This window comes from Homo sapiens, chromosome 1 (assembly GCF_000001405.40).
Source record: "Homo sapiens chromosome 1, GRCh38.p14 Primary Assembly".
Taxonomy (NCBI): domain Eukaryota; kingdom Metazoa; phylum Chordata; class Mammalia; order Primates; family Hominidae; genus Homo; species Homo sapiens.
In genome coordinates, this window is record NC_000001.11 from 198426380 (window position 1) to 198570558 (window position 144179).

A 144179-nucleotide genomic window follows, 5' to 3' on the forward strand; every position below is an offset into this window, starting at 1 on the left:
CTTTCAAAGGTTTTATAGGCTTCTCAGCTATTTGATTCTGCACAGCTCCATGTACCAATTCCATGCCCACAAGTTTTCTCAATGTTTAATTCCTAGAATATTTGCTCTCATGCTCTCTCTTCCTCTCTTTTTGTGTTTGCAGTTGCTTGTCCAGTAAATCTATTGAAGTTCAGTGTCAGAGTCATACACCTAGTCTCTTTTCCTTAACTATTTTTGTCCAGTTGAAAGGCTGGATGGGGCCTCTACTTTAAATTATATCTTTATTCTGAGACATGTTAATCCATTCCCAAGTTTTAACTTGGTGTGGTACCAATACCCTTGGTTAGATCCTTGCCTTGAGGCTTAGACTTCTTCTTTTTGTTTCGCAAAAGTCATTCTCAGTTTTATCGTTTGTTCTTTTGTAGCTGAGTTTTTTCTTTTTCTAATCCCACTAGTCCTCAAATTTTTGTACACCTCTACTTCTTTTTATTCCTGATGGCAAACTCATCTATTATTTTCTGAGACTGTCTCTTTTTCTATTTTATTATACCTTGCCAATTGCAGACAACATCAATGCCCAGACACTCTGATTTTGTTTTTTAGTTTTTCTCTTAGTGCAATAGTTTATTTTGCATAAGATCTGTCTTATAAATTTTCATAGGTAATAATATTACCAAATGCTTTGCCATTGCATATGACTAATTGCCACTTTATAGCCTCCACGGGGGGTGGCCATTCACAATCCCCATGCCCTATAGGGTCAACCGCTAAGTGTATGCCACATGTTTTAGAGATTTTTTTTTTTTTCATAGCAGCATCCAATCCTAGCATAAATAACTGTTTTAGTCAGCATGGATTAGGTTAGGCTGTAAAAGCCAAGAACTCATATTTCAATAGCTTATCGTATGAAGATTTCTGTTTCATACAAAGTCTACTATGAGCCTCGAGAACTCTCCAGGCAGCTGAGCTGTCTTCTATGTGATGGCTCAGTATTGTCCTTCCTTAGCGATGCAATTTTCCAATACTCATGGCAGAGAAAAAGTGGGGTACAGAGTTAAGTGCCAACAATTGAAATTTTTTTCCTGGGAGTGATACCTATCAGTTTTGCCATGCTTAACTTCCAGGAGGAAGGGATGTATATTCTTCTTATTTGTCCAGAAGGAAAGGAGACTTGGTTATCAGTGAACAGAGCTCACATCTACCAAATATCCTGACTGTGACCTATTGAATGGGAACATCAATTTAGGTAATAGTTCCCGAGCCCTACTACTGTAAACACTTTACTTCTATTTTAAAAAATCACCATTACAATTCTAACTGGCAAACTTTGAATACCTGCTAACTTTTGAAAGTATTTAAAAGGTTTTAGTATAACACATATGGATGGTTTATATCTTCTACTTATTCAGATTCCAACTGACTTTCAAAATTGGAGCTATAAAATGTTACTTATCTAACATTTTCCAACTATAGATGTCAGGTGTTATGTAGGGACACTACACTTTCTGTCTTGATTTGGTATATTTTAGGAAAGAGCATCTATAGTGGGTTAATAGTGGTGTCCCCAAAAGATAAGTCTGTGTCCTGGAAACTGAATGCGACTTTATTTGGAAAAGGGGTCTTTGCAGATATAATTACATTAAGGATCTGGAGATGAGGATATCATCCTGGATTAGGGTAGATCCTAAATCCAATGACGTGTCCTTGTAAGAAAAGAGAAAGGGATATGACACACAGAAAGGAAGGCCATGTGAAGTAGGGAGTAGATTGGAGTATGCAGACACAAAGATGAAGTCAGCCACCAGAAGCTGAAATAAGCAAAGAAGGATTTTCCCCTAGAGCCTTCACAGGGAGCATGGCCTACTGACACCTTGATTTCGAACTTCTGGCATCCAGAACGGTGAAAGAATACGTTTATGTGATTTTAAGTCACCAGGTTTGTGGTAATTTGTTACTGCAGACCCAGGAAAGTAATATAGTATTCATCTGAGCTTTAGGTTTTTTTTAAGAATAAAAGATACAATGAATACATACTAGTATTTAATATCATATTTACTGAATTAAAAAAACAGTGAAGACTTAGACATTATCATGAGAAAGTCTTATGATTTTATATAGAGTCCCAGGTTTGAAATCAGATGATCTGAGTTCCAGTTTTAACTTTTTGAAATGGGTAAATGTTTTAACCATTAAAAAGTCAGTTTTCTCATCTATAAAAGGGAAATTATACCAAATCCATGCCAAACTGGGACATTGCTTTATGAATCAAATGAGATTATTGATATAGAGTGCCTTGAGATCAGTAACTCATCAGATTAAGGAAATTTTAGTTATAGCAAAGGTAGATATCACCATAAATAAAAATTAACCCTAGACCATACATTATAATATTAAAACATTTTCATTTAAAATGGACCTCATTTAGTGGGCTTCTTAGATTTGCAGCAAAAGGACAAAACAGCCTAAGCACTGGGAAGACAAAAATCTTGCCTTCTTTTGAGAAAAGCCTACTGACTTCAAACCTTTCATTTCTGTTATTATTTTTTATTATATCTGAAGAGTGTAAAATAACTAGTAACAAAAGAAACTCCTCAGTTTTTTGGTCAGGTACTCAAGAAAAATGCAGTGCAGTGAGATTAAAAAAAGCTCTAAAAGTTGGTTAAAATTTTCCAAAGTTTCATATCATACAAATCCTGTCTAGAAGATTTATTATAACAAAATAATTATATTTCAAGAATAATACTACCTTATTCGTCCTAAGGCCTCCCTTCCGTAACTAATTTCAAATATGCTAAAGAAAATTAACCCCTACGATTTTATTTTACATCACAGATGTTGTTTTCATTTTACAGATGAACCAGGGAGGACACCACAAATCATGGACCCAACTGAGAATAAAACTTTGTCACTCAGCTTTGAGGTAACAGAGTAACAGTGGTAAGTGTGCGCATGTGGAGGGTGGGAGCTGTGAGATCTGAGTCGATTTATTTTTTTAAATTTACTTTGGGTTCAGACTACTGTCTAAAATCCCCACTTGTCCTCCTTCCTCCCCAAACCCTCTGGAACTCTAACCCCTTGGTTGGTAACCCCCTTCTAAACCATCAGTCTCTTCTCTGAATAGTCCCTTCACTAAATTACTGTAAAATTTGGCAGTGTCCCCCCATCATCCTTTTCCCTGGAAAATCTGTTAAAGAGAGACTACATTTCCTTTCATATCTCATTATTTCAAGGTCAGGAGATGGGATAAATATGGACTTTCATTTCCAACTGCTGTTGCATGACTATCTTTTCTTACTTTTCCAAACCCTAGCTTTTTCATAGCTGATGGTATTCTTCTTTACCATTTATTATTACGGCTTTCATCTACAAACAATCATGAAGACTTTGTTTCTCATTCAATATCTTATTTTTTAGTTCTGCTGCTTGCATTTTCAGGAATTTCAACCTCTACATAAGTGATCAAGTTAACTGATTCTTCTATTCTTTTACATCACCTTCAAAATTCTTTTTCTCACTCTCACTTTGGTTTCTAGCTTCCATGACCAAACTATGGGCCTTGTCATTAGTAGTCACTGCTCCCCCTCCAAAACTTTTGATTTCAAGCATCACATTGTTTTTTTTTTTAATTTAATTTTTTTTATTTCAATAGTTTTGGGGAAAAAGTTGTTTTTGGTTACATAGATAAATTCTTCAGTGGTAATTTCTAAGATTTTGGCACCCTCATCACCCGAGCAGAGTACACTGTGTCCAATATGTAGATTTTTATCTGTCACCCCCTCCCACTCTTCCCCTCCGAAGCCCCAGAGTCCTTTGTATCATTCTTATGCTTTTGCTTCCTCATAGCTTAGCTTCTCCTTATAGGTGAGAACATACGATATTTGGTTTTCCATTCCTGACTTACTTCACTTAGAATAATGGTCTCCAACTCCATCCAAGTTGCTGTGAAAGCCATTATTTTGTTCATCTTTATGGCTCAGTAGTATTCCTGGTGTATATATACCACATTTTCTTTCTTTCTTTTTCTTTTTCTTTTTTTTTTTCCGGACAGAGTCTTGCTCTGTCGCCCAGGATGGAGTGCAGTGGCGCAATCTCAGCTCACTGCAAGCTCCGCCTCCCGGGTTCACGCTATTCTTCTGCCTCAGCCTCCCGAGTAGCTGGGGCTACAGGCGCCCACCACCACGCCCAGCTAATTTTTTGTATTTTTTTAGTAGAGACGGGGTTTCACTGTGTTAGCCAGGATGGTCTCGATCTCCTGACCTCGTGATCCACCTGGCCTCACAAGGTGCTGGGATTACAGGTGTGAGCCACCGTGCCCGGCCATATACCACATTTTCTTTATCCACTCATGGTTGATGGGCATTTAGGCAGGCTTCATATTTTTGCAATTGAGAATTGTGCTGCTGAAAACATGCACGTGCAAGTGTTTTTTTTCTCACATAATGACTTCTTTTACTCTGGGTATATACCCAATGGTGGGATTGTTAGATCAAATGGTAGTTCTACTTTGAGTCCTTTAACGAATCTCCATACTATTTTCCATAGTGGTTGTATGAGTTTACATCCCCACCAGCAGTTTTGTAAAATGATTCCTTTTTCACCACATCCAAGCCAACATCTATAATTTTTTGATTTTTAAATTATGACTATTCTTGCAGGAGTAAGGTGGTATTTCATTGTGGTATTTGATTTGCATTTCCCTGATTATTAGTGATGTTGAGTTTTTTTCATGTTTGTTGGCCATTTGTATATCTTCTTTTCAGACTTGTCTATTTATCTCCTTAGTCCACTTTTGATTCCATTATTTGTTTTGTTCTTGCTGACTTTTTTGAGTTCCTTGTGAATTCCGGGTATTAGTTCTTTGTCAAATGCACATCTCATGAATATTTTCTCCCATTCTTTGGGTTTTCTGTTTACTCTGCTGATAATTTCTTTCGTTTTGCAGAAGCTTTTTAATTTAATTAGATCTCCTTTATTTATTTATTTATTTTTGTTGTTGTTACATTTACTTTTGGGTTCTTGGTCATGAACTCTTTGCCTAAGCCAATGTCTAGAAGGATTTTTCCAATATTATCTTCTAGAATTTTTAGGCTTTCCAGTGTTAGATTTAAGTCTTTGGTCCATCTTGAGTTAATTTTTATATGTGCTGAGAGATGAGGATCCAGCTTTATTCTTCCACATGTGGCTTGCCAATTATCTGAGTACCATTTGTTGACTGGGGTGTCCTTTCACCACTTTATGTTTTCATTTGCTTTGTCTAAGATCAGTTGACTGTAAGTATTTGGTTTTATTTCTGGGTTCTCTATTCTGTTCCATTGGTCTACATGCCTCTTTTTACACCATTACCATGCTGTTTTGATAACTATAGCCTTGTAGTATAGTTCGAAGTTGGGTAACGTGATGCCTTCAAATTTGTTCTTCTTGCTTAGTCTTACTTTGGCTATGTGGGCTCTTTTTTGGTTCCATATGAATTTTAGAATGATTTTTGCTAGTTCTGTGAAAAATGATGATGCTACTTTGATGGGAATTGCATTGAATTTGTAGATTGCTTTTGGCAGTATGGCCATTTTTACAATATTGATTCCACCCATAGATGAACATGAGATGTGTTTCCATTTGTTTGTGTCATTGATAATTTGTTTTAGCAATGTTTTGTAGTTTTCCTTGTAGAGATCTTTCACCTCCTTGGTTAGGTATATTCCTTAGTATTTTTTTTTTTTTTTTTTTTTTTTTTTGCAGCTATTGTAAAAGGGACTGAGTTCTGGATTTGTTTCCCTGTTTGGTCATTGTTGGTGTATAGCAGTGTTACTGATTTGTGTACATTGATTCTGTATCCTGAAACTTTACTGAATTCATTTATCAGATCTAGGAGCTTTTTGGATGAGTCTTTAGGATTTTCTAGGTATATGGTCATACCATCAGCAAACAGCAACAATTTAACTTCCTGTTTACCGATTTGCATGCCCTTTATTCTTTCTGTTGTCTGATTTTTCTGGCTGGGATTTCCAGTACAATGTTGAATAGAAGTGGTGAAAGTGGGCATTCTTTTATGTCTTTTTCAGTTCTCAAGGGGAATGCTTTCAACTTTTCCTTGTTCAGTACAATGTTGGCTGTGGGTTTGTCATAGATGTCTTTTATTACCTTGAGGTATGTCCCTTCTATGCCAATTTTGCCGAGAGTTTTAATGATAAAGGAATGCTGGATTTTGTTAAAGCACATTCTGTATCTACTGAGATAATCATATGATTTTTGTTTTTAATTCTGTTTATGTGATCTATCACATTTAACGACTTGTGTATGTTAAACCATTCCCACATCCCTGGTATAAAACCCATTTGATCATGGTCGATTTTCTTTTTGATATGCTGTTGGATTTGGTTAGCTAGTATTTTGCTGAGGATTTTTGCATTGGGTCATCAGGGATATTGGTCTATAGTTTTATTGTTATATCCTTTCCTGGTTTTGGTATTAGGGTGATACTGATTTCATAGGATGATTTAGGGAGGACTTGCTCTTTTTCTTTTGAAATAGTTTCAGTAAGATTGGTAACTACTCTTCTTTGAATATCTGATGGAATTCAGCCTGGTCCTGGTCCTGGGTTGTTTTTTTTTTTATTACTGTTTCGATCTTGCTACTTGTTATTAGTATGTTCAGGGTTTATATTTCTTCCTGATTTAATCTATGAAGGTTGTATATTTCCAGGAATTTATCCATCTTCTCTAAATTCTAGTTTCTGCACATAAAGGAATAGTCTTTTGTATTTCTGTGGTATCAGGTGTAATATTTCCCATTTTATTTCTAATTGAGCTTATTTAGATCTTCTGTCTTCTTGGTTAATCTCACTAATGGTCTATCAATTTTATTTATCTTTTCAAAGAACCTACTTTGTTTCATTTATCTTGAATTTGTTTGTTTGTTTCAATTTCATTAGGTTATACTCTGATCTTTGTTATTTCTTTTCTTCTGCTGGGTTTGGGTTTGGTTTGTTCTTTCTCTACTTCCCTGAGGTGTGACTTTAGATTTTTCTTTTTGCACTCTTTCAGATTTTTTGATGTAGGCATTTAATGCAATTAACTTTCCTCTTAGCACTGCTTTTACTATATCCCAGAGGTTTTGGTAAGTTGTGTTACTCTTATTGTTCAGCTCAAAGAATTTTTAAATTTCCTTCTTGATTTCATTGTTGACCCAAAGATCATTCAAGAGCAGATCGTCAAACTTCCATGTATTTGTATACTTTTGAGCATTCCTTTTGTAGTTAATTTCCAGTTTTATTCTACTGTGGTCTAAGAAGATACTTGATATAATTTCATTTTTCTTAAATGTATTGAGACTTGCTTTGTGACTTATCGTATGGTCTGTCTTGGAGAATGTTCCATGTGCTGATGAAAAGAATGTATATTCTGGCCAGGAAGAGTGACTCACACCCATAATCCCAGCACTTTGGGAGGCCAAGGGGGGAGGATAACTTGAGCTCAGGAGTTCGAGACCAGCCTGGCTAACATGATGAAACCCTGTTTCTACTAAATACAAAAAAGAATTAGCAGAGCATGGTGGCGCACACTTGTAATCCTAGCTACTAGGGAGGCTGAGGTGGGAGGATCACTTGAACCTGGGAGGCGGAGGTTGCAGTGAGCCGAGATCACAACACTGCATTCCAGCCTGGGTAACAAAAAAAAAAAAAAAAAAAGAAGAATGCATATTCTGCAGTCGTTGGATAGAATGTTCTATAAATATCTATTAAGTCAATTTATTCTAGGGTATAGTTTAAGTCCATTGTTTCTTTGCTGACTTTCTGTCTTGATGACCTGTCTAGTGTTGTCCGTGGAGTATTGAAGTCCCCCACTATCACTGTGTTGCTGTCTATCTCATTTCTTATGTCTAGTAGTAATTGTTTTATAAATTCGGCAGCTCCAGTGTTAGGTGCATATATATTTAGTATAGCAATATTTTTCTATTGCACTAATCCTTTTATCATTATATAATATTCCTCTTTGTCTTTTCAAGCATCCCATTTTTTGACCACCACCTTCAATTTTAGCTGACTCACAAGACACTTTACAAAGGTAGGCAAAATCTATGAGATTTTTTTTTCGGATGATGTCCCTGGATATCAAGCCATGGCCAAACTCAAAAATGCTCTTTTTTTTAAAATGTATTTTTTATTTGTACAAATTTATAGGTACATGAAAACATTTTATTATATGTATTTAATGCATACTGATCAAGTCAGGGTATTTAGGGGGTTCATCACCTGAGTACAATATATTTTTGTTAAGTATAGTCACCCTACTCTGCTATCAAACACTGAATATATACCTTCTGTCTTAGTGTACTTTAACCCACTTGGCTTCATCTCCTTCTTCCCCCCTACTCATCCTTCTCAGTCTCTGTTATCTATCTTTCCACTCTCTACTGCCATGTGATCAAATTTTTTAGCTCCCACATAAGTGAGAACATCCTATATTTGTCTTTTTGTGCCTGGCTTAATTCACTTAAGACAATGACCTCTTGATCAATCCATGTTGCTGAAAATGATAAGATTTCATTCTCTTTAATGTATTCTATTGTGCATATATAATACATTTTCTTCATTAATCTGTTGATGAACACTTAAAATGATTCTATATCTTTGCTATTGTGAATAGTGCTGCAATAGACATGTGAGTGCAGGTATCCCTTTAGTATATTGAAGTTTTTTCCTTTGAGTAGATACACAATAGGGGATTGTTGAATCAAATGGTAATTTTAGCTTCTTTTGAGAATTCTCCATACTGTTTTTCATAGTGGCTGTACTAGTTTACATTTTCATCAACTTTGTATAATAGTTCCCTTTCCTCTGCATCCTTGCCAAAATGTGTGTGTGTATTTTTTGCATCCTTGCCAAAATGTGTGTGTGTATTTTTTGCATCTTTGCCAAAATGTGTGTGTGTGCTTTTTTTTTGTGTGTGTGTGTGTGTGTATGGTTTTTTTGTCTTTTCAATAACAGCTTTCTAACTGGAGTAAGATGATATCTCATTGTGGATTTGATTTGCATTTCTCTAATGATTAGTGGTGTTGAGCATTTTTTCATATACATGTTGGCCATTTGTATGTCTTTTTTTTGAGAAATGTTTACTCATATCTTTTGCCCACTTTTTAATGGGATTTTAAGTATTTTTCCTGTTGAATAGTTTGAATTCCTTGTATATTCTTGATAGTCCCTTGTCAGATGGTTTGCAGACATTTTCTTCTATTCAGTAGATTGACTCCTCACTGTGTTGTTTCCTTTGCCATACAGAGCTTTCTAGTTTAATATAATCTCATTTGTCTATTTTTGTTTTTGTTGCCTGTGCTATTGAGGTCTTAGTAATAAATTCTTTGCCTAGACCATAGTCCTGGAGAGTTTACCTAGCTTTTGTTCTAGCATTTTAATACTTTTGGCTCTTATGTTTAAGTCTTCAATCCATTTTGCGTTGATTTTTGTATATGGTAAGGGATAGGGGACCTGTTTCATTCTTCTGCATATGGCTATCCAATTTTCCTAGAACCATTTATTGAAGATGGGGTTTTTTCCCCAATGAACACTCTTGCTGGCTTTGTTGAAGATCAGTTGGCCTAAATGTATTGGCTTATTTTCTGATTCTCTATTCTGCTTCATGTCTATGTGTCTATTTTTATGATCTTTGATATTTATGTGCACTATTCCTATTTCTCACAGTCTCTCCTGGGGTAAGTCCTTTGCCCAAGTAAATTTGAAATTGACACTTTTTAGGAGAACAAAGTCTCTAATTTATTCTTTTAATTACATTTTTTTTCTTACTTCCAAGATTTCCACATTGGATGGAAGAGTAGCCAAAAATGCCTGAGGAAATGTACAAAAACATTTCTTTATGAGCCCATTCTTATGTTCTGCATATATTTTACTCTTCTCAATTTAAAACCACTGATTGTATAATATAAATATAATTACAATTTTATATATATATATATATATAGCCATAGGTTTTTTTTGTCTGTTGAAAGACTTTCTGTTTAAAAGGAAACTGGTGTCATATAACACCACAGTTTCTTGTTTGAAAATTATATTTCTTAGGCTGAAAACTGCCAAGGAACAAAATAATGTGTAACTAGGGAAATGTCATTGTTTCCATAGTGAAAACAAGCACAGATCTTAAAATGTTAAAATCCCAGCACTTTCACATTAACTTTAAAATCTGCAACAAAAAATTTATGTAAGTACCTGTCAAAGAACAGGATAAAAACATTTAAGATTGTTGGTAGAAGAAAAGTCTGGGAGTGAAAATTGATTCATTGTTATTCTACTTCCATTTGTTAATTTTCCGTTCCTTTTTCCCACCAACCCCTTTTAATTTTACCTTATCTGTGTTACATTTTAATATGCATAGTAGGACATTCAGACAAAGATTAAATTAACATAATGTAAATATAGAGAAAATGCCATAATTTTGTTTCTCACAAACAAAATGTAAATATGACATGCCTTCACCTGGACTGCCAAATAGTTGCATCAATGCTTGTCTGCTTTCCTTTGACTGAGTCTATATTTTTAAGAGCTTTCTAGCTCAAAACTGATATAATTAAATAAATATAAGTGTAGAGAAGTTTTGCACATTTTTAAAGAGAAACCCAAATAATACACAAAAGCTTTATGTGGCTTATACGTTATTACTGATTAATGTTCTCATCAATCTGCCAAATTATCCAAATGGTTAGATCCAGAAGCTATAAGCATCTGCCAGAATAAGTTGATACTGTCCATTGACTTAATTATCAGGATTTTTTTTTCTTCAGTTTCTGTCTGGTACTTGTTTTGAAAGGGCTTATTCAGTTGCAAATAATAGTAAAAACGAATTCAGATACTTGTTAGCAGAAATGGTAATTTATCAACTCCTTCAACTGAAGAATACAAAGATAGATTCAGATATGGCTCAGCCCTGGACCTCAAACTACATAATCAATTATTTTTCTTTCTCCTTCCACCCCCTTTAAGCACTGCCCCTCTCTCTTTTGTATCTTCTCTTTGGCTTCGTTCATGGTTCCCTCTGTATGGTAGTTGCAAGAAGTTTAATAATGCTAGGCTTATACTATCTTAAGGTTGGCAATCTGATTGGAAATTTCCAGTGCTTTTCCAAATAGTTAACAGAATTTTAAGATTATTTCTGACTCATAGGAGTGCAGCCACATGCTTATTCATGAGCCAGCCTCTGTGGCCAGGAGATAAAATGTTCTCATTAACTAGGCCTGGGTTGTGGGTCAATTTCTGGAGCCAGAGGACTGGGTTCAAATCCTCCCTGAATCAAACAGTCCAAGAATGGCAGATAGAAGTTACCTGATTCCAAATCCGGATGCAATTATTTAAAAGGAGAGGTTAGGCAGTGTGCAAGTTGCATATTATGGAACTCATCTGTAGGCAACAATAGAATTGTTAGTTTTATATCTGTGCACTCTTATATATGTCCAAAATGCTTGATTCATTGATCTCACTCTCTAAATAGTTGTGGAAACTTCACAATTGCTTAGCATAAGTGCTCCAACCAAATGCTCATCAATTTTGTTTACAAAAGTTCAATTTCCAATCAAGTAGAAAGATAAGAGAAAAAGAGAGAAAAGACTATTCAAATTGGTTAGAGTTTTTATTGGCTAAGGGAAATAGTGGTGTTGGTTGATTTGGTCAAGGATAAAACAGAATGTTTTCTGAGAAACTTTGAACACCTAATCATAGAGTGTTTTTTCCCCCACTTTCAAATCCTTGAGAATTTTGTGTAGACAGTATTTCTCCACAAACACCTAATAAAAAAGGAAATAGGAAGGAGAGGTAGGGAATTTTAAATAGACTTTTGAGCTGCCACCTGGTTTTTATTAAACTCACACTCTGATATTCGTTAGCCTGCCTTGATGTCTTTTCATTCTCGTGAACATAAGATAGTGCTTATTTTAATGACTACTGAAAATACGCTTGGATTTGAAGTCAGTAATAGTTTTGAATCACTTAACTTGGATCTCATGTCTTCTCTGAAAACAATTAAGATTTGCTCTATTTGGCCCTTTGCCATTTATATGAACCTGTGGATTATGGTCACAAAGAGATGCAGAAATAACAAACTAAGGTAAAAAAAAAAAAAACATTGAAAGTGTCATATTCCTCCCTTCATGCAAAATAACAATTGTAGTTATTCTGCATAAACTGTACTTTTGCAATTTGTAATGACTGCATTCACAGGCTTTATATTGAATAATAATTTATGTGGTAAATATCTTAGGTATAGCTAATATTTTAATGAGATAAGTAATATTTCTTATTTCTTTTCAGGTATGCCTAGATATTTTACAAAGAGGTTCAATCTGCTCTGCTTGCAAAGCATATTATCAAAATTATAGTTTGTATCAAAAAAGTTTTTATCAAAAATTAAATTCTAAAATTTAGGATTTTAAAAAGAATCTCCAATTTAATTGTGGCACTGGATATAATTAAAACATATTTGTTGAGATAATATACTCTTATAAGAGTTTGATTGAGTGTTACAATAGGGTTACATTCAAGGTATGATCAAAATGTAGAATAAGAAAGGGAGAGGATCTAGTCAAGGAGGTGCTTGAAGAATAAATTGGGATAAGCTAGCTGGACAAGAAGGTAGGGAAGAAGGGGAAGGGCAGAGGTGTGCCAGAAAGAAGAAATGCCCAAGATAGAGGAATTGAGCCACTGAATAGCTTGAGATTCCTTAAGAACCCTTAGAATGGAAAGGCTCTAGTGCTGGAGAGTAGAGTAGTCAACACTGGAGGAGCAATTGAAGATAGTGCTGAAGTTAAAATGAGGCAGGCAGGGACAAGACACAGAGAAAGCCTTTGCTAAAGTTTGGATATTTGTTCTCCAAAACTTCATGTTATTAATAAAATTTGATTCCAATGTTGGACGTGGGGCCCAATGGGAAATATTTGGGTCATGGTGGTGGATCTCTCGTGAATAGATTAATATCCTCCCTGAAGGAAATGTGGTGAGTGAGTTTTCACTCTTTGTTCCTGACAGAACTGGTTGTTAAAGGGTCTGTTACTTCCCCTCCCTCTCTCTTGCTTCCTCTCTCACTATGTGATCTGCACACACCAGCTCCTCTTCACCCTCTGCCAAGAGTGACAGCAGCCCGAGGTCCTCACCTGATGTAGATGGTGGGGCCATACTTCTTGAACAACCTGCAGAACTGTGAGACAAATAAACCTCTTCTTTATAAGTAACCCAGCCTCACGTATTCCTTTGTAGCAACACAGACTGGTAGGCCATGTTTTAACCCATTTTATTTTCTTAGAGAGATGAATAAGGAGAGAGAGATGTTGACTATAAATCTCTGAATTATGTGATCATATCCTGTCAGACTTCTTCTAAAGGCATTTAATGGTGCTTTTTTCTTTGGACAAAATAAAGTCTAAACCCTGAGATCAAAGTGAATTCTTTCTGTTCCCCATTATGTTCCCTCAGGGACAGCATGCTCCTCAACTTACTGTTTCTCCAACAATACTGGATTTTTATTTTTCTGTGCCCTCTGCCTAGAATATTTTCCTCCCCATTTCTGCCCATAGGTCCATACCCAGTTCTAAAGACAAATGTCACCTTCTCCATAAAGGTTTTGCTAATTTTGACTACATCTTCATCTTGCCTCACAGGGAAAACATGTTCCCTCTCAGTTGTGCTTCTAAACCACTTTCTTTTTTCTATCTTTCTCACGGCATTTTTCATTTTCTTTCTTGAATTATGAATATGTGCATGTGTGTATATATACATATATATATATATATATATACACACACATGCACATCCATAATACACGATATATGTACATAAACATCCATAATGCATAATATATATTTGTGTGGGCCTGTACATATGTGTGTATATATTTAAATCCCGTTACTAAATTTTCAGATTCTAGACAACAGGGATTGTCCACACATTTTCTTAATTCTTCTTTTAGTAGCATTTAGCACAGTGCTTTGTACTTAGCTGTAGTTGACAGAGGCAGGGGACGCTGTGTCATCATGAGAGAGTATAGACAGATATGCCTTACAAGCAGATTTTTCAGGGAGATCACCAACCTGAAAGAGCCAGTTCAGATTTTTCAGAATGATGTGAAATAGATCAATTAGTAAGGCAATTTTGAAGTTACTTTTGAGCAGTGGCCAGAACAAAACAATGGACCTTTGTAAACCATTTTTTGAATTGCAAACCCTTCAGAGTTTGCTCTAAAGAAAGGTCTCACTTGGGTAAGAATTTATTTGGTCAAATGGGGTGGGAAAAAGTATATGATAGAACTAATGGCTTTCAATAACTGTTACCTCAACTTTGAAAAGCTTGATGAATCCAACATGGTTGTTTCTGAATGAATTAGTAAAATTTGATCAAGCCAAGTGTCTATGCATCTCAAATTTTATTACACATTGCCCACATTTTCTTGGGTTGCTGAAGTTCATAATATATTTTATCTCTTAAGCCATAATATATTTTATCTTTTAAGCCTATAAGGTATATTTCAATTTCTCTGCTGGTGCCAGAAGAAAAAGTGCTTTGGCAGTAACGTTCAATGGAAAATCCATTCTCGGATATGCTAGGACGCAGCAGACACAGGGGGCATGTGTGAGTTTAAAAGAGAGATTTAGTGGGCTGTTCAGCAGCACAGAGATTAATAAGTTGAACTCAGTAGTTTCATAGACGCTGACGTTATTCGACTTCTGGTAAAAAGCATTGCATATGTTAAAAGTCTGGTCTGTTTTTAACCATGTATGGTAATTTAGGCACTTTAATTTTCAACAGTGCTGTATAATCATAACCATATTCTCTGAACAGTTGGAAAAGTTTATCAGAAGATAAACATTCAACCTGATCAGATACTTTCATCCACAAAACAAAACAATTTTATGAATTCCATGGATTAAAATATGAAAGAGAGCAAAGCATTTACTATTACTTTAAAAACTATTTACTTTGATTTTTGAAAATAAATATTTTTGGACAACTGTTGGGGACACATTATCAAAGTTCTATATTATCTTTAAGAAATGTCGCTGGTCCTACTGCCTGATTTGATGTCAGTTGCTATGACAGTTTTCTCAACTGCAACAGCTTCCTCCTTTCCTTGGTCTTCATTCCCTTTCCGCTTTCTAATTTTCTGTCCTTTCCTTATTTTATTCTTCTACTCGTCTGATTTAACTCATTTTCCTCTCCTCCTCTTCCTACTCTGACCTGAGTCAGTAACAGTTAAATACTACTTATATGAGTTCTGTTGGAAATTTTGAAAAGCAAAGGATTTTTTTGACATTTCAATTTTATCCCTCTTCTTCCCTTTCTGTGTTTCCTTCAACTATTCCTTTTTTGTTTCCTCCCTTCTTTCTTTATATTTAAGAAAATCTGATAATATTCTTCATAGATTTAATAATTTAAGTCAGAAGAAACTTCTGACTGAATCCCAATAAAAATTATGGAAACAAAGAATTTGCTTTCAAACATTATTTAAAATATATGTAATCTGAATATTTTAATTTCTTTAGTTTCTTGAGGTTGGAGAGGACATAAAAGATTTCATTCAATGTTTGAATCCTTTGATACAAGATTTGCTTCTTTTCTACCACCAGTTGATAAACCTAATAACTCATTTGTTGGAAATCTACTACCCTCCACAAGAAGGACCTTCCTTTCTTATATTGGGGTACTATGTGTATTTGTCTCCTGTCTATGAATCCTATTTTTCCTGCTTTTCTTCCTGCAGCCATTTAGAAGAGGCATTATTTATTTATTTATTTATTTATTTTTGTGACAGAGTCTTGCTCTGTCACCCAGGCTGGAGTGCAGTGGTGCGATCTTGGCTCACTGCAGGCTCTGCCTCCCGGGTTCACGCCATTCTCCTGCCTCAGCCTCCCGAGTAGCTGGGACTACAGGTGCCCACCACCACGCCCGGCTAATTTTTTTGTCTTTTTTAATAGAGATGGGGTTTCACCATGTTAGCCAGAATGGTCTCGATCTCCTGAACTTGTGATCCACCTACCTCGGCCTCCCAAAATGCTGGGATTACAGGCGTGAGCCACAGCACCCAGCCAGAAGAGGCGTTTTTTAAAAATAAGAAAACACTTCAGATGTTTTTAATATGCCATCATAAAATGTCCTGGAAGGGTGCACTAAAACTGTTTAAAAATGACAACTTTTGTGAAGTGGGACTAGGGGATAAGGGAGATAATTCTAGAAGTTAAGACTCATACTGGATTTAAAATATACTCATTCATGTATTAATTTAATAGCAGTAATAATTATTATTTTAAAATAACATTATGTCCTCTATGAGTCTCCTCTTAAAAATGCAAATGTTTACAGCTAATTTTTTTTCTCAAATAATAATTACTTTTAGGCCTCACTTCTGTCTTTTCATTTTCTCTGCTCATGGCTCTATCCTTTTGAAAGGTATTTGAGTGTGGCAGCCAAATAGAACCAAAATGACGAATTTATTGAATGGTGATTTAGTTGTGTGTATGTGTACAGGTGTCCACATGTATGTTGATATGCACAGATTAGACATTGTTTAGTATACAACCCTTAGTTTAGCATATAGAACTTCATAGATATATAGAGAAAATTATTACAGTCACTAAAAATGGAAGAAAAAAGGATTTTAATAGAAAAAAACATAATATATTATTTTCCACACAGGACAGAAATGACATGATCTTTATTTTTGTGTCGTGGGTTTTCCTACCTGTCTTAACTACAGAAAAATAACCCGGCATATACTCTTCTAATTAACAGGTCAAAAAGCATGCATTGAAGGATATTTATTAGTTTTCAAATACACTATTGTTTTGTACTGTCTTTATAATAAAATTGTGTATTTTTCTTAGGCAACATCTTATTTGTTTAATGTTTTAATTTTACCACTTAAATTTTTCAATTTTTTCTTTAATCATGATATGTCCAAAATTGTAGTATCTTAGGGAGTCAAGAAAGTGCTTTCTTTCCAACCCCCTCCAACCAGAAGACTAATGTTTTATGATAAAATATGGCAAAAGCAGAGTATTTATAAAAGCAATGTGAGAAAAGTAATGTGAGTCACAAAGGTAAAGAACAATGATGCCCTGTCAGCTCAAGTTAGGGAATCGATATCTTCATAAGTTAATGACACTGAAGTAAGCAAGTTCTTGGATCTGGCAAGAGGGTGTTGTATGGCAGGATGTTGCAAGGTATGGCTTTTGTGCTATTGTTGACGCTATGAGTCAATTCTCTGAGTCAACTCATGACAAGTTGATACGGAATCTAGTGAGAGTGCAGAATAGAATGGAATTATCCTTGGAGAAGTTGTTGATGCAGGAACTCTGAATCTTGAGTTTTGGTTCCAGTTCTAGCCCTGAAACTAATTACCTGAGTGTAAGTTAACTTCTCTGTGCCCCAGTTTCTTCACCTATAAAATGTGAATATTAAACTACATCAGTAGGCGGTTTCATGCTTTTGACCTTTTATGGATGTAGGGAATCACTGTGGAAAATCTGAAGGACTACATCCAGGAGGAAAACAAGACAAAATATTCTATGATGGGACAGCAGCTAGCTTTGGGTTATCAACATTTTCTGAAAAAATGTTAGTAACCATTGTTACAAGCATATTTCTTCTGTCTGTCATAGTAGGGAAGAAGCAGTACTTCATGTAAGATGTAAAGTGATTAGCGATCAGCCATGTCAACAGTTCAGAGCACTCAACCATTCCTGTCTCCTTTTTACTAAATAAGTATAATCTATCATAACATGGTTCAACTTGAAAAATTTTTCTTATAGCATCTGCAGAAAAATGTAGACAGAGAGCTAAGAATGATTAGCCTATAAATAATTAGTATTGAAAGTGAATAAAAACAGTTCTAAAGATCCAATAATTCAATTTGCTGTTTTAAAAATAATTGGAAATTGTCAGTTATTTCTAAAACAAAATGGGGCATTGATTCTTAATGGGTTTGTTTTAAATGCATAGCATTTTCCATTCACTTCAGCATTTCCACTAATTTGGTTTCATTATTAGTAATAAAATTGATATACATTATGCATGGAAGTAGTAGCTATCAAAGGAAGTAACATATAGAACCAACAGCTACCTCTCTCTATTATGATTCAAAAATAGTATGCTACAAAATAAAATGCTTCAGAATATAACTTTTTCATATTATTAAACATGAGACATTCTTATTCTTATATCTGAATTCTATTGGCTATGGAAAAAATTTCAGGAAAAAATAAAGTTTTGAGATTCTTGGGATATAATCATCCTTTGTATTTTCAAATTAAAGTGAATAGTAATTAGCAAGTTAAATTTATTGAAGCTAAGTTTATAAACGTTGAGAGGGAAATCTATTTTCTATAAAATTCTTGTAGAAAATTGAAAATTTGAGGAATTATTAAGAAACCAAATTCAAATAAACAGAATTAAACAAATGACTTGATGGACAATGACCCAAATTATGGGGGACAGTCTTTTGGAATTAAAATCTGTTTCTTCATTTAACCTACAGAATAATACAACTGATTTTATCATTTTGTGTTATTAGTGAATTCTTCATAATGGAAATTGTTCTGAACTAACAGTTGAAGAATTTGCTGTGACGTGATTTGCATCCTTTCCCACCCTCATAGTTTAAATAAGGCTGGCAAGCTCATGAGATTAGGCATTCCCATAACACTGTAAGAGCTTCCTGGCTTTATGCCTTCCAGAAGTAACAGCATAGAGTGTTTTTATAATAATCCTACTTTGGGGTAAAAACAGGAAGGGAGAGGCATGTTAAATTACATTTTTTATAAGATGAACAGAACCAAAAGAAAATAGAACAGTATCCTTTTCAGTTTTGGGAAAGTTAAAATGGACTCTGATTATTCAGATTATTTACTTATTTGTTTTTGAATAGAAAAAGTGTCTTGATATGCTGTTAAAATGTTATAAAATTTCTGTCTATTTTTTTCCTGAAACTGAGCTACCAAGCTAAGGTGACAATATTTAATTCACTTGTCTGCCTTACTTAGAAAACACACTTTGTTGGACAGATACATATTGTCTGCTGACATCAGTTCTTAAGATCAGGTTTAATACTGGTGCATTATGGAATTTTTCTAATCTTTCCTAGGATCGAATAGGTTATTAATACTTTTTAATTTTGTTATGATATCTCTTATCATCAGCAATTGACATTTACTGAATGTTTTATTCGGTAATAACTGCATATGCAATTCTAAATTTCTAGTTCTAATACTTTCTAAATGATAGGAAAGAACACAACTATTGTTAATAAATACAATAGTATTTCTCAAATTTTGAAGGGAAGAAAATTATTATCTAAATAAACTCTCAGGAACAGATGATCTTTTGCTATTTTGTGTTTTCCTTTTGGGTATCTGTTATCAGGGATGATGATAAACATATTTCTTGTATCTGACTACCATGATATTTTTCTCTATTCCTTTGGAAATGGCATTAGTTTTCTTCTGACACTATTGTTATTCTTTCCAGCATGGCAACCTTGGGCTAACAGCATACGTTAGTAAATGCTATGCTTTTTCTTTAAGGCTTTTCTAATTTTTAATTAAAAAGAAAAGATAGATTCTTGCTGATCACCTACAGGAGTGTGACTCTCCATGGTTACCTGTCACTCAAAGAACTCCAGCTCTGAGGAATGCTAATTAGCCCTGTTAAAGCACCATAATTGAACTGGAGAGATGACTGCCGAAGGTGCAGGTCTGCCTTCATTCAGAACAGTCCTGCCATCTGAATGGATGGAGCCATCCTGACAATGTGAGGGAATAAAGGAAGACGAGGAGAAAAAAGAAAAACAACATTCCATCTGCCTTTTTTTTGCTCAGTTTTAAAGTGATTATCAAGATGTAACCTGGATACCATGTGGATATTTTAAAAAAATGTTTTCTTTAGCCATAAGAGAATGAGCCATAGCACCTGCTTGACAATGATCTCTATGGTGACTACAGCATTTGAACTGTATAAAAATGAATATTGAAACAAATGGACATATTGGGACATCAGTGCGGATAATCATAATGATGATAATAGATGTATATTTTGGGAAGAGTAGTCAGTCTTTATTTAAATGACGATGGTATTTGGGCACAGACAACTGACCACACAGGAATGTTTCTTGGTTATTTTTTGGTGGGCAAGAGAGAAAGTTCTGGATATTGCAATGCCTCTCAAACATGTACATTGGCATTTAGAAATTTAAAGGAGAATATAACATCTAGTGGAGAAAATCTCAGACCATCACTTATAGTAAAAGAAAGAAAACTAAGATAATTGTGTTCCAAAAAATATTTCATTTTTCAACTTAGTTCTAAATATTAATGTGGGAAATAAATAATTGTAAAATTGTAAAATGATGATATACTTGACATAATAAGACAGTAGGATGTTCCATATAATCATGAAATCATAGTATTCTATAACTATAGGGACCTTAGATGTGTTAAAAGAAATTAGACAAATTTAACAGTTTGTTTGAACAAGAAATGATTTGCTAATTGGGAAGCTCTTAGAGACAGAAGAGTTCAGGGAGCTCTAATTAGCATTGTGGGCAGGCAACGTTTATGGACAGAAAATGAGAGTGAGATACAGAAACAGCTTGATATTTGCCTTGTTTGAATATGGCCTGATCACTTGACAGCCTGTGATTGACTGAAGATTGGCTGATGTGATTGGCTGAGACTCAGTTACTTGTTACAAAAGTATATTCCTATATTAGGCTTTAAGTAAGTTACTTGGTTGTAGTACATTATATTGGGCCTATTAAGTACGGAGGCATCCTCAGGCCAAATATAGTTTAATTTAACAGCAATAACCATGTACAATGCCTTGGAAATTAACATTTAGAGAAGCTGTCACTAGCCCCAAACCACATAATAAATGATAGGTAGAGGTCAGAACAGAATCCAAGACCTCTGACCCCATGTTTACCATGTGGGGTAAAGAGTAGGAGGACGAAATGTGATTTGATTCTAAGGTGACGTGGTGCAAAATCCATAACATCAGAGATTTTTATCTTAGCCTTTGTTATAATATAGTATTCGTAGCACCTCAGAGTGTCTAATGCCTCACATCTCTTTATGAACAGACACATTCTTATATAAGTTGAATTTTAAAAATTACTTTCAGATATTTAAAAGGCTGGACCACCCAATAAGATAATTCTGCACTCCTTGCCTTTGTTCCCTCCCTCCTTCCTACCTTCCTCCCTCCCTCCTTCCTACCTTCCTCCTTCCCTCCCTCCCCCTTTCCTTTCCCTTTCCCTTTCCCTTCCCTTCTTTCCTTTCCTCTCTCTCCTCCCTCCCTCCCTCTCTTCTTTCCTCCCTCTCTCCCTCCCTTCCTTCCTCCCTCCCTCCCTCCCTTTCTCTTCCTTCTCTTCCTCCTTCCCTCCCTCCTTCCTTCCTACCATCCTTCCCTCATTTATTCCTTCTTGTTCATGTTGGTGTGAATCCGTCTAGAAGTTAAATTGAATGTGGTGACTTTGACATGTGTATTACTGGAATAACTGGAAATCACTGTTATCCTAACTTACTTAGATGTGTTGTAGACTACTTACTTCTTCCTTCAGAGAAGTAAATACAGCATACTTAACCAACAGACATTGAAAGCCTAATATGAGAATAAAAGAAACAGATGAAACCAAAAAACCAGTTCCATTAGGTAACTACTGTATTCTAGGCACACATATTATTTTATGTGATTCTTGCAGCAAACCCATACTTTTGATACTATGTATATATTTTATAGATAGGAAACCAAGTTTCAGAACGTGTTAAGTAATTTTCTCAAGGTAATAAAAGTAGTAAATGAAAGAGCTAGGATTTAAACCCAAATAGTTTTTCTCCAAATCCATGCTTTTTCACAATACTGTGCTTTATTATGACTTCAAACTATAATTGCCTAGTCTCTTCAACATGCAGTCCACACAACTGAAAATCAATTTTCTTTACAGTTCTCACAGAGCTATGATAATTGGTATTATATAGTGGGCAGCCTTATCTTTAGAGTGTGATTATTCCAACTCTTGTCCATCCTATTTTGGCTGGGGTGTTCAGAGAAGACTTCTCAGAGATGGTGACCTTAGAGCTGAGACCCAAAGGAGGAAATGAGGCCAGCCAGGTCACCATCTTGAGGGGGAATAAGTCAGGCAGAGGAAATAAAGGTGCAAAGTCCCCATGAAAGAAATAAGCTTTGTCTGAATACTTAGAATAAACTGAATGGGATGAGGGAGGGGTACAAAAGATGAGGTTGGAAAGACAGGGGTCAGTCAGTTTTTGCAGAATCTTGTAAACAAAGTAAAAAAATTAGCATTTTATTCCAATTGTAGCAGGAAAGGACTGCAGGATTTTTAGCACAGATGTGCCATGATACCATTTATGCTTTAGAAAGATTATCAAGAGCATAATAAATTATTGGGAGCAAGAGTGGAAGGGGCCTGCTGGGAAGGCCTAGGAGTTTCAGATAAGAGAGCAGGGTTTCAGCAGTGCAGAGGGTGAGAAATCATCAGCTTTGGGATACATATCAGGGGTTATGCCAGCCTGATTTTTGGATGATGGGAGGTGGATAATGGGAGGTGGATGTGAAGGAAAGAGAGGACTTAAGGTTGTCTGTGGTGCTTTTGTCCTGAGAAGGGTCCAATGAGACAGTGCTATTTACCCAAGGATAACTGAGGAAGGAACAATTTTATGAGGGACATGTTAAGATAGTGCTTTTTGCATAGAAAACTCTTAAAACACAGTTTTATAATGAATGAAGGATAAAGATTTAGACTGTTTTATTTGTGGTTACTCAATAAATACTTCACTGAGACAGTTTAAAAAATGATATAACCTAGCCTAAAGTAAGAATACAATTTTAAACAAAAACAAACAAAGCAGTCATTATAGCTAATGATAAAGTATATCACTGTACCATAGAAGAAGCACCATATATTCAGAGAAAAAAAGCTAAATGGTTGTGAAATTTCCTCTCAAGGTCATTTGGAAAGGCTATAATAAAAAGAAAAGAAAAGCAAGAAATAACAGCATGTCAAGTGGGCTGTTTACCACACCTTTTTCCACCACATAGGTAAGAAGTCACATCTTGTCAAATCTGCATAGTTCATGAGAATGGAATGCTTCAAGGAGACCAACCCTTTTCCACACCCTTAACTCTTTTTCTTTCATCCTAGAGTAAAAATAAAAATGAAACTTGACTTTCAGTAAGAAGAAACTGACCACAGGATTAAAGATATAAAGACAATTATTATAAAGATACTCTGATTTTTGACATCCTGTTTACAATGTGAGTGTGTATCTGTGTGCATAAAAGTTTTCTTGCCTTCTAATAGTGGTTTTTATTATTTTTATTAGACACAGTGGGTAGAAATTTTTAACTGCTTTATTGAACGTGAGCACCAACACATATAATTTTGAATAACAACCAATAATATCAGAATTTTAAGTTTGTCCTAAAATTAGTGAAAGACCTTTTGCTGAGCTTACTTATTAAGAACGTCCTCTTCAGCACTAGAAGTTTTACTCTTGGTGTTTTGCCAGAGAATTGTATAACCATTGCTCACATTCATCTCTCTTATCTAACTGATTGTAATTTCCTTTTTCTCACTTTTAAAACTTTAGTGTTTACTTTCTACTATATTCATTTTTCTTTTTTGATATTTTGTTTGATAAGTATTCTTTATATATATTATTTCTTTAACCTGTTTTCAAGCCTCTTCAAGTATTTTCTAGACATTTATTTGGGGTGAAGCATGGGGATGCAGGAAGAAAGTTAAATAGTAGACAAGTACATGAATAAATATTACATTGGCATGTGTGTTTTCTCTATTTTTATGACTCACATGTTGAGACCCACAGCTAGGTCATATGCATTCATGGAGTTCATGTCATTTCTCCAGGGTTGAGTGTGTACAGAGCACGGGGCTAGGTATGAGCAACAGGTTGTTCTGTATTCAAGATGTATACCCAGTGGATCATTCCATCATTTGTTATTTATTTACATGTTGAATAGTCTATTATCCTTTCATATTGGACTGTTTCTCTGATCTTCACTATTAGAAATTAGGACCCAATAAAGTAAGGGATACTCCTATGAATGGGGGGCTGAGAAGCACAAGTAACACCAAAACATTAGTTCAGTGCCATTGAGAGAAATACAACAACATTTCTGGTTTTTGAAATCAAGAATATTTAGTATAACCACTTATTATCTTCATGTATTCCATTTTCATTATGTTTCACACTAAAAGAAAGTGAATACTTATCGAAATACCTTTAAAATGCATTTATTTTGAGTGACATTTATCTCTTCACATTTAAAATTACAGTCATGCTGAGTAGCAGACACTGTGGTTGTCCCTTGATATCTTCACATTTTTCATTGTAATAGTTAAGATGATGTTTCCAGCCTCCCCTGCGGGCTGAGTGACCATGTAACTAAGTTCTGGTGAGTGAGACGTAAAGAGATATAAAAATGTGTGCAATTTCTAGGTCTAAGGAGATGAGGCATGTTGTCTTCTTCTTCCTTACCCCCTCCCTGTTGGCAGGGATGGGGATCTAGTGGTGAGTCTACTGGACCATTCAAATGAAGTCAACTGCCTAGGACTAGCAAAGCATCATGATAGAAAAGGGTCAGCATTTCTTATGACATTGCAGAATAGAGCCACAAAGTAACTCAGACTCATATATTATATTAGAATATCTCATTGACACATTATATTAGATATTATATTAGAATATCTCATTGACAGTATAATATCTGGACAAATTGATTTTCAAAATTATGTCTAAAAGGTTTTTTTTAAAAAAAACCCTATAACATGTTACATTCAGTCCTACCTATTTGTGTAAGTAGTCCTAGCTTGAGCTATACTGATTTTGTTACATATGAGAGGTGCATTTCTATTGAGATGAGCAAGAAATGTCTCAGCTATACTTATAGGCGAGTATACATTGTATATTACACAATTGTCAGTAAATGGACATCTACATAAAAACAATATATATGCATGAAGATGGAGAGAGAACACTAAAGGATGCTGACATTACTGTGAGGCTCACCTTGCTAGTTAAGCCACTCATTCCTACATATCATACTCAAAGAGTATCAGAGTGAGCAAATCTGTGCTGTAGAAAAATCACAGGTTGCGTCATGTCAAAGATATTAGAAGTTTCTTGAGAGTTAAAGCCTTGAATCTTAGGTTTTTGAAGGCCCAGTGTCTGCTCTATGGCATTTTATAGTTTTGCTATTTGATCATCTGGGGAGCATTTTTATGGCAGATGTTACCTAATGACTCCTTTAGTGATTAATCGAGGCATGCCTAGGAACTACTAAGGGGAAGAAACAGCTTTGTAAATATATGAGACAAATATGATAGGAGCTGGTTACATGCACTGGGATGATCCTATAGCAACTTGTGTGATTTCTTAGTTGGTTGCTCACAGCCTTTACATGCGTTGCTTGCAAAGTATTTAGTGCTAAAGCTGGTAACACAAAACTAAAAGGCTCACTGCAAACATTTTGCTTACGAATAAAACATTTTCAGTAATTCTGGGAACTTACAGGTTCGTTGTAACTGCTAATTGGAATCCTCATATGTTGACCAGAAAATCATAGTGAATAAGAAATGTGGTGATCATTTAACAATAAACTGCAGAAACGTAAGCCGAGCATTGTTATATGTTAATCAAAAGGCTTCAAATGGAATTATTGTGTGAAAGAACTCTTTCAAAAGGGATTGCTATAGGTCTCCGATAGTAGCTATCATTTATGTAGTACTTATCATGGTTCAAATATGTGCTAAGTACTTTCTATAGATTATCTTGTTGAATCTTTAGTGTAACTCTATGAAGTAGTTACTATTATTGATTTGAAAAGGAAACTGAGATTTAGAATGTTTAAGCACATTGTCCCAAATAACAGAATTAATAATTGGTAGTACAAGGATATAAACCCAGGTTTGTCTGACTTCAAAGTTCATTCCCTTAATATGAAGCATGGATCTATTTATTGACAGAAAAAACAACCATATTCCATTTATGATAAGAAGTTGAATCAGTGTAATACATATGTTAAGACAAAGTAAAACAGTATCTAGTATAGTAAAGATCTTCCCAAATAAGCAGTTGAATCTATTTAATATATATTTATCCTCTTTGAATCTCTTCTTCCAAGTCTCTGTTCTTGTTATGGAGGTTTTCAGCAAAATGCACTTGGTCTTCCAACAACACATTGTTGAATATCCTTCCACACACATTGCTTTTCTGTTCCCATGGAGGTATTCAAACACTCTTTATAATGCTCCTTTTAGCAGCAGAGCACCTTCTAGAGCCTCAGACAGCTATGTGATGTCATTGAGTGGCTGCAAGCATCTAAAAGGAAAAAAAATGCAACTGGTTTCATCTTGTCCTCTACTTGGACCAACATATAAATGACCAGGAGTTAAATCCATATTTGGAGCACTTGGAAATGAAATCTTATCTCTGGAAGTTGAAATAATGTAGTTAAGTCAATGTTTAAAATAAAATTTATTTGCAGGATTAAAATGTTTAGAAAAAAAACAGTTGGAGAAAGACAGCAAGAGGAATCTTCACTTTATAGAATGTTTTGGCACTTATAAATTATTCTGAAAAATATTAGATGAAAAAGATTTTTTTGACAATTTGTAGTTGTATGAGGAACGTCCATCAACAACAAATTGTTTAAAATGCAATCAAATGGTATTAATGTATCACATTTTTGCCTCTCTCAAGCATTTCTTACAAATTCACATTTATTTGTGGACTGGATTCTAACACTTTTTCATTTAAAAGTCATTTGAGAAATTTTAGGATCAAGTGCAAAGGAATGTTATGGAGTTGAGATGATAAGTATGACAGTAATTGAGCTTCACCAAAGAAGAATCTTATGAAATTGAAAGCAGAACATATTTAATTATTAAAAATATTTCATTACTTTATAACACTTAGAATGTAAAATATTTAGTCTCTATCCATGACACATTTATTTTAAGATCATGTAGTATTTGACAGTTTCAGAACAATGAATCTGAACGTTCCTTATAGGATTTTGGATCTGCATTTATTCTCATTCTGTTGATGTTCTGGGGAAAATATGTTGTCCTGGTGTATTGAGGTGGATACACTGTTCTACCCCTTCCACATTCTCTCTCTAATGAAGCCAATGGTATACCCTAGATAATAATAGATTTCTTTTAAACTTGTACATGGCCTCTGGTAGATTTTCAAATACAACAAAAACAAAAATAAGACAAAAATAAACCTCAAAAATAGTTTACAAATATCTCTCTAAAGAAAAAAAATCCAAAAAGAAAAAAACTAGAGAGAACTGCCTTAGAAATAAGGTGTATTATCCAAAAGCAATGGCAATAAAAGCCAAAATTGACAAATGGTATCTAATTAAACTGAAGAGCTTCTGCACAGCAAAAGAAACTACCATCAGAGTGAACCGGCAACCTAAAGAATGGGAGAACATTTTTGCAATCTACTCATCTGACAAAGGGCCAATATCCAGAATCTACAATGAACTCAAACAAATTTACAAGAAAAAAACAAACAACCCCATCAAAAAGTGGGCGAAGGATATGAACAGACACTTCTCAAAAGAAGACATTTATGCAGCCAAAAAACACATGAAAAAATGCTCATCATCACTGGCCAACAGAGAAATGCAAATCAAAACCACGATGAAATACCATCTCACACCAGTTAGAATGAACATCATTAAAAAGTCAGGAAACAACAGGTGCTGGAGAGGATGTGGAGAAATAGGAACACTTTTACACTGTTGGTGGGACTGTAAACTAGTTCAACCATTGTGGAAGTCAGTGTGGCGATCCCTCAGGGATCTAGAACTAGACATACCATTTGACCCAGCCATCCCATTACTGGGTATATACCCAAAGGATTATAAATCATGCTGCTATAAAGAAACATGCACACATATGTTTATTGCAGCACTATTCACAATAGGAAAGACTTGGAACCAAGCCATATGTCCAACAATGATAGACTGGATTAAGAAAATGTGGCACATATACACCATGGATTACTATGCAGCCATAAAAAATGATGAGTTCATGTCGTTTGTAGGGACATGGATGAAGTTGAAAACCATCATTCTCAGCAAACTATCGCAGGGACAAAAAACCAAACACCGCATGTTCTCACTCATAGGTGGGAATTGAACAATGAGAACACATGGACACAGGAAGGGGAACCTCACACACCGGGGCCTGTTGTGGGGTGGGGGAGGGGGGAGGGATAGCATTAGGAGATATACCTAATGTTAAATGACAAGATAATGGGTGCAGCACACCAACATGGCACATGTATACAAATGTAACAAACATGCACATTGTGCACATGTACCCTAAAACTTAAAGTATAATAATAAAAAAATAAATAAGGTGTATTATTATCCCATTAGCTGATGACATAGTAAAAATTCAGTGTCATCTGAGATACTGCCATAGGGAACAGCAGAGATTATTTCCATTGAATGTAGATAAACAAATTGATACCCCAAAGTCTGATTTTTTTTCTTATAGTTTCTCATTAGAGTCAATAAAACAAAAACCAAATCACAGTTGTCTTGAACAACCACTAGGAGTTCTATCCTTGTTAGGCTAGGCTGCCTCCATAAAAATGACACTGTTCCATGTGGCAGTCACTCATTTTACAAATCAAGCACTAAGAAGCTGAGGTAGAGCCTATGCTATTCACGTAGAACTGCATTCCAGCTAAAAGCAGGGATAGGAGACAAGTGGTCTGGTGTTTACTTCAGCTTTCCACAGAGCAGTCATTAAATTTATAAATGCACATCCTCAGAATCTTCCATCCTTGTTGATTACTTTTTTAAAAACCTTCCATGTGGGTCTGTAGGAAAATTGTCCATAATTATATTATGTTGCAAACCTGGCCTAGCTGAATGCATTATGTTATATGGTGTGAGAAGGAAAAACCTGCTTAGGTAATAAAATTCTTGCCTATAAGAATTTCTCTGGCATCTTTATCTCATTGAATAATGTCCATTAACTTCTGCTACTTAGAAATTTGAAACAGCTCCCCAATTTCAAAATATTGCCTATGATTTTCATGCCAGCATCCAACACAATATTATTAAGGCTATATTTAATTCTGGATTATGATCATTTTTACTCACCTACATGGGGAAAAATACATACACAGACATATATTCATTTATTCGTAAATAAATATGTACAAATATATGAAAATACATTCCCAAAAGTTAATCATTATATGGCATATAATAAGTAATAATGGTTTTCAAAGGAAAAATAAATTTTATTTCTAGATTGAACGTATGTTATAAAAAATGATAACATTTGAACTTAAAATTCACAATTTTTTAAGATTCTTCATTCTTCAAATTGCCATGTTACTACTATCTTTTCCCTTGTACAGAATTAATCTAGAAGTGGAAATGTTTTGACTGGGTTCACACTGGGAGGGACTGAATTTGGAGGAAACATCCAACACTGGCAGTAGGCAAATTGGAAACCCAGAACTCACTTTAGTCTCCTAACACTCGCAGTATTTGTGTCATGGAGCCAGCTGTTGAGTGTATGCTGGTGTTATGGCCAATAGGTGGGCTTCTCTGGAGAAATTCTGAGAATCTCACCTAGTATAAATCTATGTAGTGACACAAGGAAGTAATTCAGTCATTTAATTGACAGGGAACTGTTAACTCAACCAAAATGGTGGAATCAGTTGTGTGGTCAGGAAAAGTTGAGACACTCGACGGAAATTTATGTTTCAAAGGAAGTTGTGGGCTCCACCATCACTGAAGCTGCCACGTTTTTGCATAGATATGGCAATGGGAAGAAATGGCAGAAAGAAAGTAAATAAATAAAAGATCTTCTGCAAAATAGGAAAAATATTTAATTGATGTTGATAAGTACCATTGGCTTTATTTTCTGAAAATGAAGAAGATGCCTTTCAAAGTCATTGTCGTTCCATTAGGAATTCTTTTTGTCTGAAATGTTATACATCTAGGGTATGCAGCATGCTTGGAAATTAATCATATTTTGCTTTGTGACAACTCTTGAATAATTTTCTTGATTGTTATTTGACTTCTGTGTTTTTATTTAATTTTTCATAATTGGTATTGACTTTGTATTGAAAATTGCTCTAGTTGTTAGACTTTGCCTTAAAATTGTATTTCCTGCAGCACCTTCCAAGAGCCTTCACAGAGTAGGAGTTCAGCTAAGTATTTTATAAATTTATGATTTGATGTATTTCTGTAGGCTTAAGAATTGAAATTAATTAAAATATATTTGTAAAGTTTCAGATATAGTGTGTGGCTAAAACTAGCATGCGGCACACTTGTTCAAAATTAGATAGACAAGGAGCACACACAGGATAAGAAGCCCGAGATATTTATGTACTCGGAAAAGAACTGTGTTTTAAATTAAAACTGAAATTCTATGTAAGTGTATTAATAGATATTTAGGAAACAGGGTAATATAATATGTTTAAAGAATAGAAACATAAGAAAAGGGTTTGGGCCATCAAAATTGAGTGTCATTTACAGCGTTACTTTTGTTTTTATGAGAAACCTTTGGTAGGAAGTGTAAAGACTACTTATTGTTCCATTTGGATAAGTACATCTTCTTATCAATAGAGTTGTGACATATCCATAAGAATCTCACACATTTGTTAAAAGCAATTAATGTAAAGCGAGTCTCTGAATTTTAAAATAGCTTGCTAACACACATTAAGTGTCTTAGTCTGTTTCTATTGCTTAGAATACTTGAAACTGGATAATTTATTTTAAAAAGGAACTTATTTCTTATAGTTATGAGCTATGGAGGCTAGAAGTTCAAGGCTAGGGTGTCACTTCTGGGGAGGGCCTTCTTGCTGGTGGGGATTCTGGAGAGTCCTGAGGTGGCTCAGGGCATCACATGGTGAGCGGGCTGAGTGTGCTAGCTCAGGTCTCTCTTCCTCTTCTTATAAAACCACTAGTCCTACTCCCATAAAAGTTTATTAATTTATTAATCCACAAATGGATTAATTCATTAATAGGAGCAGAGGCTTCATGACCTAGTTATCTCTTGAAGGCACCACCTTTCAATACTGCTACATTGGGGATTAAATTTCAACATGCATTTTGGAGGGGACAGATATTCAATCCATAGTAGTGGGTTCTCTAAAAACACTAAACATAAATGAAGAGATGAATAGATCATTATTAAAAATCATCTTGAATAAAGGATCTCTAATTATAAGGCCTGGGCTGATAAGTTAAAAAGTACAACTCAGTCGAAAGTGTTTTCATCAGTAGCTATTAGAAAAGAGAATATCTCTTCCACATTTATTCTTTTAATACAGTATTTGATAAATGAAATAGGGTGTGAAAGTCTTACATCTCTATATATGGCTAGAAAGGAAAATTTGGGATACATAAAATAGAAAGATAGATGATAGATAGGTAGACAGACAGATAGGTGAGTGTGTGTTTGTGTATGTGTTACACCAGGTGGCTCAAATTCTAGCCATAGCAGAATCTTTGTAATTTTATAAACATGTCATTAACTTCCATAGTTTCAGGTGTCTGATCATGGTTCTCTCTCTGCCCTAGATGTTTTCTTTGCCTGTCTACGTGGAAAGCTCCCATTTCTCCTTAAAGTCCAACTCAAATGTAGTCTCTTTTCTGAAGTCTTTTCTGACCCTCTAGGGAGAATTAGCAACTTCTGTGAGTATATTCCCATACCAAACTTTACAAGCGTTTGATAACATACTCTTCATTTTGTATCATGCTTCTTGTTGCATGTCTGCATCTCCCACTGCACTACAGGCTTCTCAAGGACAGAATGATAATCCCCAGACTATTACTTTGATGTTTTGAAATAGAGAAATACAAGATTTGATTAGGATTAATAGTGAACTCAGAAAAAGGATATAAATGTTCAAGAGACAGCTTTCTAAAGAAAGCTTAGAAAGGTTACAAACAATTCACGAAAAAAATAAAAGCCAATAAACATGTTTAAAATGCTTGATCTCACACAAATCAAAGATTATTGTAACAAGTAAGAACACAAATTGAAAATATTTTTTAAAATTGTAGTAGCCTATACAAAAGAGTTGTGGAGAAAGTGGCTCTACCAAACTCTTTTTGTGGGAGTAAAAATGACTACAATACATCTAGAGAACATGTTGGTGATAAATATTGTGATCTTATAAATGTTTTCTGTTCCAAAAATTCCACATCCTAAGAAATCATCATAAACATACATAAACATGCATTATGTGTATTTACATGCATAAACACACATTATGTATGTTTACATACATAAACATACTTTATGTAAAGTATACATTTCGTGTATGATAGGATAACATTGGCTACATCTTCAATGTCCAAAAATTTCAGATCAGTTAAATAAATTAACATGAAATATAATATGCAGACATTAAAATGATACCAACAAAAGGATGTTTATTGGTATAAAAATTTAGGAAATATTTAGAGAAACTGATTATATTATTTAATAATGCAAGATATGGGCACTATGATCCCATTCATAACATCTTTCTACCCATTAGGAATAACACAGAAAATTATAGGTATTTATCATAACTAAAATGCAACAATTTTGGATGGTACTTTCCATGTATTACAGTCTCTCCAGTATACATTTGTTTTCATCTGTTAGCAGAAACATTTGATGAAACTAAAATTAAAATAAAAATTGCTGAAGTTAATGTAACTTGGGATAGGAGGTAGAGCATCTTTTTCCCTGGAGGAAGCAGTAGGGCTGAGGACCAATGGGACTCTGAAACTGAGAATATAATGGCAGAGCTGGGGCCAATCAAGTGGCCATGATACTTGGGAGATTGGGTATATACAGAGAGATTGAGCGAATAAGTAAATATATTGGGTCTTTCTAATGATTAGATTCAACTTTTGCACCTTTGGCAGAAATGAAACAGAAATGACAGAATTCTTCCCATTGCCTGCTATCAGGGGCTCACAGTATCAACTGGTCTCATTAATGTTAATTTGAATTTCTTTGATTAAAGTGGAACTTTGGGTCTTCTCCACAGGAAAGTTATATTCTCCTCTTTGAAAGATTCATCAGGAACAAGATATTTACAGAGTTTCAAAATATGGCCCCACAAAATATCCTTATTAATCAATTTAATGTAATCAAATTAATTTACTTAATTGATTAATGTCAGTATGGATTCATAAATTCCCATTTTATTCAATGCATTATTATCTACTACTGTCATGTTTTCATATTTATATTATCTTGGATTTTGCCATTGGAAACCCTTTCATGCCGATTTCTGTGTTCTTATGACATGACATGTCATCATCATTCTTTGAGCACTTCCTTACTTTCTGGCAAAACCAAATGTTCTGACTTACCTACTACTTCTGTTGTGCCAAGCCTAGAATCAACCATTCTGCAGGTAACCATGGAGGAACATGGTATTTACTTATTTAATTATTATTATTATTATTTTTTTTTTTTGGAGATGGAGTCTTGCTCTGTTGCCCAGGCTGGACTGTAGTAGCATGATCTTGGCTCACTGCAACCTCCACCTCCTGGGTTCAAGCAATTCTCCTGCGTCAGCCTCCTGAGTAGCTGGATTACAGGTGTCAGCCACCATGCCCAGCAAAATTTTTCTGTATTTTTAGTAGAGACAGGGTTTTACCAGGTTGGCCATGTTCGTCTCAAACTCCTGACCTCATGATCCGCCTGCCTCGGCCTCCCAAAGTGCTGGGATTTCAGGCGTGAGCCACCATGCCCGGCCCAGAACATGGTATTTAGAAACCAGTCTGACTGCTAGATATGTTCTTTGCTACAAGGACACTGTTGTTCGTTTTGCCATCTCAGTTAACAGATCAAGAAAATAGGTGTAGGTGTATACATACATGCATTCATACACATATACACATTTATTTTTTATTTATTTATTTTTTAATTATACTTTAAGTTTTAGGGTACATGTGCACATTGTGCAGGTTAGTTACATATGTTTATATGTGCCATGCTGGTGCGCTGCACCCACTAACTCATCATCTAGCATGAGGTATATCTCCCAATGCTATCCCTCCCCCCTCCCCCCACCCCACCACAGTCCCCAGAGCACATATACACATTTATATCTGTATTTATTTTCTATATCTTGCTACTTACACTAAAAAACTGAATTCACACACCAATATTTTCAATTCCAATTCACTACCAAATTGTCCATTCTATTCTCCCTTTCCTTATTTGTAATTCCTTCTCCAACGTTACCCTCATTATTCCTAATGCATTTTTTCATTTCAAGTTCTTATATATAACCAGACTCTTATTGCTAGCCCTCATCCTTGCACAGATACCTTTCTCATTCCGCTCAGAACTAAAGCATCTTGTTAAAGAGTGCTTCTGTGTACATCATCATCCCCACCTTGAATATGGCTGTTTTCCTCTTCTTACTCCAGCTCCAGTATCTCACCCTGGGCTGCTGTGGCCCCTGCAGACCTATCCCTCACCTCGGGCAGATGCCTACCTTCCTGGGCCCCTTGGCTTTTGAATTAAAATATTTGGGAAGGAAAGGAGGAAGATAGAGAATGGAAGGAATAGTAAAAAGACAGAATAGAAGAGAAGAGAGGTTGAAAGCAGAAAAGGAAGAGAGAAGTTTAGAAATTCTTATCTTGAAACTCTGAAGCATTAGTTTTTGGAATTTTCATCTGAAAGCAAATCAAGACTCAAGTTTGTGTCGAAGACAAGAATCACATAGATTTAATCTATAGTTTGTTGTAACTTACATGTATTTATTAGTATTGATAGTCCTTCCAGTCATTTTACAATATATTTCTGAACAAAGTATATTACACAATTAGGATCCATGTCATTTAGCAATTTTTATAAAATCAAAATGAATTGACATGTATTATATTAACTAATGGTTATTAAATTACATTTTAGAATATTTAGTATACTAGCATTTTGAGGCATTCTGTAAAATACTATTTCCAAAGTTAAGGCAATTGTTTGAAACTTTTTTAGGGCTGGGCGTGGTGGCTCACACCTGTAATCCCAGCACTTTGGGAGGCTGTGGCGGGTGGATTGCCTAAGGTCAGGAGTTTGAGACCAGCCTAGCCAACATGGTGAAACCCCGTGTCTACTAAAAATACAAAAATTAGCCAGGCGTGGTGGTGGGCACCTGTAATCCCAGCTACTTGGGAGGCTGAGGCAGGACAGTTGCTTGAACCTGGGAGGCCTAGGTTATAGTGAGCAGAGATTGTACCACTGTACTCCAGTCTGAGTGACAGAGCAAGACTCCATCTCAAAAAACAAACACACAAACACAAAAAACAAACAAAAAAAAACCTGTTTAGATTTATAAAATTTTGCTAATGACATATTTAGCATCATTTTTAGATAATACAAACTCTGTATCTAAGGCATGTTAAAATTATTTAGTTGGCTATCAAAGTGTTCAATCATTTAACTTAGAAAGTTCATTCATTTATTTTATTCAATAAAATGCTTTACAAACTTAAATATATACCTAGCATTATTTAGTATTGTTAGTATAAAACCTAATATATAAAATATTTTTTTAAAAATATAGCATTTTAGCCTGGTAGTGGCATGGGGGGTATATTTTGTGAATTAATATTCAAGGAGATATTCTTTAAACTAAGTCACGACATGATCATTGTGAGTCTAAGTCAGCACTTAATAATGAATGACAATAGAATCAAAGAGAATATGAGTAATTGCACAAAGGAATCATTTGTATTTACATGTTCTGTGAAATATTTATTTTAGTTAAATGTGTGCTATGCTTCTTTGAATCTATCTACTGGATCACTATGTAAAATATTTCTTAGTGCTCACTGCCAAAATAATTGAAAACTACTGACTCAAAGGCTAATCAAAATTTTCAATATGATATCTAAGATGAAAGAAACTTTCCAACAGATAAAGAAATAAATACCAAGTAGGTAGACAAATTGAATAACATAAATGTACTGAAAGCAATAATAAATAGTAGTTCAACATTTTTCTCAGTATTAAGGAACTGTCACTGAGCATTGCTCAGTAGGTATTGCTAGAAATGAATGCATTTCCCCCCAATTGCTGACTCAGAAATGCATCATGATTTTGCCCTTGGGTGGTGCACTGATGGTATTCTTACTTCCAGTGTAAGTTGCAGAGTGAGCAAAAAAGAATCTAGAAAAAAAATGCTTTTTTGCAATAATAAAATATGTCACTGAATGCATGGGTGTCAGAACACTCCCACATATTTTTAGTTCTTATCCAGTTGTCCCTAATGAGGAACAAGTAAACAGAATTAGAATTCAAAAGATCTGGATTTGGTATGACCTCTGCAATTCTACCAGATGGTACAACTCCAAGGGACACCATTCGCATAGAACACAATGTACAGGGAATACATTTTGCAGTACAGGCCCTGAGGCCACTGTTCCTCTGCCACTGCCACAACTGTGGAAGCAATGGTTCTGAACCTTCATTTCATCATCTGGAAATATGTGAACTGAGTTTGTCTTGTTCATATTCATTAAGTATAATGGGCCATGTTGGCTCATGAAGAAAGAGTAATCACTCTTGGAAGCTTTACAATTCTCCTTTTCATTATGTTTCTTCCCTGTCTCTGGTGCAGTTTTAGGTTCATAGCAAAATTGAGAGAAATGTGCAGAGATTTCCCATGTGCCTGTTACCCACACACAAGCATAGCCTTCAGCATTATCTCCCATCAGAGTGACACATTTGTTATAATTTATGAACTACATTGACACACCTTTATCACGAAAAGTCCATAATATGTGTAAGAGTTTATCTTGGTGTTGACTATTCTATGAGTTTGGACAAATACATAATGACAGGTATCCACCGTTGTAGTATCATACACAATAGTTTCACTGCCCTAAAATCCTCTGTGCTCTGCCTATTCATTCCCTCCCTGCCCCAATCCCTGACAACTACTGATCTTTTTGTCGTCCATAGTTTGCTTTTTCTACAGAATGTCATATAGTAGGAATCATACATAGCCTTTTCAGATAGGCTCCTATCACTTAGTAATGTATTTCAGTTTCTTCTATGTCTTTTTATGGCTTGATAGCTCACTTCTTTTTAGTGCAGAGTAATATTCCATTGTCTGGATGTATTTTTTGAAAAATAGTATGTTAATTTTATTCAAAATGACAATTTTTGACTCAGATTTTTTTAGAACAGCTTTATATTTGCAGAAAAAATGTAAAGATAGTACAGGAAGGTCTCATATATCTCATACTCTGTGTCTCCTATTATCAACATCATATATTGGTATGGTACATTTGTCACAATTAATGAATGAATATTGCTACATTATTAAGTAAAGTCCTTGTTTTATTCAGATTTCCTTGGTTTTTAACTTACTGCTTTTTTTCTTTTCTGGGATCCTATCCAGATTGTCATATATAGGTTAACTGTCATGTTTTCTTAGGTTCCACTTGACTGTGACAATTTTTGATGACTATGAAAATTTTGAGATGTAGTTGCATTTAAAAAAATAAGTATATTTAAATCTGTTTTTTTTTTTTACATAGTAATGGGGTCTTGATGTACTGCCTTAGACTGGCCTCAAACTCCTGAGCTTAAGCAATCCTCCTGCCTCACCCTTCTGAGTAGCTAGGACCAAAGGCATGTGCCATCATGCCTAGCTAAGGAGTACTGGTATCTTGTCCAATGTACCTCAGTTGGGATTTGCCTGATATCATGGTTAGGTTGGGTTTATGAGTTTTGGGGAGGAAGACCATAGCCATAAAGTACAATCAAAATGACTTATCACTATTAATGTTAACCTTGATCACCTGGCTGAGGTGTGTTTGTCAAGTTTGTCTATGGTAAAGTTATTCCTCCCCACTTTTTCTGAATTGTGCCGTTTAGAAGGAAGTCACCGTATGACTTACATGGAGTGAGGAGTTATGCTCCACCTTCTTGGGTGGGGTGACTTTTCTGCATAATTTGGGATTCTTTGGACAAAAGATGTGTCTAATCTCCCCCCATTTTCTTATTTAATCAATTGTTTTTATTAGCAGGAACTCCTGAATATTTATTTTAGACTTTGGATTTCATAAAGTTTTTAGGTTATGGAAAACTCCCTTGATTTTATTTAGATCTCTTATCTTACCAGCTCAGCTCTTGCCACTTCTTACCACATACTCAAAATTCTAGGCACAGGAAACACTTCTCTGTTTGCAGACATGCCACTCAGACATCTCTCTGTCTTCACACACTATTTCTTCACCTGGAATTCCCTTTTCCATATACTGTAGTTGAATTCATGTCAGTTCTTTGAGATCTAGCTCATATAACTGCCTGGAAATTAGACTTTATTTTCCCTTCCTTGGAAGTTTATGTATATACCTTTATAGTAGTATTTATCACATTATCTAATATTTGTTTGCTTGTTTATCTTCCTCACTATATTGTGAAGTCATTGTGATACAGGCTATTCCTTACTCTATTCTCCAGTAGCTAGCTCTCTGCCTAAGCAAGTTCTTGACAATATACAATATTTGAATGGATGGACAAGAAATAGAATTTCGCTAGTTAATGAAGCTGATTTTAGAAGGACTCTCTTGAGTCCTTTCTTTAGAAAAATGACATCGTGGTTCTGCTGTTAATACAATATACAATTTGAGTTGTTTTTATCTTCTTATAATGATGTGTTTATTCTGATCATGTAGACTTCCATATGCAGTAATCTTTTAAGATCAGGCATTTGTGAGATGGCTGTCCAGAGTGAAGAATGCAGTTCCTAGCCAAAGAGCAGCCTTTCCCTCTGTGAGGAGAACATATCCCCCAAGGCAGGAATGGAAACCAGAGTGACCTTGGCCTCATTAGTAGACTGCCTTAACCAGCTGAGCTAACCAGCCAGACTACAAAGATGGCAGGAAAGAAATCTAACAAACATAGACATTCACTTTGTAACATATAAAGTACAGTCTGTATTGACACACACAAACTGGCTTGACTGTTTTGACTGTCAAGTAGTCAAGAAAATATTTAAGTCAGTCAAAAAGCAGTCAAGTTGCCCAACAAGCATGTCTGACTTTCTTTTTTTCTCTGACTAGATTTTGAGTGCTGATTTGACTGGTTTGTGTTTGTAGAAACAGTCACATTTTCCTTGCCAAAAGAGAATGCTTTTTTTCACTGAGACTTAATGAAATAACTGTTACATCATATAAATTCATTTCCTTAAGCATATGTGTCAGACTATCAAATCAGTTAAGGAAAAGTCTCATCTTTTTTTCTCTTTGAAATTATGGATGGGCTAGTTTGGTTCCAAATTAAGTGAATTCATAGTGCCATCTAGTGCTTCAAAACAGAATTATCGGAGCAACTGTGGAGATACCTTAAATCAGGCATTGGCTTTAACACATTATCTTCAATTCTATGTTTAAAAGAGTCACCTAGCTGATCCAGGCTAGCATTTTCTTTTTTGGATTATTACAAGTTGATTGGGTATTGAAGTTTTATCACATTTACTGATGTGAGAAGTCATTGATTAAAGTATAGCTTGAAAAGAACCCCCAAAACATAACCAAAAACATATATCCCTTTTATTTTTAAGAGTATTAAGGATGAAACTAACCCACAAATAAAACCAAACGGTGCTTCATAAGATAGATGATGAAAATCACAACCATATATAAATTAAATCTCCTCCCACCCAAACAAGATGAAGTAAAACAGAGGATCGATGTGATTTTATTTCATGTGCTTTTGAAATATACGTTCTCAGAGAGGCTTTAGAACCGAGATACAAAGAGGAAAATGTTCACTGAAGAGAATAAACAACACATAGATGAGAGAATTGTTTCCACCTCAAGTAAACAAACAAACCTCTATTTTCCAAACAGTTTCTGCCTTGATTGCCGTCCATTCCTTTATAAAATGGTGGCAATATTTTCAGAACTTTATGTAAAATTTATGAGGGAAACAGGCATAGTTAAGACACTCTTGATTTGGAACCATTGCTGATCAAGGGACAAAATGTGACATATTTACATATTTTTCTTCAGAATTGAAATAGAATAATGTTTTCTATTTCTCTGCACATTAAAATTTTAAAAGCCCTTGCATGTGTTATTTCATCTCCCAACCACACTGTGCAGTATCATTAGCCTCATTTTAGAGTGGGTAGCCGAATTAGCATTCAAACCCTGTCTCATACCCTCCAATGCACTGACAAAGCTACATGTGCCTTTGCCTTTTTTTTTCCTTAGGGGTTTTTGAGAGCTTAGATCTGAAACAGTAAGAAGAGGAGTAGGGTTAGGAAGTGAGTGTAAGGGGAGGAAGAATTAAATGCATACATAGGGAGAGAGGGTCACTCACACTGCCTGCAAGAGAGGCAAGCAGGGAAAGCCTTATGCAAAGTTTCATACAGAGCGTCATCACCCATGGTGTCAGAGTTATCTAGAGAATGGGACAATAATTACGACTGTTGTAAACAATCCAGCCTTAATGAAATATCCTTAAATACAATATTCAGAAGTATCAAACACTAAATGAGAATTCCTAAAGAGTGGATGAAAATTCAGTACAGAGATCCATTAACGTATTGAGTAGCTTTATATCAATTGCTGCTAGTCATATGTAATCAATTTCTTTTTCCTACCCATTCTTGTTCATTTCAGATAATTCACTTTGGTTTTGATGTTACTAGAGATGCAAAGTTGTATTTTATAAATATTTTTCAGTTAAAAATTGTTTCATAGTATAGGTTTTAAAATGTGATAATAAAGCTTCATTTTGAATAGAGTTTTGCTTTAATCATTGTAGATCAGCCTTAATGTACTCAATTAAAAGTAGTTTTCTCATTATCATAAATGTTCTAATATGCATTTCCACCTATCCCTAATTGCCTATCCTAGGGGAAAGTCCTTTGCCATTGCAGCACTAAGTCACCGTAAATGAAAAAGCATGCTTAAATACTAAAATATTTATGATCTAGTCTACTTGCATTATCAACTCATCACAACTTATTGGTAAGCAATTGCAGTGCCTCTTGGCTAAAAAAGCAATGCCAGAAGTGGTAAGGCTCATGCTGACAGCTGTGTCTGGGCTGTTGCTAGCTACTTCAGTACTCTTTGCCCTTGGCAAAGAACTTAGCGAGAGAACAATAAAACATATTGTTGTAAAACAGTAAAAGGTACCCAGTTTGCCAGTTTGCATATTTCTCTGCAGCTACCCATGATACAGGTAGCTATGGGCAGAGCTTGCAGCTTTGCCAGACTTGCTGGCTTTGAACAAAAGTATTTTGTTTCAGGCCATTCTATTGGGTGGGTTCCTGTGGGTATTTTGAGGAAGACTAGGGAAAGAGGTGTTTGTGTGTTTGTGTGTGTGTGTGTGTGTTTTACTTTGTTTTTACTGTTTTTTAACAACAAATCATGAATTAATTTACCCCATACGAAACCTAAACAAAGGAAAAAAGCCTTTGGGAATCATCTTTGAAAAGAGCTGGCAGCCAGGAGAAAGAAAGAAGTTTGCTACAGCAGTTAGGAGAACATATTTGTTTGACTGAATTTATTTTTTATCATCCACTGTAAGCTTTCATTTGACTTAGCTGTTGTGCTTTGTGCCACAAAGCTAGGTCTGTCCATGTCATGGAGGCCCTCCTTCCTGGAATCTCAGTCCACCAGCACAGTATAAACTTCCATTTACAGTGAACGCGTGGAATACCTTGGCTGTGCTGGCAGAAAAAGGGAGCTGATGCCAAGTGAGCTGCAACCACAAAAAAATCATCCAGAAAAAATTTGCAACTCAGAATGAGCTAATAAAGAAATCTGTTTTTTGATGTTTCTGGAACAAAAGCATGAATTATTTTAAATTTTATTTTATTTTATTTATTTATTTATTTTTTGCTTTCCTGAAAATATCAGCCTTCTGTCTTGTCTAAACTTTTGCAGGGTATTACCAAAAACCATCTTTGGTATTGAACATGTTTAAACTTTATTATCCTCTTGTAAATCTGGCATCTGTGGGTAGATTCCAGAAATCAACCATCTCTGCATCATCTAGAGGACAGCACAGAGCCTTGCATGCAGTATCTGTGGATGGTCATTTGTTGAATGCATGAATTTACAAAACATACTAGCCATTTATAAAAAGATTTTTTGAAATTAAATTAAGGTGAAAACAGTAAAAGATAATGTTATATATTAAACAAGCATCTTCTAGAAGTGGCATAACATAGGTAAATATGTAATTTGTGCAAGTATCAGTGAAAGTACCCAACCAAGTTTCATACCTATGTATCTGTTCTCCCTTAATTATATTTTAGTTTTTCTGTGGGCCATCAAAAACAGCCAACTTTCTCTATTTTTAAAAAATATAATTTTAAAAAATTATTCTCTTTGTTACAAAATGAAAGTCCAATCTAAAAGCAGATAATGACTTTGAAAGGAAATAAAAATTAACATTGGTTTAAGTCTAACTATGTTCAAGGAACTTAATTTTGTGTGTGCTTGTATTGTCTATAAATTGGCATGCAATGATGAAACAGCAAATTCAAATTAATTAGTACATGGACTTCTTTAACTATAGCTGCTGTAAGTGTAGGAAACATTTGATTGTATAAAAAAGTAGATAATTGCAGGCTTGCTTTTTTTTCTTCTTGCCTCCCTCTCTCTTTTTTAAATAGAGATTTAAGAGAACAGAAGTTTTTCTCCTATCAAAATTCATGGCAGCATATAAAATCCTGCTCAAAATAGTCATGTGTGATGAGGTGATTCCCAGTGCATGTTTGGAAGGATGTTCCATCTTCTCAGGTACCATATTTGCACAGATCTATGTTGCTAAAGCTATGGAAATATCATAGTTGAAGAACGTTGATAATTGCAGACTGAAGAATTGACAGCACTCTGTAATTAACACATTCAGTTCAGGTAGGCATAGATACCCAGTTGAGAACAACCACCACAGGACGTTGTCTAGCATAAAATACATAGCAGAACTCATGTATGGATACACGCACATGTGCACACACACAAACAAATAAGCTACAAAAGAGGAGCTAGACAACCAAGACCAAAACATTTTTTTAGATGTATCTGGCTAAGGTTTTCATGTCATTGAGTAAGAACTGACATCTAAGAATAGTACTACAATACAGTTTATACCTAGACAGTTAAAATACAACTATTATTTGGTTGGCATGTGTTATGGACTTAATGTTTGTGTCTCCCCAGAGTTCATATGTTGAAATCCTGTCTACCAATGTGATGGTGTTTGGAGGTGAGGGCTTAGAGTTGGATTAGGCCATGAGGGTGGGACCGTCATGATGAGGTTAATGCTCTCAACGACATTATGCTAAGTGAGATAAGCCAGGCACAAAAAAGACAAATACTGCATGATCTCACTTATACGTGGAATCTAAAAAAATCAGTCTCAGAAACAGAGTAGAAAGTTGGTTGCTAGAGGCTAATTAAGTGGGGAGAGCAGAGAAGAGTGGGATGGGAAAAAAGGACATATTGGTTAAAGACTACAAAGTTTCAGTTCAGTTAGAATGAAGGAATACATTTTTGTGATCTATTGTACTATATAGTGACTATACTTAATAATAAGGTATTGTATATTTTTTAATTGATTATAAATAGATTTTAAACATTCTCACCACAATGTAAGGGATAAACTGGCTTGATTTAATCTTTCTACAATGTATACATGGATCAAAAGATAACATTGTATCCCATATACAATTATCATGTGTCAATTTGAAAATGATAAAAAAATTAGATGAAACAAACAAAAAAAAAAGAGGCATAGATCTCTCTCTCTCTCTCTGCCATGTAAGAATACAACAAGAAGGTGGCCATTTGTGAGCCAGGAAGAGCCCTCACCACACACTTGGTTTGCAGGTACCTTGATCTTGGATTTTCTAGCCTCCAAAACTGTGAGAAATAAATGTTTGCTGTTTAAGCCAACCAGTCTATGATAATTTGTTATAGAAGACCAAACTGACTGCTGCATATGAACCGATAGCATATGAACATATATTTAGGCTTACCGTTAATAAGCATTCTGTTGTGTGAATTAAGTTGCTCTATACAAAACTGCTTTAAAATTTCCAAATTTAGCAAACAACAAAAACTAATGCCCAGGTACACTTTTTAGAAAGTGCCCTGAACTCAATATCAGGATCCAACCGATAATTTCAGTAAAAACTGTTGCACTCCGAGTGGGAAAGCAAGTTAACCAGTGCTTATTGGTTGCTCCGTATGTGGCACTTTTTAACGCAGTTGTCTCTACATTGATCTATGCCATGCACATCTCCTGACTCTTTCTCCTTCTCTCTTCCCTATATTTGCACTGCCTTGCCTCAGGTTCTCTTCATCTTCCATTTGTTACAAAATAATGAAAATTACTATAATTTGGATGATCTCCAGTACTCTTCTGACATCAATTTTATACTTTATTCTCTCACATTCCCTCATAATATCCAGTATTTTTACTTATTGTGGAAACACTTCTTTCCTTCATCATACAAATATCATTCAGAGTCATCTTCTCATTATTTCTTCTACAGATGTTTAGCCTTCCAGTGAAGAGGAATGAATATAAGTTTCAGTGTTAGAAAGACATGAGTTTGAATGATATTTTTTTTTCTTACTGTGAGAACATTCCAGTTTTCTTTTCTGCAGAATGGGAATAATAATATCTACCTGACAGGCTAGTTTCAAAATGAAATTGGAAAGTGCGTTATGTAAAGTTCTTAGACTGGTGACAGGTAGAGAAAAAGTTCCAAGTAAGTGCTAGTTTCTTTTATAAATGTGCCTGATCTTTAAGATATTTTGTTGATGCTCTGTACAAATTAGTTATATAAATCACATTTATTATTTATTACTGAAACTCAATTATTGGTGAGAGAGGAGAAAATAAACAAGAGTATGGTTTGTCAATTATGATGGTGGTCATTCTTTCTTACAAAAACAAAAATAACCTTATGTTGTAGGCCAACTCTCTGATAAGAGAATTTGTGGAATATTCATCCTTGTAAATGAAGAATTTATCATGGGTAAAATAAGAGCTGAAATGTGCTAATTACCTTAATCTGATTATTATACATCATATAGTTCAAAACATCACAAAATATCTTAGGACTATCTACAATTATTACTTGTCAATTAAAAAAATAAAATTCGATTGTTTTTAGCCCACCTGAAAGCAGCTGCAGAAAGAGCCACTGTTTTTAAAACAGCTGAATTAAGTGATATAAACAGGAGGAGGCAGTGCAAGATGGCTGACTAGAAGCCTGCACCAATTGTCTTCCCCACAGGACTACCAAGCTGAACAACTATCCACACAAAAAAGCACCTTCATAAGAACCAAGAATCAACTCAGGTACTAGCTTGGCTACAGTGGGGTAGAGTGCATGGCAGGCTCTTCAGGTCCCTGATTCTAGGCCTTGGCTCTTGGATGGCATTTCTGGACCTGTCCTGGGCCAGAGGAGAACCACTGCTCGGAAAAGTGAGTCCCATGTCTGGCAGCATTCACAACAAGCTGACTGAAGAACCCTTGGACCTTGAATGAACATCGATGGTTTCCAGGCAGTACTCACCATGGGCTTGGGGCAGGGGTGGCCACAGAAAGAGATACCTCTGCTTGTGAAAAGGGAAAAGAAGGTTGCAACCGACTTTTTCCTGTGGCTTCGGTGCCAACTCAGCCTCAGTAGAATAGAGCACCAGGTAGATTTCTAAAGTTTCTGACTCCAGACCCTGGCTGCTGTACAGCATCTATGGACCTGCCTGGAACCAGGAGGAACTTGTCACCCTAAAGGGAAGAACACAAGCCTGGCTGGCTTCACTGCCTGCTGATTGTAGAGCCCTAGGGCTTTAAGCAAATGTGAGCAGTAGCCAGTCAGTAGTTGCTATGGACCTTGGATGAGATCCAGTACTTTGCTGACTTCTGGCCTGCCCAGTGCAGTTTCAGTGGCGATGGCCACAGGGGTGCTTGGTGAGCCATCCCCCAGCTCCAGGCAGCTCAGCACACAGAGGGAACTGATGTTTGGTGGGAGAAAGTAAGGGAAGAGAACAAGAGTCTCTGCCTGGTATTCCAGGTAATTCTCCCAGATCTTAGCCAAGACAACCAAGGCAGTACTTCAACAAGTCTTCAAGAGCCACAGTGTTTCTGGGTTTGGGATGCCCCCTAATGCAGATATGGCTGCAGAGACCAAAAACTTAGATCACAACACTCGAGTCCCTTCTAATACCTAGAAAGTCTTCCCAAAAAAGATGGGTACAAACGAGCCCAGATTGCAAAGACAAAAATAAATACCTAACCCTTCAATGCCCAGACATTGACAAACACCCACAAATATCAAGACTATCCAGGAAAACATGACCTCACCAAATGAACTAAATAAGGCACCATTGACCAATCCTGGAGAGACAAGGATATGTGACCTTTCAGACAGATAATTTAAAATAGTTGTTTTGAGGAAATTCAATGAATCTTAAGATAACAGACAAAGAATTCAGAATCTTACCAGAGAAATTTAACAAAGAAATTGAACTAATTAAAAAGAATCAGGCAGAAATTCTGAAGTTGAAAAATGCAACTGACATACTGAATAACACATCAGAATTGCTTAACAGCAGAATTGGCCAAGAAAAAGAAAGAATTAGTGAGCTTGAAGGTAGGCTATTTGAAAATGCACAGTCAGAAGTGACAAAAAGAAAAAGGAATAAAAAAGAATGAAGGCTGCCTACAAGATGTAGAAAATAGCCTCAAAAGGGCAAATCTAACAGTTATTGGCCATAAAGAGGAAGTGGAGAGATAGATTGGGGTAGAAAGTTTATTCGAAAGGATAATAACAGAGAACTTCCCAAACCTAGAGAAATATATCAATATTCAAATACAAGGTTTATAGAACATCAAACATATTTAACCTAAATAAGACTGTACCTCAAGACATTTAATAATCAAACTCCCAAACGTCAAGGATAAAGAAAGTATCCCAACAGTAGCAATAGAAAAGAAACAAATAACATACAATGGAGTGCCAACAAAATAAAATCAAAAGGAAATAAAGACTTAAATCTAAGACCTTAAACTAAGACCTCAAACTAAGAGTAAATCTAAGACCTCCACAATATTTAAATTTTAGAAAACATTGAGGAATCTCTCCAGGATACTGGTCTGGGCAAAGGTTTCTTGAGTAATACTCCACAAGAATAGGTTATCAAAGCCAGAATTCACAAATGGGATCACATCAAGTTAAAAAGCTTTTGCACTGCGAAGGAAACGATCAACTAAGTGAAGAAACAACCCACAGAATGGGAGAAAATATTTACAGTCTATCCATCTGACAAGGAATTCTTTTACTTACTATTACACTTTAAGTTCTGGGGTACATGTGCAGAATGTGCAGTTTTGTTACATAGGTATACACGTGCCATGGTGGTTTGCTACACCCATCAACCCGTTACCTACATTAGGTTTTTCTCCTAATGCTATTCCTCCCCTGGCCCCCCACCTCCTGACAGGCCCCAGTGTGTGATGTTCCCCTCCTGTGTCCATGTGTTCTCATTGTTCAACTCCCATTTATGAATGAGAACATGCGGTGTTTGGTTTTCTGTTCTTGTGATAGTTTGCTGAGAATGATGGTTTCCAGCTTTATCCATGTCCCTGCAAAGGACAAGAACTCATCCTTTCTTATGGCTGTGTAGTATTCCATGGTGTATATGTGCCACATTTTCTTCCAGTCTATTATTGGTGGACATTTGTGTTGGTTTTAAGTCTTTGCTATTGTGAATAGTGCCGCAATAAACATACGTGTGCAGTGTGCATGTGTCTTCATACTAGAATGATTCATAATCCTTTGGGTATATACCCAGTAATGGGATTGCTGTGTCAAGTGGTATTTCTACCTCTAGATAATTGAGGAATCACCACACTGTCTTCCACAATGGTTGAACTAATTTACACTCCCACCAACAGTGTAAAAGTGTTCCTATTTCTCCACATCCTCTCCAGGAAAAAAGTCATTGTTTCCTGACTTTTTAATGATCGGCATTCTAACTGGTGTGAGATGGTATATCACTGTGGTTTTGATTTGCATTTCTCTAATGACAAGTGATGATGAGCATTTGTTCATGTGTCTGTTGGCTGCATAAATGTCTTCTTTTGAGAAGTGTCTGTTCATAACCTTTGCCCACTTTTTGATGGGGTTGTTTTTTTCTTGTAAATTTGTTTAAGTTCTTTGTAGACTCTGGATATTAGCCCTTTGTCAGATGGATAGATTGCAAAAATTTTCTCCCATTCTGTAGGTTGTCTGTTCACTCTGATGGTAGTTTCTTTTGCTGTGCAGAAGCTCTTTAGTTTAATTAGATCCCATTTGTCAATTTTGGCTTTTGTTGCCATTGCTTTTGGTGTTTTAGACATGAAGTCTTCGCCCATGCCTATGTCCTGAATGGTACTGCCTAGGTTTTTCTTCTAGGATTTTTATGGTTTTAGGTCTTAGGTTTAAGTCTTTAATCCATCTTAAGTTGATTTTTTGTATAAGGTGTAAGGAAGGGGTCCAGTTTCAGTTTTCTGCATATGGCTAGCCAGTTTTCCTAACACTATTTATTAAATAGGGAATGTTTTCCCCATTGCCTGCTTGTGTCAGGTTTGTCAAAGATCAGATGGTTGTAGATGTGTGGTGTTATTTCTGAGGCCTCTATTCTGTTCCATTGGTCTGTATCTCTGTTTTGTTACCAGTACCATGCTGTTTTGGTTACTGTAGCCTTGTAGTATAGTTTGAAGTCAGGTAGTGTGATGCCACCAGCTTTGTTCTTTTTGCTTAGGATTGTCTTGACTATGTGGGCTCTTTTTTGGTTACATACAAAGTTTAAAGTAGTTTTTTCCAATTCTGTGAAGAAAGTCAATGGTAGCTTGATGGGGATAGCATTGAATCTATAAATTACTTTGGGCAGTATGGCCATTTTCACAATATTGATTCTTCCTATCCATGAACATGGGTTGTTTTTCTATTTGTTTGTATCCTATCTTATTTCCTTGAGCAGTGGTTTGTAGTTCTCCTTGAAGAGTTCCTTCACATCCCTTGTAAGTTGTATTCCTAGGTATTTTATTCTCTTAGTAGCAATTGTGAATGGGAGTTCACTCATGATTTGGCTCTCTGTTTGTCTGTTATTGGTGTATAGGAATGCTTGTGATTTTTGCACACTGATTTTATATCCTGAGACTTTGCTGAAGTTGGTTATCAGCTTAAGGAGATGTTGGGCTGAGATGATGGGGTTTTCTAAAGATACAATCATGTCATCTGCAAACAGAGACAATTTGCCTTCCTCTCTCCCTATTTGAATACCCTTCATTTCTTCCTTTTGCCTGATTGTCCTGGACAGAACTTCCAATACTATATTGAACAGGAGTGGTGAGAGAGGGCATTCTTGTCTTGTGCTGGTTTATAAAGGGAATGCTTCCGGTTTTTGCCCATTCAGTATGATATTGACTGTGGGTTTGTCATAAATAGCTCTTATTATTTTGAGATATGTTCCATTGATACCTAGTTTATTGAGAGTTTTTAGCATGAAGGGTTGTTGAATTTTGTTGAAAGGTTTTCTGCCTCTCTTGAGATAATTATGTGGTTTTTGTCATTGGTTTTGTTTATATAATGTTTACGTTTATTGGTTTGTGTTTGTTGAAGCAGCCTTGCATGCCAGGGATGAAGCTGACTTGATCGTGGTGGATAAGCTTTTTGATGTGCTGCTGGGATTCAATTTGCCTGTATTTTATTAAGGATTTTTGCATCAGTGTTCTTCAGGGATATTGGCCTGAAATTTTCTTTTTTTGTTGTGTCCTGCCAGGTTTTGGTATTAGGATGATGCTGGCCTCATGAAATGAGTTAGGGAGGATTCCCTCCTTTTCTTTTGATTGGAATAGTTTCAGAAGGAATGGTACCAGCTCCTCTTTGTACCTCTGGTAGAATTTGGCTGTGAATCCATCTGGTCCTGGATTTTTTTGGTTGGTAAGCTATTAATTGCTGCCAATTCAGAACTTGTTATTGGTCTATTCAGGGATTTGACTTCTTTCTAGTTTAGTCTTGGGAGGGTGTATATGTCCAGGAATTTATCCATTTATTGTAGATTTAGGTGTTTATAGTATTCTCTGATGGTAGTTTGTATTTCTGCGAGATCGGTGGTGATAACCCCTTTAGCATTTTTTGTTGCATCTATTTGATTCTTCTCTCTTTTCTTCTTTATTAGTCTGGCTAGAGGTCTATTTTGTTGATCTTTTCAAAAAGCCAGTTCCTGGATTCATTGATTTTTTTTGAAGGGTTTTAAGTGTCTTTGTCTCCTTTAGTTCTGCTCTGTTCTTATTTATTTCTTGTCTTCTGCTGGCTTTTGAATTTGTTTGCCGTTGCTTCTCTAGTTCTTTTAATTGTGATGTTAGGGTGTCAATTTCAGATCTTCCCTGCTTTCTCTTGTGGGCATTCAGTGCTATAAATTTCCATCTACACACCTGCTTTAAATGTGTCCCAGAGATTCTGGTATGTTGTGTCTTTGTTCTCATTAGTTTCAAAGAACATCTTTATTTCTGCCTTCATTTCATTATTTACCCAGTGGTCATTCAGGAGCAGGTTGTTCAGTTTCCATGTAGTTGTGCAGTTTTGAGTGAGTTTCTTAATCCTGAGTTCTAGTTTGATTACACTGTGGTCTGAGAGACTGTTTGTTATAATTTCTGTGTTTTTTTTTGTTTTTTTTTTTATTTTTATTTTTTTTTGCATTTTCTGAGGAGTGTTTTACCTTCAATTATGTGGTCAATTTTAGAATAAGTGTGATTTGGTGCTGAGAAGAATGTATATTCTGTTCATTTGGGGTGGAGAATTCTGTAGATGTCTATTAGGTCTGCTTGGTCCAGAACTGAGTTCACGTCCTGAATATCCTTGTTAATTTTCTGTCTGATTGATCTGTCTAATATTGACAATGGGGTGTTAAAGTCTCCCACTATTATTGTATGGGAGTCTAAGTCTCTTTGTAGGTTTCTAAGAACTTGCTTTATGAATCTGGGTGCTCCTGTGTTGGGTGCATATTTATTTAGGATAGTTAGCTCTTCTTGTTGCATTGATCCCTTTACCATTATGTAATGCCCTTCTTTGTCTCTTTTGATCTTTGTTAGTTTAAAGTTTGTTTTTTCAGAGATTAGGATTGCAACTCTTGCTTTTTTTTGCTTTCCATTTGCTTGGTAAATATTCCTCCATCCTGACAAGGGATTCTTACCTGGAATATACAAGGAGCTCAAACAAGTCTACAGGAAAAAAATCAAATAATCTTATTAAATAATGGGCAAAAAATCATAATAAACACATCTCAAAAGAAAACATTCAAACAGAAAACAGGCATATGGAAAAGAGCTCAACATTACTGATCATCAGAGAAATGAAAATCAAAAGTACAATGAGATATCATTTCATCCCAGTAAAAATGGCTTTTATCAAAAGGATAAGCAATAATGAATAATGGGGCTGACGTGGAGAAAAGGGAACCCTCATACATTGTTGGTGGAATGTAAATTAGTACAACCACTATGGAGAACTGTATGGAGTTTCTTCAAAAATCTGAAGATAGAACTATTACATGTTCTAGCAATTCCACTACTGGATATTTATCCAAAGGAAATAAATCAGTATGTGGAAGAGATATCTGCACTCCCATGTTTATTGCAGCACCATTCGCACTAGCCAAGATTTGGAAGCAACCTACATGTTCATTGACAGAAACGTGGATAAAGTGGATAAAGAAAATGTGGTACATATACACAAGGGAGTACTTATTCAGCCATAAAAAGAATGAGATCCTGTCATTTGCAACAACATGGTTGGAACTGGAGGACATTATGTTAAGTGAAATAAGCTAGGCACAGAAAGACAAATTTTGCATGTTCTCAGTCATTTATGGGAGTAAATTTTAAAATAATTGAACTCATGCATATAGAGAGTAGAAAGAAGGTGATCAGAGGCTGGGAAGGGTAGTGGTTGGGGGTGGGAAGTGGGGGTGATTAACAGGTACAAAAATATAGTTAAATAGGATGAATAAACTTTAGTATTTGATAACACAACAGGGTGACTACAGTCAACAGTAAACCAACGTGCATTTTAAAATATAGAGCATAATTGGAATGTTTGTAACAAAGAGAAAGGATAAATGCTTGAGATGATGGATACTCCATTTACCCTGATGTGATTATTATGCATTGTATTCCTGTATCAAAATATGTCAGTTACCCCTTAAATATGTATGACTACTATGTATGCACAGAAATTTTTTACAAAATTAAATTTTAAAAAAGAACTCAAGCCAAGTAAACAGATTCAAGGAAACTTTAGTGAATTATTAGCTCTATGTAAGAGGACAATAGTCTAGTCTCTAAAATACCTTGTGAATTGAATGTAGAACAGAGAGTGGGTATTTTGAAAATAAGATATCATTAGGTCACTTTTTTGATAACTTTTATTTTAACTTTGGGGGTACATGTACAGGTTTGTTACATAGGTAAACTTGTGTCATGTGGGGTTGTTGTCCAGATTATTTAATCACTCAGGTATTAAGCCTAGTTCCCATTAGTTATTTTTCTTGATTCTTTTCCTTCTCCCACCCTCCACTCTCGGATAGGCTCCAGTGTGTGTTGTTCCCCTCTATGTGCCTATGTATTCTTATCATTTAGCTCCCACCTATAAGTGAGAACATGCAGTATTTGGCTTTCTGTTCTGACATTAGTTTGCTAAGAATAATGGCCTCCAGCTCCATTCATGTCCCTGCAAAAGACATGATCTTATTCTTTTTTATGGCAGCATAGTATTCCATACTACAGTATAACCTGTATGGAAGGACCATGAACCTAAAAATAATCATTTTATAAGTATAATCTGTAAGTTCACTCGCTAACTGTTCTTATCTCTGCACATTCAGGGCTGAAGTTAGAGTGATCATGAAAGATTTAAAGTTGTGATCTGGCGATTGCTTGAGTACTGGTCCTCGCTATCCCTGTTTCATGTAGTGTAACCTGGGTGAGTTGATTAACCTTTTTGTGCCTTGATTCCCTAATCTACAAAATAAGAATATCAATGATTTCTACTTCAAAGATCGTGGTGAAGATTAAATTAGATATCAATTAAAGTGTTTACACAGTGCCTGTCATATGGCAAGAGCTCAGTAAATATTAGCCAAAATAAATACCATAAATTCTGGTTAATGAATGTTATTAGAAGAAGAATCAACTATGAAAAAAACATACTTAGGGTTTAGAGTTAAAACCAAATAAAGTTTACTGGAGGTCTATGAATGCTTTTAATAATACTCATGCTTGTTTCTATAGGGCCTATGGGTAAGTGCCTGATATAAATGACACAGTCATGTTGATATGACCAAATTAAATACCTTTAGCTTTTCTTTTTTGGTCTCTGAAGCTTTTCCAACATCTTAACTCACTATCATGTGTAGTTTTTTTCATAATACAGTTCAATACTTTTTATAAACATACATGCAAATTAAGACAACAGCCTCAATGTGTTCCCAGCAGCCAATTTTCTTTTCCTTTCATTGTATTCATTGCATTTAAGACAGTAACCTGCTGAAATGGGTGCATACAAAGTATATTAGCCAATAACCATCTCTTCTCTGAAGGAGGGAGGTTAAAAGCAAGAAAAACTATTCCAAGGTAGGAATGTTGAGTTTTATTGCCACTACTTTGATTAACTTGGACTCTTGTAGAAAGAGTAGCTCTTGTAGTGAAGCAATTATTCCCCCTGATGGAAGGTGCTCATAAGTACCTCCCTAAGCAAAGTGGCACCTGTCCCGTGGAATGCCCCATACTAAGAAGAATACCAAAAGTGGAATCCAGACAACTGGGCTGTAGTTAAGCTTCTTTGCATGTGATCTCTGTAAGGAAGTGTTTCTCCACCTGTAAGATAGCATAAAAATTACTATATATCAGGGTTATCTGTGTCATCTAAAGACATATAAGTAAAATACTTGGTAAATTATAAATAATTATACAAATAGAAGGGATTAAATTATTGCAAATTTTTATTTTTACATAATGTTCACATTCCTTCTTTTTGTGACAAAACCTTGGTGTTGTAAAGCAAACAGGGAGAGCACTTTGGTAGGAGCAAGGTAAAGAGATGCTTGTTTGTCTAAGTGCCTTGCCATGTTTCACTTGGCTTCTGTCCTCCTTAGTGACAGAAACAATTTTTGGATAGGTAGTAAGTGGGTACCCTAAGGAAGCTGGCTGGGCATATGGCCAGATAAGTTTCAGCTGTGGAATGAAGCAAGTACATGGCTACTCAGTATATGTCTTTCATTTATTCACCCATTCACCTGCTTACTCACTCATCTATTCATTGATTTATTTATCTAGACATCATTCATCAAATATTTATTAAATACTAGCCCAGATGCTCGGGATCAGAGTGCTGACATATAAGATGGTTGTAATACATTGCTGAATTTGGGATTAAAAAATAGATCTAGTCTTTGCCCACTTTTTCACCATTCTCTCTCCCACCCCCTACCTACCCACCGCTGTCCCTGTCTCTCTCTGTTACAGCCATACACATCCTATTTCTATCACTTAATCATAGCACTCTTGTTCCTGACTGAGGAACTTTGCACTTCCTCTTACCCAGGTTTTCACCTGCTGAATCATTCCACCACTTAGGCTGTAGATCCAGACTCCCCTCTTTGGAGGCTTCTTTCCTTATTGCTCTAGCTAAAGTAGCACCTTCCAACCTCTTACCTATACTTTTCTATTTCCTAGCCTTCGTAGTTCTTATCACTAGCTGAAATTACATACATTTGTTCAGCTTCCCTCAACTAGAACATAAGCTTCAGGAGCTCAGGGATGAAGTTATCACCAGTGCCCCGAGCAGCACCTGGCTCAGTTCTTCACATGCTTACCTGGCATATAAGCTCAAAAATATTTATTAAAAGGATAAATGAAAAGGGAAGATGAAAAATGATAGACATTCTGTGTCCATCATCCTTCCACAAAACACTACTTATATTACAGATAAATATTATACTGTCCTTCTCAGGAAATTTCAGAAGGCAAGAAAGCTATATTCATGGGATTTTAAAGGATAAGAAAGCTGCATTTTTTCACCAGTTCATGTAGCTACATCTTAGCTGTATTTTGGGTAAGTGTAAGTGACATCTAAAGTCTACTAGCACGTATTTTTAAATAGTGGACATAGACACTTGTCTCCCACCTACCTCCTGACCAGGATAGTTTAAATGCTCCTTATCTGTTCTGTCACACTGGGAATATCTCTAGGGCTATACTTTCTATATGTACTACTTAGTGATTGCTTTTACTGCTGGATCCACCCTAGACACTAAGCTCTCTTTCTTATATACTTTGCTTTCCTAGAATCAAACATGGGCCCTGTACAAAGCAGATAAAGGGCAATTGTTTCTTGACCATTCCTTTGCGCAATAGAAAGAGGAACTTTTATGTATTAGAGATTGTGGTAGTTGCAGAGAATAAAACTGTAAAGAAGATGGGCATGGTTCCTGCACTTATAGGGTAAATAAAGCACATGGGTAAACACAGGCTAAATATTTTTAGTAGTTACACCATTAACAACAATATGGATAGAGCTATTGTTCATGTCCAACTGTCAGATAACAACAAATAGATTGGCAAAGGAGCTGTAAGTGGATGAGAAGGGCCTTTATTTGATTCCAGCAGTTTGTGTCAGGCTAGATGATACATTTATTTCTAAATTGATTTTGACTAGCCATAAGCATCAAAATTCTCATTAGGAATTTGAAGTCATAATGTGATGCCTCTTACAACTAACTGTGTCACTTCTATGTATTCTTATTGGAAAATTATTCTCTTTGAATATTAAAATTGACATTACTACCTTTTGAAATATTAAAAGGATCTAAATATTTCTAGTGAAAGATTTGACATATAGAAAAAATTCTGCCAGAAACAAAAATCAAGCCTATAGTGTAATTTGAGATTTCCTTAAAGCCCTCCCTGACCCTTATATATCTTTTCCATATTTGACAAAGAGCAGATTCTTTCTACTATTAGCCTGAATTCAACACAAGTCTTTCATTGCACATGAAAGCTTAGATTCAATCATCCATTAATTTATCCAACAAGTATTTTTTGAGAACCTACTATGTGCCTGGCACTGTTTTATACTTTGAGAATAACAGTAATAGTGGAGATGAAATCAGGCAGTGCAAATAAGCAGAGATGTGACTGAGATAATTTTACATAATGAAATAATATTTAAAAAGATGGTGGTTAGGGATAGGAGATACATTAGATGGGGTGGTCAAAAAAGATCTCCCTGGCATGTTGATTCTGGAAAAGAATAGCCCGTATGATTTAACAATGAGGGAAAATAGGAGATAAATCAGCATGTAGATGATATAAAAATAGAGCCACAGATGATAGTACATTTACCATGAGAAAAAGTCAGCATAGATTTCTATAAGTGAATCTTGGACACCATTGACAAGGAAGAATGGAATTTCCCCAAATATAAACTAACAAGTTGGCATAGAATTCTGCATGTGACAGTGTCCTATAAGTGTTATACTAATTATCATTAATATTTCAATGTCATATTTACTGGAATTTTGCAGTAATGAAGTTTGGGTCTTGTAATCACAGCCAATGTTAGCATTTCTTAAGGAAATCCATATGACTTGAATTATCTTTACTACTGTAAAATGAAGGACAATAAAAGTCATAAAGCAAAAGCAACTGTAATACTAACTAAATAATATGACTGTCATCTTGTGTAAAAGGAAGTTGCTTGACTTTGTGTAAATAAGAATTACTGAACTGGTACTGAAACATAAAAAGCCAAAGTCTACTACCTAATAGTTTCACCAAGAAGATAAGAGAAAACTCACGATTTAGGAAATGTAAGGTGAATTGTACCTACAAAGTGAAAAGATATTAATACAGATTAATCTTACAAGATTAATCAACTATAAATTAGATCATTAGAACTTTAAAATTTAATTGGATTCATTACTTTCTAGTAATGGTATGAAATTTAATTATAAGACACACTACAAAATTTCTTGAAAAATTAAATTAGGACGTGGAAAAGTTTACTGCAGTTTGTCTGTGGGCAGTTCAGCTCCTGGAACATTGCACTTGAAAGAATATGGATTTTGAAAAGCACAAAAAAAAAAGGAGAGGTCAACTACACTATAAACTGTAGGTAGACAGAGATCCTACCTCTTATTTCATTTAAAATCCATGTGCCCCATATTAAGCACATGTCTAATAGGCCAAGAAATCAGTCTCCCACAAAATGTTTATTTGCCCCATTTTATAGGCAAGGCACTATGATACATACCAGATATTGAAGTTGGCTTTCATCTTACTACCTAATTGGAGGACAGAACACACACACACACACACACACACCCACACACACCCACCTTGTGATGTAATACTGTATAATGTAATAAGGCACCAGCAAAACTCCAGCAAATGTATAGTTATCCCACTTGATTTATTTAGACATGGATTCATATTGTCAAGGCACCATTCTTTAAAAAGTATTCCTTTGCAGATTTTCCTATTCTGTGGACTAGATTCTTGACTAAAATTATACATGAGTTGTAAAATACATGATGAGGCCCACATATTTCAGGGACTGATCTTTTAATGGAGTGATGAATGTAAAGACAATCAAATGGAGCTGGGAAGATTGGATATCAGTATGCACAACAATGAAACTAGATCCCTATCTTTCACCATCTACAAAAATCGACTCAAAATCGATTAATGACATAAATGTAAGTACTGAAATGATAAAAGTACTGGAAAAAATGCTGAAAAACACTCCAAGATATTAGTCTAGATAAAGATTCTACAGCTAAGACTTCCAAAACATATGCAACAAAAATAGACAAAAGAGACTATATTAAACTAAAAATCTTCTGCACAGCAAAGGAAACAATCAACAGAGTGAAGAGACAACTTGTTTAATGGGAAAAATATTTGCAAACTATCCATCCATCAAGGTATTAATATCTAGAATATACAAGGAACTCAAATAACTCAACAGCAGAAAACCAAATAACCAAATGATTAAAATGTGGACAAAGCATCTGAATACACATTTCTCAAAAGAAGACATACAAATAACCAACAAATATATGGAAAAATGCTCAACATCACTAATCATCAGAGAGTGCAAATCAAAACCACAGTGAGATACTATCTTACCCCAGTTAGGATGGCTATTACAAAAATAACAAAACAAATAACAAATGCTGGAAAAGATGTAGAGAAAAGAGAACATTTATGCACTGTTGGTGAGAATGTAGATTAGTAGAGCATTTACGGAAAATAGTGTATGGGTTTCTCAAACTAAAAATAGAACTACCATATAATCCAGACATTCCACCACTGGGTATTTTTCCAAAGGAAAGGAAGTCAGTATATTAAAGGGATACCTGCATCCCTGTGTTTATTGCAGCACTACTCACAATAGCTAAGATATGAAATCAACCTAAAAGTCCATCAACAGATGAGTGAATAAATAAAATGTTATACACAATGGAATACTTTTCAACCATAAAAAGAATGAAATCTTGTCATTCACGGCAACATGAATACATCTGGAGGACATTATGTTAAGCAAAATATGTCAGGCACAGACAGATAAACACTATATATTCTCACTCACATGTAGGAACTAAAAACAAATTGAGCTTATGGAAACAGTAGAATTGTGGGTAATAGTGGATGTGAAGGAGAGAGAAAGGGGAGGATGAGGAAAAGTTGATTAACAGATACAAAATTATAGTTAGATAGGAGGAATGAGCTCCAGTATTCTGCAGGACTGTAGGGTGAAAGAATATGATCAATGATGAGTTAATGTATATTTTCAAAAGGCTAGAAGAGAGGATTTTGAATGTTTACAACACAAAGAAATGATACATGTTTGAAGTGATTGATATGCTTACTCTGATTTGATCATTGCACATTGCACACACATATTGAAATACCACTCTGTATCCCATAAATATGCACCATTATTAGATGTTAACTGAAAATAAAAGAAAAAATAAGGACATGTTTATATAATAAGTTAAAAATCCTTTTTATAACCATCAAAAAAAGATTAGTTTAGAATCCCACATTGTGAAATTAAATTTGTGCAGTTTACCAAACAACTAACATATACAAAAAAACAATAAATGCATGCTATGTGATCCTTATGTTGACAGTATCTCTTCACTTAAAAACTGCTGAAACTCTTAGCTAGCTCTGGTCAAGGGACATTTTCTCCACATTATTAAATCACTTTCTTTTAGATCTGTGATTCTGATTATTATTCTGCAGTATTGCACTTTCTGTGCTCTGTGTATCATACCACAACGTAATGTTTTAGACCATGGACAGTAGAGTTACACATCCTACCCTTGACTATGGCTCTACCCTCACTTTATAGTTGTGTGACCATAGGTAAGTTGCTAAGCCTCTCCAGGCTTCCGTTTATTTTCTGTATGATGTAGATGACTATAGTACTATAGTGAGCTGAATGGTAACCTCCAAAGAGTATTCCCTTGTTGTAATTTCTGGAACCTATGAATGTGATCTTATTTGGTTACAGGGTCTTTGTAATGTAATTAAATTGAGGATCTCGAGGTAAAATCCTCCCAGATTCTCTAGGTGGATACCAAATTCAATGACAAATGTCTTTATAAGAAGCGGAAGAGAAGAATATGTGGACAGGAGAGGGGAGTTGATGTGAAGTCAAGAGGCAGAGGTAGGAGTCACGTGGCCACAAACCCAGGACACCATGGAATCCCAACAACTGCCGGAAGCTGGAAAAGGCAAGGAGGGTTCTGCCATAGAGCCTCCAGCCCTGCTGGAATCCTGATTTCTGACTACTGGTCTCCAGAACTGTGAGAAAATAAACCCAATCTATGGGAATTTGTTACAGCAGCCATAGGAAACCGATTACAAGTATTCACATTAGAAATCTGTTGTGAGGATGTAAATCAATTGGTACGATGCCTGGCATTGAGTAAGCACTCAATAAAGTTTAGCTGTTATTGGTACTGGAATGATTGTCTTTTGTAGTGATGTCTGTTGGTTTTGTGCCTGGTATTGTTTCATCCAACTTCTATAATATCACATTGATTTACCTTTGGGCAAACTAATGATTTTTTAAAACTTAAATGACACACATGCATACAAAATGATTGGTACCAATTCATCTAGAAGTACTAAAGTGATTCTACATTTTCTCCTGCCATCAGACTCAGATGTGTCCCATTTCTTGGCCTTTGTTCCGTGTGGTAGAGTGTACGATAGCCTTTTTTCCTCTTAAGTTATACCAAATACTTATTCATCGACACATACTAGGAGCTATAAAATAATAACTACTCATATTATCTCCAGTCTTAATCTCCAGCTAATTTTCAGGCTACATTTCCTCATTGCTTATTGTATTATTGCTACTTGATTGTTTTCAGGTGATTTCACTTCAGCATGATTAAAAGAAAACTGTTTCTATTCTTCAAAAGCTCTTTTTTAGACCCCTCCTTCTATGATAATTTTCTTTTTTAATCAGACTCCAAGTCTTAGTCATCTTTAACTTATTTCTATCTGTCATAACTAATAACCTATTAATGCCATGTACTATTATTCAACATTTCTTAATGTCTTTTTATTGCTCAATACTCAGCCTTGTTTTGATTTATGATGTTTCAGACTGAGATTACTGAGATAAATATTTAGCTGGATGCAAGATTTTTTCAACACCCTTTATTTAGAATTCAAGCTTCTAAAGATAAACTTTCTTAAATATTGTTCAAAATGTATATTTTCCTACTAAAAATTACAGTTCTACTTATTTAATCTAACAATAGGAAATTACAAAATAATTGATCCAGTAGTCATATAGTGAAATACTCATAGTGATTAACAATGTGTTGATGTGCTAAATAAGAAAACAGGATATAAAACTGTAGAAAATATGACATCAATTTTGTTAAATACAAGTACTCACACTAAAGCTGATGAAATGTGTTCATATGAAAACAGCAATCATATTTAAGTGGTGATATTGGAAGTAATTTTATTTTCCTTTTATATGTTATTTTCTTCTGATTTTTCTTCAATGGGTAGGTAAATCTTTTAAAATTAGATACAGTAAATGTTCTATGTTTAAAATATATATGTAGTGGCTCCTCATGCTCTGTAATAAAATTTGTGTCTCCTTGGCTATTCTTCAAGACCTGCAATCTAGCCCAGCTGACCTTATTTCCCACTCTATCCAAGCACAAATCTCTGTGCTTTAGTCATAGCTGCACTGACCCATAGGTACCCTATGGCCATTCCTGGCCTTGTGCATTCATCGTGTTCCGTTCAATGTGGTCTACCTTGCATCCAAATTCCACCCATCTCTTAAGGCCCAGAGATACTCTGTCCAAGATACCATGTCCGTTCATAGTGAGACAGCTGTATTTGTTCTCTCTTTTCCATTAAACATCTTTGTGTCTTCTTCAGTATTAAATAACTTAGCTCTGAATTCTATCCTGCCTCAATGCCATAAACTACCATTTTGCAAATCATAACACTTTAAGAATAATGTGGCTCAGTGCAGTGGCTCACACCTGTAATCCCAGCACTTTGGGAGGCCAAGGTGGGCAGATCACTTGAGGCCAAGAGTTTGAGACCAGCCTGTCCAACATGGCAAAACCCTGTCTCTACTAAAAATACAAAAATTAGCCAGGCAAGGTGGCACATGCCTGTAATTCCACTTACTTGGGAGGCTGAGGCAGGAGAATCGCTTGAACCCAGGAGGTGGAGGTTACAGGGACCAGAGATCACGCCACTGCACTCCAGCCTGGGCAACAGAGTAAGACTGTCTCCAAATAATGATAATAATAATAATAATAATAATAATAATAATAATAATAATAATGCATACTTCCTGAGAGTGGGCACCATGTAGTCCTTATGGTCTCCCTAGATGAATTCTAAGGACATCAGAGATGTCTCAAAGAAATATTTAAGCTGTAAATAAGAGAAACCAAACTCAAGCCAGTTTTTTTTAAAAGGGGCATTGTGGCTCAAATAAATGGAAATCTAGTGGTAGGGCAAGGCTCAAAGTGGCTTTGGCCTGTTTCTCTGAGGATCTCTAGGTTTTACTCTCTTTTCTGTGCTTTATTCTCAGGCGCTCTTGCCTCACAGTAGCAAAGTGCTTGCAGTGATTTTAGGGATTATGTCCGCTCAACATACACTGTTCAAAAAATCCCAAGATTCACTCTGATGGGAGAGGATTAGGCCACATGACTATCTTATACCAGTATCTGTGGCCAAGGATTGAAGGCACTGGTTGGCTGTCTTGGGTACGTTTCTTCATACCTGAAGTTGGGTCTGTAAGGACTTCTCTCAACCACATAAATTTCTTACAAAAAGAAGGGGTTTGCAGGGAGGGAGAGGGGATGTTAGGGAGACATGAGGTGCCTATGCTTATAGAAATTCTTTGATACTAGCTGTTTGAATGACCTGATTCCTGCAAAATTGGTTAATGCCATCAGTTAATCCGTACTTCCAGCCATGAAATACAACCAAAATGTTTCAGTTACATTACTAAAGGAAAGCTTAAATGACTGAAATGTTTGATATATCAAAGAAGTATCTAATATATTTTCAGAACATTTCCTTCAACAGGTGTTTCAGAATGAGACTGACTATACCTAAACATCCATTTGTTAAGCCAATTAACTGCTTTCAGATCACTTCATTGACACATTGCGTATTAAATTATGATGATTTGTAAGCTTTTATTAACTGTAACCTGACATGTATTAAGAAGCAATCTTGTGCTCAAAACTTTTCCAAAATGATAATCTGCCAGAATTCTATCTTAAAGATTTAATACTTTTTATTTTAAAAAGGTATCACAGAAATACAAGTAAAAATAATTATCAAAATTATAGTACAAGTTAGAAAACATAGTTTACATTTTAATGTTTTAATTTTACCAATTTTAGTATTTTCAAATTCCTGTGCTGGTATTTTCTATAAGCTTTAATAGTTGTTGCCATGTTCAAAGAAAGTATTATTAGGCTGGGCATGGCATGGTGGCTCATGCCTATAATCCCAACATTTTGAGAGGCCAAGGTGGGTGGATCACCCGAGGTCAGGAGTCCGAGACCAATCTGGCTAACATGACGAAACCCTCTCTCTACTACAAATAACAAAAATTAGCTGGACATGGTGGCAGGTGCCTGTAATCCCAGCTACTCGGGAGGCTGAGGCAGGAGAATCGCTTGAACCCAGGAAGCAGGGGTTGCAGTGAGCTGAGATTACACTACTGCACTCCAGCCTGGGTGACAGGGTGAGACTCCATCAAAAACAATAACAACAACAACAAGAAGAAAGTATTATTAAATTATAAACAAGAATACTCTTCTTGTTGAATTTCTGTTTTCTAATATATAGTCTCTTTAAAATATTATCCTACTATATTATTACAGAATAATGTTGTATTTTGGGGTGAAATTTGCATCTTTGCAAGCCACCATACTGTCAAGAAACATTTTGGAGTGAAATATAAAACCTATGAATTTTTACTCTAAAATGAGCTCATCAGAAATGTTGTTTCTCAGAAACAATAAAGAGCCCTGTTAACTGAAAAAAACTAAACTCTGTCTTTCAACTTCTGTGCTGCTATCTGTCCTCCTCTTCTCCTTCCCTGCCCTTGTCCTGCACTAGAACTACACTAGAGACTCTTATTTGATCAGTCACAATTCTTGGTTCAAATCTTCCTTATTTTTTATACTAGCCAAGTCCTGAGAGATATGGGTAGATGCCAAATGAAAAGAAGAGGCTGTAGACAGTGCAGCTCCACTGCTTGGCAGGCAGGAGACCCCATGAGTATATACCAGTCCCAAAAACATGGCAAGACAATTGTTCAGTTCTTATTCTGGATCGTAGAGACAATTTGGCCAACCAGTTCCTCTTTTAGATTTCAAAAGCCCTCAAGATTGATTAAATCCAACTTATACACAGCTATTATCATCTGTAACCCAGGAATGTAGAGGGAAATTCTGCAGTAGGAGTACAAGTCTGAGAATGTAGAGAAATTTTCATGGACTAAGGTACTGGGTTTGTTGGGGACCAGGGAGAGAAAACATCAAGTGGGGAGAGTTCTTAAGAAAGAGAGGAAAAAGAAGCATTAGCAAAGGGAGAGGAATTAAGCCAAACATTTAATAACTAATCACAAGTAACTTTTCTGGTAAGAAAATAGAAGAGTTCTGCCTTTTATAGGGTAGAGCCAAAAATCTCCTATACATGTGAGTGAGGCTATTATCATTTTACTTGCTGTGCTGTGGAGAAGTGATTTGGGTTTGGAGAGTAAGGACATAGTAGAGGTCCTCATTCAGAGTGATACTTTGTAACCTCTATGGTGAAAAAGGACAAATTTCCCCATAGCTTGTTATAATAAAAGGGATTCAGAAGCAGCTGTGCCCTCCTAGGCCCTGGAATGAAAGGGTCTGCTAGAAAGCACTGGAGCAAGTCTGATCAGCCCACCTGAATGCAGGGAGGCTCCTGGGGCTGAGGCCGGGAGGGGAGAGAACGCGGAAAGAGGAGGCTTTTTGAAGTGCGGGAGAAAAATAAAGAATATAGAATTCTGGTTGCAGTAGGAAAACAAAGGAAAACAGATACAATAGCTGAGGGTAAATAAGAGGTTGTACCAAGAGAGCAGCAGGAAGAAGATGGCTCATGAAGATAGAGAGCACTTCATGAGAGGGAGCTTTGTCTGAATCCCAGGATGAAAAGCCAAGAGGAGGAAAAGCATCATAGAACTGAATGGAGGGAAAAGCAAAGGAAAATGAGAACAATAGGCCTTCTGTAGACGGGACCTAGGCCCAGGACAGACAGAGGGAGGGCCATCTAGCCAGAGCCAAGGCTAAAGCTTCACACCTAAGAAGTAAGAAAGGAAACGAGCCTTCGAAGAATTCAACATAAAATTTTACAAAATTGGAGCCAGTACAGCTTAAAGTAGAAATATATTTTGATACTTTACTATATAGCCACTAGAGATGCAGCATATGAAACTCGGAAAGCAGAAAAACATGGTCTTCATTTAATATGAATCAAAAGGCTGAATATAAGGAGTAAAATTTATTTTAGACCCAGGTCCTGGATTTAGGATTTATAAGTGGCCAAAAATAAAAGATGCCTTCTGGACAAGATTATCATCAGAATAAAGATTTTCAAACTGTGCATATGTAAGGCATTTAAAGGATAACAGAATGGGTATTCTAACTTCTAGCATATGTCAAACACTGAATCTTACCAACTGTAGGAAGCAGGCAGGAAGCTCCTCCGGTGGTTGCCAGTTTTCCAAACAAGAAAAAGGAAATCACAAGGTCACATAACAAATGAGGCAATTTAGGCGATGTTCTTTGGAATTATGCACACTTATGTTTGAGTCCCTGTTTTAAAGTTGCTAGTTCTGTGACATTGAACGAATTATCTAATCTCTCTGGACTTTAGCTTTGTCACCTCAAAAATGGGAAGAATGGTACTTTTCTATATGATTGCTATGAAGATTGAAAAATGTGTATAAAGAACTTACTAAAGTGTAGGATTATACTATTGTTGCTTTATAAATATTGTTGAAAATGTGGAGTCAGACTAGGACCTGGAACTTCAGATTCCTACTCCAGGTTCTTTCAACCAAACTCTGCAGCTCAATATGAGACACAGATTGAAAACATGCTTATGGTTATGATAAAAAGATGAAAGAAGATCAGAAAGAAAATGTAGGAAATAGTTTTATAAAAGATACGAGAAGGTGTTTCAACTGAGACACAGGAAAAGATGATAGGAATAGTCCTAAAAATAACCAAAATGTGATCTGTGGATTTAAATATTTCCAAATGTATGAAATAGGATTGATCACTACTTATTTACATATGTATGTTAAAAGTACAATTCTATAATCATTACAAATTACTCAACCGATTTCGTGTTTGTGTTTATTAAGACAAGCCAAAAGGTGTATGTTGTGGGGAGTGGTGGGGAACTTATGCAAAATGCATCATGAGTGTTACAAACAGACAATGAAATTTTGCCCAGGTTGCCAAATTTTTAATAACAAAACAATTGGAAGACAATTACTATTTAAAATGTGAGCAGTTATTACAATGTAAATATAGGTTTTCTATATTTACATTGTATATTTATTACAATGTAAATATAGCCTATATTTACATTGTATATTTATTACAATGTAAATATAGCCTATATTTACATTGTATATTTATTACAATGTAAATATAGGCTATATTTACATTGTATATTCTATATTTACATAATATATTCTATATTTACATTGCATAGACCTCTACTTATAAGAAATTTAATAATATCCATTTTATTTTAACACTCAGAATACTTGTAGCACCCATCATTCTTTTGATTCTTCTCAACCTTCTGGACAAACATTCTCAAAACTTGCTTTTAAATTCCTAATCTAAGCATCCCTAATTCATCTTTTTAGTTACGTCTGTAGTGAGACATAAAAGACAAGACAACCACCAACATCCCTGGTATCCCAGATCATATAAATCACAGTTGAAAACTCAAAGCCAAGTTTGTGATTCATTAGATGTGCACAGAAACATCCAAGTTACTAGTTTCTTTGGAATTTACTAGAGGTTTTAAGGAAATGCTTAAGCTGAGCTATTGCACACACACCAAAGAAACTCAATATTTCAAGCTTTTGAAAAAGACATTGTGTTTCAAAGTGAAATTGTTATGGGATCCTTGGGGGTATTGCTTTTCTGGTCAGAAACCTCTGTGGATGGTGGCACCTTCACCCAAATTTTGCTTGGGCCCACTGGGCTTACTTGTTTTGGCAGGCTGTGCTTGGCTCACACTACTGTCCTGGATCCCATGCCTCTGAAGAGGCTAGAGCAGAGCAGCAAGGGTATCCGAGCGAGTGAGCATGGGGTCCGGCCACTGCGCACAGTCAGACACGGCTGCTGCAGTGAGGCGGGCAGCTCTAGGTGCCACCATAGGTGCTGGCTCATTGCAAGGCTACAGCAGGACCAGGCGCACCGCAAGCAGCATCCATGGCTGGCACTGTGGAATGTGGTGATGCCTGGATGCTTGGAGACTCCAGGAACCACAGAGCCCCAAAGGGGGAGTCACAGCCCTGGCTTGGGGAGCTCCCAGGTCTAGGCCCCTGAAGGGCCGCAGCACTTCTCTCCTTCTTGTTGCCCACAGATGTGGTGAGCAAGGGGCGTGTTTCAGCCCTGTTTGTGTTATAGCTCTTTTACCCTGCCATTCGGCAGGTCCCAAGTTCTTGTCCTGTACCCAGGAAGAGTGAGGTACAGCAGACAAGTGGTGGGTGAGCAAGATGAAGAGGAACTTTATTGATCAATAGAACAGCTCAGAGGAGACCCACAGTGGGCAGCTCCTCTCCATAGCCAGGGTGTCCTGACAAGTGTTTGGCTCTCAGCAGAGAGGGTTGCTCCTCTCTACTAGGCAGGTCATCCAACAAGAGTCCAGCTCTCAGCAGAGAGGTTAGTTTCTCTTTGCAGCTGGTCAGCCAATTGTCTCCCCATTGTCTCCCTATTGACTCTCCATCCTCTGCTTGAGCCTGGCTGAGTCTGGGGATTTGTGGACCTCAGAGGGGAGGAAGTACATGCCCATGGGCAGCCATGGGCAGACCCAGGGAAAAGGACCACAAGTTCCCCTCCTGGTCTCTGAAGACTGGTGCCCTGGACCCCAGGCTTCAGGCCCTCCCTGGTTTGAAGGTGGGGCTTCACTGGGGACCAACCCCCTTCTGCCCAGGAGCCTATCTGCCTCCTGCTCCTGTTTATGGCGCCCAGGCTGTTCATGCCAAGGGGTGCCTGCAGGCCAGCAACATGCTGTTCTCAACACCCCCTTGGCCTCCTTCCTGTGCTTGTTGTCGGCCAAAGTCTGGAGCGGGTTGAGGTGGCAATGAGCTGGCATATCAGTGTAGCCCCTAGCATGTGCATACCCAATCAGGCAGCAACAGTGCCTGCGCTACCCCCGAGTTTGCTTTGCTCTGAGATTGAAGCCAGCCTCAACAGCTGAGGAAGCCAGGCAGCAGGAGCAGGCACTTTTGAGCCTCTACAGGGTTAGGGGTGGGAGACTTCCTGGTTCCCAAGTGCACAGAGATGCCTGGGTCTGGAGCCAGCATGGCGGCTGTAGCTGCGCTGGGGAGCTCCCGCCCTGCGAACTTGGAAGCGGCAGAGCTACCGGCTCCATGGAGCCTGCAGCCCCAGCCGTGCCTCCTTGCTGCCTGGGGCAGGGGCTCCATGTCCTCGCTGGTCCCTTCTCTGCCTGTTCCTCTGTGCCAGACCAAGCTGCTGTCCCGCCGGTGGGTGGCTCGGCCCAGCCCCAACATGGCAGCTCTCAGGGCAGCAGGATCTCAGGGGTGACCTCCGGTGACTGTCTACCTCCTCCCTGCACCCTCCCCACAGCAGTGGCAGGCAAGAGTGGTGTCATGGGGCCAGGGTCCAAAGAGGCAGAGGCTCCGGTTCTGGGAGAGGGTCCCCCTGGCCACACGAGGGTTGGGATGGCGCAGGTGGATGCCTCAGGGACAGAGGGCACAGGGGTTCCAGTGCTGCCACTGCTGCTCTCACACCTGGTCCTGCTGCCACGGCCTACGCCTCCCCACTGCAGTCGGTGTGATGGCAGTGGCCACTTTGAATGGCCCGCCGCTGCCATAAAGATGTACTGGTAAAAGAAAACTTCCTATGATTTGGTTCCTGTAGAAATGCTAACAATGAGGTTCACAGTGAAAGGCTAAGATTTATTCTTTTTACCAATGGGAAAAAGGGGCCCATTTAATGGATAAGGGTAGTGAACCAAAGGAAGAGAGATGGTAAACAAAGTGAAAGATTTCTTCTTCTCTAACATTAATGTCTTAAAAACTTAGAAACTTGGCAGAAATCTATAGAAGATGAGCAAATTACTGATAAAAAAAGGATGGTATTAGAAATACATAACCCAGAAATCAGAAGTCTTGCTCATTTTTTCATGATACCAGAGAATAGTGATAGAGAATGCGATGCTGTAAAATATGAAGATAGAAAACATTCTAAAAAGGAGGAAAGTTGACCATAAAGAACAAAATAAATATGAATAGCTGCTGAAATGATTGATAGTGTGGATGGATTTAAAACACTCAATGTATAAATTGTATTAAAAATAGTAAAATGAGATAAGCTTTTGTAAGACAAGGTTAAGGTGACATATGGAGATAAAAAATTTGAACAAGGATAAAAGCACAGCTTTCAGACATCCTTAAGTATTTGTGGTGGTCGGTTTATAGGATTAAAGCTGACAGATTAGGAAAGAGAAGTTGTGAATAATGTCTTTAGAACGTTGCTCCAGAGAGAGAAAAGGTGCTCAGAGAGAGGAAAGAATGTGGGTTAATGCCACATGAAAGCCTGGAGAAGCCAATGCATTAACAGCAGACTGGTCTGGAAGTAAGGACCATGGTGGGATTGATGGAGTGGGAATGTTCTCTGGTCCAAAGTTCTCACTTTAGATTCTATGCACTTTTAAGCACCTATGCGGAAAATTTTGGTTTCTTGTTTCAGTGACAAGTAAATAGGGAAAGGTGAAATAATTCATCCAATTGATAAAGACTATAGTACTTATAAAAGATGATATAGAGAATTTAAAATTGGATGTCGATGACATGACAAAATATTAGTTTTCAGTTTTCAATTGGATCTTGTTTATAAAATTTTTACCAAAAAGAGCTAACAAAATGACATGGCCTAACCTAGACATTTATTCTGTTTTCTGGTTTTACATACCTCCCATCCCTTTTATTAGCAAATTCCTCCTTAACCTTTGAGGTCTGCTCAATTGCTACCTTCCTGGAGATGCCTTTCCCCTCTTGCTGCCGTGTCTCCACCTCTCCACTGCTGCAGCACTGCATCCACAGCGTTCCTATACTTCCATCATATTGTGGTACCATTTTCCATTCCCATGCTGGTTTCACATTTGATGAAGAATTTTTCAAGATAGGTAGACATGTTGTATTTTCTTGTTTATGTTTTTAATTCCAGCTCCTAGACTGGGTTCTAATTATCGTTGGTGTTTAATACTTGTTAACTGAATGAATAATTGTAAGAGAAATCATGAGCTTTGTGAAGAAGAATGCTTAAGAGATATTTATTTTATTTGCGGTTAGACAACTAAGGATGAGTCATACCAAATCAGCTTTTTTTTATGTTTTAATTTTTTTTTTTTTTTTTAAGCCATGGTCTTGCTCTTGCTCAGGCTGCAGTGCAGGTTTGACCTCCTGGGTTCAAGTGATCCTTCCACCTAAGCCTCCCTAGTACTACAGGTGTAGGCCACTGAGCCCAGCTTATTTTTTATTTTTTGCAGGGATGGCATCTCACCATGTTGCCCAGGCTGATCTTGGACTCCTGTACTCAAGCAATCTCCCTGCCTTGGCCTCCCAAACTGCTGGGATTACAAGCATGAGCCACCATGCCCAGAGTCCAAGTCAGCTTTGACAACCCCAGCTGCTGGCATAGGCACAGGAATTTTCCGTGATCCAGAGCAGCCAAGGTAGAATCTGGAGCTTTTGTAACTATGGCATCTTAGCATCTGTGGAATACATGAGTCCTGATAGGGGTTGTTAACTCCTAGTGGGCGTAGGTGAATCTTTGGGTATAAAGTACGTCCTGGGGCAACTATATGCCTCTGAGTATGGCTTTTCTTTAGTTCTCAAAATATGTGACAGTTCAATTCCTCGACACTTATTCTGGTTTCTGGTTACAATTTTGTTTTTTATTTGTCCCAAAATTACTCTAAGCCCTGGACTGTCTGCCTTGTGTTTGCTCTGAGCCCTAGACTGTCTGCTTTGTCTTTGTTGCCTCTTCACTGTGTCCACATACATACACATGCATACATACACATACACATACACATACACATACACATACACATACACATACACAAATGAGTTACTGCTTTATTCAGTCCTCACAGACAGAGCCCTGGGAGCATGACAGCTAGTGCCCAGAATCTCCAGCTGCCACCCTCCACTGAGCAGATTAGATTTTCAGAATCTAACTTCTCATCATGACCTCTGCTACTGCTGGTACCCTCATCCTTGCTGCCACCATCATCTCTTGCCGATAGCCTCCCAAGATTTCTACCAATAACTGTCCTTATCATGCTTTAGTTTATTTTCAATAGAGCAAAGTGATCCTTTGAACACTGAAATCAGACCATTTCACTCTTCTACTTAGATCGGATGACTCATCAGTTTATTCAGTGTGAAAGCCAAATTTCCTACCATGGGCTACATGCTGTAGTTTTATTTTTGAATGTCTCTCCTGCTAATCTCCCACTTCTCACTCTACTTCTACTTTTCTGACCTGTTTCTGTTCCTCAATCACACTAGGCATGCTCCCGCCTCAGGGCCTTTGCTTAAGTTGTTTCCTCTTCCTGAAAGCTCTTGTGTAGGCATGAGGGAGCTTAGAAGAATCCCAAATCTTCATGGCACATAAAAACAAAGATTTATATTTTGCCAAAGTTTCACCACCAATAGCTTTCCAAATTGTGCTAGGATTGTACCCAGGCCAAAGGATGAGCCCTTATCTGGACATTAAAAATCTAGTGGCAGATAAAAAGGAAATGTGGGAAAACATGAAAGAATGTGGCTCTTAAAGCTTCTTGGAAATGGATACATCATCCCAATCACATTTCTTTAGCTAAAAAAGTTGTGGGCAGGAATTTATGTCAATTGGTCAGGAATTTATAATCTCAAAAAGAGAGGCATGATATGTTTTAGACAAAATTGCAATCTATCATATGCCAAAAATCGCCTTGACCTCCTCTTCTTCAAGTTTTGCATGAATGTCACCTACACAATGAGGCCAACCATACTGAATAATACATCCTGCTCTACAACTTCTAGGAATTCTCATAACATTCATCACCTTCTAACTTGAAAATATAACTTAGTTTTTTACATTTTTTAAAACCTTGTCTTGTCTTCCTGCTAGAATATAAACTCAATGAGGTGAGGGATCTGGGACTGTTTTCCACTGTTGTATCTCAAGTAACTATGATCAAATACCTGGCAATATCTGTGGAATTAGTAAAGGAATAGATTTGAATATGAATATGACTGCTAAACTTAGATTGTCTTCAGTTTGTGGAGCCTGTTGGGATATGAAAATTTATGCCTGTGGCTGCATTTCCAAACAAAAAGTTACAGAAAAAGGAAAATTGCAAGAAATAAATTTAATTTTATCTAAGTCAAAAAGAGGTGTGAATCTTTTCTGATATGTTTCTGGAAGCCAGATTTTATGTGCCCAGAATCATGAATATTCTAAGGTTCACAGTAGGTTGACTAGAGCCATAGTTTCTATTTTCTGTTTTTTTATGGTGCTTACTTCTTCCATTTAAAATGACTCTAGCTCTTTCTCAAAAGTTTCAAGAAGCTGCTATGCCTGGCTATCAGCCCTGACCTGAACTCAGTAAATGAATAATCTCTAAGATAAGGTGTTGCACATTCTTCATTTTCATGTAGATGCTTTAGAAACCCTTCTGGGAACAGCATTCCTCTTTACCTGTGCCCCAGGCTTGCTTTAGGTGGAGTTGCCTGTCTGAGGCTGTTTAGTGTAGTAGATACTGGGTTATGAAATCCACAGGCATGAGCTTAAATTCCAGCTCCACAAATTTAGCTATGTAATCTTGGGAAAGTTTTTTCTAACCTTTTGAGGCCTCAATTTTTTGTTCTGTAAAATAGTGAAAATAATAACTTTGTAAGTAGAAGATTACGTTTCTTTAACAAAAATAGAAGATGAGGTGCAAACATGTAAAGCTGTTAAGAGGAAATAAAGAAAATCTAGTAAATATATAAAACCAAATAAATGGTGGAAAATAAAAAAGTTATTAAAATTATACTTGACTGTTAAAGTTATATATTGTATTATTAAAGGCATGAAAATGGGGAGAAATGGAATTATCCTAATAAAGGTATCTGTGGAGGCATTTAGTGAGACTTATGACCATTTGAATTAGGGGGAAATAAGATGCAAAAGGAAATTAGGAAATTAAAATAAAGCAAGTATATATTACTTCTATAATCAGGAGAAAGCTCCAGGGATTTAAAACCAATATAAGATGAATACAGTTTTAAAAAAGGAAAAAAATAACAAGATGAAACTAAAAAATAGAAAATAAAAAAACAATTGCTCTTTTTTGTGCGATGAAGGGGGAGATTTTCCTGTAAATTTTTTTGTGGCTGGCTCCTACTATTGTTACATCTGATGTAGGGATGGGAATATGTTGGTAATCCTACATAGCCACAGGAATGTCTGAGTGAGAAAATGGAATACAAATCTGGAAGAAATGATGAGCAGGACTAATCTACAATTGCCTTATGTTATAATGTGGTTCTTGAAGAAAGGAGAGGATCCCAGCAAACCAAGGTTGAATTTTGTATTTTATTTCCTATGTTATATGATCAGTGGAAATACAGTATTCCATTGAAACAAAAATGATATTATAAAAAAGAAAAGAATACTTGGCAACCCAAGAAAAGGACACGGTAATGAAGATGGCAGAGTGGAAGATGAAAGTCAACAACTTAAAAAGGAAAACCTGGAGACCCATATACAATTATCAAGGAACTCTGTATGTAGGACTTGAGAATTTCAAGATACTTGAAAGGTTCCCAGAAATAGAACTTGGAGAAAACAGAACTGTCTTGTGGAATATCTTATGTAAATTGCTCTTATGTAAACCAGCAGAGCTCTAAAGTAGAAGAAAAGTTGCTTCCTCAATGGAGATCATACTAGGCTCTTTATTTAGTTTTTGCTTTATATTTATAGAAAAATTGTGAGTTAGGCATTATTTATTCTGTTTTTTAAAATGAGTCAGTTCAATTTTGGAGAAGTATGGTGACTTGCAGAGGGCTAGCTTGTGTGATGTGACAGAGCCTGGATTTCAACTAAGAGATGTCTGACTTAAACATCTACTTTGCTTCCCAGTCCTCTACCCTGGCCTTTTAATAGACTATGAGAAAGGCCTCTGGAACCACCAAGGATGAAAAGAAAAACTGTTTGCAAATATATAGTAAAGAGATACTGTAAAGGATCTGTGAAGAGGAAGAAAAATGGCAAATACTGAGAATATTAAGAGTAGAGATATGGTCAAAAATAAAGACACACACACACACACACACATGAATAACTGACCAAAGGATAAAAATATACTGTAGAAGAAGAGGAATCAACTAGTAGGCCTTGCCTGTGAAAATTTTATTGGTTTTATTTGGTCAGTGATATGGTTTGGCTGTGTCTCCACCCAAATCTCATCTTGAATTTTAGTTCCCAGAATGCCCACATGTTGTGGGAGGGATCCAGTGGGAGATAATTGAATCATGGGAGCGAATACCCCATATTACTGTTCTCATGGTAGTGAATAAGTCTCACAAGATCTAATGGTTTTATAAAAGGTTTCCCCTTTCACTTGGCTCCCATTTGTTCTTGTCTGCCACCATGTAAGACATGCCTTTTGCCTTCTGCCATGATTGTGAGGCCTCCCCAGCCATGTGTAACTGTGAGTCCATTAAACCTCTCTTTCTTTACAAATTATCCAGTCTCAGGTATGTCTTTATCAGCAGCATGAAAATGGATTGATACAGTCAGAAAGGAAACATATGTAAGAATAGTTTATAATAAATCTTAGTAGTAATATTTTTAATAGTAGGAAATTTTAAGCTTTAAAATATAAAAGTTGTGCTACTTATTTTATAATTAATAATTCAGTAGAATCTACATGTATAGTGTCATCTCAATTTCATTCTTATGCAATTTTCTCCTTTCAGTGTCCCATACAGGACATACTCACATCTGACATGATCTCCTGTACTTTTTTTTCTGTCTCAAAAAGCACAAAAATATCCACCTTCACCAAAGTGTCTTAAACTTTTTATGTTATGATTGTGGTTAAAAATACATATCACTGGGCTGGGCATGGTGACTCACACGTGTAATCCTAGCACTTTGGGAGGCTGAGGCGGGCGGATTGCCTGAGCTCAGGAGTTCAAGACCATCCTGGGCAACAGGGTGAAACCCCGTCTCTACTAAAATACAAAAAATAGCCGAGCAGAGAGCATGCTCCTGTAGTCCCAGTTACTTGGGAGGCTGAGGCAGGAGAATTCCTTGAACCCAGGAGGTGGAGGTTGCAGTGAGCCGAGATTGTGTCACTGCACTCCAGCCTGGGTGACAGAATGAGACTCCATCTCAAAAAAAATAAATACATATCATGAAATTTACTCTCTTTAAACATTGTTAAGTACAGAATTGTTATCTATGTGCACATTGTTGTACAGCAGATTTCTAGAACTTTTTCATCTTGCATGACTGAAACTCTATGCCATTTGAATAGCAAATGCCCATTTCCCCCTTCCCCAGACCCTGGCAACTACCATTCTACTTTTCATTTCTATGAGTTTGACCTCTTTGATTACTTCATATAAGTGGAACCACGCAGTATTTGCCCTTCTGTGACTGGCTTATTTCACTGTGCATAATGCCCTGAAGGTTCAGCCATGGTGTAGCATATGACAGCATTACCTTCTTTTCTAAGGCTAATTAGTATTCCATTGGTGGTACATAATACATGTTGTTTATCCCTTTATCCACCAATGGACATTTAGGTTGTTTATACATCTTGGCTATTGTGAAGGATACTGCAATGAATATGAAAGTACAAATATTGCTTCAAGATCCTGTTTTCAATTTTTTGGATAAATACCAAGAAGTGAGAGTGCTGGATCATATTTTGGTTCTTTTAAAAATTTTTCGAGTAACCTCCATACAGTTTTCTATGGTGGCCACACCATTTTACATTCCCACTAACAATCCTCATCAACACTTTTTATTTTCAGTTTTTTTTTTGTTTCATTCTAACAAGTGTGGTGTGATATCTGATTGTGGTTTTGTTTGCAGTTTCTTAATACTTTATGATGTTGGAATTCTTTCCATATACCTGGTAATCATTTGTATGTAGTCTCAGAAAAATGTCTATTTAAATCCTTTGTGCATTTTTAAATTGGCTTTTTTTCCTGCTATTGAGTTGTAGGCATTCCTTATATATTTTGGATATTAACCCCTTATCAGATATATGATGTGATGTTTAATTTTAGATGCCAACTTGACTGAATTAAGGAATACCCAAGTAGTTAGTAAAGCATTATTTCTGGGTATGTCTATGAGGGTGTTTTTAGAAGAGATTAGTATGCCAATTAATGAATTGAATAAAGAAGATCTGAACTCGCCCAGCATTGGCAGGCACCATCCAATTTAGGCTGAGGCCACCTAGATAAACAAAGAAGCAGAGGAAGGCAAGTTCATGCTCTCTCTCTTCTGAAACTGAACACCCATCTTCTTCAGCCCTAGATACTAGAAGTTAAGGTTCTCTAACCTTAGGTTTCTGGAGCTTGCACTGGAGACCCCAGTTTCTCAGGGCTTTGGTCTCAGACTGAGAGTTATACCATTGGCTCCTCTTGTTCTCAGGCATTTGGACTTGAATGGAGCCATGCTACTGGCTTCCGTGACTCTCCAGCTTTCAGGCCAGAATACTGTGGGACTTCACAGCCTCCTTAATTACGTGAGCTAATTCCTGTAACAAATCCCTTTTCAAATATCTATCTATAGATTTCCTATTGATTCTGTTTCTCTGGAGAACCATGACTAATACATATGGTTTGCAAATGTTTCCCCTCATTCCATAGGTTGCCTTTTCTCTCTGTTGATGGTTTTCCTTGTGTAGACGCTCTTTAGTTTGATATAGTCCCACTTGTTTATTTCTTCTTGTTGTTGTCTGTACTTCTAGTGACATATCTAAGAAATTCTTACCAAGAACAATGTTATGAAGTTTTCTCCTATGTTTTCTTTTAGGAGATTTATAGTTGCAGCTCTTACATTTAAGTCTTTAATCCTTTTTTGAGTTTTTTTTGTGTGTGTGTGGTATGAGTCCAAATGTATTGTTTTGCATATGAATATCCAGTTTCTCCAACACCATTTGTTGAAGAGACTGCCCTTTCTCCATTGTGTAATCTTGGCTTCCTTGCAAAAATATCTTTTGATTGTATATGTGTGAGTTTGTTTTTGGGCTTGTATTCAGTTCCATTAATCTAATGTCTGCATTTTTGCTGGTGTCATACTGCTTTGATTACTGTAGCTTTGTAATGTGTTTTGAGTCAGGAAGTATTAGTCTGCCAGCTTCATTCTTCTTTCTCAAGATTGTTTTGACTATTCAGGGGTCTTTTGTGATTCCATATGAATTTTAAGATGGGGTTTTCTACGAAAAAAAACACTGGAATTTTGAATAAGACAGCATTACTGTGTAGATCAGTTTGAATAGTATTGATATTTTAACAATATTTAGTCTTCCAATCCAAGAACATGGGATATCTTTCCATTTATTTGTGTCTTTAATTTTTCAGCAGTGTTGTGTAGTTCTCAGTATACAAGTCTTTTTCCTCATTGACTGAGTTTATTCTTAAGTATTTTAGTCTTTTTAATGCTATTGTGAATAAGATTGTTTTCATTTCCTTTTTGAACTGCTCAGTGTTAGTGTATAGAAATGCAATTGATTTTTGTATGCTGATTTTGTATTCTGCAACTTTGATGAATTTTTTTATTATTTCTAACAGGTTTTTGGTGTGATTTTTAGCATTTTCTACGTATAAGACCATGTCATCTGCAAACAAAGGTAATTTTACTTCTTTATTTTGAATTTGAATGCATTTTATTTATTTTTGTTGCCTAATTGCTCTAGTTAAGACTACTAGTACTATGTTGAATACAAATGGTAAGATGGGCATGCTTACCTTGTTTCTAATCTTAGAGGAAAAGCTTTCAGTTTTTCACCACTGAGTATAGTGTTAGCTATGAGATTTTTATATATGGTTTTTAATTACACTGAGATAATTTACTTCTATTCATAGTTTAGTGAGTATTTTATCATAAAAGTGTGTGAAATTTTGTCCAATGTTTTCTCTGCATCAATTGAGGTGATCATGTAATTTTTATCCTTCGTTCTGTTAAGATGGTATATAACATCGATTGGTTTTTGTATGCTGAATTATCCCTGCATTCCAGGAATAAATCCCACTTGGTCATGGTGCATGATACTTTCAATATACTTTTGGATTTCATTTGCTATTAATAATACTTTGTTGATGATCATTTGCATCTATATTCATCAGGGATATTGGCCTGTAATTTTCTTTTCTTGTAGTGTCTTTGTCTTAGTTTGGTATCAGGGTAATGCTGGCTTCATAAAACACATTTGAAAATATTCCCTCCTCTTTAATTTTTTTGGAAAAGTTTGAGAAGGATTTTCATTAATTTTTATTTAAATGTTCAACAGAATTCTCAGTGAAGCTATCTGCTCCTGGGCTTTAGTTTTTTGAGAGCTTTTGGAAAACTTATTCAATCTTACTAGTCATAGGTCTGTTCAGATTTTCTATTTCTTCATCATTCTGTCATGGTGGTTTGTATGTTTCCAGGAGTTTATTTCTTCTAGGTTATCCAATATATTGGTATATTATTTACAGTCATCTCTAATAACCCTCTTTATCTCTATGGTATCAGTTGCAATGTCTTCTTTTTAAATTTCTGATTATATTTATTTGAGTCTTCTGTTTTACTTTCAGTCCAGCTAAACTTTGACAATCTGGTGATCTTTTGGAAAGAATCAAGTCTTAGTTATGAATTTTTCTGTTGCTTTTCTTTTCTTTTGTTTGTTTCACATATTCCTAATCTTTTTCATTTTCTCCCTTCTGCTACTTTGGGCTTATTGTCTTCTTCTTTCTAGTTCCTTGAGATATAAAATTAGGTTGCTTATTTGAACTCTTTCTTCCTTTTTACCGTAGGCATTACTGCTATAAATTTGCCTTTTAGTATTGTTTTTGGTGCTTCCTATATGTTTTGATATGTTGTGTTTTCATTTTTATCTTAGCTATTTTCCAATTTCCCTTTTGATTTCTTCTTTGACTGGTTGCTTACTCCAGAGTGTGTTGTTTAATTTTCATATATTTGTGATTTTTTTTAAGTTTTCCTTTTGCTCTTGATTTTTAGTTTTAGTTCATTACGGTTGGAAAAGAAATTTGGTATGATTTCTACCTTCTTAAGTTTATTAAGATGTGTTTTGTGAGCTAACACGTGATATTTCTTGAAGAATGTTACATGTGCACTTCAGAATAATGTGTATTCTGCTGCTGTTGGATGGTTTGCTCTGTATATATTCATTAGATCCATTTGGTATACTGCTAAGTCCTGTGTTTCCTTAATGATCTCTACCCTTGATGTTCTATTCATTATTAAAAGAGGGGTATTGGAATCTCCTACTGTTATTGTGTTGTTATCTATTTTTCCTATCAATTCTGTGAATGTTTGCTTCATATATTTGAGTGTTCTGATATTGAGGGCATATATATTTATAGTTGTTTTATATTCCTGGTGAGTTTACCCTTTTATCATTATATAATTCCTTCCTCTGCCTCTTGTACAGTTTTTGACTTAAAGTCTATTTTGTTGGATATAAGCATGGCCACTCCTTCCCTCTTTTGGTTATTATTTGCATAGAATCTTGTTCCATCCTTTCACTTTCAGCCTATATGTCCTTAAATTTAAAGTGAGATTTTTGTAGACAACATTTACAGTAAAAGCATCTCCAATTCAAAAATTCAAAATTTGAAATGCTCCAAAATACTCAACTATTTTAGGGCTGATATGATGTTGCAAGAAGATGCTAATTGGAGCATTAAAGACTTTGTATTTTCAAATTTTAGATGCTTACCTGGTAAGTATAATGTAAATATTCCAAAATCCAAAATAATCTGAAATTGAAAACACTTCTGGTCTTGAGCATTTTGGATACAGGATACTCAACCTGTAGTTTCATCTTGTTTATTTTATTTTATTATCTATTTAGTCATTGTCTTTTAATTGGCTAGTTGAACCTATTGTCATCTAAAAGAACTGCTGATAAAGAAGGACTTATATTGCTATTTTGTTAATTGTTTTCTCTCTGTCTTGTACTTTTTTGTTCCTCTTTTTCTTTCTTGCCATCTTCCTTTATATTTTGTTAATTTTTTGTAGTGACATGCTTTGATTCATCTCTTGTATTATTTTGTAAATCTTCTATAGGTATTTTCTTTGTGATTACCATGGGGCTTCCAGAAAACATAACAATCCCCATAGCTTAGCTCCCACTTATAAGTGAGAACATACAATGTTTGGTTTTTCATTCCTGAGTTACCTCACTTAGAATAATAGTCTCCAACTCCATCTAGGTTGCTATGAATGCCATTATTTCCTTCCTTTTTATGGCTGAGTAGCATTCCATGGAGTATATATACCACATTTTCTTTATCGACTTGGTTGATGCACATTTAGGCTGGTTCTGTATTTTTACAGTTGTGAATTATGCTGTTATAAACATGAAGTACAAGTGTCTTGTCTTTTTCATTTAATGACTTATTTTCCTTTGGGTAGATACCCAGTAGTGAGATTGCTGGATTGAATGGTAGTTCTAATTTTAGTTCTTTAAGAAACATCCATACAGTTTTCTGTAGTGATTGTAGTAGTTTCCATTTCTATCAGCAGTGTAAAATGGCTCCCTTTCCACTGCATCCACTCCAATATCTTTTTTTTAAATTTTTAAATTATGGAGTAATGTGGTATCTCATTGTGGTTTTGATTTGCATTTTCCTAATAATTAGTGACATTGATCATTTGTGCATATGTTTGTTGGCCATTTATATATCTTCTTTTGAGAATTTTTTATTTACGTCCTTTGCCCACTTTTTGATGGGATTTTTTTTTTTCTTGCTGATTTGTTTGAATTCCTTGTGGATTCTGGATATTAGTCCTTTGTTAGATGCATACTTTGCAGATATTTTCTCCCACTTTGTGGGTTGTCTGTTTACTCTGCTGATAATTTCTTCTATTGTGCAGAAGCTTTTAGGTTAATTACATCCCATTTATTTATTTTTGTATTTGTCACATTTGCTTTTGGTTCTTGTTCATAAACTCCTTGCTTAAGCCAATGTCTAGAATAGTTATTCTTATGTTATCTTCTGGAATTTTTACAGTTTCAGGTCTTAAATTTAAGTCTTTGATCCATCTTCAGTTGATTTTTGTATAAGGTGAGAGATGAAGATCCAGTTTCATTCTCCTACATGTGGCTTGCCAGTTATCCCAGCACCATTTGTTGATTAGGGTGTCTTTCCCCACTTTGTGTTTTTGTTTGCTTTGTTGAAGATCAGTTGGCTATAAGTATTTGGCTTTATTTCTGGTTTCTCTATCCTGTTCCATTTGGTCTATGTGTTTATTTTTATGCTAGCACCATGATGTTTTGTTAACTATAGCCTTGTAATATAGCTTGAAGTGAGGTAATGTGATATATCCAGGTTTGTTCTTTTTGCTTAGTCTTGCTTTAGCTATGTGGGCTCTTTTTTGGTTCCATATGAATTTTGGGATTGTTTTTTCTAGTTTTGTGAGAAATGATGATGGCATTTTGATGAGAATTGCATTGAATCTGTAGATTGCTTTTTGCAGTATCATCATTGTATTAGTCAGGGCTCCCAAGAGGGACAGAACTGATAGGAGATATATATATATATATAAATATATATATATATATATATATATAGATATATATATATCCCGTTATATATCATATAATGATATATATATATATCCCGTTATATATCATATAATGATATATATATATCCCGTTATATATCATATAATGATATATATATCCCGTTATATATCATATAATGATATATATATATCCCGTTATATATCATATAATGATATATATATCCCGTTATATATCATATAATGATATATATATCCCATTATATATTATATAATGATATATGTGTGTGTGTGTATGTGTGTGTATTTACTAATACCTATGAGTTTTCTACCTCAAATGATTTCTTATTGCTTGTTAACATCCTTTTCTTTCAGACTGAAGAACTCTCCTTAGAATTTCTTGTAGGACAGATCTGGTGTTAATGATTATCTATCTATCTATCTATCTAGATATATAGTTTTGTCATTAATTTAAAATAATGGGTTATAAGATGTTACTTACCTCAAATGATGCACCCGCTTCAGCCTCCCAAAGTGCTGGCATTTCAGGTAAGTACCACCACGCCTGGCTAATTTTTTATTTTTAGTAGAGGTGTGGTTTCACCATGTTGGTCAGGCCGGGCATGGTGGCTCACGCCTGTAATTTCAGCACTTTGGGAAGCCAAGGTGGACAGATCATTTGAGGTAAGTAACATCTTACAGTGCATTATTTTAAATTAATGACAAAACTGATTGCAAAAACACACTAATGAACAAACAAAAATAAAATTAATAAAATCTCTACACTTTAATTTCCTCTCCCCCACTTTTTAACTTTTTGTTGTTTCTGTTTATATCTTGTTATACTGTCTATGTTTTCAAATTGTTGTAGTTATTATTTTTGATATGCTCATTTTTAGTCTTTCTACTCAATGTGTGAGTAGATTGTACTCTAGTTACAGTGTTATAATATTCTATGTTTGTCTGCATATTTACTAGTACCTATGATTTTTGTACCTCAGATGATTTCTTATTGCTTGTTAACATCCTTTTCTTTCAGACTGAAGAACTCTCTTTAGTATTTCTTGTAGGACAGGTCTGGTGTTAATGAAATACCTCAGTTTTTGTTTTTCTGGAGAAATCTTTATTTCTTCTTCATGTTTGAGGGATAGTTTTGCTGGATATACTATCCTAGGATAAAAGTTTTTTTTTTTTTTTTTCTTTTAGCATTTTAAATATGTCATTCCACTCTCTCCTGGCCTGGAAGGTTTCCACTGAGAAGTCTGCTGCCAGATGTATTTCAGCTCCTTTGTATGTTACTTGTTTATTTTCTCTTGCTGCTTTTAGATCCTTCCTTTGTCCTTGACCTTTGGGAGTTTGCTTATTAACTACTTTGAGGTAGTCTTATTTGAATTAAATCTGCTTGGTGTTTTATAAACCTCCTGTACTTGAATATTGATATCTTTCTCTAGGTTTGGGAAGTTCTCTGTTATTATTTGAATATTTTTATATATGCTGTCGTATATATTATACGGCTTTTTCCTGATCCTAGTCTTTAGCAAAATTTCTTTTTTCTTAATTGTCAGTTTTTATTTTTAATAAACTATAAGCTCTGTGAGGACATGAACCATGCCAGGCTTGGTGAATAATAATGACTATTAAAAAATTATTTCAATCTCTGTTAAATTTATCTGATGGGATTCTGAATTTCTTCTCTGTGATATCTTGAATTTTGCTGAGCTTCCTCAAAGCAGCTATTTTGAATTCTTTTTATGAAAGGTCACACATCTGTCACTCTAGGATTGGGCACTGGTACCTTATTTGGTTTGTTTGATGAGGTAATGTGTTACTGGATGGTCTTAATTCTTGTGGACATTTGTTAATGTCTGGGCATTGAAGAGTTAGGTATTCATTATTGTCTTTGCAGTCTGGGCTTTTTATATCCATTCTTCCTGGGAAAAATTTCTAATTATTCAAAGGGAATTGAATGTTGTGATCTAAATCTTTGGTCATTGCAGCCATATCTACATTTGGGGCATCCCATACCCAGCAACACTGTGATATTTGTCAACTCATAGAGGTATTTCCTTGGTTGTCTTGGCTAAGATCTGGGAGAAGTCCCTAGATTACCAGGAAGAAACCCTTGTTCTCTTCCCTTAGTTTCTGCCAATGAAACAGATTCTCTCTCTGCTGAGCTGCCTGGAACTAGTGGAAAGGTGACACAAACACCCCCATTGGCCACCAACACTGGGATTGCATGAGGTGATATCCAAAGCCAGCACTGCAGTGGGTCTTGGCCAAGGCCTGTAATGACCCCTTGTTGGGCACCACCTTGGTTCACTCAAGGCTCAAGCACTCTTCATTCAGCAGGTAATAAATCCTGCCAGGCTTGTGTCCTATCCTTCAGCATGATGAACTCTGACTGGCCCAGAGCAGGTCCTGGAATGTTGTCCAGGATCCAGTGCCTAGAGTTGGGAACATTAGGAATCTACTTGGTGCTCTGTTCTACTGCAGCTGAGCTGGCACCCTAACTGCAAGACAAGTCCTACCCACTCTTCTTCCCTCTCCTTTCCTCATGCAGAAAGAGTCTCACTCCATGGCCACTACTGCTACAGGTTTATGGCACTTACTACTCGACTACCACTGATGTCCACTTAAGGCCTAAGGGCTCTTCAGACATTCTGGTGAATGCTGCCAGGCCTGAGTCTCCCCCTTCAGGGAAGTGGACTCCCATCTGGCCCAGGGTAGGTCCAGAAATGCCATCCAGGACCCAAGCCTGGAATTGGGAATCCCAGGAGCCTGGCTGGTGCTCTATACCCCGTGGCTGTGCTGGTGCCCAAGCTGCAGAGCAAAGTCCCCTTTACTCTTCCCTCTCCTTTCCTCAAACAGAATGCATCTCTCCCTTTGGCTATCATAGCTGATAATGATGCACTGGATCATACCTGAATCCAGCATTATCCTGAGTCTCACCCAAGGCCTGTGGTGATAACTGCCTGGGTACCACTGATATTTACTCATGGTCCAAGGGCTCTTTAGTCAGCAGGTGATGAATCCTGCCAGGACTTGGTCCTTCTTTTCAAGGCAGTGGGTTCCCTTCTGACCCAGGGTATGTCTAGAAATGTCAGTGAGGAGCTAGAGCCTGGAAGAGGAGCCTTAGGACTCTGCCTGGTGCTCTATTCTACTGTAGCTGAAATGGTACCAAGTTATAAGGCAAAGTCCTCTTTATACTTCCTTCTCTCCTCAAGCAGAGGAAAGAAATGCCTCCCAGAGCTGTGGTCTGTGCTGCCTGGGGTTGGGGGAGGAGTGATGCAAGCACTTGCTTGGCCACCCCACCTGGTGTCTCACTAGGTCATGTGTACTCCAAGTCCACTGTCTCTGAGCCCAGCATAGCACCAGGACTTGCCCAGGAATTGCAGTCCTTGTGGCCTTGATACGTTTCAAGAGCGTGTTAGCCTGCATTGCTGGGGCTAGTCAGAACTTGGGTTCTGACCCCTGAGGTGGGTGATGCACCTGCAGCTAGGGTTGGTTTAAATGCTCCCTCCATGAGCACTGGCTGAATTCTGCCCCATATTGGTTTCTGCTGTGACAGAGCAGCACTGAGTTCCAATGCAATGCTTCACAATAACTGTGCTCTCTCTCCCCCAAGCACACAAATTCTCTCTCTGCACTGTGTGGCCCCTCCGGAGGGATGGTGAGGGGGTTGGTGTCAGCAATTTAAGACTGTTTTCAACCATCTTTAGTGCCTCTTAACTTGATATGATGTTAAAACCAGGTAGTGTAATTGCTTATTTTAGTTTTGGTTATTATGAAGATGCTTTCTCGTGTGGATAGTTATTCAGTCTGGTGTTCCTGCAGGGGAGGTGATGGTCAGAGGCTTCTATTTGATCATCTTGCTCTACCTCCTTATGCATCTATGTTTTTTACGTTAAAATATCTGAAAGGTAGTTTTATAGCTTAATTTAGACCCTCATGTCTTTGTGGGAAATCAGTGACCTGGAAAATGTTTAGAAACTGTGCTTATGTGCACTGGCTAAGTATATAAAAAGCAGCCTATCCAAATATTTATTTAGTTTCACTGCTTTTGGGCTTTTCTCTCTCCTACCTATTTGGTGAAGCAAGTGAAATTATGTGTGTGCACAAGCATTTGTTCATTAACTTAGTCATTTGTTCATTCAATAAATATTTTCTATATTTACAATAAATACTATGTTAGGCTCTGTTCTGAGGGGTACTAGGTACCTAATCATAAGGGCTAATTTTTATTTGCTGCATACAATGTATGACACTTTGCTGAGTGTATTACATGTATAATTATCTTTCACAAAAAATCTGTAAAGTAAATACTATTTTCCCCATTTTTATAAGGAGAAAGAGAGTTAGAGATTGTATGGAAATAGAAAAATGGTAAATCTGGTCTTGGTAACTGGAAACCAGGTCTTGATGTCATCACTGGATCAAGCTTCATCTAAACTGAGTTCAACTGCTGGAAATTTTAGTTATATTGGGCCAACAAGTCCCTTTTATCATTTGAACCAGTTTGAATGGGATTTAATGCCACCAAACCAAAGCATTATAACTGATACCCTTCAAATTCTATGTCATCCTGCTTCAAGTATAACCAAAGCTATATTATATTGCTTCACATTTCACGAAGCCTGACATGGTTCATGTCCTCATGGAGCTTATAGTTTATTAAATAAAAAACTGACAAATAAGAAAAAAGATTGTTGAAGACTAGGATCAGGAAAGAGAAAGATAATGTATATGACAGTACATATAAAAACTATTCAAATTGGTATAAAATGAGGTGGCCCACTAGGAGGTGAACAAGAATAGGCAAACACAGATTTTATACATCTCCAGTTTTTATCATCATTTTTTCCTCTTTCCTTTCCATCTTGTCATTTTGTTGAAAATTTCTATGACATTTAATTAAAATGAAAAGTTAAGGGAAAGCCCATCTTCCTAATTTTCCAAATTGTAAACCATTCTTGTCCCATCCTTGTTGAAGGAGCCCTTTATTCAACTAGCATGCACAGCTCATGTAAAAATTAAATAAACAACACATTTTCATACTTTTTTTTTTGTTTTTTGAGATGGAGTCTCACTCCGTTGCCCAGGCTGGAGTGCAGTGATGCAATCTTGTTTCGCCACAACCTCTGCCTCCTGGGTTCAAGTGATTCTCGTGTCTCAGCCTCCCGAGTAGCTGGGATTACAGGCACCTACAACCATACCCAGCTAATTTTTGTATTTTAGTAGAGATGGGATTTCCCCATGTTGGCCAGGCTGGTTTAGAACTCCTGACCTCAGATGATCTGCCCGCCTCGGCCTCCCAAAGTGATGGGATTGCAGGTGTAAGCCACCGCACCCAGCCTCACTTTTCCATACTTCTGCTAAGCAGAGAAACTATTGGACTTCTGACTTGAGAAGCCCTTGGGAAATGAGCCCTTGTGGTATCCAAGGAGACAGTAAAATTTTTCCAAAAGCTTCTTACCATAGCTATTACCACATTCTGTAGGTGCTCAGATTATTTATGGTTTTCCCTCTAATTCCGTAATCTCTACCCATTTAACTTACTTTTTATTTTGCTACACTCCTTTCCTTACATTAGTCAAATAAAGATATTCAAAACATGCTCATCTTTTTAATATTAATAGCTATCATTTATCAAATTAAAGGGCATTTTATGGTTCAGGCACTATCTAAGTACCTTAAATGCAATAACTCATCATAACAGTCTTACAAAGCACATCATTAGCCCTATTTTATAAATAAAAGACCCAAAGGATTATGTTCTGATTGTTTTAGGTGTTGGATCTGAGAATTGAATGCAAAGTCCAGCTCCAGAGTGTACATTCCCAGCATTACTCACTTTATTTAGATCTCATGTATCTAGATATTAAGGAGAATTATCCTTGTTCAGTTTAAACAAAATCAACAAAACGTGTCTTTGTTTTCAGTCCACTTTCACAAAAATTTGTATCTGATCTATGATTTTTTAATTATTTACTCGGATATCATATGCTGTCTAATTTTCCTTTAATTTATTCTTCTTTTTAAGATGACAACTCTTAGTGTTATGATGTAAAAAATTAATCCTGGTATACATTTTCCATGAACTAAAATTGCTCGATATAGAGAAATCTTCCATATGAGATTGACTTCCCCTTCCACTTTTAGACTGAAGGTATTTATTTCCTTTCTACTGGTCCTCTGTAGTGTTCTATGTTCTTAAACCTGAACCTTCTTTACTTAAGTTAGAAATGTTTCTAGCCTATTCACTTCTCTTCCTCCTACCTCTGATGCACAGAAATCCTGCTGCCATTGTTCTGGCCTGATACAGGGAAAGGGAAGAACTTATTGCCATATCTGTAGGGCTGGATTTGTTGAGACTGTTTCTAGCATCTCGAGTTGGAATTCAAATTCTTCACTTAAATGATGTTATATTATTGAGTCTTAACAATCATTTCTCAAAGCATGGATTCCTGCATCAGAATCACCAAGGGTGCTTATTAAGGAAGCAGGTTCATAGGCCTCACCCCAGATCTACTCAGTTAAAATCTCTATGGATGTTGTTCCTAAATCTACATTTTTAAGAAGATAAATATAAAACCCAGTGTTTCCATTCCTTCCTAGAATTTAAGAATAGCTTCAGCAGAAGGGGAGTTTTGTAGATTATCCTGAGAACTTGTGTAGTATTAAGTAGTTTAAAGTTAGGAGTTGGTTATTTAAAATCCCCCACTGCCTTATTAAAAGTTGAATTCTGGTAGCTGGATAATTCTTTGTTTGCTGAGAAAAATGATGGATATGGAAATGTTAGTTTTGGAGATAGAAGCTGGTGCTACATTTAATTATCCTTCTGATACAGGGCATATATTGGGGTGTGAAGTAGGCAGGGAAAGAGGGAAAGGAAGATAATTCTCCAAGAGGAAAGAGAGTAGGTGGCCGGTCTCTGTGTTATTGAGGGTAGCAAAGAATGACTGCTTGATGGAACAGCCGAAGAGATTCGGGGGACTGGGGAGAGGCTGTTGCAAAAGGGTACTTTCAAGTGAAATGCTGCATGTTACAGTATGAATAATTGCTTTGACCCCATCAATATTCAGAAAAAGTATAAAGCCCATAATTCACTTGAAGAGGTAAGCTCTTTTGAGAAAGCTGATGATGGTGTAAGATTCCTTCCAGGTTGTTACAGGTCAAAACAGAGTCCACCTACGTATGCGAGTTGGCAGCTGTACATCCTGGGGGATGATCAATATATAGAAGCTATGAGAATATTTCATACACCTACCAACCCTTCCAGATCTCCAAGCTATCTGTATTGTTTTGTATTTTAAGGGTGGGGAATGAGGAGAAGGAGATAATGGCCTGGACTAGAAGGTATAAAAGGATTGAGATGGAGACAACTGAACAGAAATTGGGAGCTATGGTCAAAATTCTGGTGGGAAGAAGAGGTGTTTATTGTGTCAGGTAGAAGCAGAGACAAGATTGAATTCGGTAAGATTTCATTCATGTTAAATTAAAGACATGTCAATTTAGTTTTGGTTTCTGCAGAGGATAACAACTGTAAAATGAAAGATGGAACTAATAATAGTTGGACCAAAGAAACGGATACAAACTGGACTGGCTGCTGGTGTGAGCAGACCAAGATGTAAGCTCAGCCTGCTTCTGCAAGACAGCTGACTTCTGGTTCTCTCTTTGTCCTCTAGGACTCTTTCTTCAGAGTGCCCACAGTCTTTTTTTTCCTATTTTTCATTCATATTTTATATTCTTCAGCCTTCTATGAGGTTCTCTTTTCTTTTTACATCCAGCCAGTTCTCAGTCAGGTCAGTTCCACCACTTTATTACCTCCTTCTACTCTCTTATCTCCATTCCTTCTGTAGATAAAGACCTACTCATTGCCCACTTGGGTTACTAAAATAGGTCCTAACAGATTCCCTTCTCTCCAGTCTAGTCCTTCTTTCTCTCCACTGGATGGTGTCTGATCATTGCATGCACAATTGTCTTAATGTCAATTTGCTGCGTAAAGTCGATCAATGGCTTCCCACTCATTTCAATTAAGTAACAAACTTCTTAGCATGACATAAAGGGCTTTTCATAAGTCACTCTTCTAACCTCTCCAACAGCAATTTTAGTCTTCTCCCTAAATGCAATCCTCTAACTTCCCACATCTGCATCATATTCTCTCCACCTCTCAGCCTTTGTGCATGTTCTCCTGGCTGGTTGTAAACACACCCCCTTCTCCATCATTCAACAGGAGAACCCCTAGCCTCATATTTTGGGTTCTTTTGCCTTTTTGGCAAACCAACAGGAGATTCTAAGAAATGTGTTAAGTTCTAACTCTGTGAGATTCTATTGGCATGTTTATGGGAAGCTAGTCTTATATTATAATAACTATTGATTACTGTTAACATTAAGTTTGTTAATTAATCATTAACCAATACAGTGTGCTCAGCATTGAGTTAGGCCTTGGAGAAAAAGATGAGCAAGAGATAGCTTCTGCCTTTGTGGAAATCACAGTAGAAAGGGGTGATGAATATGACTAAAAGCCACGCAACATGATAGGGGCTACAACAGGGCTCTAAAATCACGCAGGAGGAAATGGCCAGGTTTCCTAGGGAGTTGGATATGACTTCACAAGCACTTATACCCCTTAGACAAGCCCTTATACCCCACTATATTAGTTAGGGTTCTTTTAGAGGGACAGAACTAGTTGTGTGTGTATACACACACACACACACACACACACACACACATATTGGAGTTTAAATATTAACTTACACGATCACAAGTTTATTAACTTACACGATCACAAGTACTATTCATATATGTATATATACTAATAGTATATTGTATATATATGGGAGTTTATTAAGTATTAACTTACATGATCACAAGAGCTATTAGTATATTTACATACACTGATAGTATATATATATATACACACTAATAGTATATATATACTCATAGTATAGATATATACACTAATAGTATATATATACTCATAGTATAGATATATACACTAATAGTATATATATACTCATTATATATATATATAGAGAGAGTTTATTAAGTATTAACTTACATGATCACAAGTTCCCACAATAGGCTGTCGGCAAGCTGAGGAGCAAGGAGAGCCAATTTGAGTCCCAAAACTGAAGAATGTGGAGTCCGATGTTCCAGGGCAAGAAGTATCCAGCACGGGAGAAAGATGTAGGCTGGCAGGATAGGCCCGTCTGTCCTTTTCACGTTTTTTCTGCCTGCTTCATATTTTCTGGCAGCTGATTAGATGGTGCCCACCAGATTAAGGGTGGGTCTGCCTTCCCCAGCCCACTGACTCAAATGTTAATCTCTTTTGGCAACACCCTCACAGACACACCCAGGATCAATACTTGGATTCCTCAATCCAGTCAAGTTGACACTCAAGTTAACCATCACACCTGCCTTAAAAAACTAGTAGGGTTTGTCAGGCAGAGAAGGAAGAAAGGAAACTTCAGGCAAAGGGAATTAGCATATTGTAAAAATCAGCCTTAATATTATTATTTTATTTTTGAATGCTGCTGCTAACACTGTTGTTTCAACTTTCTCACCATTATTAGCAAGCCCTTCACTTGACTTAATGGGAGTGGTGTTTGTTCATTTTTACTAGACACATTTACTCATTTCATGGCTGGTGTTGTGTTGGTTTATATTCACTGCCTGCTGGTCCCTCTTTACTTTCTGTGTGGTCACACACAATTTTGAAAGTCTTTTCATGAGCAGTGGTCTATACAAGTTTCAATCAGCAAAATCACAGCTCTATTAAACCTTGCTGATTCTAGTTTGTCACCATGAAAAGCTTCTTGCTTCCTTTGTAGATGTAAATGTATATAACATTCAGTGCTTGTGGTTTTATTTGGAGTGTTTGGATATATTTACATTTTTGCTTAGGAAAGCATCTTTCTGAACTGTGACTACAAACTGTGAATTCCACTAGGAAACAGGTCTTCAGAATATTGGCAAGGCTCTCATATTCACTGTTATCTCTATTTAAATATCTTTGGGATTTGTCTGTGGAACACATATGTTCTTATTAATTGATTACACATTAATAAAAATGATAACAAGTTAACAGTTACAGATACTTTTTCAGTGGAAGTGCTAGCATGATAAAACAGGCTCAGTGAAACTTCTGTTCCATTGGATTCTACTTAACTGAACATGAAGAAACAGTTTAGTTACTCTAGTTTAAAAATAAGGGAATTTCATAATGGTCTATTTAAACTGTCTGCAAAAGAAGTTACAGTGATTTTTCTGGCATTCTCTCCCTCGTAACCTCCTTCCACACTCATTTTGTCTTTATGTCAGCCTATTTGGTTTAGTTTTTTTCAACTATAATAATAATTACCATTATTATAGACACTTATATTTGCTACTTATATATGAATCCAAATAGTCTAGTCTGAGGGATGGTGATCTTAATTACTGTGTTAAACTACACAGTATTAAATATTCTTTATGTTCACAATACCTATTGCAGGAGTTTAGTTTATTAGATGGCACAGAGAACCCCAGTTCACTCAAAATGTACCTTATCTTAAACTGGACTTGAGGAGCTGGGTCACTGGAAGTGGTAGGAGTAAGAATACAGGACTTGTCACTTTTGGTAATAGCCATGTCTGTATTTCTACTACCAATCTCAAATGTATGTTATCACATAATTCAATAATTATGGCTGAATAAGTGAGTGAGTAAATGAATAGTTAACATTGCACGGGACATAAGGTCCTCCAGTCATTTATGTCATTGATAAGTAGCTTTTTCAGGTGACTCTTGGAAGTAAGCAAACTCACTACACTAGTAACTCCTTGCATTGCCAATATTAGGCAGTCCCAAGAGAGCTGAGATGGAAGAACAGGAAATAGGAGAAGCATGCAGTTATCACAGTTATATTTCTTCAAGTTGATAAAATGGAATCATTATTTTTGTAATGAGCTCTATGCTTAGATTTCTATCTTTCTTTTAAGTGGTTTATTTCCAATAATTTTCTTTTCTTTAAGTTTAGGGACACAGTAGTCTTTCAAGAAGAATTATTTCAGTTCAACTTTAGAGTTAAAAGACACAGGACAAGGGAGCTAATCTCAAGTCTTTGATGATGAATTTAGAGGTGAAATCAGACTACCTGCCTACTCTCTTCCTGCAGTTGAGCAACTCACCATGACCAGAGGAAAACACACAACTGACTTAATCTCATTTTAAAACTATGACAATAAGCCTCATTTAGACATACAGTGCTGCTTGATAATCCTATTACACTTTCCTAGCATAGTAATCTTCTTACTTTCTAAAATGACCATTTTACCCTTTCTCGTGTTTGATAAGTCCCCTAAAATTACTCCTCATTCTCAGCTGATCATTGTCCTCGAATTTAGTTTGAAATTAGTGGTAAATAGGAACTTTCTCATCTTCCTACCACTAGATCTACTTACCTACTATGTTTGTCAATCCATGCCCATGGTCATCTTCCTGTTGAAGGCCAATTCTTCTACTTCGGATCTGAATTCTAGGCTTCCTGCCTTCTCAAGGACTTTGCTTCTGCAATAGTTCCCCTCTCTATTCGTCATAGAGATTCTTTCTCCTCTAGAGGAATTTCAATCAGCATATGAATATGCGATAACATTTCCTAGTCCAGACAAGAAACACGTGCTTGACACACATCTGTCTCAAGCTGCAGCCCCATTTCTCTGATCATTTTTATAGTTTTGTAGTTATCTATAACTGCTATCTCTAGCTTTCTCACCACACTTTCTCTCCTCAAACTCCTCCTCCACATATGTAAATCTAACAGTCACATCTCTGTCCTATTTTACTTGAACACTAAGCAGCATTCAAGACAGTTGGTCACCCTCTCCTTTTTAAGGCAATATTCAATCGGTATAGCAGTTAGCTATTGCTTCATAACGCATCACCCTAAAACTCAGTGGCTTAAAATGTTTATTATTGCTCATGAGTCTATGAGTTTTCCGGGTGGCTCATACGATGTCCTCTTTGCTCATGCCTGCATTCATGGTCGGTGGCAGGTAATGTGGCTGTGCTGATTTAGGCTGGACTCTGACATGTTGGGGGTTGGCTAGACCTAGAATGGCCTCAGCTGGGATATTTCAAAGGTGGCAGCTTTCTGCACACTCTGGCCAACTCTCTTCTACTAGCTCTATCCATCTAGAAAGTAATGGCTGTGATGCATTGATGACAATTCCTGACTTTGTGTGTATTTGTGTGCTAACATCGAGAATAAAAACCGAAATCCTTGCATTCCTTTGCAAGCCTGTAAATTGCATGGTTTTGTTTTTAAGTGCAATGGAAATGAGTAAGAACTCAATGGAATAATTTTTCATTTTGTAGTTTCTGATTGTGCAAAGGATCAAAACAAGGGTAAAGACCAATTAAAAACATGCTAACACTATTCTATTTCTGTGTGAAGATCTATCGGAACAGAAAAAGCCTTTTAGTATAAGTATACGTACAAAAAAGTCAACTTTTTTTCTGTGACTGAGAAAGCTCTCACAGATAAGTGAGCTAGCTCTGAAATACATAAAACCTTTTCATATGTAAATAAAGTAAAACCTGGCAGCTCTACCATCTGTGAAGGTGTGAGAGTTCTTAGAAAATGACTCATTCAGTTAGGCAAAGATGTGAAACCATATTTGAATGTAAAAATATGCAAACTACACAGAATCTAGGATATTGGGGGCAGCAACAGCACATACTCTTAACAATACAGTGTTTAGAATAAACGTGAGATTGTTGAGAAATTGACAAATACTACAGTAGTGAATGAAAAAACTAAAAGTAATAAATACTGCTTTTGAAAAATTGGTCTGACTTAGTATGTAAAAATAAGTGTTAAAGGGCCTACAGAGATCATTTATTTCAACACCATTTTCAGATTACAGCACTAAAAAAGAATCGTAGGCCCAGAGAGGTTGAGTGAGTTGCCAATAGGACATAGAAAGCTTGTGGCGCTGGCAGGACTGGATGTACAGTGTGCTGATGCCTAAGTCTCATCTCTTTCTTCTAGACCTGGCTCCTCTTTACTTCTGAGAAAAATCCTCTACTGACTTTAATGTGTTTCTATAGTATTTAGGGCCTAAAAGATATCCTTTCTCTTGTGCTGGCTCAGGAATTTATTATTAACTTGAGTGTTCCATATAACATATTCAAGCTTTCACATCCAGAAAACTGGCGTCTTGATGGTTTTCATGAGACAAGACAGAAAACTGCATCTTATGATATAAGGCAAATCACAATGCTATCTTTTTCAGAATTATCTTTTCACGTGATAACTCCCAAAATGTGCAATTTTACTCATTATTTTATTTATCTAAGCTTTGCAGAATAGAGTAATTGAATTCTCCAAATCTGTGTTGAGTAGAAATCCTCCAACACTGTCCTAATGTCAGGGAGACACAACTTTAATTGATGCCTTCTCCTCCACCCCCCTCAAAAAATGGGAGCCAGTGTTCCTAGGAATATTTGATATCTTTCTCTTCTTTAATTGGCAATCAGTTCTCATTCTAATAAATGGGGAAATATACCACATAAAACCAATCAACTGGTTTGGTTTTCCTTGCCCCCAAAGTTGGGAAAATGGAGAAACAAATAGAATTCAAATTTTGCTCCATTTACCTAACATGCATATAAAATTGACTATTTCCGAGGTACTAAGATATGTGGTAAAATTTTAACTTTTTCTCCTAAAAAGAAACAATGATACTAGTGATCTAAAACAGGGGTCCCCAGTGCCTGGGCCACAGACTGGTACCTGTCTGTGGCTTGTTAGGAACCGGGCCACACAGCAGAAGGTGAGTGGTAGTTGAGCAAGCATTACCACCTGAGCATGGCCTCCTGTCAAATCAGCAGCGGCATTAGATTATCATAGGAGCGCGAATCCTATTGTGAACTGCACATGTGAGGGATTTAGGTTGCATGTCCCTTATGAGACTCTAATGCCTGATGATCTGAGGTGGAACAATTTCATCCCAAAACTATCTTACCCCACTACCCCTCCATTCTTGGAAAAATTGTCTTCCACGAAACTGGTCCCTGGTGCTAAAAAGGTTGGGGACCACTGATCTAAAACAATGATCAATTAAAACCATTTCAGTTTATGATTTTAATTCCAGTCTAAACAAAAGTTAATTATTGTTACCAAACTATACATATAATCAGAGATTCATATAATTGAAGATTATATGAATAGTTTGGTGACAATAATTAACTTTTGTTTAGACTGGAATTAAAATTTGTCTGCATATATTACTGGAAAATCAAAGACTTTATAGCACCCATGCTTCTTACTAATGCAAATATAGGAGCTGTGCAGGTAAGCAGTTTGGTAAGAAGTAAAGGGTGTGAACATTGGAGTCACATTGCCCAGTTCAAAGCTCAGTGCTGCCACTGTTATCCAAACAACTCCAGATAAGTTCCTTCATCTTTGCATCTCATTTTGTAAAACAAGAGCACTAATACTGCTTACAAGGTAGGATTGAGATGATATATACATTGCACTAACAAAATACTTAGTATTTAACAAGAGTTTAGCTTAGCTGTAACTAGGAGACTGGGCTAGTGGCACACTAACCTAGTATATCTCCTGGGAGTTTTCTTTGTATTTCTTTTTTTTTTTTTTCAAAGCTCCAAAATCTATGTTATTAGCTTATTTATCATTTACTTTTTTCTTTTAAAAATAATATCTGTTTAGTTGAGGTCAGACAGACAGAATGATTATAAACCCCATCTATGTTTAAAAGTGGCTATATAACCCATCATTCTTTGTCTCTATCTCTCTGTTTTACTGGTTTCCCATTGATTACTGAATTAAATAAGACCCTTGACATGTTCATTTTTAGATCTGTTGAAGAGTCATAATTATATCTTGCTTAAAGATTATCTTTTAGCAAATTACCATTTAATACAATTAAGAGCACATTTTCTAAATCGATGAAAAGGAGAAGAAATAAAAAACCCATGCCCACTAAAAAGCTGTCATGACCATGTTTTTCTTTCAAGTGTTAAAAAACATGTTACTATTTTGCATTCTTGACTTACTCCAAGTTAAGTGACAAGGTCATAATTATTACTAGAAAAGATATAGCAACAGTTGTATTTTGTTTTGTTTAATTCAGTGCCGATGTATGAGTTATGTCACATTTCCTGTAAATGTAAATTTAAGGTTCTCATTTCAAATTTCTCAACATAAAAATACGAAGCCATAAGCAACCAGGTGGCACTCACACACCTTTTTTTTTCTTGAAAACTGTGATGTACATTTAGTTGGTGGCTCTGTAGTTCACATGGATTTCTGGTTTCATGTCACAGACCATGCTCAAGAGCTGGTTCATCACACTTTCCATATACTTATTGTAGTGTCCATTAAGTTCTTGTATCTTCCCTAGTGTTTGTTCTTCTATTTCATCTGAGAGATTATTCTGAGAGCCCATTATCTACCAAAACAAAACAGACAGAATTCACATCATAATACAATTGTTTTACAAGTTAAATTTGTCCTAGCCTGTTTACTGATGATTGTCCTACAATGCACAATTATGTACTCCTTTTCTAGATTTTTTCAGAGAACCAACAAGATCATCAATGCCATGAGTGGGAAGGATGAACTTTCATAAAATATTGAAACTGGTCATAGCAGATTACTTTCACTTTTAACCAACCTCCACATGGTACAAATTGAATACACATTTATAATCATTAAACCATGCCCAGAAGTTCTTTTCCATCACATTTTTCATGTATTTATGACAGTTTCCATTTAGTTCCCATATATTCCCTATTGTTTATTTTCTGAATTATAAGTCTGGAAAACAGAGTTGAAAGACACCATTAAACTCACTTTTGCTGTTTTTTAAAGAGTGTTTAAAAGTTTTAAACAGTTGCTGGTTTTTAAAGAGTGTTTTTCTATTTTTAAAATACATTATCTGAACTGTATCTTGCTTTTATCAGGAAGACAGTCACAATGTGCGCTCTAAGATACTTTTATATGCACAATTTTTTTTTTTTTTTTTTTTAGATGGGTTCTCACTGTGTCGCCCAGGCTGGAGTGCAATAGCGTAGTCTTGGCTCACTGCAACCTTCGCCTCCCAGGTTCAAGCGATTCTCCCACCTCAGCCTCACAAGTAGCTGGGACTACAGGCGTGTGCCATGATACCCTGCTAATTTTTGTATTTTTAGTAGAGACCGGGTTTCACTTTGTTGGCCAGGCTGGTCTCGAACTCCTGACCTGGTAATCCGCCTTCCTCAGCCTCCCAAAGTGCTGGGATTACAAGTGTGAGTCACAGCGCCTGGCTGCCGAAGTGTGTTTCTTTGGGTAATAGATATTATCTTGAACACTTAGTGTAAGTTGTACTTCTTTAAAATTGAGTGTGCTTGTTCATTTAGTTACATCATAATTGTAGACACAGTTTAATATATCTTTCTAATTGCTCTTTAATTGGCAGTGATTCCCAGTATTTTCTATTATCTCCTCTTTCCTCATAGCTTCTTTATCAAGGAATGATTTGACCAAAATATAATTTCACCAGAGGAGTTAACAATTTAAAGGAATTCTGCAGTGAAACACTTTGAAAGTTAGCCTTTACTAAAGCAAAAAAAATCAACTCCTAACGTATCTCCTTTGTAAACTTAGTCTTTCCTACACATGGCATTTTAAAGGCAAGAAGACTGTTTTATGTTTGTTTGCTTTTTCCGTCTGAGAGTGTTTAGGAAAAGTATGCATTTAATTTAATCCAAGATACTCCAGTAATGATTGACTTCTACTTCAGGGTTGTTAGACTATTCTAAATTCTAAAATCTGCATGATCTTTTTGAGTCCTAGGCTTGAAATCAAATGCCACTGAGGCGCTTGGGTTCAAGTTCTTTCTGTTTACAGTCCAGGCAATGGGGTCTTCTCAGTTCAAAGAAAATAATTTTGAAAAGTTACAGTTTCTAAGACATCAAATAACTTTTGCAGAATAACATTTTGATAAGTGAGTATACAAGAAGCAGAAACATATGGATCGAATTTCCCTTGCTAAGAAGAAATTTTAAAATAGAAGAGAACTACTTATTAAAATGGCTCTACCAAGCTCAAAATTTTTCCTCTAAATTTAGTGTCTTAAGTGTGATTCTACCAAATTAAAAAAATAATTCTCTAAATTCAGTGTCTTCTAGTGGTAAAAAATTAAAAACAAACTGTTGTGAAACTATTACCTACTTTTCTTTGGAACAGCATTAAAAATAGTTGTCATTGGGTTGGTTTAGTGTAACTGTTGTGAATGACTTTGGAAAAGTTAATCTCAAGCTTAGGTTCTCTATTTTTTTATAGGGATAATATCATCCATTTGATAAGATACTGTAAAATGCAAACCAGATTCATTGGTAAGTGTGCAGAGCAGTTGTGTCTAACAAAAGTGTAATATGAGCCACAAAGGCAACTCATATATATGTAATTATAAGTTTTCTAGAAGCCACATCAAAAGTGTAAAAGAAGTAGGTGCAGTTATTTTAGTAATATATTTAATCTAATAATATTCATATTTTAACATACAATCAATATAAAAATTATTACATTCTTTTATTTCATACTAAGTCTTTGGAATCTGGTATGTAGTTTACACTTATAGCACATCTTGATTGGGACTAGCTACACTTCAAGTGCTTAGTAGCCACATGTGAAGTGGTCACCATTTTGGACAGTGCAGCAATAAATGGCAGCTGTTAATATTAGTTGAATTCTTAATGTGGCTTTTCAAGACACCATAATCATTTTCCAGAGAGACTTATAAAGATGACTCTTAGCTCAGTTTAACTCTGAACAAGTAATCAGTACATGTTAGTGATTATTACTATAATTTTCACTGATTGTTTTACTTGTACTTTTCAAATTTTTCCAATATGTTCTGTATTTTCAGAAACATTGTAATACCCTTGTAATACCCCATAATCACGTCTCATCCTGCATAATTAAACAAAATATTATTTCTGAATTTATTTGATGCCCAGTGATTTGAGTTTCTGCAGTGTTTCCTATGCAGTACTATAACAATGACTAGTCATACACTATTTTAAATGGTTTTCCTAGGGAAGAATTCCATATCTTGATATCTGCAGACAGAGTATTGATTTAACCCATGTAGGAGTTTCAGTGAATGAATGTAAGTGGCACAAAGACAAGAATCATGTTCCTTGATGTATTATAAATGCCTTGAACACTGTCTGGCACTTAGTAGATGCTCAATACACATTTGTATTGAGTAGAATGATTAGATATCTTGGATATTACAGAGAACTCATTACTGTGTTCTGTTGCTCATGTTGATGGAAACCTGTTACCTGAATGTTTGGGAGAATGTATAAGTTAGTAGTTGATAATTCTGTAACATGTCATGATACATTTGGTCTAAGGGTGACATGTGAGGACTTCTCCATGTTAATTTTCAAAATGTCAGTGTTGAAACTGATGTATAGCTTTACAGCATAATGACTGATGGTGATGGAAGAACTTTAAACATTCAATATGTTTTTTTACAAGTTGTTTAAATGTTCCAGTTTAAGGTAAAGCAGAGCTTCAGGTCCCATCACCGCAAGAAAAACAGTTTTATGCTCTCAATTTGTGATTGCCTCCAGCAAACAAAATGCTCTTGGGATATAAATTCAGGAAGAAAGACTAAAGATATAAAGGTCTTCAATATGCCCAAGGCAACCATTTTCAGGTTTTCTACTTAGATTCATGATCTATCTGACTTTTACTTGTATTAACAACATATTTAATTTTTCTACTGTAGTCCAGATTTCTTTTTAGCAATATAATATTTTCTTTAGATAGGGTAGCACTAAGGAAGGGATAAATAGATTTTTGATGAAGCAATATTTGCTAACGTACAGCCCACATTGGGATACCTGCTTCCGTTGATAAGTCAGGGGACTTGAAAAATCACATATATTAACAAGAGCTAAAAAGCAACAAAAAGTAACATCAAGATACAACACCCACGGCACACAGGAGGCTGGTTTCTTGGGTCTCCTCCCAGACCTCCTAATTGCCCTGGGTTAATGAGGATAAGATTTAAGTGGAATAGCAATATGCCTGACATATGGAGGTCATGCCAAGGAGAGAAGATCTGTGCTAATGGTTTTACAAAATGCTCGAAGTAGCTGAGGCTTAAATATGCTGACCTTTCTATGTGAGCTTTTGATCAAATAACTGTAAAATTGGCTTGGAGCGCTAATTATGAGAGAGATGAGGAGTTTTGATTATTTAATTATTAACCAAAGCAGAAAACAAATAACCTGAACAAGATATATATATCTGATAAGATTCTTCTGGAGAAATGATATTTGAAGAGATTTAACACAAGCACTTTCTGAAATTGTGATTAGTTTTGTTATTACTTAAAAAACGGAAATAATTATATCAGAAATATCCTATATAAGATAATCAAAGCTGAATAATGTTAAAGATGATTGTTTTCTCAGGTCCTAATAGATCATGGTTATGACAGGATTCAATAAGAAAGAAAATCAAAGAAAAAAATGTTATTCATTCTTTCAACAAATATTTATTGCATGTCTACTGTGTGGCAGGCACTGTTCTAATGTCTAGGAAAACAGAGAACAAAACAAAGAAATGATTCTTTTGGTGTTTAAAGTCCCAGAAGGAAAGATAGGCAATATGCAAAAAACAATATAAAATATATCAGATAATGCTAAGTGCTATGAGGAAAAAGAGTGGACTACAATAGGTATGTGTTTATGACAGACACAATTTTAGATAAAGTGATCAGGAAAAGGTGCTAACAATTGAATAGAGATCAAAGAAAGATGAATATATCTAAAGAAAAGAATTGTAGGGCGTGAGAATGGTACATGTGAAGGCCTCATGGTAGGGGCATGTTCTAGCTGCTTGAGGAAGAGCAAAAGACCAATATGGCTAGAACAGAACTAATAGAGACTAGGGTGGTAGAAAATGTGGTGAGAGAGATAGCCAAAGGCCAATCATGGAGTGTTGTATGAACTTAGGACTTTAGGATTTCTTGTTTGCAAACATTGATAAAAATTTTTATGTTTGCTGAGTGGTCCATTTAATTCTAGAAAGGACCTTTTTTATTTGATGAAAAAGGTTTTGTTATTATGTGGTCCAATTTATCTGATCCTACATGAACTCCTTATCCATTACCATTAAAATAGAAGTTGTAAATAAAGATTTCCAAATTGCTAATAATTTATTGGCAGTGTCAGGCTTCTGCACAGAGCTTTACTTATATTTTTATTGAGGCCAAAATAAAATATCATATAAAATTTAGTTATAATACATGGAGTTAAGCACTTTCTTTTAGCCCATGTTGCAACATGGAAAGGAGGGTGTCCGCTCCAAAGGTTTCATGCATTTATAATTTACAGTAAACTGCAGATATTTAAAAATGTGCCAATGTAGGAAAAAGCATTTCTTTATCTCTAAATGAAAGATTTATTGAATGAGTCAGCCAGTTGCAAAGGAAATCATCAGGAAATACCAGAAGGCTTTTCAGAAATTTGCAACAATATCTACTTTGGTCATTTGTAAATCTTGGAAATATTAGTTATTTATGTAACTAACCATATATATTTATATAAAAACATGTTCTCTGAAGTTATTTTACTAAAACATGTAGTCAATAATCAGTGGTAGGAATGAGACTTTAAGCAATCCCTTCAGCTTGTATATTTGTGAATATGATTTTTAATATATACTATATATTACATAATAACTACTGATGGACCCTTTATGTGAGAAATTAAAAATGCCTTGAAAGTGAAAATGTAAAATCAGTAATTATTATGTTTAAGATTTTGCTTGATGTTCAGCTTGATTGAACTATATCTGCTCAATTGCAGCATATTTTTTTCTGTCAATATCCTATATTAAACCTTATAAATATGAAGATCTTATCTATTCTGCATAAGAAACAGTGCTGACTTTCTTACTCACCTTAGATTGTTTTAGTCGAAACTCTTTATCTCTCTGCATTCTGTACTGGTCAATTTCTACCATTGCTTCCTCCTTGGCTTGCTTCAATCGCTTTCCTTTTCCTGAAAATTAACAAATATATATATATATATATATAATTATATATATCAATATATAAATATTTATTATATATATCTCAACAAGGATATATATATTAACAACTGTACATATATGTTACACACGTATGCATATGGAGCTGCAAACTTAGTTTTTTTAAAATAGATACATTCTTCCTTATTTTTGATGATTTTTTCTAGAATGGCAAACTTTGCTAAAAAAATAGATATTGAAAATTTTATTATTTTTTATTGGATTCTTTAGGACACGTAAATGACAACTTTTTTTTGCACTTACATGTTTAAATAAAATATCTGCCCATTTACTCACAGCAGTAATGCCAGAGAACAGATTTTAGCTGTCACTTACTCAAAAAGACATTATTTGGTCAGATTTTCAGTCTTGATTTGCTGCCAGAATCCTTCAGTCCACACCAACTGGATCCTATTTAACACTGGCAGATCTCCAAAATCACTACAAACATGCAACTCAGACTCTATCAAACTAACTTACAATTTTTAAAAACGTTTTATTGGGATTTTTCCTTACCATTTGTTGACTCTACAATGTCTGATTAAGCCTCAATACATCAAAGCAATTTTTTTTTTTTGTAACTTTCTCTGAGGGGAACTTGCTTGAAAGTGGCTATAAAACCAATTGTTTTTAATGATTAGGAGATTTAGTTAAGTAGCCTTTTTTCTTTTATTAAGAGCAAAGGTGTAAGCCTTAAGCTAGCAGACAACATAAACGAAAGTTTTAGACGAATACAATGCTGTGGTAATCATTAGCTGAGCACATGACTTTTTTTGACAACCAGAGTAAGTTTGGGGGGGGTTACAGACAAATATTAATTGGTGCTTTGCTCTCTCCACCCACCACCTTGGGGCTTAGCTACTAATGCTTCATGATCATTAAAACTTTAAAGAAATTCTGAACTACATTAAAATTCTTTTTTTCTATGAATCTATTGTCTTTCAATTTCAGTAAAATGCCTCCATTCTTTTACCCATTTTATAGTTTTTTTCCTCTGATAATGTTTCTTAAGTATTGTTTACAATTTCTGTCAACCATTTGTTATATTGTAAAGACTTTGAACTAAAGAATAATGTGTTCTCAGGTAGCATGAAAGAAAATCTTAGTGTAAACTTTTATCTGTCTCCCATTTACCTATGCATGTATCTACCTTTGCAGCATTTGCACAGAGATTGTTTCTCAATTTCTTTCCCTTCTAAGTATGAGTTGCTTCACTAGTCTCTGTATGTATATGGGATAAAAATAGAGTCACTGAGTTACAAACTGAAATGTGTCTCTTTTAATATCTACCACCCTTGAATGGAACTGGGAAGTCCTCATTCAGAACAGATATTTAGCTCTGCCTACACTTTCTTTAAAATCTGAGATCTGCTGAAAACTACTGCTCTTCTGTTGCTTGAGGCTTAATGGAACATTAATAGCAATGCTTATCTTTATATTAATTAATGCTCATTACCATTTTGTATATACTGATTCCTTCATTCTCTATAGTTGTAACCATTTTGTGACAACTACATATATATTATTCACAGAGATTCTCTGTGAGCAGAATAAATCGATGATATGTTGGTAGGAAAAACTATTCCTTGATCTCCAACCCACTTTCTTCTATCTGTTTGTCATTTACATCAGAACAAAAATACAGAATGTTAATGTATTGATTTTTTTTAGTAATAATGGGTTGTAGGATACATAATTATTTTACAAAATAAATCACATGCCTCACTACTCTCCATCTTAATTGCATAATATCTAAAAATAGTGGTTTTAAAGTTATGCCTCTCTAGCACATTAAAAAAAAAATCATAGGAAAGGGTCTGTGTGCCCTACCCTTGAGTGGAATTCAGCACTCCACTAAGAGGCTGTATATTAGCTCCATCACACGGTGACAGGCTCAGAGCGTGTCTGTGATTCCCTTGTCATGGCACCAGTCACCTGCTGGTTCTCATTCAATTAAATGGGAGAGCCACAGGGAAATCGTTGCTGGCACAGCAATTTTCTTGATAGACTCAGCAGCTGCTGCTGTGTAAGAGCCTGCATATGCTCCACCTGATTTAATCCAGTGGAAAAAACTGGAGCCTAAAGCCTACTGTTCTGTTAGAGGTGAAACAAAATGCACACTTCAAATCCACTCATATTAACCTCTAACTTGCTTCTCTCTGTGTGTAAGAATTTGGCAATTCTAAAATTATACTTATTTCTTTGTATGCATTAAAAACATGGCTGCTGTGACCAAAAGCGGGGAGAAAAGACATTTGGACTGATTTTCAGGTGGTTTGTGGGAAAAGGATTAATAAAATCAATTTTGGGCAGGTTAAAACAACTCTGTGTCGGAGACAAAGGGTAATGCTTGAAGATGGACTCTTCCTGGCCTTCTCATTAGGACAGGCCAGGTGAACTGACTGTCCCCAGATGCGATAAGTTCTTGAGGTACAGAGAAACCTAATTCTGTTGGATTGCTAAATTTGTTCTAGGCTCTTTTCCCAATGGAGAAGATAGGATTTCATTTATCATCTAAGGCAATCAGAATCATGCACTAGGCATCATGGCAATAAAACATTAGAAGCTTTGTAACTTTGAGCAGGTTATTGAGTTTTCTCATCTATAAGACAGATTTAATAATCTACCATAAAAAGTTATTGGAGGGATTAGAAAAAAATGTATATAAAATGATTGACAAAAGTAGTTGTTTAATTATTTTAAATAATTATTAGGAAAACGGGTCCAATTCCTAGGGGCCTTTTGCTAAAAAAGAAGTCAAGGAGAAAAAAAAAGGCAAGGGGTAAAGCGTGAGTTTGAGGAGAAGTCCTCAGGCTGTCACTAGAGAAGCCTCTGTAAGCTTTCCTGAGGATATTTAATTGGAGGTATGCAGACGACAGCTGGGGAGACAAAATTGGGATGCAGGAGGAAGGTCTGAAATGAAGACAGAGATTTGCATATTAGTCATTGGGGCCTGTATATATGCTAGTTATAGCAATGGGATTTAGACAGAAATCAAGGGAGAGTATACAGAATGAGGAGAAAAGAAGGCTAAGGTCTCAGCTTGGGGGAATATTAACACTCAACCTTTAAGAAAAGAAGGAGGAAGGTTGGAAGGAGCCAGTAGTAGTCAGAGAAGTTGGAGAAACCAAAAGACAGAAGAGAACATTCCAAGAAGGATATGGCCAGCAGTATCAAAAGACACAGAGAACTGAAATAAGAGATATTTAATCAACATAACTAGATGTCTATTCTGTGCCACACACTATTGTAGATCTATGGATATAGCAGTGAAAGCCACAAACTTTTTGTTTCATGGAGTTTGTGTTCTGAATGTAGTTGGGGAGATAAAAATAGAAAATGGACAATAAGTATATAATATGACAGGGATGATGGTGAAGAAGAAAGGAGAATAAGGGGTAAAGAAAGATGGTGGATTCTACTTTAGACAGATCAGGCCTCTCAGATGAAACAATATGTGAACAGAGGCCTAAAGGAATAAGGCAACTAGTCATGCAGATATCTGAAGGGGGAGAGTCTTCCAGGCAGGGGGAAGGGTCCTCCAGGCAGAGGGAACAGCAAGTGCAGAGGCCCTGAGGTGGGAGGATATTTGCCATGCTGAAGGAAGAGCAAAAACACCATCATGGCTGGAGCAAAGAGAACAGGATATTCAATCATGAATGTTAGGAGATGGTATTAGAAAGATAGTAGCACGACCAGGTCATATTGATCTCACAGGGCACGGTAAGAATTTTGGTCTTTGGAATACTAAATTCATGAAGGGTTCTTAGCCAAGGCATGACATAATACTACTTGTAATTTAAAAGGATTTCTTGGCTAGGCACGGTGGCTCATGCCTGTAATTGCAGCACTTTGGGAGGCTGAGGCAGGTGGATCATGAGGTCAAGAGATCGAGACTATCCTGGCCAACATGGTGAAACCCGGTCTCTACTAAAAATACAAAAATTAGGTGGACATGGTGGTGCGTGCCTGTAGTTCCAGCTATTTGGGAGGCTGAGGCAGGAGAATCGCTTGAACCCAGGAGGCAGAGGCTCAGTGAGCCAAGATCACGCCATTGTATTCCAGCCTAGCAACAGAGTGAGACTCTGTCTAAAAAAAAAAAAAAAAAATTTCTTTGGCTGGTGTGGTGAAAATAGAAAATACACTATAGGGGTAAAGGAGAATCAAGAAGATCAGTCTGAAATTTGTTGCAATTGTTCAGGCAAATTTAATAATTGCTGGAAATGGTAAAGTAGTAGTGGAGTTAGCAAGAAGAGGGTAGATATATTTTGGAGGTGGAATTGATACATGAGCATGAGAGACAGATATGAGTCAATGATGGCACCAACATTTTATTTTGGGGATGGAGTCAATACTGCAATTTCGTTGATATGCCTATTCAACATCCAATAGTGATGCTGAGACAGCTGGTGTTTATATGAACTTAGAGATCAGGGAAGCAACGAGTGCTGGGAATATCAAGTTTGGGAGTCATCAACTTGAAGCTGGTCTGTAAAGCCATGAGATCAGATGAGAGCACCTCAGAAGTATCTGCTGATAACCAAGAGAACAGGTCCAAATTGGGGTCCGACTTTAAGGATTGAGAAGACAACAGGAAGCCAACCATGAGAGTAGTGTTCCAAAGTCAAATGAAGAAAGAGTTTCAAAGAGGAAAGAGGGATCTAATTATGAATGAGATATTGAATTAATATTGGGTTTAGCAAGACTGGTGATCTGGGCAAGAGGAACTATTGGTGGAGTTATAGGAAGAAGTGTTCAATAGAAAATGGAATGAAACATTGTAGACACAGGGAACATAGGCAACTTCTCTGAGAAGTTTTAACCAACAAAGGGGAACAAAGAAAATAAAATAAGGGCTCAAGGTGGTCAAGTGGATTTGACAGCTAGAGGATTTAATTGTGCCCCCCGAAAACATATGTTGGAGTCCTAACTCCTGGTACCTCTGATGTAACCTTACTTGGAAATAGGGTCTTTGCAGATGTAATCAGGTTAAAATGAGGTATAAGGGATTAAGACAGGTCCTAAATCCAACAACTGGTTCTCTTATAAGGGAAATTTGAATACAGAGGCACAGAGTCAGAGCAGACACACAGGGAGGAAGGCCATGTATTGATGGAGGTATACATTAAAATGATGCAGCTGCGAGACAAGGAGTGCCAAGGATGGCTGGCTACCACCAGTGACCAGGAAGGAGGCATGGGGGTTTCTCCCTCGGTGCTTCCAGAAGGATCCAACCCTGCTGGCACCTTCTGTTTGGACTTCTGGCCTCCAGAATGGTGAGATAATCAATTTCTGTTTAAAGCCACCTAGTATATGGTAATTTGTTACAGCGTCTCTAGGAAACAAATGCAGAGAATCAGCAAGGAGCATAGAGAAAACAATGCTAGTTGAGCATTGGAGACAAAGCCAGATACCCTAGTGTGGTGAAAATAGTAGGTATTGAAATGAATGTGCCACCTGACAAAAATATGCATAAACAGTTCAGAAGCCATTTTTATTTGCTGTATAAACAAAGGGTACTTTGGTAATGTTTGAAGATTTCTGTTAGTAATAACAACTTTTGATCTATTCTACCACTCAGAAAACAAAGCAAAACCAAACCAAACAAAACTTCTTGGCTTTGGGCGATTGTCAATATTGTGATAAAACCAACCTGATTCAAAGAATGCTATTATTTTTCCCAGTGACTACAAACATTGGGAAAGAAATGTCACCAGAAAAACAAAGAGGCAGCCTCTCCTTTGGTGACTGTCACTGCTAGAGCTTCTCTTACACTAAATTTATTTCCTGTCAGATCTCTGCTTCCTGAATGTTTTCTTTTGCTTTTCTTCTACTTGTATTTTCCTTATTAAAAATACAATAAATAGTTTTGTGTAGCTCCTGGACTGAATATAACCAAATGCTATTAATAGATGAAAATGCTCTGTGGTTATTATTTTAATATTACCCACCTGAAGAAATGAAAGCCCAATACACTTACAAATACCCTGTTAGTCTGTGGACTATAAAGGAAGAGGAAGTATTTACAAGCCTACAAAACATGCAAGACAGGGCCATGAAATTCTTATATAACAACTTTTATTTTATTAGTTTATTAAAAGTCTTGTCTTTATGAACAAAAACATCCACTTGCATAGTGAAGAATTTATTAAATTGAGGTGCTTGTTTAAATAATTCAGAATATATGCATATTTGGAAGCAAATAGGAAATTTGCTGATTTAAAAAAATTATTGATGGTTGGCATCCTATAGACTCACAAAAATAAATCTGAATTACAGTATTATCTGATGTATTATCTAGAATGCAGAAATATTTTCTTAAGTATGTATTTTGCCTCATAGTGGACCATGCTTAAGAAATCTCCAGGACTTTTTTGCTGTTTTTGCAACAAAATTCTTTTTATTGGATATTAAAATAATATTAACAGCTAAAATTTCTTGAGCACCTTCTATATGCCAAGTGGTGTTTTAAGTCTTTTATAAGAGTTAACTCAGTTAATCATGACAACTCCATGAGGTAGGTACTGTTAGTATCTCCATTTTGAGGCTGAGGAAACAGGCACAGCAAGGTTAAGAGGTAACCCACCCAAGGTCACACAGCTAATAAGAAGCAGAAGTTAGACTGGCATCCAGGCAGAGCAGCTGTAGGGGGTGAGTACTGACCATACTATTTTGGGAGAAAGCTAGAGCAGTGTGTTCTTCACTTGTATTACAATTGTCTGTAGCTTTTAGACATTTTTAATATAGCTATTTGTTCCATTTTTCTCATATCCAGATTAGAAAATTTACATTTTTTTTTGCTATTTCTTTCAATCTATATCCTGTAATGCAATTTGTAATTTTTAGTTAAGCACAAATGCTACTTTCTGCAGCTTCCAAAGTAAATAAATTGAGTGTTTATTTCTAGGAGAGTATGCCATGTATGTTCAGAAATGATTTGGGAATATGAGTTCTTTATGTGATGTTGAATTGCATGCATTTGAGTATTTCAGAACAATGTTAATGCAGAGCTATAGGGTTTTAAAAGTTTGCAATGGGTGTAAGTGAAGTAAATACTTCTCTTAAAAAAGGTCATGACTAAAAGTAAAAATGCAACATATTTCAGAGAAACACAAGTCTCTGTTCCTCCTGTTGATAATGGTACTTTGAATTTCTAATCTAATTCTGATTGAAGTTTCAGTTCAATACCCCAAACCTGGAGCTCCATGGCAGATCTCTGATGTTTAGGTAACTTGTCTTGGACCAACACACCCACTTTTATGTTTTGATTAATGAACAATTTATTAAGTAAAGAGCATTGAATCTAGGTAAGATAATTTAAAGTAGTGCAAACTACTGTGATTTCATCTAAATTCAACCAAAATAGTAAGGCAGTTTTGCACATAAAAATGAGTGAGAGCTTTAACTAATAAATATAACCTGTAATCAGTGAATACAGGAAAGTATCTGAACATTTCTAGTCATCTTACCAGAAGCAGTCCCAGTCTCTTCGTTTTAGGAAAAGTAGATGCAGAACTTACAGCAGGGGTAAAAACAAATGGAATGAGATCATTCTAGTCTATATCATTCTTCTATCATTATTACTTACAGTAACATACAAAAATACATGACATATATTAAAAATAAAAATAACTCTAGTGTGTATTTTGCTTTACTATCTTACACATATTTTTCTGATTCTTACAACCTCTTGGTCATATGTGTGTGTGTGTGCGTGTATTATAACTTCTATTTTTATTTACAGAAAGAAAGTCTGAAACTTGGAGATGTTAAATGACATTAAGAATTGTAGGTTTTCAACTCAAGCCAATGCTTTTATACTCTACTACTTCCCAGTCTGACTTCCGAAGCCTGTCCACATTCCTGCCCATGTCCCTGTCAGATTTCATCTCTCTCAGTAGCTGGTGGATGTCTTGAGAGCAGAGACTTGCATATTCAATTTCTATAGACCGCGTGGCCTTCTGGAGAGTTCTTGATACATCAGGTTCATAATCCCTTATCAGTATCCCTAAAGGCAAAACACTTAGACCATATACTGTATCATGTAGCAACTGCACCAGGATCTGAGGCTGTTCTCCTTAATGGAATATATTAATATTTTTTCAGCATAATATAAAAATAACCATATTAATCTTGTATTTTCCTGAAATGATTAACATGTGAATTGCTGTTTTCTTTCTCTTTCCCTCTTTCTCGCCCTTCCTTCTTCCTGTCTTTCTTTTTCTTAAAAATAATACACTCAAGAGTCTTGTTCTAGCACTTTATGCCCAAGTTTCTGAGAGTCTTGCAAATAAATGGATTTAAGAAAGAGAAAATGACCATAGACCTTCTACAATGGTGTTCACTATTGTGACTTCTTGGTCCTCATTCTGAATATCATTCTGCCTTAATATGTCAGAATTTCAAATGAATCTTTGTATGAAAAAATAAAGCAAAAGTATATGGGTTTACTAAAATGATAACTATCTTTACCTCTCCTGTCATCATGCCTCCTTTCCCTTTTTAAAATAGTCATTTGTGCATTTATCTCACTGGGAAGTTCTTTAAGGAAGAACTAGGTCTTATTTATCAGTGTAAACATCAAAGTGGCCTGGAATTAGTAGATACCCAATAAACACTTATTGAATTAAATAAATGAAACAAAAACCACTGAAACATTAGGGAAGTTATAACATACTGGTATATAAGGTAATATTTCTATTTTGCCATAGATCGCTTATGTGAGTAAGCTGTTGTAACTATAAACTTTAATACCTGCTGATAGCTTTAAGAAAACAGTTTCTATCCAGTTAAAACTGACCTCAACGCCTGTGGCTTCTGAGGCAAAGAGGACAGGCTGACATTCTCCATAAAACTGAGTGCAGAGGTTAGTTGTTGAAAGTCAAAATATTTTCCAGAATGTCTTTAAAGCCTGGGTATTTACTATTACTGGTTGAATATCCCCTTGAATATTCATGAACAAAGACATGGTAGATTAAGAAAAAAATATGCAGGTATTTTAAGTTACTGGCAAATGAAATGAACATTTTTGTATAGAAATAAGACAGTATGTACTTTTCAATACTGAATTCTGAGGAAAGATTGCCCAAGGACAGCATATTCACTAGAGAAAAGCAAAAGAAATTGGACTTTTATCTTTATTCTGAAATTTGAAGCCAGGTTGCCCTTAGCGGCTCCCACCCCAAAACAGCTTGCATGTATAGCAATTCTTTTATTCTTTAATGACTCGAAAAAAGGAGAAATAGTTGGTAAAAATTATTTGAGTCATACAATAATATTGATTAATCTATACTCAATATTTCATTTTGTATCCTCCATAATGAGAAAGCAAAGGCAACATAACTATCACATCTTTAAATTATCTGGTCTTCTGTTCTGAAAGTTTTAAATATTGTTAAAGAAGTTTTTAAAAAGGCCTGGCACAGTAGCTCACTCCTGTAATTGCAGTAATTTGGGAGGCAGAGGCAGGTGGATCTCTTGAGCTCAGGAGTTTGAGACCAGCTGAACAACATGGCGAAACCCCGTCTCTACAAAAATACAAAAATTGGCCGGGTGTGGTGGCGTGTGTCTGTGGTCCCAGCTACTCTAGAGGCTGAGGTATGGCTTGAGCCTGAGAGATGGAGGTGGCAAGGAGCCCAGATCATCTGCATTTCAGCCTGGGAACAGAAGCAGACCCTGTCTCAAAAAAAAAAAAAAAGAAGAAGAAGAAAAGAAAACCCTGAAATTTTTAAAAAGGGAAAATTCTCTATGCCGCTTCAACCACAGGTCCTGAACTGCTTTGTTTTCTATAAAACTACTCTACATTCATATCATCTTGCAACTATTTCCACACTTCGTTGTAGAAAAAGAAATTGAGAAATAGGTAAAGTTTGCCTTCACTATCTTTCTTCTTCCTTTCCTCTTCTATCATCTCCACCTGGAGTCATTCCTTTTATGTTGTTGATGCCCACATTGCTGAGTGTTCAGGAAATCTATTTATCTTAAGAAAAGGAAATGATTTTACCTGTGGTTGAAAACTTTAGTGTACCTGCCTTATTTCTGACTGACTTTCTTATGTTGTAATATATTCCTTCATTTCATTCATTACGTTTAAATAATTCAGTACCTACTCCAATCCCATCACTACATTCATCCAAAGAGTTACATAAGTAACATTTTGAAAATATGGCCCCTGTTTTGCCAGACTGAATCTAATTGCAGAGGCAGGACACACAAGGAGAGTGAATGACACTACAAATTATTGTAGATTGAATAATGAGGTGATATGAAATGGGATAGTGAAAAAAATGTCTTGGCCTTGGGAATCTGAATTCCAGTTGTAGATCTGAGACATATTAATTTTTTTATTATGCAAATTGTGTAAATTTTGTAAAGCACAGTGGTTAAGATCTGGGCTTGGAAATTATAGCTCATCTAAATCTTGTCTCTACCATTTACCCTCTGTGTGACCTTAGACAAGTTGTATAATTTCTCTAAGCATCACTTTTGCTTTTTCAGTAAAGGTTGTGAGGAATAAAGATAAGCAATGAGCATGGTGCCTGGCACAATATTTTCTATTTTTAAAATATAACCTTGAACAAATCAGTGACTCCATTTCTGCATACATTGGGAATAATGTTAATATCCTATTCATTTGGCTGTTGTATCAAAGAGAATAGAAAAGGTGTTGAAGTTCATTGAGGACATTCTATATGTAAGTACATGAATGCATGACCAAATGAAAAGAGAGCTGAGTACAGTGGCAAGTGCCTGTAGTCCCAGCTACTTGGCAGGCTGAGGCAGCAGGATCTCTTGAGTCCAGGAGTTGGAGTTCAGCCAGGGCAACATAGTGAGACCCTCATCTCTTAAAAAATAAATTAATAAAAATAAAAAGAGAGGTAGAAAATGAGAATAAAATGAAAATATTTTAAAATATTAGATGTTAAAAAGCTACCAAGAGAGGGATGAGAATGAGCCATTATTATTCTGATTTTATGGAAATGAAAACTGATGCTTATAAAAAATAAGTAATTTGCTCAGGTTTACTCACTAATAAGTAGATTCAATCCAGAGGTTTTCTACCCCCTAACAATGTTGAGAAAACAGGCATGGCATAGCCAAGGCTTAAGCCCACATCTCTATAATCTTAATGTCCATGAACACATGACCTCTCAAAAGGATCTGAATGAGGAAACTTCATCCCTGCTCTAGAAATAAGGAACATATGGCTGGGTAATTTTAATGAATGGGTGAAGGTCTCACAGGGAGTACAGTAAACCAAAGTTTGAAACAAGGTCTGCCTAATCCAAAAGTCTATGCTTATCCCTGCATTCCACTGCTTTGTTTATTTCGTGACAGACCCCTCACAGGTGAGACTTACTCTTCTTGGCTTCCTCTAGCTTGTCCTTGGCCCGTTTTTCTGCCTGAAGAAGCTGGTGGATCCCCTGAGACTGGCTTGTCATGGTAGTCTGCTCCAAGCAAGTGGCTTCTGTGAAATCTGGGAAGTAATGGGTTCATTTATTCTTTTAGAAATTAACATATAACTCAGATTATTGTGTCAACAGCAAGTTCCAAATGCAGCTGTTTCAAACTGGCTTTATTGGGCTGGATAGCTGGGTCCCAAGGAAAGCCCAAGGTGGAATCTAGAAAAACAAGTTAAACCAATGTGCATAAATTGAGAACTTACCATTTCTGCCAATCTTAGCTCTTCTGTATGAGATAAGGAGGTATAAATGAGGTGTTGCATCTACTTATAAATAATGAATAAGAGACCTTTTAAGAATGTTGGTTTCCCTAATCTTCCAAGAAACATTGACATGTTTACTGAGTTTTTCTTTTAAGTAACAAGATCTTTGCTCTTTGTACCTGCAGTACTTTGTTTCAGGTCTTTTTCTTTATTTGTTTCTAGTGATTCAGTTATCTGCTTGGAGAAAACGTGTTAATCTTTTGTTAGGAAAGAGATTCCCTAGCTTTGTGCATAGATGGTGGACTAAGGATTTTTTTCCCCCAAGGTCTCAGGTGACTGGAATAAAAAGATTTCTTTTGGGCATTGTGCTGCTCTTAAGTAATGCTGTAGGTTGAAGTTCCAGGAAGATCTTACTATGGTGACTAAACAATTAGTAATTTTAGTAGTAGTAATCATGATAGAAATAGACTATAACTGTAGGTTTTGGGATTAAGTTAAAATAATTTAAACATGCATTTTATATTATTCAGTGTTTGTGGTGAGTATTGTCCTAAGATAATACAATAAAATCCATCATACTTGATTTGATTCGATCCAGTAGCAATTGGACAAATCAGAATATTGGTCACAGAGAAGAACCACAAAGTATCATTTATATGTATCTAAAATTTTTATTTGAAGTGAAAAGCTAATCTGTTGACTTAGAATAAGGCTTTCCCCCCGATACGATTTGCAGATTGGGGTTTCACGTATTATTGCTTTCATAAACTATACCTCTATTGCCTCATATGTAAGTGCCAGGTTCATTTTCTTTAATAAGGTGTCTGGATTTAAAGACAATTGTAAAACAATCTGGGCACTAAATCTTTTAAGGCTTTAATGATTATTTTCTCCTAATCTTTTCAAGTTGTCTCATCCATATCTGCATGCCTACATTATGTGTGCATTTTCAGCAAATATTTTCAAAAGGAAAAACTTTTCCACAGGATCACTTTTACTTTTTTTTTTTTTTTTGAAGTCACATTTAATCAGCTTATAAAGTACTTAATTTGTATTGCGTAATTAAATACCTGGTGTAACTGGGATAAACCGATTTTCGAACAAGCACAACTCTTGTATGATCCCTCCAGACAAAAAGATACAAGGTGGCTTAACAGGAAGAAGTCCTAGAGAGGAAAAAGCCTTTGGGAATAACCCAAAATGGAGACTTAGAATGAATTTCATCCTCTCCTGACCCTCAAAAAATTACTCTCTCAGTGAAAAGGAGGGATAGAAAAATCTACCCAGAAGCAGAGAAAGATGACAAAGAAGAAGCTTCTCATCTCAATCTGGACTCTGGATGGAAAAAAAAAAAAAAGAAGTAATCACAGTCCCAAACTTATGTGGGTTTGAACTGCCACAGCCTCTGCAGAGATAAAACCATACTGAACACACTTTTACAATCTAAATTGCAAAACAAATGAGAAAGTAAAGTTGAGGAGAGGTAGATAGTGTAGCAGTAGATAGAGGTAAAAGCCTGGCTGGAGAATTTGAACTTTATTATATATCCAATGGATTATTATCATACAAATGGTTTACTTGCTATAAGAGTTATTCCTTTGTTTTAATCAAAGCTGATTCCTAATGTGACTTTTCACTTACAAACTCAAACATTGAAGGATAATAACACTTTAAAAAATTCTATTATAGCCAAGATTTTGAATTTATTCTTTAAATGTTTTGTATTACTGAGCATCAATGGGACAAGCTTTTCTCCTTCTATTCACTAATAAAATATCAGCTAGGTTCCAGAAACTGGGTATGATACTTTACAATTATGCATATTTCCATATTTAACTAATTTGATTCTTACATAGGTGTTATTATTACAAAGCACAGCAATTTTATCAGTAAAGAAACTAAAGCCCCTATAAAATAAGCAAGACGAGTGGTCAGGGAACTGTGGCTCAGAAAACCTGAGTGACAGGCCCAAGGTCAGGTGGCTTCTGAGTAGAAGAATTGTTCTCATGGTCAGTGTTCTTGCTGCTGAACAATGCTCTCTTTCTTTCCAGGAAAATTTTCTTCCAGGTTTCTCTTCTTTTCCTAATAAAAAATATGGAAGAAAACAAAGAATACCAATTGACATTTCACTCTGTGTAAAATTATTAAATATATGAATCAATTTAAATGCTGTGTGCTTGAATAATTAATAGGAAAAATATCAAAACAAAGTGAAATTTGACTTAATCTAAGTCTCCTTGATTGGAATTAACATTTTAAACACCTAGCGTTTTTCCTATACCATTTATTTGGTACTACTTGTTCTGGCCTTACTATTTATTATATTCTACTTTATTTTGTATATTTATATACCTAGAAGTAAAAAAAAAATAAGATTTCCTTCTAATTTGAGCACTTATACGTCACTTTTTATTTCTAAGTTAATTAAATGGCAATGTTGATGGTTTCTATGTGTTAGTATATAAGAAACACAATTTATCAGTATTATTACTTATTGTATATTATTGGTGTTATTTTATTATTATTTAAGTTTCAGTGATAAACTGAGAATTAAGTTATATATTTTTATAAAAATCTCACAATGTACAAAGGATTTGTTTTATCAGATAAGATAGAGAAATGGATGTTAGTCACAGTAGCTTTATAAAAAGGAAGTGTAAGAATCAGTATAGTGTATATTTAGGTCACTGCTCTTTGATTCTCTTTCCTAAATTATTTCATATTTCATTTTTATCAGTGAAAATGTAAAAATGTTACTAACAATGATAAAACCTTGAGAAACAAAATCTGTGCCATTTGGAAAAATTTTGAATGTTGAATGTTAAAAGATCACAGTGAAATATACCTCTTATTTTTGTGTGTCCTTAACTTGACAACTTATCCTCGAGTGTTTTGAATAGCTGTAATTATAAATTTAGCATGTGTTCAGTGTATACTTTTCTGGTTTCTAAGTTTCATTTCTGCTCAGACTTCCTCTTATTATCTATTCTGTCATTGTTCCTGTATATTTCAGCTCATCATATGATCCTTCCTTCTTTTGCTCACGTTGGTTTAGCATTTGAGTCTGAATAGTAGGGAAAAGTAGATTAAATACTGGTTTTCTGGAGGCCTGGAACTTCTGGGTATCTCAAAACTACAAACTTCAACCTTTAAACAAAACCCTAAGACTTGGTCTGGGTGTGTCTACTGAGCATGGTATTCTTCTTCACTTCACTTACTCATTTTAGCTGAGCAGTAATGCATAAAAGAAATATACATTAAATATTGAACATTTTAAATTTTCTTATACATAAAATAAATATACATCAAATATTGAACATTTATTTTCTTTCATTTCCATTTTAAATGAAGAAATAAATCTCCTTATTTTTGCCTCTCATCCTCTGATTTTCTCCCTCTTTTCCTCCAGCCATTCACTATACTATTTATTCTCTTTAATATCAGAAACTTGTGTCTATGCCTTTATTCAGACACTTCCTTATCTCTGGAACACCTGTCTGATTCTTGCTTGCCTAGAAAATAAATCATTCAAAATCCATTTCCAATGCCTACTTTAAAGGATGAAACTCTCTGGATCCTCTCAGACCTGATGGATTCCTTATCTTATACATCTCAAAACCTTTTATGTATATCTGTCATAGGGCATTTCTCAAGCATCACTTGTGCCTTTTTACTCACAAACTACGAGTTCTTTGAGGATAAATATTGTGCTTTGCTTGTGGTTGTCCCTGGAACAGTGCTTTGCACATAGTGGGCAACAAATCATTTTTTAAAATTACATTGATTCTTTCAGCTGAAGGACAACAAAGAACTCCATTTGCCGTGAGAAACTTAAATGAGGATTCTGCTATATCTCAAACTGTCATTTTGAAAAGCAAGGCACTTCTTCTGTCTAAGAACAGGGATGTATTTAGCAATTAGTGTGGTACAAAAATAATAACAGTGAAAATATTTTAGTTAAATATAGTAGCTGCTTAGAGATGAAAGAAAATATTTCTAGCTATTCTGAGGTTATGCAGCTTATTTTCTAGATAGATCCTACCATTGTCTGTTCCCATTATTGGGTTATGCAGACTTCCATTTTTCTTATACTTTTCTTGAAGAACACATTGCATCTTCATTCAGTGTATTTTTTCTCAGTACCTGCAAAACCTACCACTCATTTATGCATTCTACAAAAAGTTTTAAATACCTAAAATATGCTGGATAACTAGTAATTATGAACTTGGTTAAGACTTCCCATCATTGCCTTCAACTTGAAGTGTTATAAAATAACTGTAATGAAATGTACACTATAGGGATTACAAGAGGCATTCCAAATGTAATAGAAATGTTGGACTGGGATTGCGGGCATGATTGCACCTGGCTGATTTTTGTGTTTTTGGTGGAGATGGGGTTTTACCGTGTTGGCTGGCCTTGTCTCAAGCTCCTGACTTCAGGTGGTCTGCCCGCCTCGGCCTCCTGGGGTGCTGGGATTGCAGGTGTGAGCCACCATGCGCAGCCAATTCATTCCTTTTTAGTGGCTGTGTAGTATTCCATCATATATATATACACACACGCACACACACACACACATACCTACACACACACACACATACACACCACACCAACTATTCTCTGTTATGGATGGTTATTTCATTTGACTATTTCAGTTTCTTTGGGGTTGATTCTGGAAAGAAATTGCTGAAAAGTCATATAAATTGTGTGTTTTAATGTCACATTGCCTTTCCAAAATGCTATACGAATATATACTCCTACCAGCATGTAAAAAGAAAAGAAAAGAAACGTTGGACTGTGCAAGTGATAGAGAGATTCCACTTCAACTGACAATATTTCCTCATTATTTTCATAAAGTGAGAGAATTCTGTCACTTTAGGTGCTAGTTTTGTGTTTCTTTTATAGTAATTAATGGCTTCCTCGTCTCTGATGAATACTAATATTGCTTTTTGGGATATGGATTCTATGAGAAATCTGTATAGATCTATCCTAAGGAAGTTGTTCAGAGATTTTCGTCTAATTGCATACCTTTTTTTTCTACTCCCTGTTCTACCAAATTTGCTACAAAAAGTTCCACTGAGGTTTCTGGGTATTTATTCAAGAGAATGGATATGTAATCCTAGACATACAATGTTGTTTTGAAGGGTAGTCATGAGCATCTCTGGAGTTTCTGTTATTCCATATAATGTGTCCACTTCTTTTTTTTTTTTTTTATTATACTTTAAGTTTTAGGGTACATGTGCACATTGTGCAGGTTAGTTACATATGTATACATGTGCCATGCTGGTGCGCTGCACCCATTAACTCGTCATCTAGCATTAGGTATATCTCCCAATGCTATCCCTCCCCCCTCCCCCCACCCCACCACAGTCCCCAGAGTGTGATATTCCCCTTCCTGTGTCCATGTGATCTCATTGTTCAATTCCCACCTGTGAGTGAGAATATGCGGTGTTTGGTTTTTTGTTCTTGCGATAGTTTACTGAGAATGATGGTTTCCAGTTTCATCCATGTCCCTACAAAGGACATGAACTCATCATTTTTTATGGCTGCATAGTATTCCATGGTGTATATGTGCCACATTTTCTTAATCCAGTCTATCATTGTTGGACATTTGGGTTGGTTCCAAGTCTTTGCTATTGTGAATAATGCCGCAATAAACATACGTGTGCATGTGTCCACTTCTAGTTGATTCACTTGCAAGGCTTCTTTCACATACATTGCAGAACACCAACATATTTTATTTTCCTTCTACTTCTCTGGCTGCTCCTATTCAGTCTACTTTTCTGGTTCTTCATAATTATCTTGTGTGTGGCAAATTTTGAAGTTGCCCAGGATGTAGTCTATGGATCACTCCCATTTTTAATCTAAATTTACTCCCTCAGTAATCTCATCCTGGCTCAAGGGTTCCAATGCAACCTACGTGCTGATGATTCACAAATTAAATCTCCATTTTGTACCTCTGCCCTGAATGTCAGATTCATATCCACCTGGAGATGTGAAAGGCATCTTGAACTTTCCCAGTCTCAATTCCTGAACACCAACACATTGGTTCATCTCACGGTTTTCCCCAATTTCAGGAAATAGTAGCTGCATTCATACACTTGTTCAAAGTGAAAACCTTAAAGTTATTCTGTTTCTTATTCCTTATAGCCAATCTTTCAGAAAATCCTGTTGACTTTTCCTTCAAAATAAATTCAGAATTTTATTTCTCACCATCTTCTTGTTACCACCCTGGTCAAAGCTACTATCATCTCTTGAGTAGATGATTTTCCATAGTTTTCTAACCCGTGTTCTATTTTAATTCTTGTTCTAGTTTAATCTTTTTTCATTGTAGCAGTGAGGATACTCTTTTTAAAACAGTCAAAACAATGTCACTCCTCTGTTCAAGTCTTATCATGATTGCCCAGGCCACTTATGGTAACAGCCAGGTAGATCCTTACCAAGGCATCAAAGGTTGCCACTGTTCATTCCACTCAAGTCACTCTGGCTCCTGGCTCTTTTTCCAACACACCCGGCACACTACTGCCTCAAAACTTGTGGACTTCTCTCTGGCGGCAATGCTTTTCTCTAATATCAACGCAGCCTGTTTCCTCCCCTGCACTGTGTCCTAACTCAGAGAGGGCATCTCTGACCATCTCATGCATGAGGATAATACTTTAACCTCATTTGTGAAATGTTACAGACAAAACTGTATGTATGTCAAGGTATGTTATGAAGATTAAATTGGATCAAATATGAAAAATATTATATATTATATAGTAAATATAAGTTGTAGGTGCTTAATTGATGTTAGCTATTGTTAGACATTATATAAAGCTGAGATCATACCAGAAATGATTATGTAATCTTCTTGTATTTTATATGGCACCAATTCCTGAGTAATTTTTTTCTATTACCCTCTGAATTGTGCAGTTGTTTTTCCCTTAAGTCAATGACCTATAGTCTAAAATCATTTGTGATGTTACATTCTGTTAAACAGAAGAAAATTCCTACTGGGCCAGTAAAGATTTTTCCTGTTAAACACTTCATTTTTTCATATTGACCATGTAACTATCTGATCAGTTCTTGCTAGAAGGCTGTGAGGGGCACCACCAAAAACTTTAACCTCTTTTTTTTTTTTTTTTGGTTTAGAATGCTTTTACTTTGTCTATGATTAAAAGACAGCAAAAGCATAAATCAGTCAAGATAAATCTGTGTTAAAGGGCACACAGTGTGTAAAGATGCATTCTGTGACAATAACTATGTAAAGGGGAAGGCATGGAGATGTATGGGAGCAGGATGTTTGCAACTGAAACTAAGTTGGTATTGGTTAAACTAGGTTGTCATAAGTTTAAGATATTAATTTTAATCCCTAAGGTAACAACTAAGAAAATAACTAAAAATTATATAGAAATGAGAAATAAAAAAGGTCTGAAATGGATGAAGTGAAGAACAAATAACATAAAACATACAGAAAATATATAGATAAATAGCAGAAGTCTGTCCCTCCTTCTCAGTAATTACTTTAAATGTAAATGTATTAAAATCCTCCAATTAAAAGGTAGGTGTTGCAGAAAAGATAAACAACATGATCTATCTATATGCTATATGCTGTCTACTGGAGACTTGCTCTAGATCTATAGACCAAAAAAGGTTGAAAGTAAAATGATAGAATAAGCTATTCCATGCAAGTGGTAACAAAAAGAGAACCAGAGTGACTTAATATTATTGGATCAAAGAGATTTTAAGGAAAAAAGGTTACGGGAGATAAAGAAGGACACTATATATATTGATAAGTAATATAATCCATAAGGAATATATAACAATTATTAACACATGAATATCTAATAATAGATGCCAAAACATGTGAAGCAAAATTGACAAAACTAAAGGGAGAAATAGAGTTTACAGTCATACCTAGGTACTTCAATACCTCACTTTCAATAATGGATATAACAACGAGCAGAAGATCAATGAGGAAATAGAAGACTTGAACAACACCATAAATCAATTGATTATATGAAATATATACAAAACACTCTACATAACAACAGAAAAATATGTATTCTCAAGTTCATATGAAACCTTTTTCAGGATAAACCATATGTTAGGCCTTAATCATTGCCAGTATAATTATAAACACAATCCTCTAACAAATATGGCTCTCATGCTTTCAGGCCCAGTTATCTCTTTAATCAGGCAAATAAACAGAAAACACTACAAGTCTGGATCCAGTTATCACAGGAGAGGTTTCTTTTTGAAGATTCTACTGAGATAATCATTACTGTGGTGCATCATGGTGAAAAGGCACTTATGTTGGATTCACTTTGGGTTTAGGATTTGACTACATTGCACTGTAGACACATAACCTCCAAAATGTTGCTTACTTTGTCTTGAGCCTGTTTCTTCATCTTCATTGGTTATAGTTATACCTACCTTTTTAAATTTTTTGTCAGTATCAAAGATAATAAATAAAACATGTCTATTGCAATAACTGGAATAGTGAAAATTCCCAATAAATGGTAGTTATTAATGCCAGTTTTTGGAGTGGTGGAAGTGAAGAAACTAATAGGAGCAGCTATAGGTAGTCTTACTGATAGTCCTGGGGTCAACTTACAACCTATGAAGCCATATTAGGTTCTGAAGTCTATAGCTTGCCTATGTGAAGATACAAGTGAAAACCCTTAGCAGCTCTGTAAAGTCTGATTTACCTCTATTTGCTTATAAAAATCTGTATGCAGTAATTTTATGCGTTTTAAAGTTTGAGAACAACTTACACAGACTGAAGAAACAAATTCGGCCCTTCAGGCTTTCAGACAACTATCAATGCCTTAAGAAGTTTAAGAATAAAGGATCTATAGATTTTCTCAGAAAAATACTGGATATTCTGCAGTTAGTTTGGATTGTTTCTACCTACATGGTAGGGGTGGTTGGAGGTGAGCCATGGTATCCAAATTTTTTTGTGGTTGTCCATCATAATTAGCTACTGGAGTTATCTTCTCCCTGCTTTTTTACTACCTCTCTCAAAGCTAAGAACTCAGAGCATAAGCTTGAAATAGAATCTGAAACTGCATAAACTCAGAGATGGTTCCTATAGGTAAAGTGAAATTGAGACATCCCAGTGCCAGAATCATTGTTAAGGTATCATTGAAGCAGTCCACTGGGCACCATGCCCTTGAACTGGAGAAAAAGCTGCTCCTTGGTGACTTAGGTCATCAAGTGAGACCTAAGTCTCACACCCTGGTGAGAAGAGGGTGTTTTCCAGATTGTCTTTATAGAGAACTGAGATTGCTTGACTATGACCTTCTTTCCATAACCTCCCTCACTAGAAACTCTTTCAGGGAGGGAAGGAGGGGGTAGTGTTCCTCTTTCCTTTCACCCTTCCCCCAGGCTACCCTTTTATGAGCCTTTATATCTTTTAGGACAGCTCAAAATTCTCCCTTAACCTAGTTATTTTTTATGGGTATATGGGAAAGGGAAAGAGGGAACATTCAGTTGAACTACCCATTGATGACCCTGGAGAATATTCAGGAAATGTCAATAAAAGGGAGATAAGGTATCAAAGAGAAGGTGCTAAGAGCCAGACCTAGTGCAGCCTTTCCCTGGGATAAGCCCTGTCCTCATATACTCTTTCTATGTTCTGGGATTCTTTCTGTTTTGTGACTTTAGCCTCAAAGATGCCACCTCCTCATGGCCAAAGAACACCTCATAGCAGTGGATGTAAGAAAGCATACTAGGGCCAGGCACGGTGGCTCATGCCTGTAATCCCAGCACTCTAGGTGGCCGAGGCCAGGGGGATCACGAGGTCAAGAGATCGAGACCATCCTGGCCAACAAGGTGAACCCCATCTCTACTACAAATACAAAAATTAGCTAGGTTTGGTGGCGTGTGCCTGCAGTCCCAGCTACTCGGGAGGCTGAGGCAGGAGAATCGCTTGAACCGGGGAGGTGGAGGTTGCAGCGAGCCAAGATCTCGCCACTGCACTCCAGCCTGGTGACAGGGTGAGACTCCGTCTAATTAAAAAAAAGAAGAAAAAAAGCATACTAGGAGAACGGAGAACATTCAGAGCCACTTTAAGCTCAAGAGAGTCTGCTTCAGGAGCTCAAACAAAAAGGCTGGTAGAAGAACAGCCTGGAGCAGGGGGGGCTGCACATCCAAGCAGATGGAAATGGGTAGTAGTGGGAGAAGGAGGAGGAAGGGAACCTGACGTTGCAGAGTGAAATGATGGTATGTGGTGAAATGTCGGCGGCCAGAGCAGGGCTGGGCTCATCTGTGTGAACCTAGTTCCCAGTCTTGTCAAAGGCAGGCAATCGTTAATTATCAGCTTGTGCTTATGATGCACCTTCTGAAGTCAAGATAGACATAAATATGTGCATTTTTATTCAGACCTGATGTGTATTTGTATAACAAATGTCCACTATGTCAATAAGCAACAGTCATCATCTTAAAGCTTGAGATTGATTAATGTCAGGCACACACATACAAAAATGCTCATGCTCCAAGGCTGTGTTATACAAGATAGTAGCTGCTAGTAACATCTGCATACTGAGCTCCTGAAATGCAGCTGGCTGGTGCAAAATTACATGTTCTATAAGGTGTAAAGAGACACTGAATTTTTAAAATGTAGCATGCATAGAAGAATGTAAAAATATCTCATTAATTTTTTAAATTAGTTACATGTTGAAATACTAATATGTTAGATACGTTAGGCTAAATAAATGAATTGTAAATCAGTTCAACCCTTCAATTTATTTGTTTAGTATGACTACTATTAAGTTTAAAATCACATATGTGGCCCGTACTGTATATGTCTTGGACAGTTCTGCTCTTAAGCCTGATTCTGCCATTTATCCTGCATCTTTGTGGAAGTGACTTAACTTCTCTGTATCTATGATTCCTGAACTTTAAAGTAATTGAGTTGTGAAGATGAAATTATTTGACATATGAAAAGCACTTAGAAAAATATATGGAATATAAGACATTTAGCTATTATCTATCTATCTTTCTAGCCGCCTGTCCATCTAGCCATATAATTAACAGCTGTAGCAAATATTGTATATTACAGTAGCATCAAAGTGACATACAAAAATATTGGCTATGATAAAGTGTTCTTATCAGGGGTTTTTTTCTTCCTTTCTTTATTTAGAAAAAAACATTTCAGTGAACTACGGTTACAAACCAGAGACAAACCTTAAGAAAATAGTTGAATAAAGATGTGTTTCTGTACTTCTAGCCAACTCTTGTAACTATGAAAAACTTCTGAAGTGTTTTGCTGACAGTTGAAATAATAATTTAATATTTTTAGAGAACAATATCATAATCTTTTAGAATTCTGAACTCCCATAAAGCATCTTTATTTTTTGACTGCCAAGGCAAGAAATGCACAATGCAGGTAGGGCAAGTATTTTTGTATAAATAGATAAATGTTGTTGGTTGTGTACTATAAATAAGAAGGAAATACATCAGAATTAGTGATTTGTTTAATTAGACAGTGCAGCTTGTGTGTTTGCTTTTCTAGTTTCTTATACTAAACTATTTTTGATTTTCTAAGAAGTGAACCTAAAATCTATAACATGCGAACACTTCTAAAGACAGGGAAAATCTGAAAGCTGTGATGAGACTGGAGGACTGTGATTAAAAAGAGAAAGAGGAAATAGAAAAATTATACTTGCTGTAATTTATGGGATTGCTAAGGCATCAAAAATATTGTATGTGATTCAAGAATTGCTTGTACAAATAGCAATTCATTCACATAACCCCAGGATACATAAACAGGAGTAGAATGGTGGGAGAGTTCCCCTTTTATGTGATATGTATAGTTGTTCCAATGCTTTTTACAGAACTGCTTCTAATTTGGGATTCCATAATTTAAAGTGAATGTGATGGATATACAGGGAACAACAAAAATGATCAAAAGATTGGAAAATGAATGGTCTGAGAATAGAGGATTTCAACACAGAATTTTTTAAACCTGAAACAAAACCACAGTTTTTAACCTGAAAAAGGGATGAATGACAGCTTACCAGGATTGGAAATGACAAATGAGAGTGGGGCAATGAGTATAATACATGAGTAAAGACATTATCATTTGATAATCTCAGTTGAATCTCTGTGTGAGAATCCATCAGAGTACTTTCAGCCTTGTGTCATTTTAATTCATATTATTTGTTTGATATTTTTGGAGAAAGAGGGATATAGATCTCCTCTGACTGCATGTCCATAATACCATGTACATCTACCTAAAAGGGTGCTAAGCCCTCTGTGTTATGATTATTAATTTATGGGTGGGCCTTGCCAGCTTTTTAAGGATAGGAACTCATGTCTTATTTTTCTGTATCATCCCAGAACCTGGCAATACCCTTGACATACAGTAGTAGGCGCTTAATAAATATGTGGTGCCTGAATGCAGGAATAAACATAGGACAGTTTAATTTCATGACCGTTGGAGCCATTATCAAACAGTTCCTTAATAGCCCTTGATTTTGAGACTGAGGATGAGGTGGAATGAAAGTGCATAACTATAAGAGTTTTAGAATCAAACAATTCTATTTCTTGCATGGGCAAATTGTGCAGCCTTTCCGGGGCTCATCTTCTTATCTGTAAACTGGGTAGTGTGATATCTAAACTACAGAGTGATTGTAAACTTTTAATTTAAATGCAGTGATATACAAAAAGTAGTTAAGTGTCTATCACAATGTAAGCACCACATTTATTCATTCTTTCAACAGGTATTTATTACAACACAACAGGCACTGTTCTAAGTGTTAAGAATGTAACAGAGAATGAGGTCCTTATCATAATTGTAACATAAAGAGTCTTCAGATAAAACTACCTGCCCTTATTCTTCTGTCTCCAATTACCAGGAGGCCAATTTCTGGGGCTGCTGTTAGGGACCAGTAAACACCTATCTAATGTAAAGTGTCGGGACTGCAGGTGACTCTGTCCATTTATCTGAAATCTGAGGGATTAATGAAAACAGTGTGGTCTTGAGCCTGACTTGAGAATGTGAGTTCATGCTTTAGAAGTCTCCCTGTGAACCCTGAGCTTCCACTGTTGAAAAGCCTTCCTGATTCCAAAAAGCTTCTACACTATTCTACCAGAAATTCCTAGCTTTGGTTTCAGCAAGGAAATTCTTATAAAAATTTAACTTTGCCATTTCTACAATCTGCCATTTTTCTTAGAATTTAGATTTATTAAAGGAAGCTAAATATTTATTTGCTAAATGAAAACAGACTTCTTGACTGTGGTATATGTATCAGTGGTTTTGCTTTCACAACCCTTAGTTCCTTTGTAAATTCTGGGTCTGTTACCAGAATGGACCTTAATTTCTTTTTAATTTTTTTTTCAACTGTGATCCCAGCAGGGACAAGGAAGCAAACTGAAACACATGATAACCTTCATCACTCAATCTGGAAAATTCAATAAGCCCAAGTTAAAAAGCTAAGAACCTAAAAAAACCCAACAAGTCCTCTAAACTAACATGTTAGAAAAAGTAGCAGGCCTAAAGGCAAGATGGTCCTATTCTTTATTTCTTTTCATATCTTTCCTGGATTTCTTATTCATATGAGTCTATCTGGAGGGCTATCTCTGAATATTTTCTTCTTGCAGAGATTTTTCTTTCTCAATTTCAAGGAAAGAAGAGCTGTAAGAAGAAATGGTCACAGGCAGAAAAGAGAGAGGTTGCATTAAAAAATGTGATCAAAGGCAGATTCTGATTTTCTAGCTCAATTAGAAAGTTTAAGTTTGGTAACTTTGAAAGACTAATGAAGTCTAAGTTGAATAGCAGAAATAATATTATTTGCTAGGGAGCTTTGTGTCTCTATGGATTAATGATTTCATTCGATGTGTAATACAGGATTCGAGATTGCCAGAGGTTGAACATCAACAAAAGGGATTTTTTCCCCTTTCCTCCTGGGGATTCTCTTCTGTTCTGTTCTCTTCCTTTCTCTCTTTCTTTCTTTTATGAGATTCAGCTCTAGGGTGAGAGATATCCTGAGTCTTGACTGTTCTTTGATTGAAAGGAACCTGAAGAAGCTTCTTTCTTTCCTCCCTCCCTTCCTCCTTTCTTTCCTCTTTTCTTTCCTCCTTCCTTTCCTCCTTCCCTCCCTCCCTCCCTTCCTTCCTTCCTTCCTTCCTTCCTTCCTTCCTTCCTTCCTTCCTTCTTTTTTTCTTGAGGAAGTTTCGCTGTTGTTACCCAGGCTCAAGTGCAGTAGTGTGATCTTGGCTCACTGCAACCTCCACCTCCCGGGTTCAAGCAATTCTCCTGCCTCAGCCTCCCAAGTTGCTGGGATTACAGCTGCCCACCACCATGCCTAGTTAATTTTTGTATTTTTACTAGAGACAGGGTTTCACCTTGTTGGCCAGGCTGGTCTCGAACTCCTGACCTCAGGTGATCCGCTCACCTCGTCCTCCCAAAGTGCTGGGATTACAGGTGTGAGCCACTGCCCCCAGCCGGAATTTCTTTCTTATTCAAGAAAATCTGGTTGATTGTAAGACCAGTTGGATATCTGAATCCGCCCCCCAAGTTAGGCCTAATAAATGCTAGTGCAATTGGAATGCTAGACCATGCATAGAAAATCATCGGAATTATTAGGCAGTGAGTACATATTTCTCTCTAAACAATTTGAGAGACAGGTTTGTTCATTTGAACTTAGGCTGCAGATGTGCTAATATTATGGCTGACATCTGACAGATGAAAAGATAGTCACTCCCAAATGGAAGGCACAGAGGGAAAGAAGTAAATGACCACGTGTCACTGCCAGTCACTGTTCTGGGAACTATGTGCTCACTGTTTCCTTAGCACTTCAAAACAACTGTATTAGGCGATTATAATTCCATTTTTTTGGTTAAAGAATTAACATTCAAATAAGTTAGGTAATTTTCTGAAGGTCATACAGCCTTTTAAAAAGTGACACTGAAGGAATTTGATTGCAGGTCTGTCTGACCCAGAGTTAGGTTCATTCCTTTCCCTGCTAACACCTTCTCAGCATATATATATATATATATATATACACACACACATATATTCCAAGATATATATATATTCCAAGATATATATATATATGCCAAGATATATATATATATTCCAATATATATATATTCCAAGATATAGATATTCCAAGATATAGATATATATATTCCAAGCATATATATGATGTTTTATATATAATGTATAAATAACACATGTTTTATATATACAATGTGTGTATACATATATAATATATGTTATATATTATATATGTATACATGTTATATATGTATATACTATATATATAAAATAGATATATATATCTCCCTGTATACACTATCTTAGTTTCCTTCAAGATCATGAGTATGTTTTGTATGTGGACTACATTTTACAGATTAAATGATGCAGGGAACCACAGAATTGAAGCTAAATGATTTAGGAAAGCAAATTCAAAGTTAAGTCAGAGAACCTTGAGTACCAAATCTAGGGAAACTCATCCAATTGAAGCTAAAATGAAACTGAAATTGGAGATCTGCAGCTTAAACAAAACAAATTTGCCTTTCCAAGGACCAACATAACTAAAGAAAAAATCTTTGTCTTTGGATGAGGCAGGATAAACCATCCAAAATGGAGTAAGACTCAAAGAGCTAGGATTAGTAGAAGGAAAAAAACGATTTAAAAAATAGTTCATAAAAAGATTGAGCAATCTATACACTGGTTGTACCTGTTCCTGAATTTAAATTAGATGTTTTAAAATTAGCCAATCTCATGTGCTGTGCTGTGGTGGACAAGGAACTGGAATTGTAGATAGCAGAAATTGCTAGAGGAGTATAAGCAAAAATGCCTGTGGATTCAAGACAATGGTCTTTGGGAGAGAACCCCAATAGCTTGGATAGTGGCATTGGTAAATTACTCAGAGAAACATTACTAAAATTTGGTTAGGGGATCATCAGTTGTCCCTTTGTCAAATCACACCCCCAGAGCTGGATGGAAAATAAACTTATGTTTATTAATGTGTTTTATTGGAAGTGAAGATGGGATGGGAAGATGGAGGCAGGAGAGGGAAACTGGAATTATTCAAGAGGAACTTTTTCTGGCTTAAATTGGCCTTCCCAATACATTTACCTGTTCCAAAGCCGACCATGTGAAAACAAAGGGCACAGTCAAAACTGTCCAGAGTCATGCAGAAATGTTCAGAGATGCAAGGGGTGTGGTTGCCTATGTTAATGGTATTTAGGGCTTCCTGTCAGCTTAAGAAAAAGGAAGTGCAGAAGTGAGAATGTGTGTGTGCTAGTGTGTGAGTTTCTCACTGTATGTGTGAGTTTTGTTGTGTGTTTCCGGGAGAGGGAAGGGAGGCTGGGGGGAGGGTGCAGACATGAAGGAAGTGCAGTAGATGTGGCAGTTTGGTCTATCTTGGAATCAGTTTGTGATGCTTCCGTGGTGCTGAATATCGCTCTCCATTTCTTCAGGTCTGGGAATGATTGTCTTTAATTACCTGTTTGGTTTTACTCTCGTATTTCTGGGATACCACATCTGTTTTTAATTTTCTCTCAATTACAAAAGCAATATATATTGAATGAAGAAAATTTGGAAAATATAGAAGACAGGGAAAATAAAATAAAACTGGCTCATAATTCTGTCATCCTGCAATAACGACTATTAACATTTTGTTGTGTATCCTTCCAAGTATTACTGAGATTTACAAAACTGGGCTATTACTCCACCTATTGCTTTATATCGTGTTCTTTTCCCTGGACTTTTATCTCTGTTTTCTTTCTGTGCCAAACCCTCAAATATTCTTTGTACTTTAGTGTCTCACTCGGGCAATTCTCCACCTTCATGTTACTCCCTGTCCATTGCCTTCAACCCATGTTCTGTCCCAGTGACTTCCTCCATGTCTTTCTTTAGAGTCCATGATTCTTCCATAAAAATCCCTTCTTTGCTTTATACATTCAAAGCCCTTTTTGTAATCACCCTGATAAACCTCAACCTTCATAAAATCTAACTACCTTTCTTTTCCATGTTAACCACATTGCTGGAGAAAACCATGCAACTGTGCTGACTCCTCAAAATGCTATTCCTCAAACATAATGTCCCCATAAGAAATGAAGTGTGCTTCTACCTCCAGGCCTCTTAGTGTTCCCTCTGCCCAGACTTCTCTTTCTTGAGCTGTCTTCTGAGGCTTATTCCTCTACATTCAGGTTTTTCCTCAAATGTTATCACTCAACTCAGCACAAACACCTATCAGTGGCCTCAGTGCACTCTATTGAAGTGATCGAATCACTGCAGTCTCCTTTATTTCAGCACGTAGACTCCTTGAAGAGAAGAGTCATACTTAGTGAAGTCTTGTCACAGAGTCAGTGCTCAATAAATGTCTGCTAAATAAAATAATAAATGGAAAAAATCCACTTTTTTCTTCTTCTTCAGGTGGCAAAGGAATTTCAGCCACATTATCATATTTGATTCTTTCAAAAAACCCGCGATATTGATTTGATGACAGTATTTTGGATATTATATATGTGTGTGTATATATATATGTGTGTATATATATGTGTATATATGTGTGTATATATATGTGTGTATATATTTGTGTATATGTGTGTATATATAAGTGTGTATATATATGTGCATATATATGTGTATATATGTGCATATATATGTGTGTATATATGCGTGTATATATATGTGTGTGTATATATATATACACACACACATTTTTAACAGGACTTCAAGTTCACAACACTAGCAAGGGGGAAAGATCAAGCTTGGTGTTACTTTCACTCTACCACACGTCTCATACTTCTGTATCAAAGTAGTCCTAAAAACAGAAAAAACTGTCTAGCCTGGATGCTATGTATTGCTGTAGCTGAATACATTCTGCTGAAGCATGACATTTATATTAAGTGTCCAAAATTCATTTATCTCACTATTATCTTTAACTTGGTACAAATTAGTGTACTATTATCCTGTTACATGTTTGCTGCAATATTATCTGTTTTATAACTTACAAATTAAATTAAATTTTTTGACTCTTTTCCTCCTTCAAGAAAAGATGCCACTCCAAAGGATGCCTCCTATTCATCCCATGACTTCCCAGAACTTCTTGCATACGTTAAATGTCTCCAGACATCTGTATAAACCCAATCTGGGAAATAACATGCTTTACCACACAGTCTTTCCCCATTGTGGATTAAAGGCAGGACTTGATAATGTTGCTATTTGTATGTCAGTGAGTATAATGAGAAACACCAACTCAGTTAAATGGCATATACTTCCAATGCAAAATTGTTGATCAATATCCTGGCTCAAAGGGTTATCAGAGATGTATGATATCTGGACATGTTTTTGAGACATTTTACAACATAGATGTAAAGAAACTCTTCTTGACTCTCCTAGATATATAGCCAGACTTCACTCTTCCCTCATCTGAACAACTAATGAACCTCATGTGGATAACTATAAAATTTATTGCAAATATTTGGAAGATATAATGTCCCCAAGAGAGAAAAAAATTAATAAAAGCTTATATATCTGGAATGAAAAAAACATAACTAGGGAAGACAAAGTTTCATGTTACTTGATTCCTAGATACACCTGCTCAACCTTACAGAGTTCTGAGTCATAATAGAGGGATAAAAAATGCAATATGAGAAATACCAATGCATATTTTGATTGGACTACCAAGAGATTTTCATTTCACAAAGTAGAATGGAACAGAAAATCTTCAATGATTTATGACAGATTATTTATAGTGGATAGAATTCTCAAAAATCTGGCTTTCTGCTTTATAAAATTATCTCCAAATGCAATAAGTGCTCTACTTCCTATTGCTACTTATAATAGCCTTTTTGATTAATGCTTTCTTCTATCACCAAAATATATAAATAACCTATTTGGATTTATTTATAAAAAATTATAAAATAGCAAGAATACTGTATTCTTGTGAGGACATAAAATACATGAAGCAGGAAAGAAAGCTCTAAAGATACAATTCAGAAATGGAATATATAATTGAGTTCCTTGTAATAGTCATTTTAGCTTAACTATTTTTTGTTTTCTTGGATTTTGATATTTAAAACACGGATCTCTCTCTGCTGGTGACATTGCACACACTGCAAAATTGCCAAGGTGTAGAGAATTCCAAAATTATAGAATACAATAAAAATTTAAATCCATAAACCAAATGTTTGAAATCTAAGAAATCCCAATCTGGGACTCTACCTCTTTTTAGCTTGTGATACACACATAGGGAGATTCAGGAGTTCAAGCAAGGATTTTTAAATCAGAATTGTCCTCTAGAATAAAGCCATATTCTAAGCATTCTGACCTGAGGGGCTCTAAATTTATAGGTGTCTTTCAAAATACTGATTGTATAGCAAAATATACAAATACACAGACTCCAGAGAGGAAACAGCATTTACTCCCTTCCTCCAGTATCAGCTTCCTTACACCACCCTCCTACGATGGTGGCTGCAAGCCAATTCCTGTGGCAAGACATTTAAAAACAACTGTGTGGCTCCATATTGATTGGCAACACGCAATTTGGCTCCATAAAGTCTGCAAAATGAATCATGATCCAATGCTGTTACCTGCTTGACTTCAATGTATCTTCTCTTACCACAGGAAAAGCAATTTAATAACAGGCAATTTACAGTCCTGATTATAATGGGCCAGTGAGGTTCAGTTCTAGATGCACTGGCAAAACTCAGCCAACAGATTTGGTGGTCTTATTTATTTATTTAATTATTTATTTTATAAAGTTAGCTTTTAATGGCCCATTTGTGATTGAATCCAGAATTACATAGTCTATATAATACTGACCTATGGTATACCTAGGAGCCCTGAATTTTTGCCAAGAATTCCTGGCTGTGTCTATAAGACAACAACATGTCCAGATGAAAAATGTAACATGCTAGCTATTTTGTCTGTATAAGAATTATAGTGTTAATTGTTTTTAAGTGAACCTGTCAATTTAACACAAACAGGGAGTGAACATAGATACAAGCTCCAAGTGTGTGGTGTGCCTTTTTATACAAGTTCTTTTGGAAAAAAATTACTTGTTTGTGTTAACTTGCAAGAATTACATTAGAGAATAATATCCATCTCACTTGAAATTAAATTATTGAATTTGTTGGAATAAGTAGACTTACTAATGATTATTGTAGTATGGCTCATGATAATTGAAAATATCAATTTATAAATTGTCATTTAACATTAGGCTTTTACTACTATTTTAGCTTATTATGTTCATATATTTCTATTGAATTCAGACTGTGACTGACTTTCTTGTTGTTGGAAGATATTGGAGGGAAGAGATTACCTTTTTATTCTGTGTGTTGGGGGGCTTTGAAAGAAATTAGAATCATTTAAAGCAATTTTGTTTCTTTATTTTGATAATGTTTTTATCCTAGTCAAAGGCACAATGACTATTTCTGAATCAGTAGAAAGCAAATAATCTAATTTGTACCAGGATTTGGGAGCATTTATTACACCATAATAAAAAATGAAATAGAAGTAAGACATAAAACATAGGGACATTCAGAAACCTACTCCTTCAGTTTCCAAGTGTTTCATTTCCCAGGCTCTGGTCTGCCTTTCTTCCTGTGACTCTTTAAATCACCTCAAGTTCCTTGGCTTTCTGCCATGTTTTCTTTCTTTCACACCAAAAGCATCTATATTTTAACACCAGCCTCTGGTTCTACTTGCATTTTTCTGTCTTTTAAATATCTTTTTGCATTAAAAAAAAGAACAAAAGTTCAGTGATATGTAATTATCATCTGCCTTTTTCTTTCTTTTTCCTTGCCTTGCCTCCTCCACTCCCTAGAGAAAAGAAGTTCAGATGGTTAAGATCAACATGCATTTTTAACCCAGATATGATTCTGAGTTTTCTACTCTGATTTGGAAGAATGATATCAGATATTCTTGTCTCATTTGGGAGCCAAGAAGGAAAGCTTTTAATATCTAACCATAAAATATAATGCTCGCTGTCATTTAAAAGAATCCAATTAATGAAATTCCCTTTTAGCCCTACTTTAGAAAGAGAAGGCCGGGCACAGTGACTCACGGCTGTAATCCCAGCACTTGGGGAAACCGAGGTGGGCGGATGACCTGAGATCAGGAGTTCAAGACCAGCCTGACCAACATGGTGAAACCCCATCTCTACTAAAAATACAAAACTTAGCCAAGTGTGATGGTGCATGCCTGCTGTCCCAGCTACTTGAGAGGCTGAGGCATGGGAATCGCTTGAACCTGGGAGGCAGAGGTTGCAGTGAGCTGAGATTACACCACTGTACTCCAGCCTGGACGACAGAGTGAGACTCTGCAACCCCATCCCCCAAAAAAAGCAATAGTACTGCACAGATGTTGAATTTTATCAAATGCTTTTTCTGTATCTATTGAAATGATCACATAACCATTTTTTCCTTTATTATGTCAGTAAGGTGAATTACTCTAATTGACCTTTGAGTATAAATTCCTTTCTGGAATAAACATCTATAGTGATAAGCTCTTTCGTTCCTGATCTAAGTTATTTTTGCCACTTAAAAATATATATTAATATAGTTTTATCCCTTTTTATATGTCTTTTAAAAAATAACATTTGGATTTATTTGTTCTACAGTACATTTGCTTCCTTTCATTTCTTCACACTTTTATATTTATTTCCTTTTTTCTACTTTCTTTAAATTTAATTTGCTGTTATTTTTAAATTTCTTAAAATGGATTCTTAGATCAATAAAAATCATTCATTAATTATTTACTCTTTCTGCTTTTGTGACATATGCCTTCCTGCTATACATCTTCCTCTAAGCATGGCTTTAGCTACTTCCCAAAGTTTTGATATGCCATACTGTGATTCTCATTGACAACATTATTATTTTTTTCTCTTTTTGAGAGAAGGTCTCACTGTGTAGCCCAGGCTGTAGTGCAGTGGCACAATCATGGCTCACTGCAGCCTGGATCTCCCAGGCTCAAGCCATTCTCCTACCTCAGTCTTCTGAGTAGCTGAGAATACAGGCATGCATCATCACACATGGCTAATTTTTTTTTTTTTTTTTTTTTTTTTTTTTTTTTTTGAGATAGGGTCTTGCTATGTTGCTCAGGCTGGTCTCAAACTGCTGATCTCAAGAGATCTTCCCACCTCAGCCTCCCAAAGTGCTGCGATTATGGGCCTGAGCCACTGCACTTGCCAACATTGCCATTTTGATTACTTATTTACCTTATGGATTATTTAAAAATATATTGTCTAACTCTTGAATATTTAGGTATTTTCTAGTTCTCTTTTGATTATTGACTTTTAGTTTTGCACTGTAATTGAAGGACATACTCCACCTGCTTTATAAATTTTGCAATTTGTCCAGTTTCTCTACTTGGTCCCTTGTGAAGTTTGCTCTGTAACCACCTATCTGCTATTATAGAAGCAAATTATCACTGTGCTTTTATGTGAATTTTCTTGATTACTGAAGCAATTGGTCATCTTTTGGGGTGTTTATCTTTTGTTCAGAAATTTTAAATTTTGACAAAGTGTAATTTAGTACTTTTTCTTTAAAATTTGTGTATTTTATTTCATGTTTCAAAATACTATTTCATAACTTGACATCCAACAGAATTCTTAGGCATTTTATTTTTAGTTTTTATAATAACAAAACAGCATATTACACCAAGGTACCAGGATAAAATATAAATCATGACTGGTCTAAGTAAACTGATATATACTATACCCTATCAATAAGTCATTTTTTTAACTTCTCATTTTACTTCGTTTGTTCAGATTGATTGAGGACCTCCTAACAACAATAGCCACATTTTATTTAATTCTCACAATAACCCTATGAGGTAGGTATTATCATCCTTGGTTTAAATGAGGAAAGTGTCATGTAAAGGTAAGGAATCTGTAAGCAATAGAACCAGTATTAGAATTCAGGCAACCTTGTTCCAGGATGTAAGTCTTAGTCACTATGGAATGCTAAGGTCATTAGCAGCACACGAATAACTGTAGTAATTACTCCCTTTGCCTTAGGGATTTCTCTTGGTTCTGCTCCTCTTCCTTTTCTTTCATCTAGTTTTTCTTGTTTCCATTTCTCTGTTTTTTACTTAGATTCTGACTTTTTGCTTAGGTCCTCTGGATTGACAGTTCTATTTTAATGATCTGCTTAGCTTTGATTTAGTACTAACTTTTTATTGCTGCCTACTAAATTCGGCTCCAATACATGGCCATTCCTTGAGCTTTCACTCCATACAAGGCTAAGGCTGAGTCTACTGCTTGCTTAACGTGGATTACTAAATGAGAACTATGCTATACTCTTCTCAGAACTTTAATAACAACTAGCAACACATCCAGTGCCTTCTCTAAACATAACTTGTTCATTCATTTATCCATTCATTTAATCTTTCCCTCTTTCCTTCTTCTTTCTTTCCCTTTTTTCCTTTCTTTCTCCTCCTTCCTTCTTTCTTTTCCTTCTTTCCCACTTCCATTCCTTTCCCTTCCCTTCCCTTCCTTTTCCCTTCCCTCCCCTCCCCTCTCCTCCCTTCCCTTCCCCTCCCCTTCCTTTTTCTATTTGTCAGGCATTTATCAATGTTGAACTGATCTGTTATAAGCATTGGACATATGGAGAGGAATAAAGTATGTGCCTTGCCTTGTAGGCCTCATACTCCAACTGAGAAGATAGGTTTTAAACATAAGATAATCAGTGTGCTAACATTACATAAAGTATTCTATATTCCTTATGGATGTTGTCACAGAAGAGGTAAGATATGAGCTGGATCTTCAAGGATAAGTTTTTCAGATAGATAGGAATGAAGTGCTAGGAGCTAAGACTTAATTTAGAATGCAAGATCTCCATATATTCCTTTAAATAGAATAAAATTAGCTTGAGGAAAAGTGCTTTGATGATGCTGGAAGAGGTGCTTATGGTCCCCAAAAAAGGACAGAAAACAGTAAATTTATGACATTAAAATACTTCATTTGGGCCTCTACTTTTGTGCTCTCTCCCTCCTTTACTTCTTCATATTTCTCAAGGTGGTTTAGGTAACCACAATACTTGCGACAATTTATCAGTACCTCATATAGCAAGTGCAAAATACAATAGAGGTCCATATTCAAGTCTGAAACCCTAAGAAGCCACAACATCCCCTGCAAGATCTGAGAGCATTCAGGCCCAGGGCTCATTTATCCTGCACAATCTGCTGTCACTGTAGAGTAATTCAGTGAGCCATTTGAAAGCTTTTCCCTTTCTTCACTTTATAGAGAGTTTTCTTGATAAGCATTAATAAAGGTAGTTATTTTAGAAAGTGCAATTACTTTAGGCAGGTTAAAAACAGCCCAATATATATGTTGTTTTTCTGTCTATACATCATTTATATTGTGTCTCTCTTTCTTAGAAAAATGACGTCCAACAATTTCGATTCCTAAAACATTTTTGTTTATTATAATTTGCCTATAAAATATGGCCTAGTCATGATATTGAGAATCATTTTCATTTGTTACAAAGTTATAACAAATAATAATCTATGTCTTTCCTAAGTTAAAGAAGACTTTTATCTTTTTATTATTGGGATGGATTGCTACTGCTCAAATGATCACATTTATGCATATTACTAACCTCTAAATTCATGTGATTTCTAGTCCAATTTATTTCTTTTCAGGTCTTCAAGAATTCACAGCACTTTTTTTAAATTTTAGTTTACGTTCAGGGATACACATACAGATTACTTCATCACCCAAGTATTAAGCCTAGTGCCCATTAGTTATTTTTCCCGATCCTCTCCCTCCTCCCACCCTCTATGGTCTAGTAGGCCTCAGTGTCTGTTGTTTCCCTCTGTGTCCACATGTTTTCATCATTTAGCTCACTTATAAGTGAGAACATACAGTATTTGGTTTTCTGTTACTGCATTAGTTTGCTAAGGATAATGAACTCCATCTCCATCCATGTTCCTGCGTAGGACATGATTTCATTCTTTTTTTATGGTTGCATAGTATTCCATGGTGTATATGTACCACATTTTCTTTATCAAATCTACCACTGATAGACATTTAGGTTGATTCCATGTCTTTGCTATTGTGAATAGTGCTGCAATGAACATACACATACATGTGTCTTTATAATAGAATGATTTATATTTTTAGGTATATACCCAGTAATGGCATTGCTAGATCAAATGGTAGTTCTGTTTTTAGATCTTTGATAAATCGCCACACTGCTTTTCACAGTGGGTGAACTAATTTACACTGCCACCAAAAGTGTATAAGCATTCCTTTTTCTCTTTTATTTTTTGACTTTTTAATAATAGTCATTCTGACTGGTATGAGATGGTATCTCATTGTGGCTTTGATTTACATTTCTCTAATGATTGATGATGTTGAGCTTTTTTTCTTACACTTTTTGGCTGCATGTATGTCTTTTTCGTTTTGAAACGGAGTTTCGCTGTTGTTTCCCAGGCTAGAGTGCAATGGCGTGATGTCAGCCCACCACAACCTCTGCCTCCTGGATTCAAGCGATTCTCCTGCCTCAGCCTCCCGAGTAGCTGGAATTACAGGTGTCCACCACCACAACTGGCTAATTTTTTGTTTAGTAGAGACAGGGTTTCACCAGGTTGGCTAGGCTCGTCTCGAACTCCTGACCTCAGGTGATCCACCTGCCTCGGCCTCCCAAAGTGCTGGGATTACAGGCATGAGCCACTGCGCCCAGCTGTATGTTTTCTTTTGAAAAGTGTCAGTTCATGTCCTTTGCCCACTTTTTAATGGTATTTGGATTTTTTTTTTTCTCGTAAATTGTTTAAGTTCATTATAGATGCTGGATATTAGGCTTTTGTTGGTTGCATAGTTTGCAAAATTTTTCTCCCATTCTGTAGGTTATTTATTTACTCTCTTGATAATTTCTTTTGCTGTGCAAAAGCTCTTTAGTTTAATTAGATCCCATTTGTCAAGTTTTGCTTTTGTTGCAATGCTTTTGCCATCTTTATCATGAAATCTTTGCCCATTCCTATGTCCAGAATGGTATTGCTTAGTTTTCTTCCGGCCTTTTTATAGTTTACATTTTTACATTTAAGTATTTAATCCATCTTGAGTTGATTTTTGTATATGGTGTAAGGAAGGGGTCCAATTTCAATCGTCTGCATATGGCTGTCTAGTTATCCCAGCACCATTTATTGGATAGGGAGCCTTTTCCTCTTTGTTTGTTTTTGTCTGCTTTGTTAAAGATCAGATGATTGTAGGTGTATGGCCTTATTTCTGGGCTATCTATTCTGTTCCATTGGCCAATGTGTCTATTTTGGTACTCGTGCCATGCTGTTTTGGTTACTGTAGGCCTGTAGTACAGATTGAAGTTGGATAGTGTGATGCCTCCAGCTTTGTTCTTTTTGCTTAGGATTGCCTTGGCTATTCAGGCTCTTTTTTGATTCCGTATGAATTTTAAAGTAGATTTTTCTAGTTCTGTGAAGAATGTCATTGGTAGTTTGACAGAAATAGTATTGAATCTATAAATTGCTTTGGTCAGTATGGCCATTTTAATGATTTTTTTCTTCCTATTTATGAGCATGGATTATTTTTCCATTTGTTTGTGTCATCCGTGATTTTCTTGAGCAGTATTTTGTATTTTTCATTGCAGAGATCTTTTACCTTCCTAGTTAGCTGTATTCCTAGATATTGTATTTTGATTGTGGAAGTTGTGAATGGGATTGCCTTCTTGATTTGGCTCTCTACTTGTCTATTGTTGAGGTATAAGAATGCTAGTGATTTTTGAACATTGATTTTGTATCCTGAGACTTCACTGAAGTTGCAAATCAGCTGAAGGAGCTTTTGGACTGAGACTATGGGGTTTTCTAATATAGAATCATGTCATCTGCAAACAGAGAGAGTTTGAAGTCCTCTCTTCCTATTTGGATACTGTATAGTCCATTCTCACATAGCTATAAAGAACTACCTGAGACTGGATAATTTATGAAGAAAAGAAGTTTAATTGACTCATATTTCCGCAGGTTGTACAAGAAGCATGGCTGGGAGTCCTCAGGAAACTCACAACCATGATGGAAGGTGGAGGCAGGAAAGAGAGAGCAGAGCGGGGAAGTGCTACACACTTTCAAACAACCAAATTTCAGGAGAACTCACTTACCATCATGAGAAGAGCATGGGGGAAGCTGCCCCCATGATTCAGTCACCCCCTACCAGGCCCCTGCTCCAACATGTGGGGATTACAATTTGACATGAGATTTGGGTGGGGACACAGAGCCAAACCATATCAGGTGCCCTTTATTTCTTTCTGTTGCCTGATTTCTTTGGCCGGAACTTCCAGTGTTATGTTGAATAGGAGTGGTGAGAGAAGGCATCTTTGTCTTGTGCTGGTTTTCAAGGGAAATGCTTCCAGCTTTTGCCCATTCAGTATGACGTTAGCTGTGGGTTTGTCATAGATAGCTTGCATTATTTTGAGGTATGTTCCTTTGAAACCTAGTTTATTGAGAGTTTTGTTTTTTTTTTTAACATGAAGGGGGTGTTGAATTTTATCAAAAGCCTTTTTCTGCATCTATTGAGAGAGCCATGTGGCTATTGTCTTTAGTTCAAATAAAGCTTACTTGATCAGGCTGGGCACAGTGGCTCATGACTGTAATCCTAGCACTTTGGGAGGTCGAGGCGGGTGGATCACCTGAGGTTAGGAGTTCAAGACCAGCCTGGCCAACATGTTGAAACCCTGTCTCTACTAAAAAATACACACACACAAAAAAAATTAGCTGGGCATGGTGGCGAGCACCATAATCTCAGCTGCTCAGGAGGCTGAGACAGGAGAATCGCTTGAACCCAGCAGGTGGAGTTTGCAGTGAGCCAAGATCACAGCACTTCACTCCAGCCTGGGCGAAAGAGCAAAAGTCTGACTCAAAAAAAAAAAAAAAAAGTTACTTGGTCATGGTGGATAAGCTTTTTGATGGGATTCACAGCAATTTTAAGCAACTCTAAGTTATCCACTTTCTATTTTTTCCTACATCTAATATTTTCTAAATGTATTGGCTAACTCCTTTTTCCAAAGTACAAAATAAAATGATTATTTAAAAAACTGATTGCTCCACAAATGCACTAATACAAAAAGTAGACAAGTTAACAAAAAGGAGAGAAAGAATAGATAACATTTTTTAAAATCAAATTATAAATGACAAAATTATGTTTTACAGATAAGGATCTAGCAATCATATTCAAGTTCAGAGTCATATGTATTTTATCAATGTTTAATAAGAGGAAATAGGTTTAATCTATAGTAGAAGTTATTAAATTAGATATTAACAGTGGTGCTCATCTCCCACTAAATTTTGAAGCAAAAAAGCAATTTAAGAATAGTTCTGGCCTGGGTTTCCAAATTAAACTTTATTTACAAAAACAGGAGAGTTACGACTCCTCCAAAAGAAAGAGTAGTTTTACCTGGAATAATGTAGAATTGCTGCAAATAATAAACTTAGGATGGTAAAAAAAAAAAACAAACAAAAACACAATGACAAGTCATAGAGCTTATTTAGAATAAGTCTTCAACCGATTTAGGTATGTTCTCAGTGCCTCCAATAGATAGTTGTGCAGGCCACTGAATATGCATTTTAGTACACAACAATCAGTAGAAATTTTCATACCTTCACCTCTGATTTCTGAATGTTATTGGTTTATAAATTATATAAATTTTAAATGTAATCAAATATAAAATATTTACAAAATTGGAGATTAAAGGATAAGGCAAATATTAAACAAATATAATTTATAATATGTTTCATTTCATTTATGAATGATTCAAAACATTTCAATTTCCCTGAAATATTTTTATGTAAAGTAAAATATCAAAAATGTTTTTTTATTGATATGTAAGAATATTTTCTTATGAGAAAATTATTAAGAATATATTTCATTATTGTTAAAAATTTATATCATAAAACAATTCTGATACTTAGTTTTAATTATTGTCATAACTCAAACATGTAAGCTACATTAATATATATATATCCAAAAGAAGAAATATATTATTATCTGTGCTTATTAAATCATGGTATATTTTATCTACCAACTATGCAAAAGTTTTTGTTTAAATGTTTCCATTAAATTCCTGGCACTTCCGATGTCCATCGGGTATTGCTGCATAATAACTGGAAGATTTTACAGTTTTATATTTTTAAAAATTAGTTCACACCCTGCAGAAATTTCACGGTAAAATTTAAGTTTAGAAAATGATGCTTTAAAGTTTTTTAAAGGTACTGCATCCTATGTGGCAAAACAAAGCTCAGAAATGAAAAATATTTTTATTCATCTGTTTTAATAGTGCAGAAAATGAATATATGCATTTCTCTGTTGAACCCTTGTGTTGTGAAACTGTCACAGGTCCTTCCGAATATCTTTACCTCCTGACAGAGGACCAGGCTCAATTTCTCTATTAATTTATAGCAAAGTACTTCCTTCTTTTTAAAAAAAATTACATGTTCTCATTTTTGCTTCCTTCACTTCAATGGGTTGCCATGAGTATTTCCTGTGGGAAGGCATTCCGCACTTTGTAGACCATTGGTCTAGCCTCTATATTAGCGAATACTGTGGTCTGTGGATGGGGTTCTGATCAAATGGATTGTGCTTGGGTCCACAATTGATAGCTTTGCTTGATAAACAGATTTCTTCTATTGAGTCACTATCTTCCCTCCTTCAAATTCTACTGTTTGGTCTTAGTTTAGTTTACTGGAAATGGTAAAAATCATATCACAATTGAGTATTTCAGGGCTAGAGGGGACTTTA

At 36.0% G+C, this 144179-nt stretch overlaps 1 protein-coding gene and 1 long non-coding RNA gene across 7 annotated transcripts; both read right to left on the minus strand.

The window, feature by feature from the left end:
- Positions 1 to 25984: 25984 nt before the first annotated feature.
- Positions 25985 to 93431, minus strand: LOC105371677 (uncharacterized). Its single transcript, XR_922398.3, has 2 exons — positions 93172 to 93431; positions 25985 to 26376 (listed from the first exon to the last, which is right to left on the minus strand). It is a non-coding gene; the product is annotated as an uncharacterized LOC105371677 (long non-coding RNA).
- A 3411-nt stretch (positions 93432 to 96842) lies between these two features.
- Positions 96843 to 114566, minus strand: ATP6V1G3 (ATPase H+ transporting V1 subunit G3). Of its 6 annotated transcripts, none has more exons than NM_001320218.2 (5): positions 114496 to 114566; positions 114190 to 114306; positions 110300 to 110317; positions 102702 to 102802; positions 96843 to 97185 (listed from the first exon to the last, which is right to left on the minus strand). In NM_001320218.2, exons 2-5 carry the CDS (start codon positions 114269 to 114271, stop codon positions 97012 to 97014), a joined length of 375 nt encoding a protein of 124 aa, NP_001307147.1. In that variant the 5' UTR covers positions 114272 to 114306; positions 114496 to 114566; the 3' UTR covers positions 96843 to 97011. The 6 variants fall into 6 exon arrangements, with proteins under 6 accessions (NP_001307147.1, NP_579872.1, NP_573569.1 ...); NM_133326.2 differs by having other exon boundaries at positions 110300 to 110345; NM_133262.3 differs by lacking the exon at positions 110300 to 110317.
- Positions 114567 to 144179: the final 29613 nt, after the last annotated feature.

What these genes read in the sequence shown, in the direction of transcription:
- ATP6V1G3 (NM_001320218.2), bottom strand. Translation starts at nt 114,271, where the DNA reads ATGACAAGCCAGTCTCAGGGGATCCACCAGCTTCTTCAGGCAGAAAAA. An exon ending in TTCGACTAAAACAATCTAAG is followed by an intron (nt 97,186 to 102,701) that starts GTGAGTAAGAAA and finishes TTGTTTTGGTAG; the next exon opens with ATAATGGGCTCTCAGAATAA.